Consider the following 144179-nt stretch of genomic DNA (forward strand, 5'->3'; position numbering starts at 1 on the left):
CAAAACCTACAGCAATGTAGCAGGATACAAAATAAATACACAGAAATCAGTAGCCTTCATATATGCTAACAACAAACACACAGAGGATGAAATCAGAGAATCACTCCCATTCACAATTGCATCAAAAAAAATAAAATACCTTGGAATAAACCTAACTAAGGAAGTAAAGAATCTATACAATGAGAACTTTAAGACACTCAAGCGAGAAATTGCAGAAGACACTAGAAAGTGGAGAAACATCCCTTGTTCCTGGCTTGGAAGAATCAATATCGTGAAAATGGCAATCTTACCTAAAGCAATCTACACATTTAATGCAATCCCTATCAAAATTCCAAAGGCTTTCTTCATGGAAATAGAAAAAACAATCCAAAAATTCATTTGGAATCATAAAAAACCTCGAATATCTAAAATAATACTGAGCAACAAAAAAGAGGCTGGTGGTATCACCATACCTGATTTTAACCTATACTACAGAGCCATAGTAACAAAAACAGCATGGTACTGGCACAAAAACAGACATGTAGATCAGTGGAACAGAATAGAGGACCCAGATGTAAGCCCAAGTAGCTATAGCCACCTGATATTCGATAAAAATGCCAAAAATACTCATTGGAGAAGAGACAGCCTCTTCAGCAAATGGTGTTTTGAAAACTGGATAAATATCTGCAGAAGGATGAAAATAGATTCTTCTCTCTCGCCATGCACAAGAATTAAGTCCAAATGGATTAAAGACCTTAACATCAGACCGGAAACTTTGAAACTGCTAGAGGAAAAAGTAGGGGAAACCCTCCAACATATTGGTCTTGGCAAAGACTTTCTAAATACAACCCCAATTGCTCAGGCAATAAAACCACAGATTAACCACTGGGACCTAATGAAATTACAAAGATTTTGCACCGCAAAGGACACAGTGAAAAAAGCAAAGAGGCAACCTACAGAATGGGAAAAAATCTTCGCCAGCTATATATCTGATAAAGGATTAATATCTAGGATATACAAAGAACTCAAAAAGTTAACTAATAAGGAATCAAACAGGCCAATCAAAAAATGGGCTAAGGAGCTAAATAGAGAGTTCTCAAAGGAAGAAATACGAATGGCATATAAGCACCTAAAAAAATGTTCTACGTCACTAGTCATCAGGGAAATGCAGATTAAAACTACATTGAGATTCCATCTCACTCCTGTCAGATTGGCCACCATCATGAAAACAAATGATCATAAATGTTGGCGGGGATGTGGAAAAAAAGGAACCCTTCTGCACTGCTGGTGGGAATGCAATCTGGTCCAGCCATTGTGGAAAACAGTGTGGAGGTTCCTAAAGCAGCTAGAGATTGATCTACCATATGACCCAGCTATAGCACTCCTAGGCATATATCCAAAGGACTCATCTCATTTCCTTAGAAGTACATGCTCAACCATGTTTATTGCTGCTCAATTTATAATAGCTGGGAAATGGAACCAGCCTAGATGTCCCTCAACAGATGAGTGGATAATGAAGATGTGGTACATTTATGCAATGGAGTTCTACTCAGCGGTAAAGAAAAATGAAGTTATGAAATTTGCAGAAAAATGGATGGACCTGGAAAGTATTATACTAAGTCAGGTAACCCAGGCCCAGAAAGCCAAGCGCCACATGTTCTCCCTCATATGGGGATCCTAGCTACAGATGACTGGGCTTCTGTGTGAGAATGAAAATACTTAGTAGCAGAGGCCAGTAAGTTGAAAAGGAGACATAAAGGGTGGAGAAAGGAAGGGAGGAGGATACTTAATAGGTTGATATTGTATATATGTAATTACAATGATTGTAATGGGGAGGTAATATGATTGAGAATGGAATTTCAAACGGGAAAGTGTGGGGGTGGGGAGGGAGGGAATTACCATGGGATATATTTTATAATCATGGAAAATGTTAATAAAAATTTTAAAAAAAATAAAAATAAAAAATAAAAAATAAAAAATAAAAAAATAAAAAAATAAAAAATAAAAAATAAAGATTTTTAAATCAATCTTTCCATTCTTCAGTACATAATATCCAAAAAAGAATAGTTTATTTTCAAAGCACTTTACACAATATTAGACTGGAGAGGCAAGTGAATTCTAAGGCTATGACGTCAGATCGTCCTGGGTGGGCGGTGCATTATGAAGAGCTCCGTGTGGACCAACCTCTGCTCTGTCTCCTTCAACGACTGACTGGGCATAGGGTGAAAGGCAACTTGGAAAGTGGTTTCTATTGAGAAGAGAAGGCTAATGGTAATGGCTATTTGGGACAGAAAGAAACAAATGCACAAACTTAAAAAAAATTATTTATTTATTTATGAGAAAGAGGCAGATGGAGAAAGAGAGACAATGGGCACACAAGGGCCTCTAGCCACTACATACGAACTCCAGACAAATGTGCCCCCTTGTGCATCTGGCTTATGGAGGTCTTTGGGAATCGAACCCAGGTCCTTAGGCTTTGCAGGTCAATGCCATAACCACTAAGCCATTTCCCCAGTCCCCAAGAATACATAAACTATGAGCAAGTAAGTTTAATAGAATTTGGTGATTGTTGAACTCAGTCTAGTAATTGCTAGTGTTTAGATAGTGCTATGGTTTGAACACTTGTCTCTTCTCAAATTCTTATTGAGATGTAATTGCTGTTGAAATAATTTCTAAAAGTGTAATTTGGATTGAAAGAGTTCATGAGAGCAAACTCCCCATATTGGAATCAGTGGCTTTTGAGGAAGTGGGAGAAAGACCCAAGCCAGCAAGCTTTTCCTGCTTCATCATGTGACGCTCCCCACCTTACCATGACCCGACAGGAGACCCTCACCAGAACAGAGAAGACGCCAGTACTGAGATCCTGGACTTCCCAGCCTCCAAAGCCATGTGCTAGGACAGCTCTGCTAAGTAGCCAGTCTGTGATATTTAGAGAAAGAAGAAAGAAAGAGAGAGAGAGGGAGGGAGGGAGGGAGGGAGGGAGGGAGGGAGAGGGAGGGAGGGAGGGAGGGAGGGAGGGAGAGGGAGGGAGGGAGGGAGGGAGGGAGGGAGGGAGGGAGGGAGGGAGGGAGGGAGGGAAGGAAGGAAGGAAGGAAGGAAGGAAGGAAGGAAGGAAGGAAGGAAGGAAGGAAGGAAGGAAGGAAGGAAGGAAGGAAGGGAAGGAAATTAATGGAAAGGAAAGGAAAGGAAAGGAAAGGAAAGGAAAGGAAAGGAAAGGAAAGGAAAGGAAAGGAAAGGAAAGGAAAGGAAAGGAAAGGAAAGGAAAGGAAAGGAAAGGAAAGGAAAGGAAAGGAAAGGAAAGGAAAGGAAAGGAAAGGAAAGGAAAGGAAAGGAAAGGAAAGGAAAAGAAAGGAAAGGAAAGAAAGGGAAGGAAGGAAGGAAGGAAGGAAGGAAGGAAGGAAGGAAGGAAGGAAGGAAGGAAGGAAGCTAGGAAGAAAGGAAGGGAGAGAGAAAGAGAGAAAAAAGAGAAGAGAAGAGAAAAGACAGTGGGTTATGGAGAGTAGACCATAGTTTAATTTGAAACACATTCCTATGAAATTCAACCCACAGAACATGAAGTAATGACACAGGGGATAATTAAAGCCACAGTGATGAATGGAATCAAGCAAAAATGGAGACTAGTCCAAATAGATGGCCAAGAATATGGCATTGAAGAACAACATTTTGAGGTCAAATCCGTTCACCCTTCAGATCTTCCCCACAGCCCTACAGCCCCCATAAAGGCTAGATACCGCCGCATCCACGTCCATCCCACATGCCTGGATCTAGCATGGAGCCGGGCTGGTGGGAAGCGTAGTGTGGACCACCGACTGGAGGAGGATGGGGAGCTCAGTGTACGGAATGGGCACGGGGAGGGGCCAGTGGAGGCACTGCAGTGATTCAGAGATAAGTCCTCCCAAAGGAATCTGCCACCTTGGCTCCTTTGGAATTCATTGTTTTGTTTTCTAGGTAGGGTCTCACTCTAGTTCAGGCTGACCTGGAATTCACTATGTAGTGTCAGGGTGGCCTCGAACTCACTCACAACAATACTCCTACCTCTGCCTGCCTCCCTCCCAAGTGCTGGTACTAAAGGTGTGCGCCACCATGCCCAGACTGGAATTCATTTTTAAGTGTTGAGGTCCATTTCCTTCCTCATGTAAAACCACGGGCTCATTCAAAAGCCATAATCACTGCCTGCAACAGACGCACAGTACAAGGCAGCGTGATTTGGGGAAAACATTCTGGATCATCTCACTGAATTTTTATTCCCAATAAAGTTTTATAATTAACATAATTATATTTTAAATTTTATAATGTCTAAATGTGGTGTTGACTGGTTATCTATGAGCAAATTATGACACTACTCCCACTTATGGTTTTATGATCATAAGGAAAAAGGGAAATTTCAAATTCCAAGCACAAATTTTTATGTACATGTTTAATAGCTGAGGCAATGGAAAACTTTCAAACATACAAATATTCAATATTTGGGTAAATTTTATGGAGGGGAATTAAAATGCAAAGTAACTCTGCAGATGTAAAAGAAAATATAAGACTTATCATGGTTAAAATGATCATTTTTCTGCATTTTTTAAAATCCACTATGAAGTCAGGTATGGTGCCACACACCTTTAATTCCAGCACATGGGAGGCAGAGGTAGGAGATTTGCTGTGAGTTCTAGGCCAGTGTGGGACTACAGAGTGAGTTGTAGGTCAGCCTGGGCTAGAGTGAGACCCTACCTACCTCAAGAAAAAAAAAAAAAAAAAAAAAAAACACAGGGCTGGAGAGAGAGCTTACAGGTAAGGCATTTGCCAGCAATGCCAAAAGACCCAAGTTTGATTCCCAAGTACCCAATAAAGCCAGATGCACAAGATGGCACATGCGTCCGGACTTTGCAGTGGCTAGATACCCTGGTGTGCCTAGTCTCTCTGTCTGTCTGTCTGTCTGTCTCTCTCTCTCTCTCTCTCCATATATATATATAAATCTGCCTCTTTCTCTCTTTAATAAATAAACAAAATATTTTGAAGGAAGCACTATGATATTTAGATTCCACTGAGAATATTTTAAAAGAATGATGCTAAAGGTTTATTTTAGAATGGTAGTGTTTAAAATATGCCCAAGACAGCATCTATTATAATTGCTTAATTTTATGAGGAAAAAAAAAATGTTGATAACTTAAAATCTTAGGGGAATCTAGCCCTTAAATTATATTCTAGAATGTATACTGTCACAATTATTTTTAGAGTAGTCGTGCCCAGCGAAGGGCAAGTTCAATCTTTGCCGGGGATCCTTGGATGAACTCAGACAAGCTCTGAACTAAACTCCACTGACAACCAGACTCGGCTTGTCCTGCAAACCCCTCAACAAGACTCAGCCCCTCTCTGACTTGGCACTTTTTCTTTCTGGCCCAGCTGGAACTCCAGCCTGCTTCAGTGGGTAATAACGGGCAAAGATTATTCCATCTCAAATGACTCATTCAAGGTCCTCTGTAACCTTTCCCCGTAGGCTTGTTTTAGAGCAGGAGCATTGGAGTGACCTAGCCTGGTTTGTTTAGCAAGGACAAGTGGTAGCGCAGAGAAGAGAGCAGGGCACAGGGTACGAGGATGGGCCCTGCCCACGACTGAGGGCCTTTTCGTCAGCTACCATTTCTCGTCCCCTCTAATATGGGGGCGCACAAGACGAAACACGTTACAGGTGGGCATCTTGAAGTCTTCTACCACTTGATTACCATTTCCAGGAACATTTTTCGCTCATAGAGTCTTTCCTTGAGAAATGGTCTTGCACACTTACAGAAAACCAACTCTGTAGCTTCTGCAAACTATTTCATTTTTCTCTGATTATTTCCAAACTTTTAAGTATAATCATGATATGTCATGTCCAGGTAGATAGCATGTGGCTAATCCAGCCCGTATGTTTGGTACTCAACTGAAAATTCACTTCAGTACAGCGGGGTTCTCCCAATCAGCAAACTGACATGTCCTTTCCTTCCTGTGCAACACTCCTTGATTCTTGTCTATGCCAGCCACCTTGGAAGCCCGCCTCCCTTTGAAAGTGCCCGGTGGTAAGAACACGTACTTTCTTTTTTTCTTTTTTTAAAATATTTTTTGTTCATTTTTTATTTATTTATTTGAGAGTGACAGACACAGGGAGAAAGACAGATAGAGGGAGAGAGAGAGAATGGGCGTGCCAGGGCTTCCAGCTGCTGCAAACGAACTCCAGACGCGTGCGCCCCTTGTGCATCTGGCTAACGTGGGACCTGGGGAACCGAGCCTCGAACCGGGGTCCTTAGGCTTCATAGGCAAGCGCTTAACTGCTAAGCCATCTCTCCAGCCCAAGAACACGTACTTTCAACTGGTGTGACACTTAGCCTTTCCACATTGTTTACAAAAGTCAGGCAAGGAAGCAAAGTATGTGTCCGTGTGCTGTTGGGAGGAAAAAGAATGCAAGTTTTGATAGGATATGATATCACCATCTTGGAGTAGAGGTTTCCTGGGCATGGTAGTCACGATGGAGCAGGTCAGTACAGATGTAGCCAGGTCTATGGAGACGGAGCTGTTGACACTCTGTAGTGGAAGGGGGAGGGGAGGGGCTACAACTAAGATCCCACCATTCCCCTCCCTCTCAGCTACAAGTGATTTGGGGAGCACCTAGAATATATAGTAAGTAGAAAGTTAACTGAAACAGGGGCTCCATGCTGCAACTTTCTGTGAGGTCCTCCCCCAGCCACCCCCTAGGGTGGGGCTTTGAAGGAATGAGCTGCTTCAGGGTCACCCACATTACTGAATGTAACTCTTCACCATGCTCTGTGTTAATTACAGTCAACATTATGGATTGCTCCAAACAAGACACAGGGAATCCTCTGACTGATTTTGAGCAGTGCAAGTTTCCACACCTCACAGTCTGTCCCAGTGCAGGGAGCACCACCGACACAATTACTAACACCTGAACTAACCAAGCAATAAGCAACATGCTATAGATCTAACAAATGGCAATTCTGTTTTACGTTCTATGTAAAATAAGTATGATGGAGAATGGAATTTCAAAGGGGAAAGTGCCGGGGGGGGGGGGGAGGGAGGGTATTACCATGGGATATTTTTTATAATCATGGAAAATCTTAATAAAAATTGTGAAAAGAACAAAAAGAAAATAAGTAAAAACAAAAATAGTAACATAACCAGAGTCTCTCTCTGTACCCCAGGCTGGCCTGACACTATGTAGTGCATGTCAGCCTCCTAACTCATGGCATGGCAGCCCGCCTACCTCAGCCCCCCAAGTGCTGACATCACAGGCCTGAACCACCATGTCTGACTTAATAATTCTACATTAATTCATGTCCAAATACTGTTAGTTTTGTTTGTTTGTTTTTGAGAGGGAGGGTCTCATTCTAGCTAGGCTGACCTGGAACTCACTCTGTAGCCCCAAAGATCCTCCTAGCTCAGCCTGCCAAGTGCTGTGATTAAAGGTGTGTGCCAACATGCCTGGCTTTGTGCAACTTTGATATTCCAAGAAAGAAACCTTAAAATAATTGTTGACCCACTTTTATGCCTTATGATATTTTGCACAAACATGCACATACTGGATTTACCCATCCAGAGCATCAAAGGTATTGAGAAAAAATGAACTCGCCGACAACCCCATGAGTTGTTTAAAGTATGAAGGTTTTTCTATGGGAAGAGACCTGCCTGTCTTAGTTTCTGTTGAATACTTGGGGTGTAGGTTCACTTCAGGTATAAGTTAAGTACCTAATAAGCAATAAATACATTTGAAATGAAGAAATGTGCAGGTAATTGAGTGAATGAAAACTCGCCACTTTGACATCTTCTGATAATTGCATATGATCATCTGACCAGTACATCAAACTTTTAAGTGTAATAAACAGGAACACGCTATGTTTCTCTTTGGAGCATCATACAGGCTTGTAGTGATTATCTGCTTCCATGTTCACAACACATTATGTAAATCTGAATAAAAACCACATTTGACCTCTTGGTGCTTGATCCCTTGTCAGAGTGTAATAGTGTATCTGCATAGATCTGTTGTGAGAAAATGCATGTGGAACTTCTGGCCTGGGTCACAGGAAGTAGTCTGTGACATAAGCTATTACTTTTCTTTTTGCATATCTTCTTCTAAATTTGAAATTAATGAACAGTGCGTAGACAACTACTGTGCTTAGACCCCTGTCTCAGTTTTGGCACGTGCACGCAGTCATCTTTTTTTCTGACAGCTGTAGCATTACTTCATTCAGACCATCAGCTTGTGATCTGTGGTGAAATCAGAACATACAAACCTTGGTCTGCAGGAGGGTTAAAGGCATAAATAACCAGACAAGTCCGAGTGTAGTAAAAGAAGGATTTTTAGGTTTCTTTGGTGAAACAAAAGCAGATATAAAAAGTTACAAAGATTTTAGATTTCATTCACAAAAAAAGACCATTCACATTTTACACTATACATGTTATAATATAAATACAGGAAAGTATTATGTGCATTGTAATGAAGAAGAAAGAACTCAAGCCCTAACAGATGGCCGTAGCATTTCTCTGTGTTCAGAACACCTAAGCGGGGACGCTATTGAATTCAGAAATCAGGACTCTTGTGCAGACGCACTGTGTGCTTCTGAGCTACAGCTGCCCTTCTAAGCCAAAGGAGCTCTCATGCAAGACGGTCAATCTGGAGCCCACCCTAGTCTGCTCTTCTCCTGTTTTGCTTTAGATTTAAATTAAATTATCTTTATGATATAAAGCATTAAAAATAGCACGTATTTATGAGATACCATATGGTGGTTCAATCCGTGTATACATTGTATAATTTTAAAGTCAGTTTAAATATTTTAATCTCCTCAAGTAGTTATCATTTCTGTTTCCATTTATTTGCTATTCCTGAAAAAGTTACTCTAGCTGAAATTAGAAGAGTCCTATCTGCCTTCTTTCCATTACGTATTTTCTTTGAACCTTAAAATAAATGGATAATAATTATTCAGTCATCTTTTGCAGTCACTGAATTCAATACGAGAGAAAATGGTGTGGGGAGAGAAGCAGAAATTTCGACACATACACTCCACTTACAAGGAAGAGATGCCCACGCTATGTCTACATTTACATTCTTGCATAGAAGGGAAAAACACCACTGACTGAAACCTATACACGTTTCCACTCTTCATAATAAACACTTGATGCAGTCTATCCATCACATTATGGAATCAGGGGCAAAGTATCTCTATTCTAGGGTTCCAAAGCGTGTGAGGAAAGTAAAAAACAGCTAACCCTGAAAAGTAGCTAGCAAACTATATCAATTTTCAGGTCTTGGGAAAAATAACATCCAATAAATTAAATCCGTATGGCTTACTTCATTTATTTATGTATGCTTCACAGCTGCAGCATTCATACAAGAACATTTAAAACTTTATAAAAGATTAAAATGGTTATATGTACAAAATTATTTTTTGCATGGGTGGCATTGTTTTAAGAATCCCCCACCCTCCAGAGCCCTTGGTCTATATGCATTTGAAATGTCTTGGCATGTAATCTCGCCAACATTAGTGTTATGAAAGCCATTGAAAAGTAGACCTTGTTGCGTTAATAATTAGCACTTTGATCCCTAAAAACAATGTTCCTGGTCCCAGAAAAGTCCTCCATTCAGGCCTTTCTCATAAGTGAAGAAGGGTTGCAGCCAAGAAGTCCACACGAAGTGTCTGGTTCTGTCGGGGTCCCAGCAGGCAAGCTTCGTGCCAGGAAGTGAGCTGCCCCTGTGGCTGAGGTGGAGACAGCCACCTACAAGACTCTGTTAGCTATTTGTCCAGAAAATGCCCTCCCCAGTCACACTGACAGGCGAAGGGTAAGGGAAGCCTTTTCCAGCCTAAGCAAACTAAAGAAAAGCAGCGGAACCGAAGACTAAAGACCGCGAAAGCTCCATGGTGGTCATTAAATATGCTGAACTCGGTGTGATGGTGTATTTTATATACAGGATTAAAATCAACATTAAATCATCTTATTTACATGGCCATCAGTGCTGAAATTGAGCTTTTTTAAATAGTACAGTAGGCTGGGATGCATTAACAAATGGTCTGCACTGGAGGCAAACAAAACTAAAGAAATTAGGCTGGAAATTACTTTCTTCCCTCATTTTCTTCCATTTTATTCTCTTTGTTTTTTTTTGGAATGCCAATTCTTTCATATAAAATGTTTTGTGAGCACAGCAAACCTCAAAGGACCTGATGATGGTCCAAAAAAAAAAATATTCCAAACCAACTGATAATACTTCTCAAGGTGATAGGAAAGGCACAGGAAGTTAGGACTTTGGCTGAAATGATGTTAACACATGTTCGCCATTTCAGGGAATCAGCGCCGGGATTCCTGCCACCTCCGGCTCCAACGATGATCATGTTTGGATGTATTTATTGAATTGTCCTTTGTAGATGAAGAATTTTTAAAGTATTTCTTAGAATAAGTCCTTTGGTATGCAGATGCTACATGGAAGGAAAGAAAGAAAGAAAGAAAACACAACAATATTACTTGCTCCATACCCTCATCTACTGACAGGTCAGCCGTAAAATGCAGGCGTCTAGTAGCTGTAAGGGCACGGATGTCCATTCTTTCTAAAGGACCACTTACGGTTCATGCAGGTTATTTTAGGCATGGCCCATCTTCCATTTCCTAGACACCGGATGGTTGGAAGGTGGCGCTGAATGAAACCATCCTTACAGTGATATCTAATCAAAGAGTTGATTTCATAACGTGGTTTCATCTTTCCAAAGGTCTTGGCATTTTCTACAACAGGGGGCTGGCCGCAAGCAACTAAGAAAGAGCAAACTGAGTTAGTTCCAAGAAATGTGAGTATTTCAATTAATATGAGAGTTACAATAAATATCTTTCTTTAATCTTTCTCTCTCCCTCTCTCTGTCTCTCCTATACCATGTACCTTTGTAAAATTCAAACACCTAAGGGAAACACTAAGTTGAGGTTTAGCCTATTTGGATGCTTAGATTATGTCATTTTAAATTGTGTTTTGGTTCAAGTGTAAAGCTTACAGTACTTTGCTATAATTTTAAATTACAACGAAAACTATAATATCAACAGGCTAAGTATCTGACCTTCAAAAGTTTAAATTTTAAGTTACTTATGTATTAGAAGGCTGTATATAGCTATGTTGTTTTATAATGGTGAATGGATTTAGCTTAAATATTTAGTTCCTGTAATTTACTTTTTCTTGATCCAACCTGTCCCTGCACAATGCTTGTGTTGTAAAATGAAAAGCTTGTATTAAGCCTGACATAATAGTATGTATCAAATAGAATGAGACTAAAGTGACATATAATGTTAAAATTATCAACTATACTACTCATTATGTGTGATTCTGCATTCTACTGACAAATTTGAAGCTGTTTTATCATTGTGAGGAAAGAATTATATGATGTCTTTGAAAACTATTTATATATGAAGAGTATAAAACAGCTAAAACAATTCAGTGAGTACTGTAATGTCAAGGCTAGGAAGAGGCTAGAGTTAGATCCACACATATATGCTTGGCAATGCAGAAAAACCACATGGCAGAGCAGTGTAGTCTTGGAACAGAGACAACTGAGCATTTACATGGAAATATATTTGCATCCCAACTTTGCAGAATGCATGGAAAATCAACTTAAGACAGTGTAAACAAACAAGTGTAGCAGGGAAAATGATAAAACATTTAGAAAACAGTACCAAGTATTTTTGCACCTTTAGAGTTCATAAGATTTGTAAAGACACACAAAACAGCTTGTCAAAAAATTCAACAAAAATAAGTGTTGCGTATCAAAAGGTCATAACACTGAATGAAGATAAATCATAAACCTGGAAAAGATTTTTGCAATCTATCTACCAAGGGAATAAAAATAAAAATATTTTAAAATATCAAAAAATCAGCATGTAAAAGATAAGCAACCAAGTTTCAAAAATAAGGAAAGGGCATAAATGAAAACATTGCCAAAGATGAGCCAGAAGTGACCTGTAAGTACATGACAAGATATTCAAAAGTAAGGACCCAGGGAGAATGAAAGTCAAATCACAAGAGGCAACATTCAATACCTAACAGGTTGGCAAAAATTTCAAAGCCAAGTAATATCAAAGTGTTGGAGACGCTGTTGAGGGACAGAGTGTGAGTTGGGACAATCAGCTGGAGAAACGAGGTGGCACTTTTTACTCAGTCTGGTGGCTTGTGTATCTCATGACTTGCCAGCTTCACTACTGGAAACACACTCTATGGGAACCCATAAAAATCTACCAAGAATAACTTGAAGGATTTTCACAGAAACATTATCTACAAAGTAAAAATACAGACTAGGACCCAAGTAAATGTCCATTGGCAGAGCATATGAATAAAACACAGAATCGCATGATGAAATACTTACGCAGCAGCAAACACAGAGAACATGGGGCTACATGCATCAACATGGTTATTTTTCACAAACATAATGCTGAACAGGAAAAGCAGGCGCAGAACAGCTACGGCATCACACAGGAAAGCTCACGAATGATTCAAAGCAAAATGCTGTGTTCATTCAGGGTGCTACCACAGGGGTCCAAGTTCTTACCTCTGGCAAGAATTTGGGGAATAAATAAACGGGATTGGGAGGAAGTCACAAGATATTCCAAGGATATATAGGGAACACAGAGGTAGGTGCTTTACTTTTCGTACATTCAGTTCTATATACTACAACCCTACATGGATTGGGTAACATGAAAAGTAGGACTGCTTTTGTCTGGAGTCTTCCAGGTCTGTGAAGGGACAAGAGACTACATTTTACAAAGCCTGTAAACACTCATAAAATTCCTCCAGAGGATTGATAATACAACTAATTTCTTCCTTAGTGAGGTAGAGACCTTTTATAAGACTCATTTCCTTGACAAATAGAAGGCATCATATTATACCGTGAATCTCTTTTGGCAATAGCCCTGAAGTTCTCGACCTGAAACAAATTTGTCTCTCGCCCGACACTGTATCCTCCATATGGCCTGTGTGCCAACATTTTTGGTCGATACATTGCAGACAAGTTTTGGAAGGGCTTCTACTGCTGGTATTCAGTAAGTAGCAGGTAGAAAAGATGGCCAATGTTCTCAATGAATTGGACCACAGAAACAATTAATTATGGGGGGCTGGAGAGATCGCTTAGTGGTTACGGCACATGCCTGCAAAGCCCAAGGACCCAGGTTTGATTCACCAGTGCCCACATAACCCAGATAAACCAAGGTGGGCCATGCACCTGGAGTCTGTTTGCAGTGGCTGGAAGTCCTGGAGGGCCCATTCTCTCCCTCTTTCTCTCTCAAATAAATAAAATATCTTTACAAAGAATTAATTTGGGGGGCTCAAAATGTCAACAGTGCTTCTATTGAGAAAGTGTGTTATATAGGAAGAATTGGCTTAGGGCATATGACAATGTTTGAGCAATAAGAGAAAAACCAGGCCCTGGACGCCATTTGGACGTCTAAGAAGAAAACATAACATTTGGATAAAGACAAACAGTTTATCAAAGACTTGTTATACCAGGAAAAGGAAAAGAGCAACGACTTGATTCGCTATTTTTGCCAGTTCCATGCAGCAGTGCTGAGGAAGTGCACAGTGAGGAGAGCTTCTTGTGCGGAGAGCGCATTGAGAGTTAAGTCTACCTTGGACGGGAGCGTGGCAGAGTGGTCACTGGTAAGAGCTCAGCTTCACCCAAAATCAGGGCTTGAGCTGCTGGGGTCCTCGTTTTCCTAATACAATGTACTGGTGTTTGCACCTTTCCTACAACATTTATGAGGTGGAGATTTCTATTTGTATGTCAGTGACAGATCCAGTGCGTTTCATCCCTGCACTTCGGGTTTCCCTGTTTCTGGATGTGCTCTGGTCTACATAGCCATGCGTTAGTGCTTTCAAATGCAATGCTAACACTCGGGGGAATCATGACCTGCTTGGGGACAAAGTCTGTAAACATGTTATACATATTCAACTATATCATCCAATGATAAACCAAGCACAAATCAGCTGACTTTTTTTTTTTCTGTTTAAGATTATCTAAAAAATTCTCATCCTGAGGCTTCTCATATTCTTGGATGTAGAAGGTATTCAGCAACAGGCATAGGGGTGACAGTTTTGTCCCATGGGGAATAAGCATAAGATAAGCTTCTCAGGAAGACTTAAAACGTCAAAGCCCGTAGTTAGCAAAGACGAGGGAAGCAGTGGACGTGGACTGCTGTGGACCAGAGGCCTGGGCCAGAGGCAGCAGCTCTCCGCTCTGACACCTCTGTGCACCAAGCTACTTGGCACGAGCCAAATACTCCCACTCCATCTATGCTGGGAATCATTTTACAAAGATACTATAATATTTGCTAACAATTCTCATCAAAATAAAAAGATCTATGAGCCATTAGACTGTATTTGTTTTTCTTAAAAAAAAAAAATTATCGGACTGGAGAGATGGCTTAGCAGTTAAGGTGCATGCCTGTGAAGCCTAAGGACCCAAGTTCAATTCTCCAGGTCCCACAGTAAGCCAAATGTACATGGTGACACATGCATCTGGAGTTCATTTGCAATGGCTAGAGGCCTTGGCATGCCCATTTTCTCTCCCTTTCTTTCTCTCTCCCTCTCTCTGACTTAAGTATGTAAGTGAAAATAAATAAATCTTTTAAAAAATACTATTAAACAGTATTCCTACCAAATGCCATTATTTTATCTTAAGCATGTGAAATCTAAGGTGAGAATAGTACTAAAAACAAACTTTTCCGATTATATTTCAGGAGTAATATATCCTTGAGCAACAAGAAATGGCTGACATAGGTAGTTTGTATCTCAAAGAATGAAACCAATTTGAGTCTTCCTGAATCTGCTAATTGAAATGCAGATTAAATTCGGGGCATGAGCAAGGTAATCCTTACCTGTTCCTTTCTTGCAGGTATAGGTGAGATGGTAATTGCAAGGAACATCGTTCCACTGGCCGTTCTCATGCCAAATGATCACAACACAATCTTCCCCAGCTGAGAAGAAACTGTCTGGCTGGTTAGGCCTCCAGTTCTCATATTGCTGTGAAAACAAAGAGGAGAGGATAAATACTTAACCAGCAGAGGGTAACAGGAGAGCAGTGGTGACTATCTGATGGGCATGAACCCAACAATTTCTGTTGAACCACAAAACTAAAATTATTTTTATGGTAATGACTTTCAAACTCTTAGTGGAAAATATATGTCTCAAAATCTTTAACAGGGGGCTGGAGAGATGGCTTAGCGGTTAAGCGCTCGCCTGTGAAGCCTAAGGACCCCGGTTCGAGGCTCGGTTCCCCAGGACCCACGTTAGCCAGATGCACAAGGGGGCGCACGTGTCTGGAGTTCGTTTGCAGAGGCTGGAAGTCCTGGCGCGCCCATTCTCTCTCTCTCCCTCTATCTGTCTTTCTCTCTGTGTCTGTCGCTCTCAAATAAATAAATAAAAAATGAACAAAAAAAATATTTAAAAAAAAAAGATAATCTTACTGCTAAAAATTAGATATTTGTTAAAGATTTTTTTTTAATTATTTATTTATTTATTTGAGAGCGACAGAGACAGAGAGAAAGACAGATAGAGGGAGAGAGAGAGAATGGGCGTGCCAGGGCTTCCAGCCACTGCAAACGAACTCCAGACGCATGCGCCCCCTTGTGCATCTGGCTAACGTGGGACCTGGGGAACCGAGCCTCGAACCGGGGTCCATAGGCTTCACAGGCGAGCGCTTAACCGCTAAGCCATCTCTCCAGCCCCAGTAAGATTATCTTTGAGGAATTGGGGGATATATACATTACTTAGATTTCAAAATATATTATCCACCCTTGATATAAGAAATTTCTTGGAGCTGGAGAGATGGCTTAGCAATTAAAGCGCATGCCTGTGAAGCCCAAGGACCCCGGTTCGTTTCTCCAGATCCCACCTGAGCCAGACACACATGGTGGCGCACGCGTCTGGAGTCCGTTTGCAGTGGCTGGAGGCCCTGGAGCACCTATTCTCCCCACCCCCACTTTGTCTCTAGTAAATAAACAAAAATAAAATCTTTTATAGAAAAGAAATTTCTTCATGCTCTTATTATTCACAGTTATAGTAATAGTGGAAATGTAGATGTAGAGAAAAATGTAGCACCCTCATTCTAAACCCATCACATTTTCTCCAGCCTATCTCTGCACACAGAATCTAATTTAGTTGTGGTTAATGTGAAGTGAAAATAGCTTTTCTTATCTTTCCAACTACAAAAGAATATCCACTCTTTGTTCTTTCTTTGTTCTACTTAATGGAATTGATTTTAATCTAAATTTACCAATTTAGTTTAAAATTTTGAGATATTTGCAGTATTTCAAAATTAGCCTCGTATACCTATGTGCATCATTTATGTGCAACCTTAAGATTTATGTTGCTTTAGTAGTGATCTGTAATTGTATTGCACAGTTGAATTTTGCTTTATTGCCTAATCTGAAAATTGATTCAATAAAATATTTATCAAATTTATACACATTGATATAAGTGATATGGTTTCAAAATATAGCATACTATAAATAGATATTTATTTTATGCATTGTGTTCAGAAATTTTTTTCATTTTTTCTAGTTGTTACCTTTACATGTATATTTTAATTGACATCTATTGATTCCCTACTCTAAACAATTATATATATGTCTAGTAATAACTTTATCCTTCCATCAAGGAAGGCATATAACAAAATATTTCTATTGTTTTACTTCTACAAAAACTATAGCTATTTCATGCCATTAAAAATGCATATGTCACATATAGTTTACTTTTTATTCACTAAACTTTATTATTTGGCTACTTCCAGAATTTTCAGTACCAAATGTCTCCTTTTGTGTTTTTAAGCAAGCACTTTTAGCTGCTGAGCTATTTGGGGCATCTTTTGTATTTTCAGTTATCAAAAATGGTTGGAATAGACTCCTTAAGGAAATATCCCCTTATCTGTGAAATAAAGTTTTGTGTACCGATCAACTCTAGTTTAAAAACACTAAAACTTTAATTCATATGGCAGATAATGGTTGTAATTTTTCTTCTCTCATAAAAAGTTGCAAACCTACTTTTCTTCCAATCTGTTTGCTTAGCTATAAAGTCTCCTTAACCGTGTAGGAGCGAGGACAGGAGCGGAGCGCTCCCTGGCATGCGACAACATCTTCGAGGAGGGATGCGACGGCCCAGAACCAGAATCAAGTTGCTTGTGTCCAAACTGAGACTAAAGGGTCGTGTTCTTTCTCTGGGGAAAACCTAATCCTGAAATGCGATGCACTCAAATTCCCTTCTAATAACAGAGTGGAAGCACAGATGACCCTCGGAAGGAAGGTCAGCAGACCTTGCGCACAAACCAACCTCACTGGAGGGCTTCCCTACAATCAGGAACCGACCTCTCTGAACTGGGTTTCTAACTCTCCATTTTCCTTTTCTTTGCTTATTTCCCCATCTCTCAATCCTTGCCCTCTATTACCACGTCTTTTTGTCTTTTGGATTCTTCCAGTTCTACTTTCATCAACAATGAAGCAGAACAAAAGTCATGTCCTACTAATTACTCAAAACAAGGTGAGAATTTTTTAAGAATGTAAAGAACTGAAGATGCATGCTTGCAAAGCCTGCCTAGAAGTTTGATTGTCTACCACCCACACAAAGCTAGACACACCAAAAAAAAAAAAAAGGCACAAGCATCTGGCATTCATTTACAGCAGCAAGAGACCACACTGAATGTGCAAACACATACAACAAGCACATGAAAAGAAATTAAAATAATGTTTTCCTTAAAAGGAAATGAATTCATTAAAATAAAGAAGATGTACCCTTTAAACCTTCCATGGTCAAAGATTGGAGCACTGTTTAATGAATAGTTTGATATTTAGAAATAAAAAGTACTGAGTACTTTTTTTTTTAATACTGAGACCCAAGGGAGAAGCCTATGGCTTAGAAGGTCATAGCCCCCAAAGAGAGCTGCCACTGCTCTTTGGCTAAATGAAGAGATTATGCCTATCAAAAGGTCTTCCAGGGCTGGAGAGATGGCTTAGTGGTTAAGCACTTGCCTGTGAAGCCTAAGGACCCCGGTTCAAGGCTCGATTCCCCAGGACCCACGTTAGCCAGATGCACAAGGGGGCACATTCATCTGGAGTTCGTTTGCAGTGGCTAGAGGCTCTGGCATGCCCATTCTCTCTCTCTCTCTCTCTCTCTCTCTCTCTCTCTCTCTCTCTCTCTCTCTGTCTCTCTCTATTTTTCTCTCTGCCTGTCACTCTCAAATAAAAAAATAAAAATAAACAAAAATTAAAAAAAAAAAGTCTTCCAAATGTCTGTGCTTATCCCCTCTGATCAATGCTGCTCTCACTCTTGGTTGGAGAACTTGTTTTTTATAGATTGCAGGAAAAACTGAGACCCAAAGCACATTAAAATGACAAGAAGAGAAAGGTAAGTACCCTGCACTGGACAAGTTCTCTCTATCACACCTGCCAGGGCCCAGGAGACATTGCAGAGGAAGTGGCTGATTGAATAGGATGCTCCTCTCACTGTTAGCCAGGGAACCTTCTCTAGGGAAAGGGCAGGAGACTCTGAAGAGCCTCAAAAACTCACCAAAGCAGAAAGTAAGAGGCTATTGAGAGCTCAGCACTAAAGCAAACGTCTACCAGGTTCTCAAGGTTTAGGGAACATTGTGGAAGAGGGAGAAGAAAGAATGTAAGGCCCACTGGGTGGGAAGACACAATGTGGAGCACTGCGCTCCCAACACAAACCCACAGGAGCATTCATGACTCCACAGCGATTCTATGTACCCCAACTGAGGAAAGCCCTCACTAGAATGGGGCACTGGAGGGGAGACAAAGAGGATCACCTGATAAAAACACGACCAACTTGTGGTCGTTCTTATAGTCATGTTCAAAATTAAAATGCTTGTAAAAAAGCATCCTCCTAAAACAGAGACATGAGTATTTTATGTCAAATATTCTTTATACTCAAAATGAATAGAGAGTAATATACATGAAGAACGGGTAGTGAATATATTTTGAATTGTCCAGACAAATAGAATATTAAGCAACTAAACATTTTCTCTTTGAAGACTACGGAGGGAAATAGGAATAACAAAAGAAATCAACTCAGATATATGATGATGCAAATTTCATGTATACTTTTAAGTGCAACTGTGTGTACATAAGATCCAAACAAAACATAGTAAAATTTCATAGTTTCCTTCTGAGTGACATGAAATGGTGACCTAATATTTTATTCTGTATATTTTCACACATTTCCTAAGCTCTACAGAGTGAGTACAATTATTTTTGTAATCAGCAAATCCAAACACTAAAATCATCTCTGCATTTATCAGAAACAATTCAGATTTCCTAGCCTGTGTGCTTTAGTCTAACCGCAGCAGATCTTATTTCAGGCTACCAAAGTCACTTAGCAACCGTATACTTTTCAGCTGATGTGTCCTACCGGCACTGAACAATTACTATCTCTTTTTCACACTGAAATAAATTTAGGTTTTATGCCAGCTAAGTGACTCTCAGGGTTTAAACTACCAAGATTTCTGCAAAGGAGTTAATTGTCTTTGGTGAGGGTTATATCTGGCTTGCAGCATCACATTAAAATGTGTGTTCTTGCGCTAGAGAGATGGCTTAGTGGTTAAGCGGTTGCCTGTGAAGCCTAAGGACCCGGTTCAAGGCTCGATTCCCCAGGACCCACGTTAGCCAGATGCACAAGGGGGCGCACGCGTCTGGAGTTCGTTTGCAGTGGCTGGAGGCCCTGGCACGCCCATTCTCTCTCCCTCTCTATCTGCCTCTTTCTGCCCCTCTCTGTCTCTCTCAAATAAATAAACAAAAATAACAAAAAAAAATTTTTAAATGTGTGTTCTTGTTGTTGCTTGGTGAAGACGTGGGTTATGGTGCAGGACCAAATTTTAGCTGTCTGGTTCAACAAGAATGTCTGATACACACAGGCATGTCACACTATTGCCTCCTAGCTGTTAACTCAATCGCACACACTTTTCTTGGCCAGTATTCTCTGAATTTGCTCTACGCTATTGTCAAACTGACTAAGTAAAGGAAATCCCAGCATTTTATATCCTTCTCAATTATATCACAGTCTTATTTAACTTTAGTTTCATTGAGAATGAGGGGAAAAGATAAATCTTTGATTTTGGATTCAAAAATGCAATTTTTCATGAAAATTAATGTGAGGAGAAAAATACCTTCTGGGAAATCAGTTCAGTTATAATAGTGTAAACATATCTTCTCTTATCTATAATGTCATATGTGTACAGAAATAAGGATGTTTGGAGTGAGCAGAGGAAAACTTAGCCTCTAACCTGAATATTATTTCCTCCTCACTTAAGAGTTATATGCAAAAATCTTGGGTAACTAGTTAAAAAAATTAAAAGAAAAATAAACAAAAACAAGCTTTCACTGTATAGCCTCCAATGTGCTATTTTGTCTTGAGTGAGCCATCCTGAAGTGACCAACGCCTAGGGTTGGAAGAGCAAACAAGGAATTATTCTAGGAAGCTAGCATGAAGTAGGAAATGCATTTTAAAGCTTTTCACAAAGACGAGTGCTGGCCACATGTCTGCACCTTTATTCCTCAGAAATGCATGTGTCCTGCCTCAAAGCCCAATCTCCTGTTGCCTTCACAGACGAGAATTAGGTTTCCCAAAGACACTGCTCTAAAATTATGGTGTGCTTTTATCCTATCTTGCTGGTAGAGAAATACTATGACATAAAGCTCAAGTTCTCGAGAGAAAGGAAAGTTAACTCAGATATAGATTCTTCCAGTAGTAAAAGATAATTGTTTTATGCTAGCATGACGTTACTTATTTTTCTATACAGTAGGCCAAAATTACTTGAAGAGTTTCAAGGAAATAGTGAGTTCTCCATACATACATCCAAAAATGTGCATAAAAGACAACCATTTTAATTAAACGAAACTTAGTCACTTTTCAGTTCTTTTCTCTCTACCCTCACCCTCAGTTGGATTCAAATATATCAGTTGTCAAAATCGCAAACTGTTATTACTAAAAGAAACCTGGATTAATTCCAACAGCTAAGAAGTGTGCTTCTGTCACAAAAAAAAAAAAAAAAAAAAAATTCTCTCCACAAAACAGAGTACTTTATTTCAAACCAATCCCAATATTAGGGAAATGCAGGCTGAAATTATTCCTCAATGTCTACCAAAACACAAATTCTTAGGTTAATTTGTTCCCAATAATCTTTATTTTGAAAAATATATTTCTCTCACAAAAACATATACAAGAAGACTTTTCACGGGTCACCTGCTTCCCACAGCGCCCCAGCCGCTGCCAGTCCTGACCCTCATGGAGGGGCCTCAGAGCTCGGTCACTGGGGTCCCTCAGCAGAACGCAGGCCCGGTCTCTGCAGGCCTCTCAACACAGCTGGAGTCGTGTGGTGTTTGAGAGGCACCAGAGTCTGCTATAGGAAGTTTTCCAGAATACACGCAGTTCAGGTGAGTTTGTACTAATGTACACTCAATCTCTAATTACATGGCATGTATGGGGTCTCCCAGTCACCCCGGCCTACCAACTGATGCTTCTTTTTAAAAAGAAAATACGGGGCTGGAGAGATGGTGCAGCGGTTAAGCGCTTGCCTGTGAAGCCTAAGGACCACAGGACCCATGTTAGCCAGATGTACAAGATGGCGCAAGCGTCTGGAGTTTGTTTGCAGTGGCTGGAGACCCTGGCATGCCCATTCTCTCTCGCTCTCTATCTGCCTCTTTCTCTCTCTGTCTGTCGTTCTCAAATAAATAAATAAAAATCTTTAAAAAGATAAAATAAAAGAAAAAGAAAATACTTAGCTGGGCATGGTGGCGCATGCCTTTAATTCCAACACTTGGGAGGCAAAGGTAGGAGGATCGCCATGAGTACAAGGCCACCCAGAGACTACTTAGTGAATTCCAGGTCAGCCTGGGCTAGAGTGAAACCCTACCTCAAAAAAAAAAAAAGAAAAGAAAAGAAAAAGAAAAAGAAAGAAAATACTTATCACATGGCCATGATCAAAGGCCCTGAGCTTTTAGCCCATACATATCACCCTTAGCATGAACAAATCAGTGATAAGACATACTTGATTCACCTGGTCACATACAGAGATGGACAACTGCATTTCTTCTAGGGTTACCGAGGCATTTTTACTCTTCTCAGATATGAGCCCATTGTTCCTCTCCAAAGTGGTTGTACTTGGGCTCTGCACTGAGCACGTCTTCCTTTAGAGGAAGAGCAAGTCATCAGGCACAAGCTGCTATGACCTTGTGTCTTTGGCTGACCCTGAGGCAAATCCAGCAATGAAGAAGAGTGTGAGCTGGGGTACGGGGGGCAGCAGGCTGGTGGAAGAAAGGCCCCTGAACCGTGTAATGGTTCGCTCTTCTCCTTCATATAAGCACTCCAGAATTATGTCTCTACTTTTTCCACACTAATTTTTTGAGGGAAGTCTGTAAGCCAGAATGCTAATTTGAAAATCCAAACCCTGGGGACGAGGTCAAAGAATCCTTATCAGATTAAAGAACCTAATTCCCTTTTAATATCAAGTCAAGACTAAGAAGTTTTAAACATAGCTGTTCTCATCAAACCATAAGCAATAACTAGCCTTGCTTCAGGATGCTTAACTAATTCCAAATTCTCTTCATGCATAATTTCTCAAGTTGATTAAATAACTGGAAAGAAAACCAGTGAGCACTGGTTCACTTAAAGAGCCAAGCACTCTCTGGTTGGAGACAGTGGTGTCTTGTCTTCTACTGGCCCCTAGATAGTACAATATAAGCAAAAGGTAAACAAAATGTTCATAGACATTAGTGAGATTAAACTTCATCTTCATGTGAGTCACAGCTTGGAGACGGACGTGCCCCTCATGGACACGTGGGCGCGGTTTTCCACACACGCAGCATCAGCCTTTCTTAGCATTACGGGAGGTGTGTCTAAGGCATCGTGGATGCTCGTGTCCATATATACTTGTGTACCAATGAGCTGAGGCCAAAATTTTATTCAGGAAGAAAGATAATGGTCAGCAGAGTAGGCAGGAGCAGACCCCTTGAGGTGAAGACACTGAGCTGTCTATTATGTACAACTTCAGAGCTAGCTGACCAATCTGCAAATACTAACCAGACGTTGGGAACGGTTCACATGGAAGCCTCGCAGTCTGCCATGTCCAGCTGGAATGGCAAATCTTGAATCTGTTGCTGACAAGTGTCTTCTGTAGCTATCTATATATCCATCCAGACACTTAGCTATATTGTTTTCAGTTGAGATATAATTATTTTCTAATCTTCAATATTCACTATCATTTATATTTTCTTGAGTGGCCATTTAAAGACGTCTGGAACTATTTTCACAGTACTAAGTGTAATTAACAACCATCCCATTGATTTAAACATCACCTTGGCTTTGTTCAGGGAAGCTATTTCAGAATTTATAACACTTCAAACAATAGTTTGGAGTTTTTTCCCCTTGAACAATCCAGTCACTGCTCTTCATCTTTCCTTTCTCCTTCCAAACACTATTAATTTAACTCATAGGGGGGAGAATATGCAGACTCACAAAAATCCTCTCCATTCTCCTGTTGAGGAAATTTTCTAATTGATTCTATCACTGCATGTAAAGTGAGGGTTCAGGAACGAGCAGTTGTCATATTGAAATGACAGTAGACATGTGAGTTCCCTGTTAGATTCACATTGCACTGGAAAAATAATCCCACTCTACACTTCACATTGTACAAAACTGTGTAATTTGTATTAGAATTGTTAAACTCTTTAAAGCTACAGCAATCTAATTCACAGGAAACTATTCTTCCACAAAGTTGTAATGAAGTTCTGAATCACTAAACACAGCCACTAGAGGGTGATATGGACCCATCAGTGACGCTATTACAGCCGTGCTAGCCAAAATGAGATTTAGAGTGCCCCTAAAGAGCTATGATTACCAATTAAATGTGTCAGTAAATAAATAAAAAGATAAGTAGTGGGAAGGATTACCTTTAGTATGTCCTCCCAGTTTTGTGAGTGAAAATTTTTGCTTAAAGTTCAAACTCAGCTAAACAGTATTCTTTAGTAAGATTGCATTTTCCCATTATTGGTCATTGTTACACACTGAATTTTCTGCCTAAAAAAAAATCATCTACAATACCTTATTATTTTCCATTTTCCTTTTACTGTTATATTCTGGCTTACTTCAGTGGCAAAGTGCCATCACATTTCATTAATAAGCACCCAAGCACAATAATGAAATGCCAGCTGTGTGAATCAGTTACTTCACTTTACTTTATCTCTGAAAACAAAATACCTATACCAAAAGCTCAATTCTCTCTGTAAATTACTTTAAAAACATTTTATTTATTTATTTGACACAGAGAGAGGCACAGCGAGTGAGTGAGCATGGTGCACCACGGTCTGTAGCCACTGCAAGTGACCTCCAGATGCATGTGCCACTTTGTACATCTGGCTTACGTGGGTATTGGGGAATTGAACGTGGGTCCTTATGTTTTGCAGGTAAGCACCTTAAATGCTATCTCTCCAGCCCAGTAAACTACTTTTATCACCTATTGCACTAATAGGAAAAGCTCCCTGAGCTACAAGTTAAATCCAAATACAGCCCATGCAAACCAAGAGCACGCAGAATTCCACCAAAGAAAGAAAATTCTACAACAAAAACACCTTCCCAAGAGGATGGGCACCTGTTTGATATACTGACTGCTGGGAGACCTGCCTTTCACTAACTATGGAACCCAGAATAGCTACACCACATCAGCTACAGCCTTTCAGAACACAGAGCAAATGGCTATCCTAAAACAGTCAAGAAAGGCCTCTTATTACAGAAATCAAAACATTTGGTAACATTCAGAATTTTCCCCGTGTGGCTCCGCTATACAACAGGCAGTTGTTTGCAGTCTGTGAGGGTCATATTTAACGGTTTTATTTACCTCGTTCAGGGCACATGAATTCCCTGCAAGTTAGATATACACTTCTGATCCTGGTACTCTCATCTGGGTCCTGACTTAGGTTTTAAGAGAGGGTATAGTTTTGCAATTGTCTTTTAATAATTCTCCAACTCACCACCGAAAAGAAGAGCAGCTTTGTCTTAAAGGAGAAAGAGGGGCTTGTTCCGGGGACACCAGCACCCTACTCTGGAAGCTTGTAGTTTGATCCTACCAACCCGAATGAGCTAAAGGGAAGGAAAACTAAGTTGGGGTCTCCCGATAGCTGTCAAAGTAGCAATATGCCGTTACTTTCCTAGCTGCCAAAGCTCAGTGCAGGAGAAAGAAAGAGTCTGGCTGCTCTTGCCCAGCACACTAATCCTGTGGAATAGCCTAAAAGTACTGAGACCACTGTGAGACCCGGCCCCACGCAGAGCTCCATGGACACGCAATGCCAGTTAGCTTGTTTGCACAGGCCCTCGGTCCTGAAATGCTAAGGAACCAACTGTAAAGAGAAAGTGACAAATCCCATTCAACTTTTTCTCTTTGCTTTTTCCATGGCTGTGTATTGCCTTAAACTAATTGGCAGTTAAATTTAAACATCTGCCTGTGATTCTAACGTTTCATATGGCACCATTGGTAAAACATCTCTGTGAAGGAACTACTGCTTTCATAAATTTTCTTCTTGCCTTTTATTTTTTACAATAGTCTTGCCCATGACTAAATGATGGTGGGTAAATATTGTTTATAATGTTTAAACCTATCATTAAATTGTTGATCAAACAAAAACAAGGTGCAATGGACAGTTGTATGTTCTAGAACTACCCTATGACTCAAATATTTGGTTATTATATACTTTCAGAAGAAACAGCTGCTCATTTCAAATCAAATTAAACCACAACAGAAGTAAAATATTTTCATTAAGAATGTAATGCTCTTCATAGAAAAAAATCCGCGCATTTTTTCCTCATAAAAATATGTTAGAGGATGAGGAAAGAGCATATGTTTTTCTTGGCTATTAGGTTAATATAATGAAGCCTGTGACATTTAATATAATTAAATTAATATTGATATGCAGTGTGACTTGTTCACAGAGAAGTGGCATTTGACTTGGAGCTAAAACCACATTACAGTTGAAACATCTGCAAATACATCCAGGAAAACTTATGAAGATTCTCAAGTAGAAAATGTACAGCTTAAGGAATTTGGGGGAGAAGAGAATTTTTAAAATTCATTTTTTAAATTTTTTGACCTGGCCCCTGACAACTGTAGACATCCGCAGGGAACAATGTGCAGCTCAGTACAGGATCCATGGATGACGAGCACATCAGGGCAGCTGCTTTATCCGTCACCCCAAAGATTCTCATTGCTACTCCTTCGCTGTGTCCCTTTGAAGTGTCTCTTGCTGGGTTGTGGGTAATTACCTTATTGTTCATATGTTTTTCAAGGTTTTTTTTTTTCTTCCCCTTAAAATACATTGCTTGACAGACTAGTGCATTTATTTAAGAATGAAGCAAAAGGGTATCTGCTTTCTGTCGAATCTCACCAATGTGGCCGTCCATGTATCAACCCTATTCAGGTGCGGGGTGGGTGGGGGGCGAGGTTTGGAAATTCTAGCGGGATCAGCTGGACTACTCTTATCAAAATCAGCATAAAAAGGTGGAAAAAGCAGGCTCTTTCATGGGGGGTTTTCTCTGTGAAGTCTCTCCATAACCACCACCACCCCCACACACAAAAACACAGCCACCTTTCCAACTGGGCAGTGATCAGGGGATTTGCCCTTCTGCCTTGAGTCTTTCAGCTGGCCTTCCCATAGATCCAAATTCTCCTTATAATTAACCTCATAGTTCATAATTTACCCTTCTTGGAAATCTTTTTATAGTGCTTTGCTAAATCTGACATAGAACTGAAAGTTGGAGTTCAGAGGCTTGGGAGATACTGGATTTTTCAAAATTCCTCCCTGGATCCCCAATTCCTACATCACTCCTTTACTGCTTTTCTGCCTTATTTTCTTGAAACAAAATCTCACTACACTTGGAGTTGTTGATTACGCCAGCTGACCAACAAGCACCAGCAGCTCTCCTGCCTCCACTGCCCCCTTTAGCACTGGTGGTTCATGCATGCCCAACCTTGCTCATCTCTGCACGTGGGTGCTGGGAATCAAACTCAGTCTCCTTTTGGCTGTTTTAAAAACCTACATACTATATTTTAGTATTTTGCAAAATGGCACAAACACAAATAGAGTTTCTCCTTTAAATTAATGCGGAAGGTCATGGCCACATGGCCATCCCAAGAGTCAAAAGACAGAGTGATGAGTGTATTTTACTTTGCACTTGTTTGCTAAGCCTGGGTCTTGCATATCTTCTTGATGGCAGCTATGCTATTGGGAGCTGAGGACAGCGATGGCAGTGGACGGCAGTCCATGCAGACTCTGAGGCATGTGCGGGCTGGAAGGAGGACCAGAGACCACAGGACCACAGATGAGGAGACTTCCCACCGGGGAGGAAGGACTCCTGGGAGAATCGCCCAGCAATACAGGGTATCTGAATGTTGTGAAATGAAATTAGAGCAAGAGTTAGAAACATGCTAACTCAAGAAAAATGAGTATTTTGAGGTGCTATAACTTCAGATGTTACAAATGGAGTTTGTGGGCTTTTACTGATGTGCTAATAATGAGAATTTTATACTGAAAGTAGCACTAGAAAGACACTGAGAAATCTGTCTGGTGTAGTAGTAACGCAGGTTCAGAGCCAGTGGAGGAGGGGACATCGTTAGCACTGGAAAACAGATTTGAGGGAAAATACCTAAGGCTCTTCATTCCTTGAACAACTGGCCAAGGGCAATCTTCAGTCAGGTGAAAGCACAGACGCTTGATCCCAAGGTATGCTTGAGGTCTCCAGACTTAGTTTTGGAAGTTTAACTTAGATGGTTTAACTTAGTGACTAAAGACACACCTTGGATGACAAGGAAAGCAATTCACAATTGGTGTTATTTGTCAGGTTCCAATAAAGCATCCTGTGTGCTTTGCTGCTAGAGATCGGTGATCAGGTTAAAGACTAGCTGGTTACTATGAAGCTGAAATACCGTGAAAAGTGAAGTGTGCTAAGAGAAAATAAATACGGAATCACGAGAATTATGTTAGATAGCATGTTTACTCATGAATGTGTTTGTATAACATTTACTGGGGAAATACCCTAAATAAATAACAGAGGTAAGAATTTGGTACTTATCAATCATATCAGCATATTGTAGCAGCCAATACTAAGGGGAAATTACCCAAAGGCTTAAGAATATGAGTAATTTAGATGCCTTAGCCAAAAAGTGTCACTAACTTAGTACACACACATGGACTTAAGTAGCATAAAGCACAAATGTGTTAGCTATGATATAACTATAAGCTCACTGGAAGTAAAACGTAATGACAGACATCACTTAAATGGAGGCCTACTACGAACTTGTTTTTCCTGCACTGTAAGACTGAGGACTGAATATTGAAAGAAAGTATGAGGTTTATTTTTTTTTTCTTCTACCTCCCATGACAGAGAAGCTCTCCTATTTCTGTCAAATAAAAACTGAGAGAGGGTATAGAAGAAGAGTAAAAGCACGCTAAGGTATAATCAGATCCTAAAATTATACACAGTCAAGTCAATAGTATTTCCAAGTGTAAGAAGCTATTGCTGGCCCAGATGAGGACTTGACCAGCTACGAGACGACGCGCTTACAAGCTAGGAGCCTGCGGCCAACACAGAGACAAAGGGGACTCTGGGAGTCAGCAGACTGTGCACATATGGAGTGTGTTAAGGCCACTGTGAGTGTGCAAAAGAGTACAGGACTGTGTGGAGGACACCTGGGCTGCCCCGCAGAGGAAGGGGAAGCGGGAAGGGTGGGCGCAGAGGCACAGAGCGGGCCAGAGATCAAACAGGAGGGAGGCGACCTGCCAGGCAGATGATCGCTTTTGTTCCCAAATGTTCAAAGTTAAGGGACACACCTCACCACAGTTTTATTTCACACAAGGAGTGAATTAAGAAGAAGCGAGGGATGTATCCGTCTCTTCTCGATGTACTAGCACCATTTCTTTGATAAACTGGGTTTATTTACACAGTTCATGTGCTGCCTTCTTCAAATGAAAGCTCTCACTTAGGGCACACCCTGTCCTTGGACCTCAGTGAAAGCATTGATTATTAAGAGAAAAGCACCAGACACAAGGCCATCAATTCACCCCTTTTGAAAATGTGTAATGCTCACTCAACAAATTTAGGACGCACCTGAGCTGTGGAAGTGATAATTGGGTACTGTGACAGCATTTTCCTGACTACATTAAAAATTAACAGCCACAATAAAGATGAGTGGAGTTGCCCAGCTGGAGCAGAGGAGAACAATGGCACCCAACCCGCCTAGCTCACTTCCGCAGACATGGAAGGGAGGATAACTTCACTAAGATATTTTGTAGACTCCATCTATTTGCCAGAAAGAGAGTAATGTTGAATATCATTAACCAATCTTACGATACGTGAAGAAGAAGGCATTATCTTAGACGTGGTGGGAAATAAAGAGTGGGGAGGGGGCAGCCCCGTTTTTGTTTGAAAAGACGAACTGCTAACAGAGGGAACAACATAAACATCTAGGAGCACACGTGCTGAGAAGGCAGGCATACGGACCAATTCTCAACAACTCGTGGTGGGGTGGAAGCAGACCGGGAGATGCCTCAGTCAGATCAGTGTGGAACAAATGAAGGACTTTTCATGCTCTCTAAAAGGACAAATGCATCTATTCTAGACGTGTGCTGACATGTGCAGGAAGCTGACCAAGAGATAAGACTAAGATAAATGGTGGTCCAGACTGGCAAGACCCAAGTAGGCACCAGACAGACTTAGCAACTTGACTCTTGGGAATTCTAGTGTCTATCATGGTGTTAGCAACTTACTAGGGTCGGCACTTTCCACGAGGCTGTTGATAAGAAAGTACCTGTCACAGGCAGACACACTGGTGGGTACTGTATGAGAATCCACACCATGCTCACCATCTTGGCTGCACAGAATTGTTACGGTTTGAATCTGAAACGTCCTTCAGCCGCTCGCAGATGCGCAGCTGGTTCTCAAGCCGCTGGTGCTACATCGGGCACCCGTCCCGGTAGCGGGAGGCGGGGTTTGGCTGGCAGCGGCGCATCACTAGGAGCAGACGACCACCTGCTCCTGACTTCCACGTGCTCCCTGCTTCCGGACTGATGTGATGTGAAGACCCTCTGCCCTATTCCCCTGCTGTGGATTGTTTAAGTGTGTTCACTTATAAAAATAAGCTAATAAAAATAAAATTGCCTATCATCAATTAATATGTAAGAACTCGTGCATGCAAACAGAATTATCAACTTAAGCAAAGCAAAGTCTGTGGATACAATGACTGTAGACACACTATCTAGCTAGGACAGCTTACAGAAGATGTGAACGCTGACGTTGAGGGTGTTGTTCTGAGTCCTCACCGACAGCATATTTTATAGGCAACCTACTCTTCAATTATTTTTTCTATCTTGAAAATCCCTACTAAAGAACATGAATGACAAGTAGTACCAATAAAATACATATGCTAGTGACAGAATAAAACCAAGTCGGGCTTCATTTTGAGTTGCTCAAATCAAAACTGTAATAATTTATATTCCCTTAATGTCAAGGCGGTGGCAGCCAGAAGAAGCTGGCTGTCGAGATGGCCCTGGGTTCAGATTCAGGCCTTGTGACCACAGACAAGCAGCTCAATCTAACGTTTCTTCCTTCCCTCACCCGTGAAACAGTTGACATGGGTGACCTCAGTGGGCCTCCATGTAGATTAATGGAGTGTCCATAAGACCACAGGGAAACATCCCTGATCAGAGCAGACATTCCCAAAGCAGAGGTTACTTTGTTACTCACTGCAGAATGAACCTTACCTTTTGCCAAATACAAAAAAATCAAAATTAAGTACCTAACAACGATTTAAAAAGAACAGTTAATTTTGATTTTTGTGCTTCTATCAAGTTTTGTTTTTGTTTTTTGAGGTAGGGTCTCAGTCTAGCCCAGGCTGACCTGGAATTCACTATGTAGTCTCAGGGTGGCCTCAAACTTACGACGATCCTCCAAGTGCTTGGATTAAAGGCGTGTGCCACCACATCTGGCTGCTTCTATCAAATTTTAAAGTTAATTTATACTAGTGTCCAGCCCAGTGGGTCCCCATGTTGTCAGCAATTCGGGATCAGGTGGGGAGTCTCCAGGAACTACAGGACCTGGAGACTCTACGACCATCCCTGTGGACCTCAGGGGACGACCGTGAACAGTGGCCCTGAATGCCTGCGGGGTCTCCAGTCACCATGGGACGAGCCAGAACAGGCTCAGCTGCGTTGACAAGGGGAGATTCAAAACAGTTAACCTGTTTTGATTTAAGAACCTCTTGCACTACATATTGAGCTCCAAGATAGTGCGGACTGTGTAGGGAAACCTTGAAGAAATAAGAAAAGATAAGAAAGGAAAGAAAGAGAGGGAGCGTGTGCTGGAAGGAAAGGGGCGGGAGGAGAAGGCTGCCCCTCTCCATGGGGGTCTGCTGCACTCTTCTTTACGAGCAGGGCCATTGCCATGGGGAGAGCCCAGGGGGTCGTGGACGTAGCACGGAATCAACACGCCCTGCCAGGAGCTAGGGTCTTACCAACGGGCTGCCATCTGTCCAGCGAAAGTCGTGCTCAAACATCTTGTCGTTGAGACCTATCCACTGGTAATCATGGCCCACACCTACGTGATGGGAAACAGATACGGTTACTCCCCCGCAGATGAATGAAACCTTATCAGAAAAGATCATTTTCAGAGTAAATCATGCACTTGATTATCTGTCTGGAATTGTGTTTGGCTGCTCATAAAACAGAAGTGTCTTCCAGTTTATTCTTTGTTCTTTCATTCAATGCACACTAAACTAAAAAGTTCATTTGTGAATACTGTGGAACACACAAGCATTATCATTCCCTAGTAACTTACTGTAATTAAATACTTTTCCAATGTCCTTTGTAATAGAAATTTTGCACTTACTTTTCTTGTTAATCAATAGTCTTGGCAAAAATTCAGTGACCCAATGAAATACACCAGTCCTTAGCCATGTTGCCCTCGTTTTGGAGAACACATGTCTTTTCTCAAAGCATTTTAAATAATGGAGACATAGGAGAGATAGTTCTGGAAAGCAGCTCTGAAAAATGTTTACTGAGAGATGAATCAGTGGTAAAAGTATTGTGCAATAAAGTTCAATGAACTCCATCCAAATTACAAATTGACAATAAAGTTTCTGAAAGAAGTGTCATGGGAACAGACTTCCTAGAGCGCCAAGCAGTGCTTCACGAGGAAACTGTTCTAGCGCCTTGCCGCATTCCTCACTGGCTGTCCCCTTCTTTGCAGTAATGTAGGAGGTGACAAAACAGCTACGCCACTGTGTGTTGTGACCTTTCAGTCGTCACTTTTCGCGTTTTTAACACGGGGCTCACCTCCTGAAGTAATTAGTAATTAGAACCTTGGACGGGAGCTGGGATGAGGAGAAGATAGCATTAGGGTGCTCTTTCCAAACCCAACTGGAACCAGGAGGGTTAAAAATAATGGAAAGAAACTCTTTGTTTCACTTTCGACCATAGGTGCAATAGGAAGGATGAAGGAAACCGTGGTAACAATTACATCAAGCCATAGAAAGAGCAAGTCTTAAAAGGAAAAAAACAATCATCGAGCCGTGATTTCTCATAGCTTACTTGCTCCGCTGCCACTGCTTGCACACTAAGTCACGACTTCCTAAGCTGTACTTGAAGGTCTCCCAAAGTAGGGGAGTCGTTTAGGTGATTTTAATGTACTTCACAGATATGGGGTTTAATAAACAGAATGAAAACTGAGCAAGCCACTCCTGTTCAGTTGATTACAATGAAAGTTAAGAGGTGGAGCCGGGCGTGGTGGCGCACGCCTTTAATCCCAGCACTGGGGAGGCAAAGGTAGGAGGATCACCGTGAGTTTGAGGTCACCCTGAGACTACACAGTGATAGTGAATTCCAGGTCAGCCTGGGCTAGAGTGAGACTCTACCTCAGAAAAAAAAAATTTAAAAATGAAAGAAAAGGAAATTAAGAGGTGGTGAGGTAAGTGAAATTTCTGGAAATTCGTGTCTAGTCTATGTGGTACGTACGATTCACAAACACTTGCTCTTCATGAGACAGGATGCTTGTGAGGTGGGCGCCCTGCAGGCGACATTCCCGTTCGGCAGCATCCCATGTGCGTCTGTGGGCAAAGTACTTGTAGCACTGTCCTTGGAATTTGTGCCACCCGTAGTCACAGGCCTCAGTGTCTGGGAAGGAACAAGACAGAGGCTTATTAAACTCATCTACGTCAGTCAAGCTTGGCTCCTCAATTGTCGTGTTGACAGGATGCCCAAGCCAGTGTCCATGCGTCTCTGAAGTAAGCGATTCCTCAGAGCTGGTCACACTGACAAAGACTTCCTTATACCATGAGCCAAACTGATCACAGCAAGGTGGGTGGCTATACATAGTTGGATAGAAAAGGCACTCTCTAATTGCGATTTCCTTGATTAAAGACAGTTTCAGTGGGGGGAAAAAATGGCAAAGGAGACAGCCAAAGCACCTTGGGCTGCAGTGTTTGCTAACTTACTTGTGAAACACATGGAACTAATTTCTTGCCATTACATTTTTTCCAAGGGACTCATTCACAAGTGATGGACAAGAAATCCTGCTAGCAGGTTTACAAACACTGCACTCTCATGATGACGTGAAAATCTCTGGAAGTCGCCCTTTCCCACTCCCCACAGATATCTGGACGGCCATCCAGGCTCTTGATGTGTGTGATGTACACAAAAGAAAAAAAGGGTTAGAGCACAGTGACACCTACCAGTTGCAAGGCATGGAGAAACCAAGTTTGACCAAGCTGGAAGCTTCTATTCTGCTGGCTGGTTTTTAAAATATTTTATTTATTTGACAGAAAAAGAGGGAGAGAGAGAGAGAGAGAATGGGTGTGCCAGGGCCTCCAGCCACTGCAAACGAACTCCAGACACGTGTGCCCCTGGCTAACATGGGTCCTGGGGAATCAAATCTGGGTGCTTTGTCTTTGCAGGAAAATGCCTTAAACACTAAGCCACCCCTCCAGCCCCTGGTGGCTAATTTTCACAGTGCCAGCAGATGCCGTGCAGGCTGCAGCAAGAGAGAAAACATCATCAACAGTATCACCCAGCAGTGAATCCTGGTTGCCGCAGTACTGAGCCACCAGGCACGCTGTCCCCTCTTGTGCAGCAGTGGCATCACTGGTACAAAGAAAACCACTTGTTCTCTTATTGGAATTGATGCCTGCAACACAAGAGGGTATCCATACATGGTAAGCATGTGGCTGGGGAGACAGGACGCCCAGGAGGGAAGATGCTATATTTATTGTTATAACCACAGTTCATTCTGATCCCAGCCCTGACCAGAAAATCTTTTTTTTTTTTTTTAATGGTACTTGGAGATGGTTAATTCAGAGATTTATAAATGGTCTAACTGACTGATGAGTGCTCAACCATATAAAGGATGTATACATCATCTACTCTGGGGCTTAGAGAACGTTGTAGAAAGTGGAATGGAAACAACGTGAGCACGATGGGGTGGGGAGGCGTGCTGTGAGATTCAGGTGTCTTGACATGACAAGTCCACACGCTCAGGAACTCACATTAGCTATGATTTCCTGCCCAAGACATGCACCTGACAGGGCCAGTCAACATTCTGCTTTGGATAGAGGAGGGCTTGGGAAGCCACTCCCCTCCTGGATGAGCTAATTTTAGTTTATGTTGCTGGAGGAAGGAAATCATTCTCCATGGCATAGCCACTGGCTAGTGATGAACAGAAGAGTGCTGAGTAAAGTTATGTGGCACATATGACCAAAATGCAATACAGGTGCATGAAAATATCAAAGAAAAAAATTAAAATACCTTAAGCGTTTTTTAACTTAATTCACACCCTTTCTAACAAGTTATATGTATATGTTTTCTATCCTGCAATAAGCACACCATAACTGGGATCCCCTTAGAATGAAATGCTTTCAAATATTTCTATATCAAGAGTTATCTTTATTTTGCCAATCCCAATATGTATATGTATTCTTAAGAAAGTAACCTTGCTTGTAGTGCCGTGTCATGGACAGTCTTCCCTCAGACCCACTCCTCGGCGGAGTTACACTCTGTATTGAATGATGAATGAAAGTAAACTCAACCAAGGAAACAAAGCCCAATAGATTAAATTAAATGCGCCTTTATATTTGCCCTCAAGTTGAAACTCAAATTATCCTCTGATTCTCACTTCGTTTACTCTCCTGTGTAGTTGTGGGAAGGTTCTCCTTCTGAGAGACTTGACTTTTCTCCCGGCTCCCAGGACTGTGACCCCGACCAGACAACAGATGTGGCTGATCTCTGAGAACAGCCCGAGGTAGCTTCAGTTTAGCCTGCTAGGCCTGTGTGATTTAGTTGCAAGCAGCTGACTAATTGTTTTGAGTAAAATTCACTAGAAGGTTTCAGTTGATTATAGTGTTTGTATGTCGTGAAATCACCTAAGAAAGGGAGCACGTGAGCAACACGTAGCACCCAGAAGTGAAGCCAGGTCTGGCCCCTGGGACACTAGCTCTCTTCTTAAAGTTCGTTTGGAAGAATTCAGACATGGTGTTCGAGGAACAGGGAGGAAACAGATCTTTGTACATGAGGTTACTCTATAAGGAGAAGAGTTAGAAAACATTTTAGAACACTCTGCTAAAGTCAGTACTGTGGATTTGAACAGCATAGCCTACATCGACCTTGGAAATTATTCTTTAAAAATCCAGTTTTGAGTAAACTGTAAGAGTTTAGTTTTCTGTCCTTTGTTTTTTTGCCCTTTGCTCTTAAGCCATTTTTTTTTTATTTCTACAAAAACTAAACTATAAAATTTAGATGCATGATCATGTGATTCAGGCTTTTGTAACATTTTCTTTTCTTTATTAGTTATGTGCACACTCAGTGTGTATACAGCCATATTGGTACCATCGTTAGCCTCCTCCCTGTCCTCCCCCCTCCAGAGGGACCTTCCTCCTCTTTGGGGAATATGGGTCATCATGCATTGTGGGGGTACCATCAGTTATGGGGGAGAGGCAATGTCTTTGGGCATAATGTCCCAACTTGTGGCTCTAACAATCTTTCCGCCCCGCTCTTCCATGAATTTCCCTGAGCCATGTTGGGTTTTCATTTTAGGTCTACTTCAGTGATGCGGTCTGTGGACACAGAGCCTGGGCTAACATGAGACCCTACCTCGAAAAGCAAAGAAACAACAACAACAAAAGAAAAAAACCCAACCTCTTATGCTGCATAGGAAATGTTTTCACCACCTCTGCCAAGGAACTGCCACGCCTTAAGAAATGGTCAATGCGTGGGCTCCTCGCTTCAGCCAGCTGCCCCACTGACCATCAGCAGCCTGCCTGTGCTTCTCCCTCGCCCAGGCGCCCCTTCCACATGCTACCAGCCACCAAAGTATCTCCCCCATTTCAAAGTCACCGAGACTTAAGAAGTTTCTAACACAGACAAAAGGTCAGCTGAAGAAACAGTGACACAGGCATAAAGGAACTTGGGGGAGAAAACTGTTTAAACAACAAGGGTGCTGTTAATGAAAAACACATTTGTTCCTAGGCACCCTGCAGAGAAGCGGAGCATCCGGGCAGGGGATCCAGGAGCGCAGCTGCTCGGGGTAAACAGAGCCCCGGAAACGGTGCTGGGCAAACCCCGCGGAGGAAAAGCTAGGCTCGCTGGAAATTCCTGAGGGTGGCAACATCAATGAAAGAAACAAATGACTTTTGTCAAAGAAGGGGGGATAGGTAACAGGTTCTAAAGTCTCCTCCAAGAATCTGCGGCCACATGGGCCCTTAGGTATACATACAAATGAGTTGCTTATCAAGTGTTATTGAGAAGTGAAAACACGCTGAGAAGCTCCTGCACTTGGGTTTCACTTTTCTGCTGTAAAGCGCAGTCATGAATATAACACTCTTCTTCTCTCAGCCTCAAATTCTAACACATCTTCTGCATAGACCTGCTGTGTGAAATGAGGGGGACGATGCATCTAAGACTATAACTTATCAAGGAGCCACGCTCCCCACGTGCTCTGCAGACAGTCCCAGTAAGCCACCAAGAGCAGGGACTTGGTGTTGTTGGAATTCTAAGTGTAGCGAAGCAGTGTCACGAAAATGACAGATGCTCAATAAATGCGTGGACAAATTTACTTTCTTTACTTATGACTGACAGACATCAATCATTTTACTACATTGGTATGTATCAAGTGTCATATCCTTCTGTGTTATATGATAAAAATAATACCTTCCTTGCGTTTTACCTTGAAAGAGGCTTTTGCTTGGTCTATTTTCATATTTAACATTCTAAAAATGATCCACACTATGCAACTTAAAAAAGAAAGAAAGAAAGAACTCTTAAAATCTTAGCCCCTGCCCACCCCTGTAGCAGTAATTCAGTACATGTTGCCTTTAGCTTTGCTTTAATTGTAGTGACGTCTGGATTTACTGCCACAAAGCAGAATGCGGGGCCAGAGGAACGTGTGTGAGGGTGTAATGCGTTTCCATTGTCTCTGGTGGAATGGAAGCCTGGCACAGAGCATGTTTTCTCGTGCCAAAACCACTGCAGGACTCTCAGGAGAGGAAATGGGCCTTCTGAAGCTGGCTGTGTGGAGCATACAGTCTGCTTTTGATTGATGAAATTAGCCATGTTACCATCAGCTATCTGAAACACACTCTTAAGTAGGCTGCTAAATACAAATTACTGATATTGTGGGACTTGTAAGCCTTTCTTTCATTTAGAAAAAGTAGATGTTTTCTTAGTCGGAAACACTCCTGGTAAGCACTCATACATCATCTTTTATACAGTATGTTTCAAGCCAGGGCTAATGCATTCTAATGATTGCATCACATCACTTTCTAGATATGAATGGCTAGGAAAAAACAAGCCCAGCACTTCAGGAGAGAAAATAAAGGCAACCAGTGCTGAATTCATGCTTCCTCATCGTGCCAGTAAATGCCTGCTTTGCCCTCAGAGTAGCACATCTACCTTCTGTAACGAGGTGGCCTCAAGTCCAGCTCAGTGCCTGTCTGCAATTCCCATATGCCATCAGAAAGGCCATGGTAGCAAATGAAGGCTATGATTTTGATATTTGGATTTTATTTATACAAGAAAACATAATGTCGTTCACTTGTGAATTTCGTCCACAAAAAGAATAAATAGCAATGTCAATAATTGAAAAGCATCATCCCTGTCCATGAAGAAGACAAAGTACAGCTCTCACCTTGTTCACAAAGTGCACCAACATAGCTCGGAAGGCAGAGACACCTAAACGTGTTAAAGCCATCGATGCACGTGGCTCCGTTCCGACAAGGGTTAGAGTGGCATTCATCAAAATCTGAAATAAAATCATAGAGTGACACAAAAATGCTTTCAAAAACTGTGAAAGAATTCTATTTAATATGAGGTTAAAAGATAAGATAAGGGATGGCCCATTAAATACAATTTTTAAATTTTATAAAAAATCTTTTTATAAAACGTATATCTCATGTTGTGTTATAGGCAAACTTAAAAAAAAAAATCCTCTTGTTAAAAATAAAATAAAATTCTAGGTTTTGCTGACCAAGTGTATGAATTTGCTGAATCTGGAAACCCTAAAACTATTTAAGAGATAATCTGAATGGGCTTTGTCCTCACTGATCTTAGGTGCATCTGACAAGCCCTCAAACTGATAAAGAATCTTCCTTCTCTGGTTATTTTGGATGTGAAATATTCCACATACCTAACGACTTTCACCTTCACTTCCAAACTCTACAGGGCTCTCCAATCCCTAGGAAACTGGTCCCCAAACTGTGGTACCCAACCAATATCTCAGAATCACCCGAGAATTTTAAAAACGCATGCCCCTGGACACATGTCAGGCCTACTGGGTCTCGTGCTCTGAGACAGGGGACAGAGACGCATGGCCTCCCAAGACTTGCACACGATGTGTGTGCAATCTCAGACCACTTGACTGGCCCCCGAAGCAAGGGTACTCAGCAGCTTGGATCAGCAGCTTCCTAGATGTCATACCTTCTGTACCCAGTCTGCTTGCTATGCCCTCCAAGTGTACTTTCCCTGCCCCAAACACATAAATGGGTCCATCAGAACATGCATCATCACTCCAGTGCTTCTCCATTGCCTCTCAAACCCACCCTTGCCAGCATGTGTGTAACTGCCCCCCCTTCTGCCTCTCAAAAACACCCTCATCAGTATATGTGTAACTGCCCCCCTTCTTCACAGTCCCACGTGGTCTCCCCTCACGGTTTCTTGTTTTGTTTGGTTTGGTTTGACTTTTATGGGACAAACTCTTGCTATGTAACTCGGGCTGGCCTTGAATTCCTGGCACTACTCATGCCTCGGCCTCCTGAACACTGGGGTGCCAGGTACGCATCACTACACCCCTCCCCTGATGGATGACTATATTACCATAGCATTTTGAAACTACACTAAGAATGTAAGGCTCATATTAGTTGTAAAGAATACTTTAAGGAAGTTACATTTCTAAGATGTGTATAATTTATTCTTACCTAAAGCAACGGCATTGGTTACAACAGTATCATAATAGTAATCAGATCAGGTATTTTTATAATGCATGCTGAGTGCCAACCACTCTTCTAAGAATATTTTAATCTAAAACACAATGATGATTGTCACACATGCCTTTAATCCCAGCACTAGAGAGACAGAGCTAAGAGGACTGACATAAGCTCAAGGACAGCCCGAGACTGTAGCTTAGTCTAAAGAGGCTAGAGTGAGACTCTACCTCAAAACAACAAACAAACAAACAAAAAAAATCAGCCCACAATGATGGCCAGGTAGTTGTTTTATACACATAAATTTGATAAAGATATAATCATTCCTTAAATATTATCTATGGTTATTTTTATACCCCCAGCAGAGATCATATTTTTAGTATGAATTCCAATATTTTATTTCTGAATGAAATCTTATAGGTGGATTTTTTTTACTCAAAATTAAAAGAAAATAAAATTTTTATTAGGAACAATATATCTTTAAATCCCCTTTTTAGGCACAGAAAGACACAGCTGGCCTCAGTAAACATCACTATCATCACAGTTCAGTGAACACCTATGCTTATTTCCCAGGACTGAATTAACTATTCTTGGACTTTAACTCCGTTTAGTTCATGCACATATAGGTTCCTCTGAAATTTATGTTCAGTTCTACAGTACACATTCTCCCAGTTTATACCCACTGGGAAACAACTGTAATCTCTCAGTAATGAATGGGTGCAATAGTGGCATGTCTGTTGTGGGGGAAACCAACCGCCCTGTAATTTGACTGGAGGCCCACTCCATGGGAGGGAATACATTCCTGATACTGAAAACTTACAACAGGGGTAGGCATGAGCCCTTGGGTTGTAACATCTGCTGTTATCTGGCTAAATGTATATATTATGCTCATCAAACTGCCAGTAAGCACTTCTCTTAATGTTCATACCCATATATTAATGCTACTCGCATTTTTGGTTAGAAAACCTCTTCTCATATGACAGTGACCTTGGGATGACTCAGAAGGCACCATAGTGCTAAGAAGAAGTGACAGAGGAGTGCTCAGTACTGCAATATCTCTATCACACCTTCCAAGGCTCAGGGTCCATTGTGGAAGAGGAGGCGGAAAGAATGTAAGAGCCAAAGGAAGGGTAGGACTCCTTACAACATGTTCCTGCAGACACAAAATGGCCTGGATATCCATGACCTCACAGTGCCTGACACTATCTACACAAGACCATCATAACAGGAGGAAAAGATGACGACATCAGAATAAAACAGAGTGGGGAAGTGGAATGATAGAACGTGGAGTTGTGAAGGGGAAAGTGGGGGAGGGAGGGAATTACCATGGAATATTTTTTACAATCATGGAAGTTGTCAATAAAAATAAATAAAATAAAATAAAATAAAGAATAAAAGAAGATCATCTTACCCAATTCACACTGGTCCCCACTGAACCCAGGCACACAGGTGCACACGTAGGAGGTCTCAGTGGGATAGCAGGTGCCACCATTGAGGCATGGGTTTGTTTTACACCGATCAGCTCCTGTTGTGTTTAGGAAAGTGAGAACAAAGGATTAGGCACATCTCTAAGGTCTCACTGTGTTTCAGCATAAAATACCACATACTGCTACCACAACGTAAGCTTTACCATAGCAACTTATAGATGCTACACATAAAATTAACATTAGCTTTACTCTGGAGTGTTTTGTGGCATTATAGCTAGTTACAAATTGTATCTATTCACTTCTAGAATTGAATCATTCTTTAAACAACATTTAATACCATGTCTGGCTACTAATATATTCTACTGCAGATTTAGTTGGCATGATAATGGCAATTGATTTTAGTCAAAAATGATTACACATATGTGCACAGTGAATGGAACATGTGTCTTTTCAACAGGGTTAGTTCATGTGATGGCTGGGGACACAGAGCATGCATTCTTTTTAGCAAATTGGCTGATTACCATCATTTGAATTATTATTGCCTTTTACCACTTAATGCCCAGAAACTGTCTTCGAAAGTGTGCACTGGTTTCTTCTGCTACATTAACATGCCTTTTCCAAAAACACGTTCCAATTGTACTCCTTTAAACTATACTTGAAGAAAAGCAACACATGGATTAACCTTGACTGCATAATCACAAACCCCAATACAAACGCTCACCTATAATAAAGCCCAAATTTTGCCATTTTGTTATTAAAACAGAAACTAAACCAGACCTTCTAGAAGATCAGTGCAAAGGCCAAAACTGTAAACTTATGGTTTAGTACAACAGTTTTAAGACGTATTTCTAAATGAAAATACTTTTATACCATTTGAAGCACATGTTTTATTTTGTAATATTGCTCAGATAAGTATATTTTCACTGAGGTTGAATGGTCTTTTTTAGAGCTGCTTAATTCTTAGAATTTACAGGAATCCAAATAAAAGTTTTACAAAACAATTAGTACAAAATAACTTAGAAATTTAACTGTATTTTCAAAATCTTAGATTCCTGAAGTAGCTATTTACTTCTGATGAAACTAACTTTGATGAAATATTGACTATGAAAGAAAATTGGTCCATTTCCCACACACAAAAAAATTGAACTCAATCTTTCTGAATTTCAAGTAAAACTCTGGATAACTAGCAAGACTTGAGTATCCATTTGTCTTATATCCATTCCTTCAAAAACTTCCTCAATCTTTCTAAAGCACTTTCTCTAATAGTTCAAAACTTGCACAAACTTCTCCAGTAACTTAAGGCTTTTGTACTCAAACGCTGTGTGGCTAAGGTTTGAGTCAGCTACACACCGGCATCTGAGCAGAATCATCTTGACACTTAGGAGACACGTTTTGCGTGACCGTGATATGCTGCACAAGAGTGAAATACTATTACTTCTACCGAAGACACCAGACACTGTGCTGAGACTGTGAGGCAAGGACTAGATGAGACAGAAACCCTTTCTTTTTTGTGAACTTGAACACATTCTGATTAGGAGAAAGGTTTTGTTTGGAGGAATATTTTCCCTTCCTAAGAAGATTATATTAAGTCTCCGCAATTTGAATCTGCAACACACAGACCAAGCAATCCCACCCAAGCTAGTGCTCACTGACTGAAGTTAGAGACCATTCATCTACAGTGAGGAGGCGGACTCCAGTTCTTGGTAAGCATTGTGGGATGGATAACGCATACATGTCTGAGCCCTCTGTCAGACTTCACTCCTCTGGATGTGCATAGCTACTGCCAATTGTTCCTATATCCTGTTTTCGGTGATATGATGTACATTTCAACTAAACTATAAAACAATACATAAATACTGGCCGAATTACTAGGTTATCGTGACAGATTTAATATAGCAATAACAAAAGCAATGTCAACTAACTTTGGTCAGTTTTATTCAGAAAATACTCCAACTTCAAGCCATTTATTTAATTGCTTTTTCAATCTATCTGATGTGCATGATGAAATAGTAGTACAAGGCTAATAATTTTAATTTGAGTGGGGAAATAATTTTAACAACAGCCATAACATAACACATAGATGAAATGTAAATGAAACAAATTTCAAACCCAGCCCTGAAATTGTTGATTTTTGTTTTCTTTATCTAGAAATTAGGTGACAGTGGCTATTTATGGGTTCCACTGGCATTCCTATTAAAAATATATATATATATTCGAGGAACAGACCACAAAAGCTGATTTCTCAACACCTTCAGGCTAGATTAAGAACTGGACAGCTTTTACTAATATTCCAAGATCTCTGAGTCACATATTACTAAATACCACTTATTAATTTTATGCTATATTGAAAACCAGAAGAGGACAGTGAAAAGACCATGGACTTCAGAGGAAGGCTTATGTGGTTTAATTCCACTCTAGCCTGAAGCTGACCTAGAATTCACTATGTAGTCTCAGGCTGGCTTCAAAGTCTTGGCCTCATGGTGATCCTCCTAGCTCTTCTTCCAAAATGCTGGAATTAAAGGCATGCGCCACCACACCTGGCTAATTCCCTTTTTGTCATGATATGGCAGTACCTCCTTGGGCAATTCCTGAGCCTTTCTGAATCTCCATGCCCTACGCTTTTACAGGGAGGTAATAGCTGTGCTTTGGAACGTTTTGAGAAAGATCAAATGAAAGTCTCTATGATGCAGTCTCAAAGCCATGCTGTTGGCATATTCAGTAACTAAATAGAAATTAACTTCTTAAGAGGCAGAACACAAATGTATACTAAATGTGCTATGGCTAAACGGAATTATGAAGTTTATCTACAGCAAGGAAATCCTACTTACATTAAAGCTGTAATTGATATTGCACTGGTCATAGAACACTTAAAAGACCTAGTAACTTCCTCACGATACAGGCCCGTTGAAACTTGGTACCATCACAGTAATGTCTGTAGTGTGACAGGTTTGTTGTATGTGTGCTTTTTTTTTTTTTAAAGAAACCTAACTCTTCCTGTTTATTAAAAAAAAAAAAAACTGTAATGTATAAGTACAGGACACGTGACAAAGCAGTATTTCAGTTGTGAGTTCAAACACATTGTTATTTTACCACTGCTTCATTTTGTCTATGTTGTAAGTGCATGCTTTTTTTTCTAAGACGCAGAAAAAACAAACAAAACAACCCAACAAAATTAGTGTGTGAAGCCCACAATTATTTATACTTACTTCCATTGCATCTATTTGAGAATTCAGTGCTGTGGCCTGGCCTGAGGTTATGAACAATATAAACATCTCCATTGCTTTAGCATCACAATAAAATTGATAGACATGTATATGTTACAACCAAGGGACTGATTCGAGCCTTGCAAACAGGTGGATCAATGTTGTGTCTTACCTGGTAGATAGACTGCTGTGCCTTCCGCTGAGTCCTCATTAATGCCAATCAGGAAGCCTGTTTCACTAGAATTTTCCAGAGGGGAAAATGGTGGTATTGCAACCCCAGTATTTATTTCCACGGTGCTTGGTGTTGCCTGATCACTGGAATCAAGAATCCTTGCTGATACGTTCTTTTCTGATCCTGCCACTGTGGAGTCCTCCCCTGTCACTACAGGTGCGTGTGTCTCATGGCTTCTTTCCAAAGAAGGAAAACGGGGCCTCTCAGACATCTGCGGGCGGGGCTGAGGCACCACATCTGCCTCCTCCCCGAATGAGGACGTCACAGAAGCAGAAGTAGAATGTGGCCGCCGCACGGCACCTGCTAACTTAATCTCGTTGGCAGCTGTACTAACAAGTCCAGTCTCAGGAGTTCTGATACTGGAAAAGATCCCACTTGTTTCCCCCAGAAGCTGAACATTGGCTTTGTTTGGGAAATCTTGGGAAGTCACAGTTTTTCCTTCAGCCATTGCTTCAGTGGGAGACACTTCCAGTTCTATTAGCTTAGGCCTACTTTCATCTTCTGAAAGCTCTATTTCTGAGTCAGGAGACAAGAATGGAGCCTCAGTTGTATGAAAAATCTCTTCACTTGATGGCTTCAGAGTCATTTCGCTATGTGCATGAACTGTGAAAGAATCCTCTGGCGATCTTTGAGATGCTCCAGCACTGGTATCTATGGGAGCACTTGTGTGAGGAACCTTTGGGTATTCAGTGGCTCTACGGCCTGGGTAGACTGGGACAGGAGAGGATGGCATCTGGGAGGTCAGCTGTGCCAATGCTGAACCTGCCAGTGCCGTATCCGTGTAATGTGGAAACGTGGATCCTCCCGTCATATTCAGGGTTTGTGTCAAATGCTGAGCCACAGGGCGTGTCTTACCAATGCTTACATAATCAGTAGGATCTGGCAAGGCCTCCCCAGCTCCTGAAGGAAATTCTGGCTGAAAAGAAGTACCCACATATTTCTTTTCTTCATATTCCTCCCCTGTCCTTTCCAAGTGGCCCGAGGTTGATATGATTTCACTTTGGTCTGCAATTGCTTGCCCATCTGACAACGTACTCGACTCAAATACATCATCTGAAACTACTGCTTCAGTGCTGGGCTTTTCAATCTCTGGGTTAACTGTGGACATCGTGTTAGGAGAGGGCAGAGATGATACCATGGTAAGTGAGGTATCGAATTCTGTTTCTGTTCTAGGTGCAGGGGTGGTCATTGGGAAACTAAGGCTTATATGATCTGGTTGGCTTCCATCCTCTGAAGTCACTGGTTCACTCTTTGTTGTCAGAGCAGACCTATCAAGAATTGTGTCACCAGAACTTTCCATTGCTTCCTCAGTTAAAGAAAAATTAACAGCTGCCTCATACTCCTCTTGAACTTGAGTGATTTCTTCATTATTACTGTGTGGTCCTGATGGTACCTCTGGATCGAGGTCTGTTTGCATTTCAAGGATATCTTCATATACAGGTCTAGTATGATCAATGTCTATGATAGTATTTTTATCTGAAGTCAGCTCAGGTAGGATTTCAAGGATGGTACTCTGAGTAATTGTCAATACTAAATCCTTATCCTCTGTGTCTAGGTCTATAAGGATATTTTCAGTGGTTTTTCTCCTGCTGGGTTTTAAGGTAAAGTCAAGTCCCCTGAAGTGGTCTTGGCCAACACCTGCATCACCCTCCGTGGGCCCCTCGTACGGCTCCGTACTTGACAGTACACTAGCTGGATCTGCACTGCTTCCAGTGTGCCCGAAGGGAGACAACAGCATCTCTGACCCTGTTGGCGATCCATCCCCAGTTCCAGCCCCTGTGCTTGGCATCTCAGGATGCTTTTGGGGAAATACATCAGAAGCCAATGTGCTGGTTCCTTCCTTGGCTCCCTGAGTAGTTCCGGAAGTGTGAACTAAATCAAGAACATCCATGGTTCCAGATCCTTCTCCAGAGTTTTGGTAAAATATATCAGATGGATTGGGTACTGATGTAACAAATTCTTTGGCCATTTCAAGTCTGTCAGTTTGATCCGGGGAGACAGTGGAGAAGATTGCTGCTTCCTGAGTTTCTGCTATCAAAGAATTATCATTAAAGGCTTGCTCAGTCATGGTTTGTGGACTATGTGTCTGGGTTCCCTCTTCCCACCTGAGAGTCTGGTTTTGAGGATGCTCAATATCCTTGGAGAGAGGAAGAGGGGTGGAGGTGGTGCCGTCTGCTCCAGTGTCACTAAAAATTTCCATTAAGGTGGCACTGGATGCCAACTCACTCCCTTCAGATATGTCTGCTTTGGGGGTGAATGCTCTAACTTCATTTGCCACATTTCCCATTCTCTCGTCATCCTCCATTTTATCACTTAAGGTACTTGTTCCCAAACTTTGCACGTGAGAAGTCTCAGGATATAATGTGCTGATGATTTGTTCCATCTTAGTAAAATTCACTGACACTGTAGGTAAAGGAAGCAAAACTTCTCCTGATCCCAGTCCTGAGAATGAGAGATCCACCCCTGACTCTTTCACTGCCGTGCTCGTGTCCTGTGGGAGGAGTTTCACACTTTCCTCCTCTCTAGTTGAGGAATCTAAGGCTACACTTTCGGTTGGCATGGATTCAGCTGCTAAGGCTGCAGGTGAGGAAATGTGTGAATCTCCAGTAGCTGTAGGAAGCGGAGTATATGAGTGTAAGCCTTTTGCATCCGACCCTGGAACAGACATGTGAGCTAAGGGCATTTCTTCCTCTTCCATTTCCTTATTTGCATCATAAGTTTGCTTTGTTGTGAGTACAGAATCATGTGTGGCTTGGAGTTCTACCTCCATCAATGTTTGTGAAGGAGAAGTAGGTGGTTCGGACACCAAAGAACTCACCAAAAACTTTTCTTCTTGGGCCTTTTCCTCCGAGGCTCTTTCACTTTCAATCCCTTGAATTACAGGATTAACTTCCTGTCTGGACCATAAACTGTCTGGCTCCATCGTTTGGAGGAAGTCCAATGAAAACGTGCCATTTACCTTTACTTCCTTGTTTTCTGTCAGATTTACAGTATTTCCAGTTGCCACTGTTGGAAAAATGGTGGAACTTTTATCTTCTTCATTCACAGAACCCACATCTCCCATTCCTTGGTCAATGAAAGAAGAATCCCTATCAGAGAATTTGTTCACAACAGGGGAGAGCACCGGAGCAATGGAGCTGCTGGCTGTGGACAGGCGCTCACCCGAGCCCTCTCCCGAGGCCACGAACTCTTCCCAGGGCAGGGCTGAGATGGCAGACACAGTGCTGTTGGGTCTTTCTGAGCTGGGCATTTGGCTCATGTGATCTGAGGTAGGAGGTGTAGATAGTAAAGTCTGCCTATCACTAAACAATGCATCCTCGGAGCCCTCCACCATCACTGTTCCTTCCTTTGTTACAGGATGAGGCACTGTTGGGTATTCACTAAAGTCACCACTGGAATCTTCTCCCAGAGAAAAGCCTGAGGAAAAGCCCCTTACTTCTGCCCTGTGAATCAGCTCTCCTGAGACCTCTGTCGCTGGGGTCTCCGTGGACACTGGGTTTGTAACTGCAGCAGCCTCCCTGTCCTTTACAGTGCTCAAAAATGACCCCACTGGCTTAGAAGTTAACGCCATTTCCACGGGTGGAGGCAAAGTGCCAGCTGGTTCTTTTTTCACTTTGATTTCAGACTCTAAATTTAATGAAAATAGAGAAATAGCCATGGATTCTGGGTCAGCAGCTGCTTCTCCAGAACCTTGATCCATAAAGAGAGTTGCAGGACTGCCTGAGAGAGTGGCCAGCCCTTCCTGGACCCTGGATTGGCTGCCACTACCTTGCTGGAAGAGCTGAGCCTCTGAATTCACTGAAACACTTGTCTCTGTGAAAACAGAGTTAGAGCTTGTTTCATTTTCAGACTGTGTGGGTTCTGTCAAGGGCAGAAAACTGTTCCTGGTGGTTGAATCACTAGGTGTAGCTGCACTGGAACTTGCTAATTTGGGGGATAACATTAATTGATCTGACCTGTGTCTTGATGAAGGGACCTCAAGTATGACAGCTGCACTGGTGGTTCTCTCTCCCTCCTCTTCACTTGTCTTTCCTTCAGATGTACTGAAAACCCACTCAGAAGCGTCTGTCTGATTTACAGACTCGATAGGCACCTCTTGTTCTGAAGCCCAATAAGTGGTGGTTGTTGGGATATCTAGAAGGCTCTCTGCCATGGTTACCTTGCTGAGATCCAAAGAAATGAGTGTATCTGTTGAATTTTTCTGTGACGAATCAGTTACTATTGAGAACATTTTATCTCTGTATCCTTCTACTTCCCCGGAGCCTTCTAAGACAGGGGCTGCAGAGCTTCCTGAGAACTCTACAGCATGTCCATGTGTCGCTCCCGCCCAGCTTTCCACAGTGTTTGAAGCGTCGCCAATCCCAGGGACCCTTGTTAGAGTAACTGACTGTTCTTCTGCAATATTTGCTGGTACGGGCGATGGAAGTGTACTGGGAGCAGAAGAGATAGGACCTGTGTCTGCTTCTTGACCGAATGTAACTTCTGTAGTCCTTGCAAAGACCCCTTCCTGAGACAGGGGGTCAATGGCATCCTCTCCTGAAGACCCTTCAGAAAACAGAGGTACCATTTCAGGATGCTTGTGGGCAGGATTTTCAAGTTTAGTGGTGGAGTCTGTCCCTTCTGTGGCTCCTCGGTCAGGAAGTGGGGCGGTGGGGAAAATGTCAGGCTCACCACTTGAAGAATGTTCTGGCACTTCAGGATAGACCTCAGGCTTCCATGTTATTTCCAGCAATTCAGTGGTTTCTTTAGACTCCTTGGGTGGCACTGCAGTGGACAATTCTGTTTCTGTGATGACAAATGGGTGGCTGTCACTTTCCAAGCCATCTGGGAAAGTGTGAGAAGGTGCCACACTTTCAAACTGGCCACTCCTCGCTTCTGCGGCCTCCGGGTTCTTAGGCACAGTGGTGACTAGAGGCTTCTCACTTATGTACTGCACAGATGGGGTGGTGGTAACATCCGTTGTGTTCGCACATTCTTCATCCTCCTCTTCCTCATCCTCGCTGTGGTATATGTCTATTTCAATGGAATTAGTTATTTGAGGAAAAATTTCTGCAATCAGATCATGCAGCGGATCTGTTTCTTCACTACAAGGTTCATCTTCTTTAGAGTCTGAATCTATTGGATGACCATTTATAATCAAATCACTCATTCGATCTGAAAAAAACAAAGAGTTTTCACAGTACTTAAGTAGATGATGTGGCAGGGTATGACAGCAGACACGGTGAGCACATTCACACATACAAAACAGGGGGGCTGCATCGTCACAAGTTAAGTGAAATCACCCTAGGCACATGGTTCTCAGTCTTCAAACTGCTGGTTTGTAAGAACAACATGAAGAACAAATCCCATTAAGAGTATAAAAACAGCTCTCTAGGAACACTTCAATATGCTTACAAAGCAACAGTCCTTGAAATAAAGCATGCAATTAACACTTTCGTCCTGAAATGCGGAAATTCATACTTTTGTAGACTGCAAAAAAATAGACCATTTCACCAAGCCATATAAAAATTTAGTCATTGTTCTAAATGTAAGCAGATGCTTATTCACTTTCTATTCAATAATTAGAGGACAGATTTCTTCTGCCCTTTTCATACTCTACCCCAAAAGACTACTTTTAGAAAAGTAAGACACACATTTATTTATATCCCCGCCACAACGTGATGACCATGTCTTCCCATGGTGAAGCGAGAGCACGTGAACATTCCACCCACCAGAGCAGACACACTTCCCTGGACGGGAAAGACTGCCAGGCTTGTTCTCTGAACGCACAGAAAGGCGAACCTTCCATACCTTTACAGCACCGTGTTGAAGGGGATGCGGCCAGAACTAGGCCAACAGAAGTCTGTGATGTTAACACTTACTCCAGTGACAGTCCATAATTCAAATGTAAATGTAGTTAGAATATTTCAATTTATATATCAGAGTCCTTGATTTGTAATTGCCAAATGGCACGAAACACCGACCCCCAACTGAATTCTTGGCTACCAAAATATATACCAGCAAACCTTCTGGCCTTGAACCCCAGGGAGGAAAGAATTCTGAGGCTTTCCCTGCCTCAGTGTGCCGTTCAACTGTCCTGAGAAAGAGTCCTGCTCCAGCTGAACCTACTCCGAGCGCCACAGCAGTGAAAATAGTGCCTGGGGAGGGACCGAGTCACGGGGGGGGGGACACAAAGAGCTGTGGGGTGTCTTGCCATCCTGCCCAAAGGAATGCCACTGCAGAATTAGATCTCAGCTCAGCCCCATCCCGTCACACAGGCTTAGGCTGAGCCAGAGAAGCAGAAAGAATGAACGATTATGTGGGAAACAACTCTGCTTCCCATAACCGCCTTCTCTAGGAGAGAAAACAGTGCTTTCTCCTGGACCATTCATGTCTTAAGATGCTACTCCCGTCTGTGGTGGAAAGGATCAATATTTAGCACTCAGCTACTAAGTCAGGAAAGAGGAAGCCCAGCTGAGGGGGAGTCCCTAGCACGTGGTGATATTCCAGAGCCCAACATAAGGGCAGAAGGACTACATGAACTACAGAAGCTTCTCCGTTTTAGTAATTTTAAAAGCCGGTGACTTTGACAATAATGTAATCCGAACACAGATGCTCTAATTACGTTTCTTACGTTCACTCTAATAATTACAATAAACACAGTATCTTTCCTGTCTGTATCCCACAACCGTTTCACGAAGTCATATAAACTCCTTTTTGTCAACTTCTGCTTTCCCTAGTCGTTCCTACTTCCCTTTCGTACTTTCCTCGCGGCGCTCTCTAACTCCCGCACTCCTCCATCGTTCGCAATCTGTACCACGTGAGCTCTCCAGTGCGTGAAAACGGAGCTCCGCCATAAAGAGAAGTGAGGTCAGTGACTAACTCCAATGTACTATGAAGTCATAAAATAAGTACAAGTTATTTCTGCCACAGATGTTGCAACTAATCTTAACTTTCAAGTTCAGTGAAAAGAGCAAATACCTGTATTTTTTAAAAGTATAATTAAATCTACCAAGAAAATAATAAAAATAAATTGAAAAGACAAATAAATGGGAATAACTTTTAAAGATAGTCATTTTTACCCAAAGTTAATAAATAATCAGAAAACATAAGAAAAAAAAAAGCTTAATTAAAAATAACAAATGGATGGCTGGAGAGATGGCTTAGCAGTTAAGCACTTGCCTGTGAAGCCTAAGGACCCCGGTTCGAGGCTTGATTCTCCAGGATCCACGTGAGCCAGATGCACAAGGGGGCGCATGCGTCTGGAGTTCATTTGTAGTGCCTGGAGGCCCTGGCATGCCCATTCTCTCTCTCTCTATCTGCCTCTTTCTCTCTGTGTCTGTCACTCTCAAATAAATAAATAAAAATAATAAAAACAAAAAATTTTTTAAAATAACAAATGCAGTACTAGAGAGATAGGTCAGCAGTTAAGGTACTTATCTGCAAAGCCTAATGACCTGGATTCGAGTCCCCAATACCCATGTAAAGCCAGACAAACAAAGTGGCACAAATGTCTGGAGTTCTTTTGCAGTGGCTAGAGATCCTGGTGCACCCATATTCATTTATTTGTTCTCTCTCTTTCTCTCTGTCTCTTTCTCACATTCTTTTTGCAAATAAATAAATTTTTAAGTTTAAAAAAAGAAAAAGAATGAATTTGTTCAACATTTGTTGTTACTCTAATTTTATAGTGACTATTATTCATGTTCTAAAACACAATGTAATAAAAACTTCAGATACTAACATCTTAATACAGTTTGAATTGAAGGTAGACTTCATATTATCGAAAAAGAATGTGAAGATGTTTAAAGCACATGAGAGTATATTCTAAATGCTTTTTGCACAAATAGATCTCTTGAAGTATGATATTGATAATCACTAAGCCAAGCAGTTCCTCAAAATAGTTAATAGTATTTTGAATATAGGTGAATAAAACCAAACTAACAATTTCTGCATAAGTTCACACAATATAACTAGACATTAAAAGCTTTTGCTGCCTTAATCTGCTTATACCCTCATGTTATTTTATATTCATTAAGCTTAAATAAAACTAGAACTTATTAGGGATGATCATGCACAGTTACACTAATTTCACATTTGTGTCTGTTTGGTGCCATAATATCTTTCACTAATGTGCTCACGACTCAGCACCAAACATATGCCTTTTTTGTGCCTTTTTATAAACAACTGAGTTAAAACTATCTGTTCTACCAGGCTTATTTGGCCAAACATAAAGAAAAATAAGGAAACTGTTGCTCAGGAATTGAGATTTACAAACTTAGATGAGAAGTCTGGTAAGAATAATCATTATTTATTTGTGTGGATCTCTAAACAAATCCTTTCCTTTTAAAAAACAAAACTGATATAAACATATCTCATCAGCTCCTGGTAAATAATTATACTAGAGGGTCAGTCAAGTACGAGGCTGAAGGCTTTAAAGGAACTGGCGTGCAGAGAAGCGGAGAGCCAATATACGCCAATGCGTCACACTGCACCCCACTGCAGGGACTGATGCTCAAGATGCTCATCTCAACGACTAGCTTTGTCTTTCTGGTAAAGAGAGTTGAGCAGAGCCAGGACTGCCAGTCATTGATAAAAACCTAGCTATCAGCTTACATCAAGTCCAGTGAACAATGCAGAATATTCATTTAGTCCACGTGCCACTTGGATAAAGAACTCTAGCGTGTGCCCTTACTCATAAGTGATGAGACGTCCTTAGCATGTTAGACAATAACACCAGGATATTTCACCCAAACTCAAGTGTTAGATTTAGGATATTCCATTTGTACCAGCCACGCACGTTATGCTAATAGTACTACAGCCCGAGGAGCCCAGCGCTCGCAAAAACTTACTGTCTGCGATAAGCCCCAGCCCTGGAGGAGACTCGCCTGTCAGCGTTACAGTGGCTCAAGTCCACCCTCTAATCCTTACTGTCCCTGAAACAAATGCTTTAGCCAATGAGTGAAGGAACGAAACTGAACAAACTCTGTTTCTAACATCTATTTATTTAGCAAGAAAATCCCTCCCTCAAAACGATAACAGCAATCCTCATGCTACATAATAGATCTCTAGAAAATTTTTCTGTTAAATGAAACTGAACTAAAAACTAATAATAAAAGTGACAATCCTTTTGTTTCTTTTTTATGGAAGAAGCATTCTCACAAGTAGTCTACCAGAAGTCACAGTTTAAGCTGTGTCAATTTTCAAATGATATCAGTGGATTTCTTATATTGGTTTGAGGATGGGAAAAAACGTTAATGATTTTGAAGTTATTTTTTTTCCTTCAAACAGACTCTTTACATAGCAATGGCAGTTTATTTTTTCAGCATATAACTGATTTGCTCCCATACTTTTAACATCCCATGGTAGGAGACACAGTTAGAAGACCTATCTACTATATACATAAGTACTTGAGTTCTTTCCTGTCATGTGGCCTGAATTCCCATCAATAATCCTTTACAGCTCACAAAATCCTACTTGTTCCTCTTTGTTTATTCATTCCCCCAAATTACCTCTTCATCCCCCTTTCCTGTCACCAACCCCACCCAACACACATATTATAGAGAATTGAAGCAGCTATAATTACGCAAGCCAGAAAAATGTAGGTTTTTTTTATGGGGGGTGGGCATGTGGGGGGGGGGGAGTAACACCTGTGCTGTTGTGAAATTCACGTCTCCTTCCAAAATGGTGCTCAGCTCGATTTCACGCCAACAAGGAGTGCCTAATGCAGTTATTGACATTTCAAGCTCTTAGAGGAACAAGTCCTTATAGAAGACTGCTCTTTTTAGCATTTTACTCTAAGGATAATATAACTTTTATTTGGGTTTCAAGAGTCAAACCACAGAACTTTATCGAGTGCAGGTATAATCTTTTCTGTTTATATTACTGTATTTTAACAGCTTGACTTGAATATACTAGTGCCATGGCTGATGGTTGTTTTTTTAATGACATTTTACACAAAGCTTTATTGCTAGTTGACCTCAAACTATTCACAAAGTATTTTCAAGTACTTCATGGCTGAGTTTCTCAGACGTAGGAGAACTCATCCAGTCATTCTGTTACCAGAAGCAAAACATAGTTGCCATAATGCATAGGCAACTGGAAAAAGTCATGTTCTCTTCAGGGGATTTTACACTTTAAGAGCTTATAATTAATAAGTCATTCCAATCTACCCAACAGAGATACATTAAGATCATATTTCTCTTTAAAAATGGATTCATTTAAATATATAATAATATTTCCTTATGTCAAAAATATAATAAAATAGATGAGAGCTCAGCTCAGCGGTATAGTCTTTGCCTAGTATGCACAAGGCTCTGAGTTTTATCTCTACCACTATAAAAATTATGTATATATATATATATATATATATGTAATATATATATAGCTATACTAAGATGCTTGAGAAACACAATTTAAAGAGAAGTTTAAATTTTCTTACAATGTTTATTTTTTGAGATATAGACCAGTAGATCCAATAAACAGAAAAAAAGATAAATGCTTTAATTTCTCACACTTTTCATATGCTTCCAATTAAAATGCTAAGTGGCATCTTAAGAAACAAAGCAAATCAACTAATCAGAATTCTAATTAGATTGCCTCTTATTTCCTAAATCCTCAAGGGTTTCAATATTCAGTATTTGAGCCACTATAAATTGTTTGAACTCAGTATGTTTAAAAAAGAAATGGCATTGGGAAAAAATGACACTGGAGCTCAAGGTACAAATACCTTGCCCAATCTTGTTAGATGTTTTTGAATCCTCAATCACCTCAATGATTGGAGATCATGTGATATTTGCATCAATCGTCAGTGACCCCAGACACCAGAGAGAGCAAAGCGGGCGAGGGTCAGGAGGTCCACACTGTGCTCAGTGACCCCTAGGTGCCCATGAGGTCTGCCAACCAGGGTCTATTAGGTGTCCCACTCATGCATGCTGACTTCCACTGACAGCCTTCCCATGCTGGGCCAGGAGCTCGTCCTCCTCACTTAACAGCCAGAAAGAACCACATACATGTAAATGACAGGAGCGTTTCTGATGGCCTTACTATTAAGAGGCAGACATATTGTGAGGGTGATAACGGCATCACATTTTTCCTCAGCTTCCCATAACTCTCCAGTGACGCCGGTCCTCCCTCATACAACCCTGTGTTTACATGTGGTCACTGAGTCTAAATATCCTTCAGGAGACGTCACCAAGTGCTTAGGAAAAGCCTGAGTGATTTCATAGTATTCCACTTGAAAAAAATAAAAAGGATTTCCTAAAGGGCATATTCCATTAGTCAAGGACATCTACAAATGAGATAAAGAAGTTTATGAAAATTCAGGTCATTTTAGCATCTGTTTCCTAAATGGTGTTTTGTAAAAAAAAAAAAAAAAAATACAGTATGTCTGTTAACTTTAGTTCTCTAATATTGCCAGATCATTTCAAAGAGAGATGATAGATAGACAGAAAGATGGCAGGTAGATAGATAGGAGATTGATAGCTAGATTTGCTAATACCTGTAAACAATACTTTGGTCAGAATCAGTAATGTAGCAAAGACAAGCGTCACAGTGGGGCACAGGTTTCTACAGACATGGACATGTAGCTCTTCTTTAGCTCTAGACATTGTATCGTCTACGCTAAACTTTACAGGATTCATTTTTCATTACGGTACTCCTTTGTTGAAAGTCAGTGACATTTTCAGGTGCCTCTTCCACCTGATCTCATCGACAAGTCATGTCAGCAGCTCCACTAGCTGAGCCACACTTACCAGAGCTGACCCTTCCCTTCTCTGCGGGCATCCCTGTATCTGGGCTTGGATACCCACCTCAGTACCTCCGCATTCACCCACTGAGGTTCAGAGCAGGCACGCTCTGTTCTGTTGGAATTGGCTCACGCTGACGGAAGGTAGCCTGCGCCACCAGGACTTACCTCTCAGTGGGCCTATGAAGGTCAGGAGGTCTCTGGTTTGCTATTACTGCTGAGCACGTACTACGCACCAAAATTACATGGAATGTATTCAAAAACACAAGTGCCTAGTAAGAAGAAATACTTCCAAGCAAATTTAAGGAAAGAAACAAAAAGTACAAATACTGAAGTCCTACCACTAACAAGCTATTCATTTAAAGTTCCTTGGTGGAAATTTGGCTGTGGGTGTTTTACTGATTGTACATGGTCTTTCTCATCTATAGCCATGGTAAGGAAGCAGTGAGGGCAATACTTATGCACTGTGAGTTTCCCCTCTGCTCATCAAACTGCCTCAGGCAATGGCATCATGGATGATTCCTGGATGTTTTACCTCTAGACCTTTTGAGGATCTTGGAGATTGCTGAAGGACAAGGTGGGTGCTTTGGGTTTTCTCTGAGCTCATTTCTGAGGATTGGCCCACTATGTATGCCTCCCATTTTATTGAAATTTAGTCCCTAATATGCTTGCTACTCCAACAGTTAGCCTTTATTGTATACATGCTTGCTTACTAATTATTTCAAGTTCTTTTCCTAACTAAGCTATGAATTATACAGTCAATTTTCTCTAGTCACATAATGGCTTGATCAAATGTCTTTGTTTTAACAAAACCCTAAAACCTGTTGTGGGAGTTCGTGTGAGAAGATAAACAGAGACTCTTATTCTGTAGCATAGGAATATAAGCATCCCATAATGAAAATGAGAATTGTTCCTTATACCGCTATATTTTCAGAAGCATACAATATTAATCTTTGCCCTTCGAATGTCGAAAAAGGCAATGCTTTCAAAGTATGTGGCTAAAGTAGTTAACCTGTTCTGCTCAGTGAACCTTTAGGAATACTTTGGTAATATGAAAGATGAATTCTGTAAAAGTGAATCGAGATATTTACTTTGTATTGATTAAACACATGTACAAGAGTGTTTGGGTTGGGGAGATACACCAGTGATTAGAGATGCTTGCTTGCTAAACTCCCCAGTACTTACACAATGTGTCTCGTGTTCCTTGGCAGAGACAAGAGACTCTGTTGTACTCATAAGCCCCACGCCCCCCACACGAACATTTTTTAAAAGAAAGTTATGTCACAGTGACATAGGAGTTCCAATTTTCATAGACATAAATTTTAAAATACAATTCAACCTTTCTCTCACTCCAAAGGCTCTTCCAGGTTTAAAATCTATTAAGACTTTTTAAATTATTCAAGGAGAAACACTGTATACATTGTACAGGTAGGTTTACTGTGCTTTTTCCTCCAGAGGATCGAATCAGTCTTTACAATCATGTCTTTTCCTCGCCAATAGATGTGCTTCCCTCCTGATTCACACACAAAAGTATGGACTCTATGACGCAAAGGAACATAACTTTTTTTTTTTTTTTTTTTTTGAGGTAGAGTCTCACTCTGTTCCAGGCTGGCCTGGAATTAGCTATGTAGTCTCAGGGTGGCCTTGAACTCTCAGCAATCCTCCTGAGTGTGGGATTAAAGGCGTGCACCATCATGCCCGGCGGAACGTAACTTTTAATATGACATAAAGGATACTTGTGGCTTATAGGATACCCTCTCGCAAAAGAACATTTTGTATTTCTTATCCAATTATTTCAGAAAAAAATAAAACGTCTTACTGCGTATAAAAATAACATGTGCCAGTCTTCACTAAAACATATCACCAGCGCGCCGCGGCTCCACCGCCCACTACTCAAAGGCTCTACTCTTGGCATTTTTCTAGAGATGATATCACTTCATAAGCAACTAGCCAGTATGTGAAAACTGAAGTCCCTGACACATAATGTCCTAAGTGTTTCTAAGATTACAAAAATAGGCAGTGTTTCCTGTAACTATTATTTTTCAGCTTGACCTTAGTAAAATAAAACCTCAGAGAAGTTTTACTTTCCTTTAGCCTTACCTAGCGTGCATCTCTCCCCTGTGTCTGCCCCTCCCCACAAAACGTTCTGAACACCAGCTAGACTTGTGCATACTTTATACTTTTAATTCATTGCAAAAGTTAACAGCCTAACAGCTGCTAAGCAAGAAGAAAATCCTCATTCAGCATGCTGGGTGTTTCCTTGATAGCAACAAGAGATCGGCATGGAATGCCCTGTATGATGTGAACATGTAAGACAAGGTTAGACCCAATACCTGGGGATACTAAAAAGAATTTGTTAAAATGTCTTTCTTTAGAGAAGAACCAAATTTCTAGTTATCAAAAGACTTCATCCTAGCTTTTATGCAGGTAAGAACATTAGGCTAATGAGCCTTGCTTTCAGCCCCACATACTGGTCACTATGCATTTGAAAGGAGTTGTAGCTGCTTCTGGTCCACACTCAGAGTGGCCTTCCCTACACAGGCGCAGACCACAGAGGACTTGAATTTTCACAAGCTCTTTCAATCAAACAAATTCCAATGTACCATTTTGTTAGTTTCCTGGCAGCATGAATCACCTTCTGTTTTAAAACAATTCAACTTTTACCTATTTAGGACAAAACAATCTATATTTTCCTACATTTAAGGCTTTGGAAAAATAATTCCTATAGTTGGGAGAAAATTAATAAATACTAAATATCCCCATATGTCAAATACTGGGCTTTGCTCTTTTGCCTCTTAGAAGCATGGTATGTGGGAAAAACTAAGTGGCTGGCATGTGGAAAGCACTAAAAAGATCCATTCTTTAGACAAGCTTGTGACATTGTTTGTTTTTTTTTTTTAATGTTATAAGAATGGAAACTTATCAGTGTGTAGTAATTTATTAGTGGTCAGAGAAATTATCAATAAACATACTAACAATGAATCTAAATATTCCCCTTTCTATATATCCCATAGAATGAACGACCTATTCTTGTATACCTATAAATAGTCTGTCAGAAAATTACACAGTGTACCTCTAAAACTCCAGTTCGAAAATGTTAATACACTGTACTCAGTTAGCTATTACACACATAACAAAATATACATGCATATTCTATGCATATGTATATATGCACAAATCTGTGTTTATGAGTACATGTAAAATATGTATATATATTCATGACCACTATGATTTAGGGAAAAATATTGGTCAAAGTTTATAGAATATTCTACCTAAGAGCAGCCATTAGTTAATCTTCTATTACAAAATGCTGACACATAATTAAATAATTCTTGGGTCCAGATTGTCAATAAGCAAAGGAGACAGGCTACATCTAGATTCTCCAGCTTAGAACACTTGCCCTGCAATCTGTCAGAGTCAACATGAATTAGATGGCAAAAACCTTTAGATCAACTTTAAAGTTAGGCAGGCACATTTTGAAAATGGGGTTTTATGGCATTTAACTCCATGTGTCATTCTGAATTTCATATCTAATTGGGATATATTTTGAAAAGTCAAACCCAGTTGCCCATCAGAAGATGCCACCTTCATCAGAATATAATATTCCTTGAAGCACTACAAAGTATGAGCATATTCTTGCTTCACGAAGTAAGCTGATGCTCAGACTTCCATGAGTCGCTCTCTAGATCAAGCCCATGAGGGTGATGAGCTTGTGAAGCCAGCCCTGCTGTCTTTGAGATTTCAGCTCTACTTACAAAATTAACTAGTTATATTTGGGGGTTCCCTGATCTGACTGGTAGGTCTAGATTTGGAACACACTTGGCAAAAAAAAAAAAAAAAAATGGCTTTCCGTAAATTTCTTTAAATTTATTCCCCTAATAGTAACAGTCTTAAGTCTGTTCTTTTAAAATATCCTTTAATTCCTTCCTTTGCTGCCCTCATCTGGCATTCAATCAGTCTTATCATATTATATAGTATATAATTATATGTTCTGTACCCCAGTTATGACTGATTAAGTTAATATTGTTCCTCTGCATGCATTCAGAGCTTTGGGAGCAGAGCCCATGGTGTGTTCACTCTGCCCTCCTCCTGTGGTTGAGTATCCAACAGAGGATTAGACATGCTGGAACATTGCCCGAAGACAGTCATTTGACTATACCTTGCTTGAGGATAATACATTCTTCTTTCTCAAAGTAACTGACAATAAAGGTTTTGTGCTAATATCCTTGGATAATTCTCCTATTTCTGTTGTAGTATTTCTAGGTATATTTCTCATATGCAATAAGAAGAGAGGAGAAAATCAGATGGGAGTTGCTTCTGAAGGAGGTGAGCAGTAAAGTGCAATAATTTGACATAGGAAAACCAAGCAAAATTAATTCTAACTTCAAGGCCAACAGTTAATATATAACTAATGTATTACATTAACAGTTTTATTTTGCGTATGGATGTATATGGGTATGCGTGTGCCATGAAACACACATGCAGGCTTGAGGAGTTTATAGCATATTAACTTAATATTGGCATTACATCTACTTTACACTTACACGGGAATAGATAAAAAGTCAATAAGAGATGAATATCTGGTAACATCACAGAGGTGTCACATGGTGGCATGTGTGAACTTGGTTGAGAAATAAACAAGCGACCTGGCTGGGACTGAGAGTACACGCAGCGCGTCAGTGTTCAAAACCTGCAACTTTGTAAGTTGTTCTGAACCACGTGCACTGGCAGCATGCATTTTCACATAGTAATATGAATCTGTAACTGTTCTGATGATTTTCTTGGTTGATCTTTTAAAAAAATATAGAGAATTGAGGGGGAAAAAAAACCCTCTCTCCTATACCATCAAACCCAATTTGCTTCATGCACTTTAACAAAGAAAACCTTTCGATATTTTTTTTCAAGGTGCAGGTGTGCAAATTACCCCTGAAAAAGACAGGAGTCAAGTTTTCAGTATCCCCTGAACCACTGTTAAATACACCCCCCAGCATTTTTCAACTCATAAAACTTTTATGAGCTGAAAAGTTCCTTCAGATTTTTAAACTATAGTTACCCTCTACCACCACAGCCCTGGGTTGCTATTAATGTCCATTTGAGCAAATATCAGCACCTCTTGAGTAGTATTCATATGACTTTCTTAGTGCAAAAAAAAAAAAATGCCTTGGTTTAATGTAGCATGGGTGGCATTTTTGCTTACTTGGATACATGTTATATGTAAAGGTCAATTATATCCAAGTGAACAAATTTACACAAGGTCACCTATGCACCAAAGATTTTCCAGTCTGGAAATATGAAAAGGTTGGTTTTCTAGGAGTTAATGCACTTCCCCTCATTCATATGTACACCTGCCTTAGAACTCAGTAATTGAACATCTGCTTTAAGGATTTTTGCATGCCAAAGTTGAAAATGTTGGAAAATTGAATTTCTCATAGAAAACAACCAAAAAACAAACAGACTAGTATTAAGTGAGAAGTTGGGACTGAATAAACATCATTGTTTTAGGAAGCTAAACAATATTTGTCATCTTAAGGGGAATACCTATCTAGAATGCCTGGGACAGAGGTGATAGACAGATAGAATGCCCTGAAGTTACACGTCCTCCCGGCCCCTGCATCACACACACCGCAATCCTGCCTGATGAACTTCACCAAATATCCCAGGTTCCTGATCAATTATCCTTAGCACAAAACAACATTAGTCTGAAAGTAGAACACAATCCCATGTTTTAGCAATGGAAGATGAAAAAGAGCTATACTTATCCCCCAGGCCCAACTAAATTTCAGCATAAACCATCTAACTGCGCATCCCTGTATGGATTGTTTCAGTGGTGGACCATGAAGACTCTCTGTTCTGAGGAAACACATGTGAATGTAGTGGTGTTACTGTGTGTGTGTTTCTTTCTTTCTTTCTTTCTTCTGATGACTATCATCTCATCTAGGGAAATCAAGTTTTAGATTTTCCATGTTTTAATTTGAGTGCCCAAATTTAAAAGCAGTTCTCTTAATGCAAAAGAGTCTTTATATGCAGAACATTTTGCTGTAAATTATATTATTTTCCAATATGGCATAAACAGTAGGGTAATATAAATTGAGAAAATAAATAGTTAATTAAGTAGTTTTTCAAAATACTGAAGTGAAATGTTAGCAGCATTTTACTTTTTGCTTCTCTTTACTATTTATTTACATTTTACAGTCAGCATTTCTCTCTTTTCAGTTCTGATAACAGCAATTCCCATACCTATTTCTTGGTAATTCCTCTTTGTAACTTGCTGTGAGGAATGTTCCAGTAAGATTACAAGAAGCTGTACCAGTAGCTACAAAATAATGCCTGAGTATTAGTCTATAAAAACTGTGCTGGGAAACAGAGGTGAATTTTAATACTCTGGGGATTCATTCTCATATCTACTTATTCATACCATGCAAACATTTTTTGTCAGGTAATTCTGAAGAATTAGAGCCTATAGAGGCCATGAAGTTTCCGCATGCAGCACCAGATGCTGACTGACTTAACAATAATGCTACCTGCATATTTCCAACAAGTGTGCTACTGATCATTCTATTAAAAATAGCATCACTCTTCACATAACGACACTCTGCACAGTGTATTCCAATAGCAAGAGAGAAATGGATAAGAGGACAACCTTTTTATCTGGCCCCTCAGAAGCAGGCCATGGAAAACTGGTACTTATTCATTCTAATCTTATATCAAAATTTAACAGAAAACCTTAATGAAGTCAAAAGACTCAACTTAAAAGATACAACCAAACCTAAATCAACACACTGTGGATTCTCAGTTCAGGCGTGCCAAATTTACAAGATGGGATAGTCTCATGTTTAGGTAAGAATAAGTCATGTTTGAAAAGGACAATTGTTATCAGTCAATGCAAACAAACTTTTTTTTTAAGAATTGTGCCAGAGAGCTAAAATATTTGAGTGGCATAGGAAGCATCACAAATATTTCTAGAGACAAGACCATGACATGGCAATAAAAACAACATGACATCTGGGTGTTAGAAAGGAAAACTGCCACCTACATATCCACCTCCTAAAGCTACACTTAATATGACCATGAATTAGAGAAATTTAACTTAGTTAAATTCCTCTAATTGTATTTATTTTAAGTAGTTTAAGCTACATTAAAACATTCCCCCCAAAATCCACAGGTCAAAAATGTTAACTTTGAATTAAAATAACATTTAAACTAAGGACCCAATCCACAACTTATGCAACAAGCCTGCAAAATCCTGGGGGGGGGGGAACCCTTAGATGTCTTTCTTTCGACTCTAGGGATATGCAACATCATTTTATCTACCCACATTGTAAGTGCTAAAGGTTAATAGTTACAGACCAATGGAGTGTTAACACAGTCTAGTGCTACGTTTGAGTAGTAATGTATGGAAAGACACTGAAATTAAAACATTTCGTTCTGCATGTTCTGACGTGATGCAACGGTGATGAATTGGTTATATTAGATGACAAAGCAGGGCTTCTTACGACTTCTAAAATAAAATTGTATCTAACATTCTTCCAAATTGTTTAACATATTCTTCCAATTCTTGTTAAAATTTATGAAGCTAATATATTTTGGACACTCCAGTTATCTTCTAATGGCAGCATTTGGTATGTTGATTATATTTTTTCCCAAAAGTAACTTTCAAGATAAAATGTTGATTGCCTTGAAAGCAAAGACTTACCTGTCTTGTTTTCTCTGACCTCAACAATATAAACATTTATGTCAGGGTGGAATTTTGTCCCTGTTGTGGGTGGTGGAGTAGAAAATGCCTGAGTTTTGAAGGTCTCTTTGCTTTCCACAATGGGTGTTCCTGTTGGCTGAGCAGTAGGAGTCCTTGAAGTCATGGCCTGTTCTCTGTCAACACTGGTTTCTGTTGCCTGAGCTATGACATCAGTGAGGATAGCAGGAGGAACATGAGTTGCTGGTTCTCTGGTCAGTGCCTTTTCGCGAGTGGTCATCTCACCGGGCTCTCTGTCAAAGGGAGGTGGCTCCTGCGTGGATGCTAAAGTAGTCTTGAATGCTGGACTTCTGTCTATGGAAGTAAAAGCAGCTGTGGTGGTGCTTGGAGCTGTGGTTCTAATTGTAAGGAATTCTGGGAGTTCTGTGGTTTGTGGCTTTTCAAATAATCCTGAACCTAAATCAGTATAATCTTGGAGTGTCTTGCCTCTTTCTTCAGTAGTGGTTTCCTCCATAAGCGGTATGGCATGAGTGCCAGAGTGGCTGAAAGTTGACACAAATTCCGTTGTACTGCCTCCTTCTGCCTCATACCTTCCTTCTGGTTCTAGACTTAAATCTACTTTGGTCCCAGTGCTTGGTATTAGTGCTTCCATTTCATCTGTTTTTTCTTTGTGCTCAGTTATCGCAGTAGGTAGATAAGAAACACCATGCTCAATTTTTGTGCTTGGTGTTGTTTCTAAAACTGGGATTCTTTCAATACCTGTCACCAATCTGTCTTCAAAGACTGTATATGCTGACCCAGTGTCCTCTTCAAATGTTACTGTTGCCTCCTTGGGTTCTTCCACAGTAGAACTGAGGTCAGGAACCTGTTTGATTGTGGCTTGTTCTTTCAAAGATAATTCTCCCGAGGTTGTTCCCTGTGTGCTTTCTGTTGACCTCAAAGTTTCAGGAAACATGGTTGCTTCTAGGAGAGTCTGTTCAATGAAATGGATGTCTTCATCAGGTTCCCCCCGAACTCTGCCTTCCGATGGAAGAGAAGGTTTCAATACCTCCCACTCTGTCTTGGGAATTACAGAAAGAGGAACCGTATGGGAAGTGTCTACATCAGTAGTAGGCTTCTGGGTGCTACTATAATTAACAAATGCTAAATCTTCCACATCCGAAGTCTGTAAAAATGGGGGGACAGTGAATACTGGCTTAGAGACATCTACTTCTTCGCCTAAGGCACTTCCTTCCATGGTTGTATGAGTAACTTGGCCTACTGTGCTGGTGGTATATAGAACTCTTTCCTCGGTTGCAGAATCTCTCAAAGTGGACTTCTCTGCAATTCCCAATGATGTCGTTGGATGAAATGTAACTAAAAATTTCTCAGATGTTAAATCTTCCTCAGAAAATTGTTCCAGGGGCTTTTGAGTACTGTCTGGAAAATCAGTGTATTCACCTCCGAAGTCATCTGTGAAACTTGGGATTTCTTCATCTTTTTCCTTTGCTCCCATAGTGGTGAGTAAAACGTGGGGTAGTTGTGGGGGGCCTGCATGTTCTGTGGAGGTTAAGGGCTTTGAAGTTGCATTCTCTTCATCCCATGACCATTTTGATACTGTAACCACCTCCACACTGTGGGTCAAATGGGCTGTTGTAACATCTTTGCCATTCTTGGTAGCATCTTGATAGCCATCTGCTTCTAATCTAATGAGAGCAGTGGTGTTCGGCCTCACATCCCTTGCTTCTGTCGGCTTTACAACTACCTTCACTGTTGTCAATGCTGGAGGAACAAATGATCGATCTGTTTCCATAGATGATTCTGTGGAATGAATTTGTTCTGATGAGGATGTAAAAAGCTTCATTCCAGAAAAGCTTTCTTCTGTTTTACCTATAAATGGATCTCTGGTAATCTTTTCTTGTATTTCATCATCTATGTAAGCATCTGTTCTCAACTCTGGTCCTGGCATTTCTGTTCTTTCTCTTCCTTGGGTCATTTCTGTTTGTAATGAAAGATAAATAACTGTGGATATTCCCTCTGCCATTTTATCACCAGAATAAGGAAACATTTCTACTTCTTTAAGATCCTGGGATTGAAAAGGTGTAGTAGGCAGAGACTGATGTAAAAAATCTTCAGTTATTTTGCCATGAGTTTGTTTCTCTTCCTCATGATCCCCGGGTGATGCAGTTATAGGTGAAACAACTGTGGACGCTGGAATTGGCCCCAAGTCCTCTGGCCGGGAGTGCGTGGTGTCTTCTGATGTCTTCGACACTGTAACGACCTCAAGTATCTGGCCGTGAGCCACGGTGCTCTCAGAAGATCTACTGGCCAGGGTTTTGTCTTCACTAGCCTCTTCTCTCAGGGTAAACCCATAGTGACCTGTGGTATCCAAGTCAGCATTCGTGCTTACTGGTTGCTTTTCAGTTGTGGGCTCCAAGGTCATTTCTGTGGATATGAATGGTGACTCAGTTACAGATAATTCTTTGGAAGGAAGGTGCTTTGCAGGTTCCATAGATGTCACGAAAGGACCCACTTCAATTTGCTCTGACTGTGTACCTGACTCTTGCGTTTGTGTGTCTCCCGTGGTGCCATCCCATGACTCAGTAGCACGGTGGGAGGTTAAGGTTGTGTGGTGGAGGCCTTCCTCCTTACTTTCACCCTCTGGCTCTCTAAGGGTTCCTGAAACAGAAGGTGAGTGCTCGTCCGTACCCCAAGGCTTCATGGAATTCCCAGCAGGTGGAGGTGAGTCAGTAGCTAGTCTGTCTGTAAGAGCCTGAGACTGGACTGTGGATTCCTGCTCAAAGTTGACTATTTTTCCTGCAGGAAGGAAGTGTGTAAGGATAGGTAATTCGGTGACTAAAGGGATGACTGGTGTAGCTCTGTCAGGTACTATTTGTGGTCCTGCGGGTAAACTGGGTGATGCGGTTTCTGTGAGGATATTCGTTTCGATGGTGGTAGCCTCTGATATATTCTGTTTAGCTAGAAAAATAATTTCAAAGAGTTAATTAGATAAGCACTAATAAAAAGCTGCATGACCAGTGTTAACGTGGCGCTGTGTATGTTTTACATGAACTAAATGCTGTGGAGTACAAATATGTCTAAAAGCGATATTTAACCCAAAAGTAAATAAATGATCACGTAATAGTCACAGACAGGTAAGTTATTTTATATTGTAAGGATAAAAGTTGATTTCACCTATAAGTGACTGTTTTCATTCATAGGGAGGGAATACCATGTGGTTTTCAGATAGGGAGATGGCTGAAATATATTAGTTTAGACTTTGGATGCAATAAACAGCTGCTTATAAGAAATTGCAGCAGCAGTTTGAATCCTGGTGAGGGAGCTACCTTGCGGAGGCTCCTGCGGCCTGCGGCTACCCTACTGCACACACCGTCTCCTCTCAAGCTGCACAGGGCCTCAGGAGAGAGGGTGTGTTTCAGACTGGAAAACAACAAATAAAGCCACATCAAATGGAACCAGTGACATTATCAGTAATGTGTAGACTTTCATAAAAACAGGATATTAAACTTTTTAATACCACTCTTAATCTGATTCCAGGTGTTGGACATTCGTCTTCATCTTCCTTTCCGCCCTGTGGATTTGTTTCCAGTAGACTGATGTCTGATGAAAGCTGGCTGGGCTGTGGGAGGGAGCTCTACAGTTCTGTGATCTACAAACTACGACTGAGCCTCTTCCGGGTCTTTCTTGCATGCAACACAAATGTGCAGGAAGTAAAGTAGCCAAGTGGCATATTTTAGGTCTGTAATTACAAATCCCTGGAGCAACTCTTAATCATCAGAGAGAGTGAGCTCTCACTGCATAAAGCAAGTTTTCATCATAAAATGCAACACTATAATGGCTCCATATTTATAGAGTATGGTTGGCTTGTTTAAAGAAATTTAAATTGTATATAAAAGCAACTGTGTTATAAACAAAGGGAAAATGCAGCACTCTTTCAAGAATTAGTTGCCACTGAACTCAGAAGGAAGAATACTGAAGAAATTTTTGTTGATGTCTATATAACTTAAAACTAGCTGTATGATGCCTGTTTTACCTGGGAGAAGTTTTAATCCTAGAGAATCAAAGAATATCTTGTGTCTTTTAATAACTCCCAGTAAGAACCCTTGAAAAAAATTGGGTATCTTTTAGCTCCAGTTACCATGCAAACACTTGATGGTAAAATGGTGTGATCGGGGCTGGAGAGAGGCTTAGCAGTGGAGGTGCTTGCCTGCAAAACCAGAGAATCTCTGTTCGATTCCCTGGGACCCACGTTAGCCAGAAGCGCAAGGTGGCACGTGCATCTGGAGTTCGTTTGCACTGGCTGGAGGCCCTGGCACGCCCATTCCCCCCCACTCTCTCTCTCAAATAAATAAATAAATCAAAATGATGAGATTTTTGTCAACGCAGAATAGAGCTATCATAAGGTCTAGCACATGCTGTTTTTAGTTGTCGTCATGCCCAAAACCATTTTAAAGTCTAAGTTCATCAATTTTATTATGAAAACTTGGTGGCCATTTTCCTACTGTATAATAGCAATGCTCTTTAAAATCTGGCATTACTTAACCATAACTTTTCATAGTAAAACAAAACATGACCAAAAAAGATTCAGAGTAAAAATTTTAAAAAAAGGAAAATAATACTTGTCTCCCTTTTTTTAAAAAAAAAAAAAAAAAAAAAAGCTTCTCCATTTCCTCGAAGAAAGTTTGGTCTATTTTGATTGACAGGAACAACTTAAAACCCCAAGATGTATCTGAGTATTTGTTTAATTCAATTCTCTATCCTCTGAAATTCCATAACTATTACCTCATTTTACTGCCAAATTTCATGTTTGTCTTTATAAATGCATTCTTTGGGGAAATAGCAAAAATTATGTACAGAGAGAGTTCCCATGGAAACATAATATAAGTGGTTAGAAAACTGCATGTTAGAGAAATCTTAATGAAATTATTATTAATAAAAACAAAAAAGGCTAATTTCACATTTTTCCCTCAGAGTATTTCCGTGGATGATGAAATTAACTCAAAGAAAGTGAGATTGAAGTGGGGGAAAATCAAGTCTTCCTAAATTCCAACCTAATCTTTCAGCTTATTAATCTCTACAATGCTATAAACATATTTTTATAGTGCTTTAAAAATGGATGCAGATTTTAAAAATGAAATAAACATGTCATTGTCAATTATGACTTGACAGTTTGCTGTTGCTTTCTTTGAGTCTTGTTCCATAGTAAAGTGACAGTTGTAAGTCAGGGAATCTGTCTCTCAGAGCCAGGGCTTCTGTGGCTTGTTTTCAGGGAAAGGGAGAGAGGGGTGCAATAATTTTAAAGTCCTGTTTAAGAAAGTCTGCTTATAATTAAGTCAATTAATTCTATGACTTGAAATGGAAAACCTCAGACTTCCTTTTGGGGTTGGGTAGCTTTTTCAACCTAACAGCTGATTTCCATCAAAACCCAGTGTATCTGGTAATATGAGCCATTTGGGTCCGTTATCCTAAAAAGGAAATGAATTGGTTCTAAAAGCACCAATATCTACAAAAAGATATCATAATAATAAATACCACTGTATTACTTATGACCATTATAAAGATGAAAACACACTTCTCTATAATTCGAAAAGTACCCTTCCAGAAGGTTCATTCTCAGGGAGTCATTTGGGTCTTGGAAAACTACCAGTGCTCCTTCAACTTCATTATGGAGGAAGCCAACAAAAATCAGCATGCTCTTTTCCCACAAAAGTTCCTTTCCAACCTTTGCAGCTGCCTGCCACACAGATGTTCTACATCACCCTGCATATGGTATTTTATGTTTCATGGACTCTCCTCCGTGCGCTTCTGTTGTGAGACGTGAGGCAGATTTTCCTTACTAAATAGGAAAGCCCTATCTGCACTGTAATAGCTGGTCTTCCTCCTACTCCACACTGCTTACAGCCTGGAGAAATGACTGATGTTCAAGTAGCCCTGATGTGTTCTATTCAAAATACAAATAAATAAGGACATGGAGTCGACATTTAGTAAGATTGACTAGGTTCATGGTGAAGGGAAGTATCAAGTTTAAAATGGTGATATTAGAAATCTAACTATCATTTAGAAGCTTTATCAGTGATTGAATTATAATTCACTCAAATTCAATAAACAGGAAACATTTTGAAATACAAAACAGGGAGAGTTTACTTTTGTTACTTAAGCATATACATAATTATTTAAGGAACACAAAATAATGAAGTGGTCATAGATTAGAAAGTCCAGTTGATTTTCAACATCAACAAACAGCATTGCATATGAAGTGGCAGGAACTAATTTAACCTGCTTAAAATCACTATTTCTAGTTTCAAACTTAATCAGAGAAGGCTGGGAGGGGGAGGTTTAAAGCCAAACCAAATGAATACTAGAAGTTTAGACACTAAACTTTCAAACCGAGGAAATTGTTCTAGTTGGAGAAGATGCTGAAGAACTGTGTTCAATAGAAATGGCTGCTATTTTGACTGTGGTCTCCATCTGGAAAATGCACAAACCCTAGCATTCGAACTCTGAGCTAATTTTTAAAAGCTATCTGAAAGGAAGAGTCCTAAAATATTAGGATGAGCTTTGTAGGCAACATGCCCTTTTCCTCATCTGCAACATGCAGTGTGAAGTTACCATGACACTGGAATGATTTTGAATCATTTAAAGTTAAGAACACCTAGGGTGAACTTTGGAAGCCCTGTACTTTAGGATTAACCAGATTCTGTAAAAGAACCTGGTTAATCCTGAGGCCAAAGCAAAATGTGGAAGAAGACTATGTCATAGCAAAACCAAGAAATCTATCTAACAAAGAAATCAGTGTCTTATTTCTTCAAATTTATTTAACTAAAGCCAGGCGTGGTGGCACACACTTTTAATCCCAGCGCTAGGGAGGCAGATGTAGAAGGATCACCGTGAGTTTGAGGACAACTGAGACTACATAGAGAATTGCAGGTCAGTCTGGGCCACAGTGAGCCCTACCTTGAAAAAAAAAAATTATTTAACTCTAATGGGCCATACCTAGGCATATTACCAAAAATTATTAACAGACTATCCAGTGAATTTATAGGAAAAGGAGAACTATAACAAAGAACTGGAATGTGCATTAACTTAGTACCTAAAAAATATTGTTTGAAAATACCAAATCACAAAAATATGTATATATTTTTTTAATTTTTCAAATTAACCAGACACTGAACATCATCGAAATCATTTTGGAATTATATCTGAGGCCATGACTCTTACAGGCTTTACCATATAGAGTTTAGTAACTATTGGACTCAGTGGGAAAACTGGATACAAGCCAAGTCATTTTGAACCTATTTTTCAAATTTATATATATACATATATTTAGAGAGAATACATATGTATTAAAAGAACCATTTCAGTATACATTAGAAACCTGAGGAAGTTATTAGTGCTCTGCATGACTTAAGGGAAGTTTTTGTGTTATGAATAAACATCTTCTGACCTGTTAGGAGCTGATGAGTTCTGATTATGATAGTCTTTGGGAGGGAAGAAATAAACATGAATCTGGGCCTCATTTAGAAAAAGCTTGAAAATATGAATCCACTTTTATTTACAACTGTTATATGTTTAAATTAATAGACAAGGAATAAAACTAAACCTTCAAAATTGCAGTATTTTATGTAGAGTTTTTAGTAGGGGATTATTTTAATCTAAGTTCCTGTTATTTCATAAATTCATGTGAATACTATTAAATCAATAATTTAAACATGAATAGATAACAATTTTACTACTACTCTTTGTGGCTACAGATGAACTTTAAATTTTATTTTACCCTCAAAGATAAAAATAATGCATTTTTTAAAAACTCTCTGGTGTCAGTTTTATACAGCATGGGAAAGCTTAATCAAATAAGGTGATAAGGCTAGATACTCAGTCCCTATTTTAGCTTCTACAATCCCAACCCTCCAGACATCAATCTGAGTTTAGTCCATCATCATCATATCAGGTAGAATTTAAACTCATTTCAGAACCTATTTCTTTGAAAATTACTTCTGTGAGAATTTGGCTTCAAGGAATAGATAACTTTCTAATTTTGTGGTAAAGTTTTTGTTATTATTGTCATTCTGAAAATGATTCTGGAAGACTTTTTTCTGTTGTTTCAGGGCCTGAGAACAAAAGCTGCTGTATGCTCGACCCCTGAAGCATTGGCCAGCTTGAATCAAGCTAACATACAACATATGGCTTTAAGATTCAGAAAACTGAGACCAAGGAAGGAGACTCAAGCAGATGCATCTTAGCTGAGAAACGGAAGTCTGTGAAATGAAACCTTTCCACGGTTCTGTGAATTCAGGGATCCAATGTCCTTTCTGCAGACTGTTCAGGCCTTGTATGTTGTTGAAAACACTTATGTATTTAATTTTAGAAATAAGTCAATAATAAAGTAGTATGTGTTCTATTCGTCTTCATGATCCTAACAAGAGATACTGGAAATTTATTCCATAAATCTTTATATTTCAATATAATATCAATCAATGTTTGACATTCCCAAAGTTACTAAAATATTTGAGCATTTGTTGTTTAGGTAGTACAATATAGATATTAGAGAAAATATATCAATAAAACTCTACTTGTTTAGCTAAGCATGCTACAATTATGATATATCTAATGTTACTAATATTCCTAAAATAATTTAATAATATCTGAAAATTATAGTGTGTATATCATGAATGTTGAGAAATGAAAGTAAAATTAATTTTCAATGGTAAACTTAACTAAAGGCAGCCCATTCATGTTACATATTCCATTCCACAAAGGACATATTATACTTCAATTCATTTGAAACAAAGTTAATCATTAAAAAGCAAATATTCTGTTACTTAAAGCAAAATGAGATATATGAAGTATTTGACAGTATGGTTCATTTTGAGGTAGGAATTAAGTGTCCTGATTATCCACATCAACTCCAAATACTCACCTGCAATAACTTAAATTCAAATTCACTGCCTTTTCCAAAAAATAAATAAATAAAAGCAAAATAAACAGAAGAAAAAGACCTAACTTGGGTACTGTTGGCCTTAGCAATATAGTGTGCACAGTTAACTTGCATCTCAGAGCTACGTTTAATGTGAAGTGACAATGTAGAAATATGTTCTGTGATACTGGGTGCAGTAGGGCACAATTAAGACCTTAATAGGACAAGTCCATTCCCTCCAAAAGCCCACTTGCCAAACTTCCTGCTGTGTTAACCATATTGCTGTCATTTAGTTTGCTTGTTTTTGAAAGTCACTGGACTGTTTCCGTTCCATGCACATACTCCAAACACAGAGTCCATCCCAGCGTTTACTTGAACATCAGTGTATGCCTTTGCAGGATTTATTTTTTAGTCTGTAATTTTTAAGAAGATATCAAACACTTACGTTTAAAGCAGTAGGCATCAAATCTGCTATCAGGGAGAGGGAAGCATGTCTGGTTCTCAAAACGATACAGGGTTCTCACCCCAAGTAGACCACCTCCACACTGGGCCCTGGCCACAGTCACGGGGTGGCGCACGCTGGCATCCGACAGCCACCCGTAATCGCACTGGTCAAAGCCGTTCCTCCAAGCTGCATGAAGCTCTCCCACCGTTGCCAGCCTGGCTTCCTGGTTTCCACACTCTTCCTCAGCCTCCTCGAAGGTGAACTTATTGGGAGCAGTGATGTGGAATACATCACCTGGAATAAGAAGAGGAAGGAAAACACCTTAGTCTCGGTAACCATTCCCTCCCTGTTTGCAGAGATATGGGGAAGAGCATCTAATACTTCATATAGCAAGCCAGCAGCAGAGCTGGTGCTGTAAGCGGAAAGTATTAGTGCTGCTTTGGTCAACTATTATTCATATATCATAAAAATACATCAGACAAGTTTAATGTGTTTGTATATGTGTGCATGTGTATCTACATATAAGAATATAGTTATTTATTCCTGCCAAGGCAACATTGAAACATCCATTTGCTAATAAAGTTATCACAGTCCCTCAAAAATAACAAATCTTTCCCAGTAATTCTTCCATTTCTTGTCCAAGAAGGGAGCTTTCCTTTTTTTTTTTAATGGAAGAGCCTGTGAGGTACTGAATAATATTTCATGCTTAAAAGAGAAATTATATTGAACCTCTACTAAGGTCATTTCAATTTGTCTACCCTAAAGTCAAATAGTAATTGTCTGATCTCCCTTTCCACATTTCACTACTACAAAATGGATTAATGACTATTGAACCAACCAAATACACAAGAACAACCCATTCCCACACTCAACCCCCACCACACCTGAATTGGGAAGGGTTGTGAGCAATATGAATTCTATCTCCTGTCGTGTGTCCCAGGATCTGGGCTGCTGTGACAGTTGTGCAATCGCAAGGCCAAGAGCGTGTGTGGGCTGCCATCAGCTCTCAGTGAGCCAGCTCAGGCAGTGCCGCCTCGGGGAAGGTGTCCACCTCCTCTGACCTCCCTGTGCGCCCCAGACAGGATGCTAATGTTCAGAAAGATACAGGAAGGACTGGCAAGGGCTCCAAGTTCAAGACACTCTAATCTTTGCTGATTGGTTGACAAGGAAAACCTGGACATCTGCTGTGTTCATCACTAGGTCCAATTAGAGAAGCTATATCAGCACGATCTAATAGCAAAATGTTCTCCAAACACTCAGAGTTTATTAAATTAGAACTTTATTTGGGCACCTAAGATAAACGATTTGACAAAATTCAACTTAAACTAAATGATGTTTTGAATACAAGGACACAAACAACAAAAGAGCAAAGAAACGCTGAGGAGCATCTAAGCAAGCTCATCTGCGCAGAAGAAATAAGTAATTGGCCAAAGGGAGGGCTGAACGATTGAGAGTCCAGGCCCATAGCAGCTGCACGTCTGCTTCCGCTCACGGGCTGGCCCCAGATTCCATGACACGTCAGCAGTGTGACACAGCCATCTCTCGTGATTTCCATCTTCACTGGACTGAAGCCGGATGAAACATGCAATTGTTTAAATGGATAGTGGCATTATTCTGAGTAGATGATAACTTTATGAAAAAGAAATCCATCTTGAGAAAAAAAGCGGCCAAAGTACCCATCTCGGCATTCTCACTATCAATCTGCAATAGCTACTGGGGAAAGTAAACCAAATTCTGCTAAGAGCTACATAAGAAAAGTGACTCTTACCTAGCTGAAAGAAGTCAGAAGGGAACAATGTGTTTTTTTTTTGTTTGTTTGTTTGTTTTTTTAAATTTTTTATTTATTTATTTGAGAGCGACAGACACAGAGAGAAAGACAGATAGAGGGAGAGAGAGAGAGAATGGGCGCGCCAGGGCTTCCAGCCTCTGCAAATGAACTCCAGACGCATGCGCCCCCTTGTGCATCTGGCTAACGTGGGACCTGGGGAACCGAGCCTCGAACCGGGGTCCTTAGGCTTCACAGGCCAGCACTTAACCGCTAAGCCATCTCTCCAACCCAACAATGTGTTTTATACTTAATTATCTGTAGTCTGGCAGCAAACAGGAATCTTAAACACGAGCATACACAGAAACACAATGTCTCCTTCCCTGCTTCTGTCACATGAACCTCGTGGATGTTATCTGTAAAGCCTGGGAGTCACGGTAGCAGGTAAAGGCCATGCGTTCAGTAGCCTCTGGGAAGTGAACAGCGTTTCCAGTTCTCGTGGAGAAATGGACTCTCGTTTTCTCACTCTTCTCAAGCAGCGCATTAAATAAAGTTGCCTCTGCTGCACCTGGAAGAGGCATCGCATCCCACCTATGGACTCGGCCCGGTGCCTCATGGAAAAAGTCACCGGGAGGACTGACGTCACCCCGGGCAGCTGCCCTGGCCTCGGTGCCCCGCTGCCTCAGGCTGAAAGGCATGCGAGTGTGAGGCCGGGCAGCCTGCCAAGGTTTGTGCCTCAAAGGTAGAGCACACGGACTTGTTATTACAGCTGCAAAGTCGGTCTGGGTACATGAGTTTCCTGCATTTCTGGAGCTCTGTTTGGAAACAGAACTACTATTTCTCCTGGGGAGCAGAGTGACTGGGCAGCCTGAGCAAGCAAAGAGTGGCCGTCATTGAGGAAAACTCTGCTGCTCTCGTGGGCAGCCAGGGCAGCAGCGTGACTGGCTCCTGGTTTTAAGTGGCAGTAGGAGTATTAAAAGAAAAATGGCCAGTGGTGCCAGCAGGGTAAAAATGAGATTCCCAGTATTATCCTTAAATCAAAGAAGAGCTGCTTATTAAACTATTCTCCTATGAATTATTGTCAAATCTGACATTTTATCAATTAGCTAATTCAGTTTGGGGGCGGCTACAACTTACTTTAATTTTTTCAATGCCAATGAAATGGTTTTGTCATTATGATTAATTTCTGTCTGGAATTCCATGACTGTTTATGCCCTGTTTTTCTGTGCCTTTAGAAAAATTTCCAGTATTTCAAGTGCATTAAGAAAATATACTGAAAGGAAAATCCCCATTGAGATTCGTGTCATTTGGATTAAAAAAAAACAAAGAAATATTTAACTAGATCAATTGAACTTAAGGTAAGAATTTAAAGAATTCACTACAGAGATAACGGTATGGTTAGTCATTCTCTGTGACATAATTTTTATGTTGTTTTGGGAAAACAAGAAAAAGAAAAAATTACTTTAACTCAGCCCCAAAATTATGTCAGCCTCCGTATATCATTGTTCCATAGCATGTACGTAGGCTTTGCTTACATCAAAAACTGCGGTCGCTAAGAAGGTCTCCACAGCATAGAACGATCTTAAGCGTCTCTATATTATCTTGCAATTAAACCCCTGACACCAAGTGTAGGAGGGAGTGTGAACTTCTTTCCTTGGTAAAACAGCCCTCAAATATTACTGCAGGACACCTGTCCGTGGATCTACTTCATGAAGTATTTTGCATGATTTTGTTTTAAAGACATGTGGTTACTAAAGACCATAATTCTTACTTGATTTACAACAAACATAACAAGTTTCTGATAGACACTTTGTAAACTTCTTCAATACAGAAGCAGAACAAGTGAACCACGTTACCAAAAAACCAAAGCAGGAGACACAAATCCCACATTTGTGACAAAACAGTAAGTGAGCAAAAAAAGGTAAGTGGGCAGAGAAGGACTCTGCAGTCAACAATCTCAGAACAATTTAAACAAAAACAAAGAAAAAAAAAAACATGTTTCTAAAACATTTCTTAAATAGAAGCTGGTTTTACAAGAAGTAAACCAAAGTTCAGCCAATAAAAGCAGCAGGATTCCTGCGCAATTCTCACTTGCAGGAGCATGACTTTCAATGCCATAACTCACAGATGCATATAGACTTTAGGCTAAACCCTCAATATTAGCCTTCATAAAAGGCCAGGCATGACTGCACTTGTCAATAATCCTGGTGCTTAGAGGAATAGAGACAGGAGGAACACTGTAGCTCCCTGGTCAGCCAGTCTAACCAAAAACCGAGGAGTCTGAGGCCCAGTGAGAGACTGCCATGGGGAAGTACCCAGAAGTGCCACAGAGAAGGAGAGCCAATGTCTCTCTCTCTTGCCTCTGCATACACATGCACGGAGCACTGCATCTGCATATACATGTGCATATAATACCCAAACACACACACTAAAATGAAAATGATCTGCATGACACATTAGATATTCTAGATTAGAGAATAATAAAATGAAATTTAACAGAAATTAAGTCTAGGCCAGAAACAGTAATGTAAATCAAGGTTTGGCTCAAACATAGTCACATGGAGTGGGTGAAAAGATAAAACTCAAAGTCAACAGGTAAAAGTGATTTAAGTGGCCCAACTAGGTAAGATCTTGCACTATCTTACAGGCACCTTTTGGCCCTTTCCATGAATAAGGAAAATTCCTTCCAAGTTTGTATCGCTATACCACATTTAGAGTTTAGGGGGAAAGTGCACAGATTTCTTTGAGGAAAACCAAAAAAAGGAGAGAGAGAGAGAGAGAGAGAGAGAGCAAGCTTATTGACACGGAACAAGGCAAGGGTATGTTCTGTCTCTGCTCCTAGGTACTTGTAGCTGAGCAACCAGGGACCTTTTCTACTTACTAGAGAGTTTCCCTACTGTGAACAAAACATCATCTTAATAGTTAAGAAGTTTGCAATGAGGTTCCAGAAGCAGCTTATCAAAGAAGCAATGTGGGAAGAAACAGCACTTATCCAATTGCTAAGTATAGCATCGTTATCTACCCGCCAAGGAATAGTCCACTTTACCTAATTAAAGAAAGCAATATGTCATAAGATATACAATCTTTGATATATGCATAATGGTGCTTAACAAGATAGAATGCTAATTTACCAGGAAGTAGCCATCAGAGCATATTCGTGCGCATTAGTGTGCACGTAAAGCTTACATGACCAGAGAGGCTTTCACGCAAGGGAGTATTCACACATTCAAATGGAAACTATATACACAATATTTTAAGCTCTATTTCTCATAAATGCCAAGTTAAACGTTTGAGCTTTGCACTGCTTTGTTTTTTGTTTTGTTTTGTTTTGTTTTAACCTCTTCAGAGATGGTCCAGAAAAAACTGAAAGGCATTATTACTGAGACATTACTAGCTGGTGACACCCCACAAACTCATGGGAATTAACATCAGAAAAAATTACTTTAATTTGACCAGTAGCTACTATAAGGCTCCTGGAAAAGTGGGCCGTATCTGTTCTTTTGCCAAACTTCTGCTGATTCTGGCAGACTGACAGAGACCCTGCAGCCAGCAACGACGCAAAGCAAAACCAACAATCGGAGCATTAGAACAAGCCACAGTATTCAAAAGCTGAAGTCCGTTCCCAGGAGCCATATGGCAAAATAACTAAAGATCCCAGGTGTAGAGAACCGAGGACGCAAGCTTTCTCTTCCACTGACAGCAGCTTGTAGCTACCAAGGGCAAAGCTATCGCGGGCAACTACAGCATTCTTTAGCCTGTAACACCTGGCTGTTGTGGGTCTGTGGTAGTCAGAGCTGAGGCCTCACCTTATAAATGACTGCATTTACTGGCTGCCTTCGTAAATGTCTCTTCTTTCATTTGGGTTCAGAACCCAGCTATATGGAGCTGTGTGAGCGGATTATAATTCCTTGGCCCATTTAAGAAGAGAACTCCCTGCCTTTGTTCTCACTGTGACACTTCAAGATGTATGACTGTCTTTATATGCCCTTAGTACTTGGGTCAAAATGAGATGTAAGTAAAAAATATGTTCACTGTGTCAGCTACACTGTTTACCAAATACGTCACATAGCAAGTCGGTAAGTCCATATGATTGTCATCAAGTGTTCAGGAGAGTTTTCACAAAGTTCTATCTATCAGCGCTCTATCTACCTATCTGTCTGTCAATCTATCTGTCTGTCTATCTCTACCTGTGTGTGTATGTGTGCCTCTCGTTCCCTCACTTTTTAACTGTACACACAAGATTAGATCTTAAGACTGATACTCATGATCCTGACTCGCGCGGTCCACGAATTCCATGTGTTAGACTAACATTTCAACTGTAGTACTAAGAAGCTCTTTAAAAAGTCATTGTTTAAAGATAATTTCAAAGGAGTGTCATTTTCCCCCAGACGTGTTTGTATAATCCACACAGAAGCCAATCCCCTGATAACCCCAGCCACAAAGCACCCCCACCCCCCGGCCCCCAGGTCGACTTCTCGGCGCCTGGCCGCCATGTTTCTCGCGTGGCAGTCAGGAGACCGGCGAGCTGCTTGTCACTGGCATTATGCTCCCATAGAGGCAAAATGTGGCTTAAAGCACAGAACTGGGCTTTGCAATTTGAACCTCTAACTGGTTGTTGAGGTTTTGTGTCTATGGCATTATTGTTTCATAAGTCAGTTTACAGTGATTTGAAAACAGATCTGCATAGTAGTGAATGTGGTGTTACATGAGATCTCAAGTATGCTGCATGTCAATTTAAAGACACAACAAGTCCTGCTTGTTTCTGTGGTCTTCCAAATGTTTGAACTCCTTCTCTCCCATTGATAGGGTGGTAGATTTTAATTAAGTAAAAAAGAGGCTCTCACAAATTTCTGGATGTTTGAGACTTCAGACTGAATGGATTATTTCATTTTACAGGCACAGAACGGCCTCAAGTCAAAAGGAGGAATTAAGACTAGTTTTGGTTTTCTTGGTTTTTTTTTTTGTTTGTTTGTTTGTTTTGTTTTGTTTTTGTAGCTAGGGAGAAGGGTAAAAAAACACTGCACTCTTCAAAGAAGCTCTTTGGATCCAGAACTCTTTCAAACAAGTGACTGCTGCCACATGTTTCAAATGACTTATATTGATACATTTCTATTTATATGAGACTTCAAAATGAAAGAAACTATATATATAGAAAATCCTAGAAATCCACCAAAAATAAATTGTACTCAGAAAAGTACAGCAAAGTTGAATGTCACAAGAATACATAAAATTCAACAGAACTACTGCGCACACACTTGCAACAGACTGAAAAAGACTTTAAGAGGCTCTGAGGACACATTTCATCTCCCTGACTAGTCAGACCACCTGCTACCTGGGCAGGGTCTCTTTGGGTGTGCTGAGAACGTACTGCCCTGGATGTGGACAAAGGCCTTAATCATTGATCCTCTCTGCGCCGTAATTTCCTTATTCAAAAAGAGAGTAAAAAGTGTCTGACAAGGTTTCCCTGAGGGCTAAAAGAAATTAATGCAAACAAACGGTGTTTTCCTTCTTTGTGTACTTGTGCATATCCTCACTTTCCATCTAAAGAGACCACGGGCTAACCGAGGACCTCGTCTACAGAGACCACAGGCTGACCGATGACCTCATTTATGGAGACCGTGGGCTGACCATGGACCACAGGAGCTGTCAGTATGACAATACCATGCCTGGTCACCTGCTAGATGGATTACCCAAACACCACAAAATAACCAACTGAAAGTTCATTCCTAAATCACAGCAAAGTGTGTTAATCTCCAAAACCTGTATGAGGAGCCCCAGCCACAGGCACAATCTCTGATTCTTTGATTTCTAGAGAATGGGAAAAAATAAAATAAAATAAAAAAGACAGTTCAGCACTATATAGGTTCTGAAACCCAGAACCAATCTCATAGTCATTCACTGAATCACAGTTTGTGAGAAGCTCTTCTACGTGACGTGGGGCTTTCCGTGAGCAAGCCCAGTATGGGAACAAGACCTGGATTCCTGTGTGTGTAGCAGGGAGGGGTGGAGGAGGATGGTATACATGCATGCACATGTGTGTGGGGAGGCCATAAGTTGATATTGGATGTCTTCCTCTATCGTAGTCCACCATATTTATTGAGATAGAGTCTCTCATTTGAACCAGGGGCTTACTGATTTCATTTGTCTAGCTGACCACCTTGCCCCAGCAATCCCAAATGCTTGGAGGAGAGATGGACCATCATGTCCACTTACACTTACAAGGCAAACAATTTACCAGATGAGCTGTCTTCCCAGCTTCCAAGGCACTAATCTTTAAAATCTGTACCAGTAATATTTTCTATGAATTATATGCTATAAAGTCCATTAAAATTAAAAGGAAATCTGAACATAACCAGGGATGAAGATAATCATAGAAATTCCATGATCTGATGTTAATCTAGTCAAAGCCTGCAAAATGCTGGAAACAAGTCCAGCCTTAAGACCTAGTCAATAGCATATTATCTATACTGAAAATTTAGCTTTTTATATGTAAAGGAGCTTACAAGAAAACAGGTAGGCAAATAGTTTTCTTTTTAATTATTTATTTATTTATTTGAGAGCGACAGACACAGAGAGAAAGACAGATAGAGGGAGAGAGAGAATGGGCGCGCCAGGGCTTCCAGCCTCTGCAAACGAACTCCAGACATGTGCGCCCCCTTGTGCATCTGGCTAACGTGGGACCTGGGGAACTGAGCCTCAAACCGGGGTCCTTAGGCTTCACAGGCAAGTGCTTAACCACTACGCCATCTCTCCAGCCCGAGATAGTTCTGACTCTATTTATAGCATAAGGATGACAGTTTCCTGGGCTGTGATACCAGGAAGCAGTAGGAAAATATTAACCTATAATGTGTAAACAGATGTAAAAGAACCAGTCATGAAGAGGACAATTTGCTTTGAAGAAGGACTAGGAAGTCATGAATGAGAAGCTACTATGAAATACCAGGAAGGAATATCTCCAGGCAGAAATTATTTCTGAGAGATATCAGTAAAGAGAAGAGAAAGTCAAAGAGGAAAAATAGCATTATGATGATCCACTGCTGATTTAAGAATCATCGTTTTTGAAGTATTGCATATGAAAAAAGCTTATTTTAAATGTTACTGAACTGGAAAGGGAGAAAAAAATGCACCTGTTGAATCAGGGAATGTCATGGTACAGTGCTTAAATGCCTTGATGACTGTGAGAAGGTCCTTGAAGAAGTGTCAAAGGCATGCTTTCCATCTGTGAGAATCAACCCCAGAGAGGAAACACAAGATAATTCACAAAGGAGTAAGGCAAGTGCAAGCTCAGGCTAGATGTACAAAGTTAGAAATCAATGTTTTCATTTTTCATAATTAAATCCCTCAAATTTTTCATTCTTTGGTCTAGCTATGAGAGAGAGAGAATGGGTGCACCAGGGCTTGTAGGCACCACAAAGAAACTCCAGAGGCCTGTGCCACCTTGTGCATCTGGCTTACTTGGGTTCCAAGGAATTGAATCTGGTTCCTTGGTTTTTACAGACAAGTGAATTAACCACGAAGCCATCTCTCCAGCCCAACAGTTTTCATTTTTTTATTTGTTCTTGTGATGTATTTTATGCTCCACTCATCCCACGGAGGTGTTAAATTACAGTTTACAAGAGGATAATTAAATTTTCAACTCACTGATTTATCCAACTCCACCTATGGCATCCCTACAGGTGGGGGAAGGACGACCTGGGGATGGAAAGCATGCCTTCATTCGCAAAGCTCCCTTTCTCCCGACATAGACCAGCAAGAGAAAGAAGGGAAAGCCAGTGTTGCAGCAGGGTGATTACAGTCGCGTGTTTAAGGTTCAGGAGTTAAACGTGAGAGAACATCAGAACTTAGGAAACGTAGGGAAGGGATATGAGGGGAAAGTGAGAGTCAAGGAGAAGTCCCCACCATGTCACTGGCCTGTGTAAAGGCCAGGAAGGCAGAATGGCAGGCTGCTTCACGGAAGTGAAAGAAAGCCTTAAGGGCAGTGTCACCGAGAAAACACAGGTCATGGGAAGACAGAGCTGGGGTCCTGGGCTGTGGACAAAGGAGCCGGACAGCAGCGTTCATTGCTCTGGGCTTCCTCCCTGGGGACCCAGTGTGACCAGTTAATGGCAGCTCCTGCTGTCACACGTTCCCTGCCGTGATGGGCAGAATCTGGAACTATGAGCTGAAAGAAGCTCGCATCAAGCTGATTCCTGTCAGGTATTTTGTCAACCCAGCCACAAAAAGAGAACTGACAAATTCACAATGTGGTTTCAATGATGACATGTCATGTTTGTGTCCATGACTTTCTCTATATATTTCTCTGATATGCCATGAATTCTGTGCCTTTAGGAGACAACACTGTATATAAGAGTATAAGTTATTTCAAACAATTTACTAGGAATAACATAAGACCTCTGACTTTGCCACAGCATCATTTTAAATCAACCAATGATACTTAAGCATTAAGGTAATGGTTTCTTCAGAGTGTCCTGCTTCCATTCATCCCTTGCAGCCTTTGGAGAGCTGTGCCTGAGAGTGAGAGAACAGCACAGCGACAATATCTCAGATCGAGGCTAATGTGAAGACACCTCTAGAGAAGGCATTGACAGCTTCTCAGGCGTCTTTCTGCATTCAACAGTAGTCATTGTGAGAAAAATTTACCTTTATTGAACCTAGTCCATGAAGTTACACTTTTATCTTCATTTTCCTTCTTCTTATGAATTCCGTAGAAACAAAGAAGTTCTCTTAAGCCCAAAGCTGTACTCATGGCTGTTATTTATTAAACACTAATTCTGTGCTGTACACTATAACAAGTGCTCCGCATGATATCTATGCGCCATGCTTAAAGTAAATGTTATCACTGTTCTAATGTCATGGAAGAGGAAAGTGAGGCTTAAAGATATAAAATTTGCATGTGGCTTCACAAGAAGTAAATGGTAGAGCCGGAGCCGGAGCGCAGCTGAGGTCCCACCTGCTCTTACAGCTGAGGAAAGGGAGTGCCTCTCAAGTCTGCTTTGGGCACTGTCTTCAGATACCTAGGTAATGGTGCCCCTCCCCAATAATTACGGCTTCATTTAAGATTGCCAGACTTCATGATGATGCGAAAGCAATTTGCATTTAGTAGAAATCATACTTTGAATTGTGAATTTTCACCTCTTATAGTACCAACAAAATACAATATTACATCTTCTCATGATGTTAGCATGGGCATTAACACACAGTTTTCAAAGAGCAAAGTTCCCATATAGGTGTAAATGCCTTCATTCTGCATGCACTGTGTTGCTGTGCTCTGATGTTTGGTAGATTACAGCAGGTCTCTTGGACCGGAACCCCTTCATCAAGGGAGGAATACCCACATCCCCAATCTTGCATCTACTTTTCTTTCTTTTTTTTTTTTATTTATTATTTATTTGAGAGCGACAGACACAGAGAGAAAGACAGACAGAGGGAGAGAGAGAGAATGGGCGCACCAGGGCTTCCAGCCTCTGCAAACGAACTCCAGACACGTGCGCCCCCTTGTACATCTGGCTAACGTGGGACCTGGGGAACTGAGCCTCGAACCGGGGTCCTTAGGCTTCACAGGCAAGCGCTTAACCGCTAAGCCATCTCTCCAGCCCGCATCTACTTTTCTGAGAGAGTCGATCCTCTCCACTCTACTATGAAGCTCTTCCCATAGCTCCTCCACTACTTGATGGCAAACAGAGCTTGCTTCCTAAGAAGGGTGATTGTGTGACTCTTGACATCTATACTCCTGTTTTCTGAAACCTAGTTCTACTAAAAAAATTTTTAGTAATAGTGTTCTGGTCCCAAATAACATCTACGAAACTGTCAAGGTTTGGCGGTGACCAAGACCATGCAAACCACTCTGAGGCAAAGATGGAAGCTTTCATCCGGGAAAAGCACAAGCTGCCAGGGCTGACTCAAGAGAAGAGCCCAGCCCGCCTGAGTTCTCAGGCAGTGGCTTGACCTGACCAGGCTTTTGCAGTGGGGGGAAGGTGAGGAAGGGAAAAGTCCCATTTGTTAAGTTGAATAGAAAAGTTCCTTTAGGAGAGATCATTACATTAACCATCTCAGGCAGTGGCTTGATTGGGCTTTTGCAGTGGGGGGAAGGTGAGGAAGGGAAAATTCCCATTTGTTAAGTTGAATAGAAAAGTTCCTTTAGGAGAGATCATTACATTAACCATCTACAATAGCCAGGGTGAGACACCAGAACAGTGAGCAGGCCTTCTCAAGAGATAAGGAGGCAGGGAACTGTGACCTGGGGCGTTGTTAGGCAAGGAGGGGATAATGAATTGACCACTGTGAGTAATCCACTTTCCTATGCCTCCGTCACTATTCTGCTGACCATGGTGACTCCATCACAACTTACAGAACATTTATAATAACACAAACTAGTATTGAAATGCACACTGGTGGATAACTAATGCCATTGTTGTTTGATCCATCACAGCTATTTTTAAAAATTAAAATTAAAAGTTGTATTCATATGCACAACTACACTATCAATGCTCCTTTAGAAAAATGGCCAGAAAAATGATTGATTTTAACTTAATGTAACTATTTGAATTTTAAGAGGAATACATCTGTCAAAGTGCATATCTTGATAAAACAAGAAAGAAAAATGTTATCTTGCTGTTTTTCATGATAAATAATTAAACTAAAACAAAACATTAATTGACATTTTGAAAAGTTTTGTTTTGTTTTGTTTTGTTTTGTTTTGTTTTGTTTTGCTTTTAGAGGTGGGATCTCACTCTGGCCCAGGCTGACCTGGAATTAACTATGCAGTCTCAGGATGTCCTCGAACTCACAGTGATCCTCCTACCACTTCCGCCCAAGTGCTGGGATTAAAGGCATGTACCACCACGCCCAGATTTGAATAAGGTTTTATCTTATACTCAACTGGCTTTCTCATTTGGCCATCTGAAATAATATAACTTCTGATCTAAAGTAATTTCATACTGGCTCATGTTCCATCATACTCACCACAAGCACCTGAAGAGCTCTGATTACAACAATTTCCACCATCTTTCATATACTTGGCTCCCCAAAACAGAGTTGATATAAGTAGGATTTATTACAGTCTTATACACAGCACCAGAAATTTATGAGAAATTCTGGAACACCATCAAATAATCCTTATCACCATAATTAAGACATGAGATATAATTTTCTGTCATCACCTTTCCACAATAAACTTTATTAATTCACACATTTTAGCTGAAAGTATGACATACACTTCAGCAAAGGAATGACAGAAACCTTACAGGGATGATTATGTGACCCTCCACTTATATCATCAGCCAATATCAAATTCAAAGACATGAGTAGTGTCCAAAGATTTCTTAATTACTCCAAGGGAAGAAGGGCTTTCCACAACAATGTCTTTATGAATATGTGGTTAGCTCCACAGTGATCGAATGTCTATGAAACAACAGCCTTGATACTTTGCTGCCACTAAGTTTACAAAGAGATTTACTCATAATTCATTTTGATCCTTCTCTTCCAACTTTCATGTTGAATATATCATACTATATTTCTATTTTATATGAGAAGATTTTAGTCATCAAAGTTGTGAAATATTTATCCCAAGTAGCTTGATTCCATACATTTGAATTGCTTTGGGGCAGAAATGAGTTTTACATAGAACATTTGCCTTAGAAATGACCATGCTTATGGAGGTAGAAGGATTTCTATTAATGTTAGTAAGCACATGTTGTTAATCCCAGCACTAGGAAGGCTGAGGCAGGAGAATTGTGAGTTTGAGTTCAGCCTGGACTATATAGCCAGAAATTGCTGGTTTTGTTATAAAAGTGAAATAAAATCTTATTCATGACAAATCTTGCATACATCACAAGACTAGCTCTTCTGACCACTACTAATGTCTAAATGCTGGTTAACACATGACATAAATGGTGAGGGAAGCAGCTCCTTTCTCACACATGATGAGGGGATCCCTGTGGCCCCATGAAAGCCACGTTCTAGTGGTTATATCCAGGTAAACTGAGGACCAGACATACAAAGAAGTCCTGGGGTGCTTCTGCCTATGGCATCACAAGCACATAAGCTCCATATCTAAATGTGGCCATGATCTTGTACCTGAATGTCCTCCATACCAATAGCTGGTAAAGTTCTTTCAAATCAATTAGTTCTCTTATACACTTTTTCAAAAACTGCTGCTGGTTTAGTTCCCGGACTACCAGCATTTCAGACATGTTTATTCCTAGACATTCTTCTAAATTAAACCAACAGTCTTACAAACTTCCACCTTACTGAAACAGCAGTGTTTGTTCACTAAAACCAGCCTCCAGTCAATCATCTCCAATTCTGCTTCTTTTAAAACAACAGAAATAAAAGGAAGAAAAAAAATCTCTATTTTTGTGTGAAACCACAATGGCAAGGACATCATATATGGTTTCTTTTGCCCCTATACAAAAGTTAAAGCTGCTGGCACCTGAAATTTTGAGTTAGAAAATACAGAAATTTCAAATGATTGTGATAGCAAGAACATTAAAGTAGCAAGCTCACTTAAACACCCTTCTTGAAAACAATCCCTCCTCAACAATATTACTTGGTGTATTAGGGAAAATGTGAGCTGCTCATAATCTAGTCTACACATCCTGTAGCTGTTCATTCAATTGCTAGGACTGCGGAATCTCTGATCAGAAAAAGTGGCACAAGGCTCTCGTCCCAGCTAGTAGAAAGCTGAGCAGAAGGACCCTTGAGACTGAAGTATGAGGCCAAACTGGCCACCACAGGCATGCTCCATCTCAAAACAAACAAGCAAAAACACCAAATAAATACAATCACCGAATTTTAATGTTGGAAGGGACTCAGCAATTATCTCATCCAACCTCTTTTTACACATTAAAAAAAAAAAAAAATTGAGGTCATTCTAGTGCTTCCAGCCAAAATTACAAATATAATTCAGTTTAACATTACTTCTAAGATACACGTTCCTACAAATTAATGCCCATTTCAAAAGTCATAGAAACTTCTCCAATTCCATGTGCCTTTTATTATAAAACTCCATGGAGCCCGTTAGATGGTGGTGACTCCATGCAGGCAGAGATAAATGTCGGAGCCCAAATTACAGGGTACATCTTGAAGAGAGGGCTTTATCTAGCCTACCTTCATGTTCCGAGTAAACAGCAAACCATTTACCACACAGTAGGCATGTTAATGTGGTTTGGAATGAGTGGGATGGTTGAATGATTGCTCTGACTATTCAACTAACAAGGGAAACTTGGGGAGAAAGCTGACATCCCTTCCTGGGACAGTTTATAGCGTTTTTAGTTGAGTTTAGGGGTGTCCACCAGAACCTGGATTCACAGTGATTTATCATTGCAGAGGTTTAACTGGAAGTTGTCACTAGAATAGGTGCCATCCTTACACCTTTTCTCCTCTGGATGCTCTAAAAGTGTGTGGAAGCAGTCCAAGAGCAGCTTGAGGAGAGGGAAGGCATGACCTTCCAGCCGCGTGACCACTTCCACACTGCTTCCTGCCTTCCCGCTTGAATGTGGGCTTGCTTTACAGTCATTACAACCAAGTGCTGCTCTGTGGAATCCAAACACACCCAAGGACGTGCTCTATTGCTGTGCTTCTGGGCTTGCCTCAGCTTTGGCGGTCCAAATGAGGCTTTGGAAAGCCAAATTTCTTGAGCTGCAGAGATGGCTTAGCAGTTAAGGTGTTTGCCTGTGAAGCCAAAGGGCCCAGGTTCAATACCCCCAGGACCCATGTAAGCCAGATGCACAAGGGGTATGTGCATCTGGAGTTCATTTGCAGTGGCTATAGGCCCTGGTGTGCCCATTCTCTCTCTGTCTGTCTCTCTTCTCTCTATCTCACTCTGCTTGCAAATAAATAAAAATTTTTTTTAAAAAAAGGAAAGTTAAACTGCTTACCATCCAGATGATCCACGTAACAGTACACGTCATAGGTCTCCTGGGGAGAACGGAATCCATAGGTCCTGACCCCTTCCTTCCCCATCATATCTCCATAACAGCCTTCTCGGGGAGCCCGAATGGGGTATCTGAAGAAGCAAAGGACTAGTGAGCATTATTTTCCTCTCACTCACTGACTAATGAGGCAAAGCTTGCAGCCCCGGGCTCTCACCTGACAGTCTGATCAGAGAGCCAGCCTGCATCACACTGCTCAAAGCCGTCTTCATAGGCAGCGAAGAGCTGCTCTGGGGTAGCTATAACGGCCCCAATGTCCAAGCAAGCCTTCTGGGCATCCTCAAAGTTCAGAGTGTATCTGCTGGTTGCCGCCCTGTAGTGAAACACAACCCCTGCGAAGACAGCAGCAGACAGGCACGGTCAAACCGCCCACTGCACGGGGTAGGATTTCCCTCTGAAGCAACATTTGAAACTAATTGTCACCGTAATAACACTGTAATTCCTTATTGCTACTGTGCAAAGCTCCAATTTATCTGAGGTGATTAAAAAATGATATTCTATTTCTTTAGAAAATTTTGTGCCAGGCATTTCCTGGGACCATGTGGACAGACGTTTGGGGTTTTAGTCTTAAAGTCCTAACAGATGGATAGTTGCAGACAGTATTGAACCTCGTTTTTGAAACGTGGGCACCTATAACAAAATAACTCTTCAAAAAATGTCGAGTTAAGGCAAATACAGACTCAATCTCTCCTACTTTGTGATTTTACACAAAATTAAGCCAATAGGAAGGCATGAAACACTCACCTGCCCCAGAAAGTACTGACCAGCAGCACTACCCCAGACACACGACACTGCACTGGTGACGTTCAGAGCTCACATGACAAGACAGGAAAGATGCCCAAGCATGTGTAAATGACAAGGCTTACTCCAGTCGGCGGCTTCCTGTCTACTCACACAACTCACTTTCTGAGCCTTAGCTTTCTCGCCTATCAAGTAGATCTAATATTATCTACTTCATTTGACAAATATGAAATTAAAATGATATAGTTTATTTAAAATGTATTAAGTAATTAAATAAATGACTATACATTATTCAAATATATGACATAGTCACTGACTAGCATGATTTAACAACTTTGCTATGAATGATAAAAACACACATTTTTTTTTCTTAATTTCAACAATGGCCTGAAATAAAGTTCTCCAGCTTACTCAACTTGAAGCAAAGTATTCTGGCACTTGCCTCATATTCCACTTAGTTGTATTTTAAGGATGTCCTAAATGAGTGCTTACAAAATGTGTTCTAGGTTTCAAGAAATTGTCAAAAGGGCAGAGTACGAACAATTAAGGGGTGAAGCTATTGGTCCTTTCTTTCCATTTCAACAAGACTATTTCTATTCTTAAATGGCATTAATGTCATGATACTTTTTCTACAAGACATCAAAATGAGGCAAACTAATGTGAAAAGGAAATCATTGAAAAGCAGAAATTGGGGCAACTGGGCCTATGAATAAATTTTTCTTGTTGTTTGAAATGAATTTTGGTTTTCAAGATATATTCCATCCTCTTCTAACACTATTTTCCTGAGATTGACAGGTCTGTATCCCATGGTCTAACTTGGTATCAGACTCTCTCTCCTGTTCTTTCCTTACTTCGTGTGTGTTTCAAGATAAGAATGACTCCCTAAAGGAACTGTGGAGAAGCAGAACAGCATTTGGGAGATAAACATCTCGATCAGTGTCAAGACAAAGGGATCTGCGTGGCACCAAGTAAATGACTAACAACTCAAAGCCATTTTCCTATGTCTAATCTTTTTTGACTCAAACTGTCATCAAATGCCAAGTTATATCATTATAAAAGCTTTCTAAAATTGTATGGAAGCACATAGTCGGCTATCTAGTAATCATGAGAGTGTCAAATGATCTTTAAGACTGAAGTGAGAACTTGAATGGTTTTAAGTTAGTTTTATGTTGAACAAAGCTTAAGTAATATTCTTAATAATTAAAAATCTTCCATAGACACTGAATATTTCTAGTAAGGGGGAGGAACAGGGAACATCAATCTCTGCAAAGTCTGCAATTGTAATAATTTGAAGACCCCATGGGGCTAAGGAGATTAGGTAGAAGATAGGATATTCATTGTTTCACAGCTACAAGAGGCAAGCAAATCCATTGCTAATTCTTTAATGATAAAAAATTGTAAGACGCTATTAATTCCTTGGGGAACTTTAAAAAGTGAATATATGTATGTGCATATGTATGGATATAATTTTTCACTTATTTATTGCATTGATCCTACTAAAATTCAAAAATATGTGATTTATGTCATATATAAGAGATATATGAGATAACTGTGATACAAGATTCAGCTCACTAAAGTTAATGATGAAAAGGTCAGAAGAGTCCAGAGGTTAGAACTTGGTACATTTGGTTGATAAATGGACAACATAAAAATAGTTGTATAAAAAGAAGCAATAGAATTTAATGTTTAATGATGCTGGGGAAGGTTGTTCGTTGTACCTGAAATTCAAAGTATTTCCTTCTGGCTGAACAAGAAAGAGTTTCAATGAAAGACCTTTTATATATATCTGAAAGGTAGGTATTTTATAGGGAAGGAAGTTTAGAAAATCTGTCTCATCATGTCTGAGTATTAGGCTTTTGCATAATAACTTGCCAAAACACTCTGCTTCCAAGGCCTGTGCCATTATGTGTATGCCCAATTAAAGCAATTCTTCTTTGCTTTTTCTTCTAACTTGAACTCAAGTGACACATAAGCTACCACTAAAAGGAGGGTAAAGCTCAAAAGCCTCATTCTAAAACTTAAGAGCTGAGAAGTAGCGTGTTAACGTTATATTTTGTTGTTTGTTTTATTCTCTGACTACATTCAAAATTCAAATCAATACTGCATTTTAAAACACTGAGATATGTATTATGACACTTACTAAACAACAGATTATTACTTCAATGTAAGTTTTCGTTAATATTTTATTTATTTATCAAAATTATTTATATGTCAAAATTAAAACATAAAATCACCTCTGTAGCAGGGTCCAGTAAGCTGGAAAGGGTTACAGGGGAGGGAGGCCAAGGGAGGACGAAGGGGACGGTGTTGCATAGAAGCAAGTAGAAGAACAGATTACTGGGGTGAAAGGCAATGTCAGGGAAGAGAGAGGGTTAGTCAGAAATCTAAGAGGGTACGAATAAGTCATATGGAAGCCATTTTTTTTGGATCATGGCACATCCAGAAGCCATAGATTGTTACTACAAGATTTTCAGTGGTGGGAAAGGGATACTTTCCAGTAAATTGTTGACCAGGGAGGTCCATGATGCCCACAAAACATTATAGGCCATTGCTGAGCCTGTTGGTTTCCCACCAGGAGTAGAAGGTAAGACTTTATTGCTAAAGACTCCACATGCTTGGGCTGCAAGGTCACTGAGAAATCCTGCTAGAGCTGAGCTGAAAACCTCCTCCATGTAAACCAGCTGACAGAAAGCTGGAAGAGTTATGTTGTATGCAGCTCCATGGGAGAGAGAGAAGTCATCAGTGGAGATAAACAACAGTGGACACTGCAGCCTTAAGTTTTGCCAAGCATGCCAAACGAGCCAAAGTATGCAATAGTGGCATGTCTGTTATGGGGGAAACCAACTGCTCTCTACTTGGACGGGAGGCCTGTTGCACCAGAGGGAATACATGCTGGTACTGAAAACCTATGATGGGAGAACTTATGAGCCCTAGAATGTAACACCTGTTGGTATCTGGCTAAATGCATATATGAAGTTCACCAAACTGCCCAGTAAGCACTTCTCTTAATGTTCATACCCATATATTAATCCTACTCTCACCTTTGGTTAGAGAACCTTCTTGTTTCAGATGGTGGTGACCTTGGGATGACTCAGAAGGCACCATGGTGCTGAGAAGAAGTGACAGAGGAGTGCTCAGCACTGAAATATCTATCACACCTCCAAGGCTCAAGAGGTGATAGCAAGAATGTAAGAGCCAAAGAAAGGGTGGGACTCCTTACAATACACTCTTCCTGACACAAAATGGCCTGGATATCCATGACATTGCAGTGCCTGGCACTACCTACACAAGACCATTATAATAGGAGGAAAAACTAATGGCATCAAAATAAAAGAGAAGCTGATAGAGCGGGGGAGGGGATATTATGGAGTGGAGTTGTGAAGGGGAAAGTGAGGAAGGGGAGGGAATAATTAGGGCTTATTGTCTATAATTAATGAAAGTATCAAAAATTAAAATAAAAAAAGGAAAATTAACCATTTGTAGGTCTTAACTCTGAAGTAATTAATATTGACCTATATGTCATATATTGAGGTATTCATTATTCCTGGTGTGTTACACTTAAATGCATTGTCATTGAAGTTGTTTCATGAAATGCCACCTGCATTGACCTCTGAATGAGTTACAGGTCAATTTTGGTAAAAGGCAAGGACTGTTGGATTGATGAATGTGTTTTCCACTTGTTCACACCCTGAGCAACAGTCACCCTTGAATATTCTCTGCCGCTTTTACACCAGGTGTCATAATGTGCCACCATCTGAAAGTCTTACCATCCACGGCCAGTGACATGGAGTCCTGAGTATCTTCAATGCCATACATGACATCGCAGCGGTAAACGCCGGCATCGCTGGCCCGGAGCTTGACAATGGTGAGGGAGGCATCGCCCACGTCCTCGGGATGGGTCGGCACTGACACTCTCCCTTTGTACTCCTGACCGATCTTGACATTCCCGTTTTGGGCCACCAGAACAGTCGTCTCCTTTAAATCTTTTCCACTTTTGTCCACTTCCATCTTAGACCATTTGATTCGGAGAGATTCGCTTGTATTATAACCAGGTGGTAAGGTAGGCATGGTGGCAAAATGACAAGGTAGGCTGACTTTTCCGGACAAAGAGCCCTTAACAGGTGGGCTCTTCTCCATTTTGTCTAGATGAAAGAGAAAACATCACATTAGCATTTGGGAAGAGAGCTAATTAAGTCTACTAAATGTGTGAGAGCGTAAGAAATGCACCCAGGGTTTTGGTTACATGTAGAATGAAACAATTAGAATGATTTTACATAAAGACAGTACTATGGGATTTCAAAAATGTTTTATGGAAAAAACAGTTTAATAAAGCTCATTTTGTACATTGAAATGTAAAGCTCATTTATAAGCATTGATCACATAGTGTTTAACATGAGGGGAAAAGCAAAATAAGGCAAGGAAAGCTATGCCATCAAGGGCAGAAGGAATAGGGTAAGCTAGGAAAATTGAAAGACACACAAACATGTCTATAGTTACAGTATTCTGGAGGCTGAGGAAGGAAGACTGTCCTGAGTTCCAGTCTAGCTTAGACTACAGTGTTGATCTATCTCAGAGAAAAAAAGAGGGGCTGCAAGATGGCTCAGTTGATAAAGGTATTTGTTTGCAAAGTCTGCCAACCCAGGTTGATTTCCTAAGCTATCCATGTAGGCCATAGTGGAAAAGTCATGTAAGAATCCAGCAAATGTTTGCAGTGACAAGACCCCGGAGCATACACACACACACACACACTCACGCATGCACGCACGCACACACTCATACATGCACCTACATGCACATAAATGCAGAAATAGGTAAATAAGATTTTGAAGAGAAAGAGAAGAGAAAATTAGAAAGACCAGTGTTAAGAGAAGCAGTAAAGAGGTGATAATTATGTTTGCAGGTCAAAATTGAAAATTATTTGAGATAGTTGACACATTAGAAAAACTAAGAATAAAGCTTAGGGACAACTTGGCCCCTTTAAACAAGAGACTCGTTGTAATACCAGCCCCCGTGGCAGTCTCTGCCCAGCAGCCCTCTTCTTGGTGAGCTGCTGTTCACTGGCCCTCTCAACATGCTCATTTCCTGTGTGAGCTCTTAGGCTTTATAGAACAGGAATTCACTGGTTACAATTCAACACCTCTGCAGTTCCCCTTCCTGGAACCCATTCTCTTCTCCTGAGTCCTCCTCCAGCCACATAACCCTTGTTACACGAGGTGTCTGTGATAACAGAAATTATTGTTACTGTAGAGCTAATTTGTACAAGAATGCCCACTTCATGAAGAAGCTAATGGCAGCCTCCGTGTGAAGTGAGACAACGTGTCCCGTTACCAGACGGTGTTTAGCTAGCACCGAGTTAGTGGTCTGCATATTGTGGGACATGCAGAAATGATACAGCAGGTAAGATAACCCTTCAGATTCAGCTGGGGAAAAGTCAGGCATCTGCGAAATTCCAGGCTTTGAAAACATTTGCCTTCCTGAACATTAAAATTTACTTCAAAGAGGGTGGGCCTAAATGGTGTGCTTGCTAGTTAGTGCCCGTTAGCCAGCGTTTGAGGAAGACCGACCTTGAGCAGGCGGAGGCCAGCCTCGGCTGCGTAGTAAATTTCAGACTACCTTGAGCTACATTGAAAGACCTTGTCTCAAATAAATAAATACAAATGAAAATAACTATAAAGGCAGGCCTGTACAGTCTAAAAAGATTAAATAAATATTATATCTAGTGTAATTATGATAGAAATAACTCATTCCTAGACTGCAATGGTCATTGCCATCACATTTGTTTATCTTTTTATAAATCTTTTTATTATAACTTGCTCAGAAGACACTTAGCAAGATCTATTAAGAATGAAGTGTCCTATTGGCTGCCTCAAGTTAGTCTTTGAAGAGTTACTTAGACATATTGCATTTTGCAATGTAGTATCCAGGTGATGGTTCCATGCTTAATGGGTTCTGTGGCTTACAAACTCTCTAACTTACAGCTGAACCTCAGAGTGAGAAGAGCATGTTCCTCTGAGAGGACGGAGAACATCCCGCTGGCTGGGCACAGAACTGAGCCAGATCACTTGTCTCTTTATGCCCAACTAAGTTAGTTTGTTTTCCATGTGTGCATATGTGATGTGCACGTGTGAGGCATGTTTATATGTGTAGGTGCATGTGCATGTGCAGGCAGGTTTCTGCACATGCTTGCGGAAGCCAGAAGTGAGCATCGGGGTCTTCCTGGGTTGTGCTCTGCCTTATTACTTCATACAGGGTATCTTGCTAAAAAACCCAAACTTCACCCTTTGTCTTGCATTAGCTAGCCAGCAAGCCCACAGGGCTCCTTGTCTCTGCCTCCCCAGCACTGGAATTCTATGCACCCACCACAGTGCCCAGCCTTGCCCTTGGTTCTGGGGATAGGCACTCTCGACCTCATGCTTGCATGGCAAGCACTGTACCCATTGAGCAATCCCTCTAGGACCCTAACCAAATATCTTTAGTTCTGGGATAAGTTGATTTCATTTGCTACCTCTAAGGTAAACTGCATGAGCAGCCTTCATTCGAATTCCTTCTTAGATTCAGGACCCAGCTTACTTTGGTAGTGTTTTAATCATTATCTGAGCTGAAGTTTTTTCAAAGTCCCAGAATCCCTTTCATATATCCACCACGTCCATAGGAGAGGACCTACACCCACTCCCTACCGCATGCACATTCCTTGAGTTCACACTCAGCAACATGACAAAGACATCTGGGTTTGGTTTTAGCCAAAACTAAGGATTTTAAGAGATGAGAATTGTGAAAATTAATATTGAATTTTATGCTCACCATAGGTCCTGGTAACACTCACTCTCTTTCCTATAGAATCATTCACCACAAATAAAATTAAGTGACTTTACCACAAGTGAAATATTGCTTTTAAGTAGAATATTTTAAAAAATTAACATCAATTTCAATTATCGTAGAAATTATAAGACTCTATCAACTCCTTAAAGAAAGGCTTTTCTAATTCTTTAATATTTATTGATAAATTCTTTCACAATTTCAGGTGCATAAGGGCAGACATGATGTTTAGCCATAACTGTCAAGCAGGAAGGTTTCTGGAACTTGAAGCAGCCACTAATAACTGCTATCATGTAAGACACATTGGAACAAATTTCCCAAGAAATATTTATGGTTCTATCTTTTTATTTGCATATGATAATTAAAAGCTGTGATCTGAGACACACACACACACACACACACACACACATATATGGTTCATATATAATCCAATTTTAACAAATTAACAAAAAGCTGTAGTCAAACCTTTTAGGTATTAAATCTTGGCTCTTAACTCACTGAGTGACAATAACAAATTTAACTAAGTTTACATATTTGATGACAAAAATTTAGTAGCTTAGGGTATAATGTGAAAAGACTATAAACATTTCTTTTAGCTGCTACCTGGAGGATATGCAAAACTCTGACAATGCAACTAAATAAAAATGTATCCTGGGCTAGAGTGATGGCTTAGCAGTTAAGGTGCCTGCCTTAGAAGCGCCTTACGAAGGACCAAGTTTCAATTCCCCAGGACCCACATAAGACAGATGCATAAGGTGGCGCATGCATCTGGAGTTAATTTGCAATGGCTTGAGGCCCTGGCATGCCCATTCTCTCTATCTGTTTCTCCCCCCCCACACACACACACAAATAAATAAATAAATAAATACTAATTTTTAAAAAGGTATCTTAACAAAAAACGATCACTGAGCCCACAGTTTGTCATATTAATGAGTACAGTAGGGGAGAAATCTCTCAATAATGGATGATCAGTTTCCTTCTATTGTGTTAGTAGATTCTTCACAATATAAATGTTGTAAATCCCAACTGTATGCCCGTGTATACCCAGAGACCTTAGCTAAATAAATATACAATGGAAGATATTTAAATTTTCATACTCTTGATTCCTCTCTCATTAATGAACTCACAACTGTATTCTATTTCCTACTGTAAGGAGAACAATAAAATGGGTAAATTATCAATAATTAAGATAGCTTATAATAATATTACGTATTATTAATGCAAATGGAAAAGTGTCTCTTAATGTTAGTTTTTGACTCTTGTATTTCTGAGAATAAATAAACCTTTAGACAAGAGAAAATACTTGTTTGGATTCCACAACTTAATGTTGTCTATCCCATGAAAAACAGCAAATTTGTTTTATGTGAATTTTATATTTTCCACTTTTGTCTCTCACAGGAAATTCTTTCAAAATCTTCCCGAAATTAATTATATCATTTAATGGTGGTCAAAGAGTTTACTTAATATTATTGGTCTTAATGCTATTTTTAATTCTATGAGGGAAATACACCATATTTTATTTTGTATCAGTTCTCTATTTCAAGTGGAATGAAGTCTAAACCTAAGTGAAAGGTAATTGTGGTGGTTTGATTCAGGTGTCCCCCATAAACTTAGGTGTTCTGAATGCTAGGTTCCCAGCTGATGAAGATTTGGGAATTAATGCCTCCTGGAGGGAGTGTATTGTTGGGGGCGGGCTTAAGGGCTTTATAGCCAGTTTCCCCATGCCAGTGTTTGGCACACCTTCCTGTTGCTGTAGTCCACCTTATGTTGGCCAGGGGGTGATGTCCACCCTCTGCTCATGCCATCGTTTTCCCCTGCCATCGTGGAGCTTCCCCTCGAGCCTGTAAGCCAAAATAAATCTCTTTTTCCCAGAAGCTACTCTTGGTTGGGTGATTTCTAACAGCAATGCGAACCGGACTGCAACAGTAATCTTCTCTTTCTAGGTTTGGCCACCAAATTCAACAACCCCTTATCCTGACCCTTCCTCCCTCCTGTCTTCACTGAATGTTCTTCTCTTCATTCCCTTCACATTCGCTACGTGGGACATGTTAAGAAGACAATCTCTGGGCAGTTAACAGATGGCGAAACCTGACTCTGCCCCTGGGATCATTCACTCTGGTCTTGACGCTTCACACTCATTCAGCCAGGTGACATGTAAAGTGTTATGCACTGGCAAGAAGGACCGTTTTCATGGCTTACTGGCTACTTGGGGGAAGTAACGACATAATTTATCACTGGAGTGGGCTATATGCTGTACCAGTTACACCAGCACAAGGCAGGAGAAATATGGAGGGAAGGCTTTTAAACTAGGCTTCAAGGGCCAGGAAGAGGTAGGGAAGTGGAGAGGACTACTAAGAAATCAATTCATCCTGCATTCTTGTGCATGCATCAATCCCATGCATTAGTAGGTCTGAGTTCTCTCCCTGCACACATTCAATTCACACCTCACCATGGCTACCACTTGAAGTAAGCTACCTGATCTAGACGCAGGTGGTCACAATAACCCACCCACCCCAAAAGAATTTGGCTGTATTCTCCTATAATCAAATATTCCCAGAAGAACAAAAATGGATATTTAAAAACTTTTGTTGGCCTGGGGTGATGGCTCAGCAGTTAAAGGAACTTGCTTATATAGCCTGTCACCCATGTTCAATTCCCCAGTACGCTTGTAGAGCCAGATGCAAAACATGAGCATGTGTCTGGAGTTCCTTTGCAGGATCAAGAGGCCCTGGTGCACCCATTCATTCCCTCTCTCTCTCTCTGTCTCTCTCATACATACATGCAAATAAATAATACAAAATGTTTAAAAAAAAAACCATTAATCAGGGTTGGAGACCTGAGTTAGCAGTTAAGGTGCTTGCCTGCAAAGCCAAATGACCCAGGTGCAATTCCCCAAGATGCAAATGGTGGCACATGTGTCTGTGTTTGCAGTCGCTAGAGGCCCTGGTGTGCCCATTCATTCTCTTCTCTTCTCTTCTCTTCTCTTCTCTTCTCTTCTCTTCTCTTCTCTTCTCTTCTCTTCTCTTCTCTTCTCTTCTCTCTCCCTCTCCCTCTCCCTCTCCCTCTCCCTCTCCCTCTCCCTCTCCCTCTCCCTCTCCCTCTCCCTCTCCCTCTCCCTCTCCCTCTCCCTCTCCCTCTCCCTCTCCCTCTTTCTCTCATAAGTAAATAATTTTTTAATCAATACTTCTTCCAATTATTGAGATTCATAAGTGCTTTCTACTGCACTTACAACAAATCCTGTCTTCTTTAAAATTCACACTGCTCAAAGTAGACTTATGCACAGAAGACAGTGGTGATGGTGCCAGCCTCTGTGGGCTGCCCTCTTCACTCCGGTGTTCTGGAAGCAAGTTCTCCTCTCAGCACCTTAACTTGCTCTTTGTAACGCATGGGCAGTGGCTGTTTTGCTGAACTAATGGTAAGCGTCCATTCACCATGAGTCCAAATGTCTGGGTGACGCTGCTTTTGATACAAGCTGATATTTGCCTATCACTCTGTCCATGCCTCCTACTTTCTCTTTGGTCACTACTGTGACCAACTGCCATGACTTCTGCCTTCTCAGCACACTTCTTACACTCCTGCTTGAAGGCCATACTTGGTAGCCCGGCTTCAGCTCACATGTTCCTTTCTCAAGGAGCCCTTACCAACTCCTGTAACCCAGGCCATCGTCTATGATGTTGCTCAGTTTGGTTTTCATCAACCAGTAAACACCTAGAATGATTCTCTATTTGTTTCTTGTTTGTGGAATAAAAGTGTGTGTAATGAAGACCAGGACAGTGGGTGAATCACTCTCTGATCTATTCCTGAATATCTTGAATAGTACTTGATACAAAGAAGCATTCGAAATAGTGTCGAAAGGTACATGAATGAGTGAGTGGGTAGGAAGACACGGGTGGGTGAATGAATGGATAGATACGGAGTGGATAAATGAAAATGGAATGTGCTAAGTCTTGAAAATTAAATCAATATATACCTAGAGATAACAAGAGAGGGGGATCCAAGCAAAAGGAAATCAGAAAATATAAAAGTCCATGTATTTCAGATTATTCCAGAACGATGGAAGCATTGGGTAAGGGTGAGAAGGAGATGGATGTTGAGTCTAGAAAGCACACGAGATAGAGCCAAGCAAGAAGCTCAGAAGAGCTTTCAAAATCTTCAGTGCATCCCTTCAAAGAGACAAACATGTCACTTGGAATTATAGAACCCTCACTAGGTGCATGTAGGACGTAAAGCTAAGAAAGAACAGCAGAGCGCGTGGGCACTTTCCCCATTGACTCTCAACACAGAAGGAAAGGAGGGGTAAGTACAAACACTGGCTATGAACCTTTAAGCTTCTTGAATCTTTTCACATTCTAGTTTTCTGAATATTTAATGATCTTCCTTCGTTGTAGGAAATTCTTTGAGGAGTACTGAATAAGTTAGAATTGTAAAATATGCCCAATGCCAGATGCAAGCCTTTTCACTCAGTCCAGAAGTAATTCAGGAATCAGCTGTCATGGTACATGCCAGTTCTCTCAGCTTTCAGGAAGCTAAGGACAGTGGATGATGAGGACTGGCCCGGCCTGGACTACATAAGGTGACCCTGTTAAAACCCACAATTGGGGCTGGAAAGATGGCTTAGCGGTTAGGCGCTTGCCTGTGAAGCCTAAGGACCCTGGTTCGAGGCTCGATTTCCCAGGACCCATGTTAGCCAGATGCACAAGGGGGCGCACGCATCTGGAGTTCCTTTGTGGTGGCTCGAGGTCCTGGCACGCTCATATTCTCCTTCTCCCCACCCCTTCCTCTTTCTATCTGTCACTTTCAAATAAATAAATTAAAAAAAACTCCACAATTAACAAAAGTAATCTGGGAAGAAACAGAAAGCTCACCAATAACTATTTGTCCTTTTGTCTTGATTGATTTATTTAGATAAAATGCTTTGGTTATAATATAATTTTATTTAGCACCAAACAGATTTTAAAAGATTCTGTGGTCTCACATTGTCACTCCTTTCCGCAGCACTTGAATTCCAAGTTCACCAACAACAAAGGAGCTGCTACCACTCACCTTTAGGTAGAGCATGGGTCACTATTAAGGCTGAGCACACCCACAGGATCCTCTGTATATTTATCGGCATCTTGTCCTAGAAGGGAAGAAAACAGAGTAAATCACAAACACCCAGGGTAGTAGCTGGCATAGGACATGTGACTTGAGCACCATAGGTAATAAAAGAAGTGGCTGCTCTTGGATGGTAAAACCAGGAGACTTGTAACAGGAGGAGTTGTCACAACATTCTAATGTTTAGCTTGAATTTCACCTAAGGCAGTAGTCAACAAAACAATTACCGAATGCAATTTGGGGGACATGTAACACAATGGTTATACGCATCCATCCACAGCCTGGCAGGCTACAGGAAGAACAGAGATCACAGAGTAAGTCACTAGGGGCCGGGAACCCGCAGATCACAGAGGAAGTCACTAGGGGCCAGGAACCCGCAGATCACAAAGGAAGTCACTAGGGGCTGGGAACCCACAGATCACAGAGGAAGTCACTAGGGGCTGGGAATCTGCACACAGAAAGTAAAGCGGGCACAACCACCATCTACAGACAGGCAGGTGACCCACAACTGATCGTGGACAGAATAAAAGGAAATGATGAGAAATCCATAAAAAATGAGATCAGTGGAGCTTGTTGGCAGATAAGACACATGCCATCACCAGTCAGCCTCCAAGGGGCCTTTTTTTTTTTTTTTTTTTGGTTTGTTTGTTTTTGTTTTCTGAGGTAGGGTTTCATTCTAGCTCAGGCTGACCTGGAATTCACTATGTAGTCTCAGTGTGGCCTTGAACTCATGGCAATCCTCCTACCTCTGCCTTCCGAGTGCTGGGATTAAAGGTGTGTGCCACCACGCCCAGCAAGGGACCTTTTAAAAGCACAGACTCCATTGAGCATCTAGCTGGCTGGATAAGCAAAATGTACTGTAAGGAGCTGTTGATGACAAAAGTGACCACTGCCTGCCTTGAGCTTCAAACAGTTCCAAAGCCTCAGGACAACAAACTCTGCACTCAAAGTCAAGAAACTCTACCCTCGGCTTTGCCATTCATTGACTGTGCTTTTATAGGAAAGAAATTCAACAGTGTCTGTGGCCGAGTCGTCTCTTCCAGACTGAATTTGAAGAAGTTACCAATCACAGTGAGTACCAGTTTGGGCCAGTGACAAGTACGGACTTCAGTGTCTCCTAAAGCCGCACATGTTTAAGGCTGAGTCCCTGGTGTGGCACTGAAGGAAGGGTGAGGGCGCTGGAAGAGACAGCATCTAGTCAGAGGACACAGTCTCTGGGGAGATGTGCTCTCTGACTGTGGACCATGACTATCTTCCCCTCTTTTTGCTGCCCAGTTTGCTCTACAGGGCTAACGTGTTTCACTGCCTGATCCCAGACATAACATTCTGCCTTTCCACAGACCCCAAAAAAGGCCATCCAATTATACACCAGGACCTCTGTGGTAGTTTGAATCAGATGTTCTCAGAAACTCGTGTTCTGAATGCTTGACCCCCAGCTGATGGCAATATGGGAGCTGGAGCCTTGCTGGAGGAGTTACGTTCTGGGGTGGGCTTTATGTGGGGGGCGGAGCCAGCTATCCCTTGCCAGAGAGCGGCCCACTCTCCTGCTGCTGTCCACTTGCTGTGGCCGAAGTCGCATCCTGTCCCTGCTCAGGCCATGCTTTCCCCTGCCTTCGTGCAGCTTCCCTTCAAGACTGTAAATGAAAACAAAAGCCTTTCCTACCATCAGCTGCTTTGGGTTAGATGCTTTATCCCAGCTATAAGAAAACAAACTACATCAACCCCCAAACTGTGAACCAAAATAAGCTTTTCCCTTTATGAGATGATTGTCTTGAATATTTGTCATACTCAGTGCTAATCAATACAACTTTATTGTTGAAATGAAGTCAAAGCTTTTTGTAACTTTCAGCCCCTCACCAATACATATTTGAGAAGGTATCCTCAAAAGCCCCTTCATCTTCCTTTGAAAACAATCCTGGCTAGGCATGGTGGCAACCATCTTTAATCCCAACACTTAGGAGGCAGAAGTGGGAAGATTGTCATGAGTTCAAGACCACACTGAGAATATATAGTGAATTCCAGGTCAGCCTTGGAGGTTAAATGAGACCCTACCTCAAAAAAAAAAAAGAAAGAAAAGAAAAGAAAAAGAAAAAAAGAAAACAAATCCTGTGTTATCTAGGAAACCTAGATCGGAAAGAATAAATGCTATAAGAAATCCAGGTCCAGGGTGTGCTCAAGGTTAATAGCATAATCTTTGCCAACAATTTATTTTTCCATGATATTATTCTATATTTGGCTTCATTTTATTTATCTTTAAATATGTGTTAGAATCCCTCTAAAAGAAAATTATTAAATTCTATGAAATTATAGAATTATAGAAATAACTGAAATTAGGTATTTCCTGAAGAGTATTTTTTTAAACTATACATCTCACCTATTCCATCTACAGATCAATTGACAATTCAAAATGGAAAGAATATATTTGGTAGTCCAAAAGTAAAGTTGTGAGATATATCCTAATATGCTAACAGACTTTGTTAAACACTAACTGGGAATTTCATAATGTTTCTACATTTCTAGATTTCTTAGAAGATACCATTGAGAGATAGTATGGATTATGGGTTTATGTGTTAGCTATGTTTAAATGAATGACAAAATATTATAAAATAATATTTCAGTTTCACAGACAAGATAGAAATTTAGGCTTTATCATAAAATCCTGTCAAAATGAGATCCATGAATATGAATTGAATCCAGGCTAGAACCCTTCCTTTAAATATCCTTCTAAACATTAATTTCCTAGTTTCTTTCAAGAAAACTTGGTGTCTTTCTTTTTTATTTTTTTCTTCTTTTTCAGGCAACCTTTATAATATATGATTTTGATTTTTGGCTCTATTGTTAAAAAGTTTTAAATACAATCTCTGCCTCTTCTACTTACACTCTGTACATAATTTCTGTAACTCTTTTTAATGTTTTTAATTATTAGGTATGTGGGTGCATTTGATTGGGTGAATGAGGGTGCTCACGTGTCAGGGCATATGCAAGGAGGTCAGAGAACATCTATTTTTTATTGTTTATTTATTTATTTGAGAGCAGCAGACAGAGAGAAAGAGGCAGAGAGAGAGAGAGAATGGGTGCGCCAGGGCCTCCAGGCACTGCAAACAAACTCTAGATGCGTGTGCCCCCAAATGTGGGTCCTGGGGAATCAAGCCCTGAATGGGGGGGGGGGGTTCCTTAGGCTTCACAGACAAGTGCTTAACCACTAAGCCATCTCTCCAGCCAGAGAACATCTTTTGGGTCAATCCTTGCCTTTCAGCTAACTTGAGGCCGAGTCTCTTGTTCACTGCTCTGGGAAACTCTTCTGTTTCTGCCTCCTTTCCTGTTGCAAGTACCCTGGGATTGCCAAAGCCCACCAGTTTCTGACTTTGGCGTGGGGCCCGGGGACCTGAATTCAAAGTCATATAGCAAGTGCTTTACTCTCTGAGCCATGTCCCCAGCCTCTTTGTAAGTTAATTTTAAGAGCTAAAATTAGTACATATTGCTGCATCGATAGAGGTCTGATAAGGTAATACACATAAAATGTTCTCAGTAGTACCCTGTATGCACGCCACTCAAAATGTATGGTTACAATCGCTAATTCAGAGCTTCTTTGGGCATTCTAATTCTTGATTTGCATCACTAGTGGAAAAATTTTTGAAAAGGATCTGAAACCTTAAAGTATAATAACCCAGGTTGCCACGACAAAAGCAGTACACAATTTCACAAATATAATAAATTGCCCTACAAGTTATTTCTACTTTTAATCATTATTTTAAAATGCATTTCATTTCCTCTACAGAAAGGAAGATTTCTAGAAGACAGAGCTTCTGTCTTATTCAATTCATGAATGCCCACATTTCTACAGTGCTGGGTTCCAGTCCGTCCCCTGAAGAGCGTCTGGCAGAACAAATGCATGGTGCAGGCTTCACCCCCACTTAGAAAAAGATGTTGAAATGCCAACAGTCCTCGTGAATCTGGACGCAGCAGAACCACCTGGTTCTTGAAATACGTTTGAATAAGTCCAGGTAAGTATGACCACAAGCCAAGAACAGCATGGGATGTTTCTCAGGATCACTCCTTCACCTAGCCTCTCCACTCCCGACCTGCCCTGTAGGCATCGGACTGTCTCCTCGGGCTGAAGGATTACCACTCACCTCTTCAGCAATTATGTCATGATGCTGGTACAGACACTTTGCCTCAGAGCTACATCTTGGTAGTTTCTTCTTAAGAATCCATGGGATCAGTCTACTCATGAGTCATTCCAAGTCTTTGGTTTCCCCAAAGCTACGCCTGTGGTCATGATTATTCATGTATACTGCTTTTCTTCTACATTTGATCTTAGTATGTGAGAAACGTTCGGAAAAGGCGTTTTCTCTGCTTCCAGCATGCCCCGACTCTTGTTTCCCTTCTTCTGCTCTCTGGTGTCTGTCTTGTAAACATGGTCTATTAGCGATAACAAGTCTGTGTGCATGGAAAGACTGCAGAGATCTGAGAGTCAGCCCCTATATTTAGCCTTCTACTTCAGTAAAGTCAAGGAGAAGAGGAAAATAAAAGTGATCTCACAATCAAGGTACAGACGGCTGCAATTGTTTCGTTGCCTAGGAGATGAGAGACAAGGTCAACAGTACTCACACCCATGAGAAATGTCTGCAGAGAGGAGAGTCACACCAAGGGTGAGCTGCCTGAAACAGAGAGGGCGCCAAGGTTCTGGTACACCAAGGTACTATTCTCCCTAGTTCCTGGGGAGGCACAACGGAGAGAGGGGTGACTTAAGGACTGCGACACGTGGGGATGTCTACCATTCTGCGAGCGGCTACTCTAGCTCACCACTTCTCTGCGCTACTTAGATAGAGTCGATGTAATACGCATCGCCCATCAGACGGGACTCCACGTTGCTCCTTGAAGAATTGCTGTAGCCCAGAGCAAACCCAAGGTTCCGTAGGACCATGTGAAGTCGTCACTGCCTGCAGCTGAATTCCTGAAACTGAGCTGCACTCAGCTTTTCTCCCGGAGCACTCCTCTGTCCTCTTCGTGGTGAGTTCTTGTCTCTGGTCTCCTGAGTCGGTCTGGCTCATGCTCTGTTTTCACTATGGCACATGCCATCACGTGGCATTGCATTTGGAAATTTCCCTTCTGTGCTCATCAAAATAGAGTATGGGGCTGGAGAGATGGCTTAGCGGTTAAGCGCCTGCCTGTGAAGCCTGAGGACCCCGGTTCGAGGCTTGATTCCCCAGGACCCACGTTAGCCAGATGCACAGGGGACGCACACATTTGGAGTTCATTTGCAGTGGCTAGAGGCCCTAGCAGGTCCATTCTCGTTCTCTCTCTCTCTGCCTCTTTCTCTGCTGGTCGGTCTCAAATAAATAAATAAAAATTTTAAAAATTTTTAAATAGAGTATGTTTAATGTTTCCTTTGCCCCTAGGGCAAAAATGACTTAGCCTTTTAGTAAATATACTGTTAAAATCATGAACATATACTCATTTTAATGTAATTAGATGCATTCAACATACAAATTTGTACAAACTTTTTCTCCTTAAATGATATGAGCACAATCAGCAAAGTTCTACTGTTATACTTAGCAGCTATAAAATTTCCCATGGATACAATAGCAACTTATGTAATCAATACCCTGTGATTAACCTTTAAGATATTTCCAATATTTTGCTGTTTAAAATAATGCTTCAAACCTGGCCTAGGATTGCACATCTGTGATTTCAGGACTAGCAAAGGCTGAGGCAGAAGGAACACAAATGTGAGAAAAGCCTGGGCTTCAGAAAGAGCCCATGCTAATCTCAGCTACCAAGACAGAGCCAGCCTCACAACAAATCAATCAATACAATATTATGAAATAGGGTTGGAGAGATGGCTTAGCGGCTAAGGCACTTGCCTGCAAAGCCAAGGGACCCAGGTTCAACTCCCCAGGACCCACGTAAGGATACACAAGGGGGCGCATGTATCTGGAGTTCATTTGCAGTAGCTTTAAGCCCTGACACTCCCATTCTCTCTCTCTCTCTTTCTCCCTCCTCCAACTCCTTCTCTCTCTCTCCTAAATCAATAAATAAAAATAATTTTTAAAATTATAAAATTAAATCATTGTTCATTTACCTTGTGTAACACTGGTACCATAACACTTTTTAGAGTTAGAATTTGTGGGTCAAAGGATGTATACATTTGAAAAAAATTTACAGTAAATAAACTTGATTAATAAATTATTTTCTAAAGAAAATAAACTTATTTATGTTCCCACAATAGCTTATGATATAGTGTCCCTAAAAGCCAGCCAACAAAAATACTTCTCAAACTTTTTCTTCACTGCTCTGAAGGGACAGAAACCTTCTGCAGAAAATGGGTGGCTGAGTGATGGAGGAAGACACCTGAAATCGCCATCTGGCCGCCACACACATGCAGACCTGCACATACACATATCACACGCCACAGCACATATACCCTACAGATACCCATACACAGAAAAGAGGAAAACAGAAAAAAATCCATGTATGCATCTAAAATACAAAAATCACGCACAAAAATATACACATATATGATCTATCAAGGTTATGCTACAAGAAGAGGCTGCTAAAGATTCATTAATGCAAATGGAACTTGGCCGAGACATCTTTATCTCTACTCTCCCTTGTTCTTATTGCAAAATCACAGAGGATCAAGGCTTTGTGTGTCTGGTAAAGCACAGACCCAGGCAACATTCTGCATCATTTTTCACACAAGACCGGGTATCACCCACCAATGAGTGCTTGTCTGTTATAATTTCTGTAGCTGTGTGGTGAATGAAAGAAATAATCACTAACTGAAATCAGCTATTCTCTCCACAGGACCATTGTCTTGAGAAGCTCTACTCCTTCCAGGGCTGCGCCCCACATGAAATACAGTGTCTGTGGATACCTGTCCAGGAATAAAGTCAACAAAACTGCTTAACAGGAAAGACTCGCTTAGGTACCTGACTGTGGGAGACAGGATTAGTTAGCCTTCTTTGTGCTCTCAAAGGGTCCCAGATGCTCAGTTTTTGACCAATCATTAACTACAGAGTGTTTAAGCATAGCAATGTAAGGAAACAAAGAACAATGGACGTATCATTCAATTGACCATATTGAGCTTTGAGCTAGCTCTCTTGATCCTTTCCAAACAGAAATTTACTAGTGCAAAGATGCAGGTATCTTGGAGTATCAGAAGTATTTCCCTGCAATTTGCAAAAGCAAAGAAAAAAGAGAACCCTACCTTATATACATGCATAAAACTAAAGAGATGATTTTTAAGCTTCATTGCCTTAAAGGATGAAATAAACTTTAGGGAGGAGCTTAAGTGTTTAAATCTAACCACCAAAACACAAAACGTTAAACTCATACACAAAGTTGAAGCGATGGTCTGTCTTGAACCTCATCCTTCTTCCTCCCACCCACAAGATGAAAGACTGTGGACTTCCTGCTGGAGGAAGCAATTGCTCAATTGCTTTGGAAACTGTCGGGGCCATTGCAGCAGCATGAACGGGACAGACGTGCAATTTGTGAAATATTCCCTTTTTTTCCTTGGAGCTCAGAACTGGAACTGGCAGTAAGATTCCGACACCTTCCCCTTGCTGCCTTGCTCTTATATTTCCAAGTTACATTATTTCCCAAGTTGGAAACCTAACTCAAACTCAGAAAACTAATTGTTGCTTTTCTTGCTGTTTTTCTTCTCTATTTTATATTAAATTCAAAATATCTGACTTTAGATTTATATATGGATATTTTCCCAGTGAGTTTGATACAATGGCCAACAAGTACTTGACACAATTTAGGTCACAGCTTATAGAAGGAAACAAAAAGAAAAGTGGGCCAATTGGTAACAGAATTTACAATGGTGGAGATCACTAAAGCCCAGTTCTTCCAAATTCGAGCCCAGAAGATGTAGAAGCCGTGTAAGCGCAGAAAGGCTTGTTCTGAGGACCTGCTCGGCACCGCGCCCACTGTCGGGCTCAGCACTGATGGACCAGGATGTCACCGTGACACCCACGCCCATGCCCACCGCGACCACGCGGCGCTGGTCCTCGTGGAAAAACCCGAAGTGCATCCTTTTGCCCCTCTACACGAATTTTATGGCAATCAGGCACGTGATGTATATGGAAGCCGACTAAAAGCCGTCTTTAGACAGTCTGGTTATATTTTAAAACATGGAGCCCAGGACATATGTCTCAGTTGTTGTTTTTTTTTTTTAATGTAAAAGAGTTTACTTGCATCAAATCTTCACTTCCCCTTCTCTTGAAGCAAAATCTCTGCATTTCTCCTTCCATTCCCAAGAAGCAAGAAGAGGTTGGGGAGGGGGCATTTAAAAGCCTTTTAATAGACGCGTTTAGGGCCGTCTGGACAGAAGTTGGGTGGGCTCCAGCTGCAGCCAGCCATCAGCCCCGCCCCGGCCCGCCCCCTTTGGCCCAGGCCGCGGGGACCCAGCCTGCGCCCTGCGCCCGTGCAGCTGTGCGTCCGTCTCGGAGCCCGGGAAGTCACGCCCGTCTCGCGCCCGCAGCTGAAACTCCAGCCCACGTGGCGGCTGGCGAACCCGGGCGCTGAGCGCAGAGCCTGGCCGGGTTCCTGCGCCCGCGGGGGCTAAGGGAGGCGGGGAGCGAGGGCGGGCGGAGTCCAGCTCCTGTGGGAGGAGCTGGACCACCTCCGCGGGCTGGTCCCCGGCCGCTCTCCATCCCAGCATCCGGCTCAGACCTGTTTGCTGCACCTTTCGGTGTGAGCGACACGAAATCTAGACCTACATCTGCAAAGGAGCCCTTCCGGCTCTTGGCTGCGTGCATCTAGCTTCCTCATCTCAGCTCTTTGCAATTCCGCTTTCCCTCCATTGTCCCCTGGGCTTCCCCATCCTTCCCTTTCCTGGTTCCACAGGCGATCGCTCGCCGCCCCCCCCCCCCCCCCGCGCTCCCGGTTTCTATGTTCAGTGTTTGTCCTAAAGTTGAGCCAGTTAAAAGTTTTGGATTCGGGACCCAAAGCACGGGGATGGGGGCCCTAGCGTTGCGTTCAAATGGTCGTAGACCTTCACGAAATTTGAGAAAGCAGAGGATTTCCACATTTTATTTCTTAAAGATGCCCACATCGTGCGTCAAGAGCTCCAAAACCTGGATCTGTCGCTAGCATTGTGCCCGTCCACCCAGCAGGAGACACCACCCAGCACGGCGGACTCGAGAACAGGCGCCTCCGCACCCGAAAGAGCGTAGCCCCGCCTCCTCCAACTGTCCCAAGATGTGCACCTTGGATTCCGCAACGGAAACTAACCATGGATGGGAAACGAGGGTCTTCTCCCCTGGAACGGAGGTTTGGAAAAGAGGAAAGAGGCTCGCGGGGCGCCTCTCCACATCTCTCCATCAGGGGGAGCCCACACCCGGCAAAAAATATATATAAATAAATATTTTTTTAAAAAAACCCTCCCAGTTCCTAGACATCTGGGTTCTGGAAGCACCAAGCCCGCAACTAGAGGCCGCCCGCAAGGCGCGCACCGCCCCCCCCCCCGCTCCTCCCTCCCGCCCGGCCTCCGGGACCGAGAAGGGTTTCACACCAGCCATTCATCTGTCAGCCGTGGGGGAGGGGGAGCAAAAGCCCATCGAGGGGAGGCTGAGGGAGACCGGAGAAGATGGAGATAAAGAGAGAGAGAGAGAGAAGGAGGAGGAGAGAGAAGGGAGGTGCGGAGACCAGAAGAGCGGGCCGGGGACGCAGGACTCCCGACCTGGGGCAGCCTCGCCCCCATCCCGCAGCATCGCCGGAGAACCCGCGGGACTTGCAAGGTCTCCGGGCGAACAGCTCAGACTAGGACTTGCTTTTCTTACCCAGCCCTCAGCTGGCTCACCCCCTGGCGGTCCCCGCAGTCTGCCCGGTGACCGCGAGAACGCACTGGCTCAGCGCGGGCGCCCCGGGCTCCAGGGCGCCCACGTCTGCGCCCCGCCAGCCTGCGCACTCGCCGGGCCAGGGCGCCTCCCCGCGCGCGCTCTCCGCCGCCTCGCCGCTCTCCCGCCAGTGAAGTTGCTCAACTGCGGTCGAGTACGGGGAGCGGGTGGGGATACGGAAGGGAACCGCGGACAGCGGTAACCTAGAAGAGATGGCAGGAGCCATCAGCCCCGCATTCGGGTCCCCGAGTCACCTTTGTCTGGAGAGCGCCTTGGGCACTGGGTGGCTAGTTGAGATAGGCAGGACAGTCCCCACTTCGCTTTTGAGAACGAGAAGCATATGTGTGTGTATACATACACACATATACACACATGCATGCGTGCATGCATTGCACATCCCCGCTAGTTCGGGAAGCTTTCCCGCCCAGGCGCCTCCCAGACCTCCGAGGCGATCCAACAACCCCACCCCCATTCGCTGCGCCTCCCCAGCTCGTCCCGTCGCACCGCGCCGCGCCGCGCAGGACAAAAGAACCCAGGGGGCCACAGGAAAGAGCTGTGACAGCCCCGGGTCATCAAAGAAACGCAGCTCCGGGACCCCGCACGCCCCTCGCCTGCCGGGCGCCCTTCCACATCGCCTGCCGGAGCCTAGCATCCTGTCCGGGCAGGTCAGGGGCTGCGAGGGTCGGGGTGCCCTGTCAGGACCTGCCCAGGAGAGGCTTTCCAGGAACACCAGGCACTGGCCACACACCAGGGGCCAGGAAGCCAGGTGGCCTGCACCAAGGTGGCTCCAGGGACTTGCAGATGTGCAAGTCCCCGGGAGTTCCCATTCAAACTTTTGCCTCAAGAAGGCGAAGAGCAGTAACAATAGCAACAACAAGAACAAAAAAAATCAAGGTGTCGGGGGTACCCCTCATTCTTCCAACTCGAGAAAGCACGACTTTTCTCGGATTTCTCTACAACCTCCTTCCCCCAATTCCGTTAGTCTTACTTCCCACACTCCACCCTGGGCTCCTTTTGTCTAGATTTTCCCCCCCAGCACCAAGGGTCCCTCTGTCTGCTTCTCTCCACGAGTCGTTTTGAAAGTTACCTGAATTTTTCAACTGCACATATTGTCTTCCCCTAACAGCTAATTGTCTTTGCCTTAATTAAAAGCTACATCCAATAGTAATATTCCTCTCTTTTCTTTTTAAGTCCAGCGATTGCTTCATATATATATATATTTTTTTCTTTTCTTGCAAGTTTTTCTTCCCTCTCTCTCTTTTAAAGGAGGAACAAAAGAAACGTGATTACCTTGAAAGGCGGCTTGTTGCAGTTTGGGGGAGAAAATCCTCCGCGGCGCTGCGCTGCGCTGCGCGGTGCGAGTGTGCTCGGCGCCCGCCCGCAGCTCGCGGGGGGAAGCGCGGCGGCCCGGGGCGCGGCGTGCGGGGCGCGGGGCGCGGGACGGCGCCGCGGGGCAGCAAGGATGCGCCTCCTCCGGCTCCGGGTCCCGGCCGCGGGGCTGTCCTCCGAGCCTGACGTCCGAGGCTCTTGCGCCCGCGCGCCTCGGAGTCCTTCCCCAGAAAGGCTCGGGCCAGCTCGCCTGCAAGTTCAAATGCGGGTTGTGACACCCACCGTCATTATATCAGCGCGCCGTCAGCGCCGAGGAGGAGACTGAGCGGGGAGGAGGAGGAGGGAGGGGAGGAGGGTTCATTCACAGGCTCCGGAGCCCTGCGCAGCCAAGGCCACTCCTAAGAGCGCAGGCTGGGGAAGCGGGCGGAGGGGGCGGAAAGGCGCTCCCGCGTCGCCAGCCTCCCTCACCGGGCACTCCCACCTCTCGGCGCTGCTGCCCGACGACAAGACCAATCGGTGGGGGCCGGGGGCGCTCCCCGTTCAGCCCCTCGCGGGTCACACCGCGCGCAGCTCGCGTAGCCCGCCGCCCGCCCCACCCCCGCTCCCCGCCGCCCCTGCGCCGCCGGCTCTGAGCGCGAGCAAAGGGACCCCCGGGCGGCTGCGCCGGGCGGGCGCGGGGCCGTGGGCTGTGCTCGGCGCCTCGGAGCAGGCAGAACTCGGTAAAAGCCAGCAAAGAACTTGGCTGCAGTGACTTTTGCGCGCCCACAAAGCCTGCCTGTCCCGTGTGAAGGAGTGTCTGGCGCGAGGCTCCTGCAGACCCCAAGGAGACACTTCAGAGAGCCCGAGCCCCGGTGAGCCCCGGTGAGCCCCGGAGAGCCCCGGAGGCGAAGTGTCAGCCCTCCCCAGGGAACGGCCCAATGGGGAGCCCGCAACGCCGCGCCGCTCACAAAGAGCCTGGTAATAAAAGGCTGGACAGGAAATTCCCCCAGGCAACCCCTGGTCCCATTCAAGAGGATCCCCTTCCTCGGCAGCGAATCACCAAGCCTGGTGGACGGCTTTCTTCACCCTCCCTCGCCCTGTCTCGCGGAGGCGCCCTTAGAGTGCAATCTTCTCTCTCTCTCTCTCTCTCTCTCTCTCTCTCTGAGACTCCTTCAATGCCTCTGGTACCTTGCGTGGTGTCAGGAAACAGAATTATAATCTATCATGTGTTTAGGATTTCCCCCACTGAGGCCCACCCCACGATGCAAGCAGCATCAACTCACGGAAGAATGCCCTTTTGTGTCACAAAAGATCTCCATTAGGACCTTCGGAGCAAGGGGTCAACCAGTTGACACAAAGGACTTCTGCTCCTCAGAGTTCCCTTTTCTTTGAAGTGTAGTGTGATTTTACACAATGGAGACAAAGTAAGTCCGAAGGATATGTAAAAGTGACAATGGGGATACCCGAACAATGACACACTTTTCTTTCCACACAATTATGGAAGTGTCTTCCTAATTCTCCTCTCTGAACGTTTTGCTTGGAAAATCGGATCAAACACACACGACTTCAGAAGCAGCAGTGACTGAAGCAGAACGCCAGTTTTCACTCTGCATCTATTCAGATCAGCTGGCTGGAGCTCAATTTGTAGCAGCCGCACACAGAAGGCGCTGGGACCAGCATGCCATGGCCTTTAAAGGACAGGCAGCTGGTAGACCTATCAGGGCAATTTTACCCTCTCGACATTTTCATGTTTTCATTTCATGTTTCATGCGACATTTTCATGGAGGGCTTACCCACTTGCATGAGCGGTCAGCGACATCGCTATCATATGGACAGGTCATTGGGAGATCTGTTCCATTCTTTGTGCCATGACTATACCACCATTCCCCAAATTGGAGTTTTATCCCACTTATTTAGACAACAGAGTCACAGCTCAGAAGAGGACTGCAACCTTTTCACTTGGCATACAAACAAACTGAAGGGCAGACAGGAACAGAAGAGTTTTTTCCAGAATCCATGAGGGATGATGTCATTTAGAAAGAGGTAAAACAAAACAAAATGAATTTTCACTGGAATTTGTATTCTAGTCATTGTGGTAGATCTTTCTCTGAAATACTTTATGATACAAACCATTATTCTAACTCTTATGTTTAAATGAACCTAGTTTGAATTGCACAGTGTAGCTGATTTGCCCAAGGCCATTTTGTCACAGGTAGGTTGGTCTGAAAGCTTACCAGACTGTTCCTTCATAATATAGTCAAATAAAACATTTTTGAGAAGGAGAACTAAAGAAGAAACAAGCAGTCAGTAATATATTAGTATCTATTTCATGTAAAGCCTACTCATTAATACTGTAAATATAATCTGTGCAGGATGGGGCATTTTAGAAAGTTGTCAGTTGAATGTTCCATGTATCCTGAGGTGTTTTACTTATTTTCATCAAGTGGGTTACCCTAGCTGGCCCGCAGTGATATCACCTTATACCTTCCCCAGACATAACAACCCTCCTCTGAGGAGCTCCACAGGGCAAAGGCACTTTCTTAGGGTCCTCTCAGTTAGTTGGTATTCGGGCAATGTTGAAAAGCTTTATACTGTATACTTTACTTCTTTCTTGGCTTACAACATTATTATTTAGAAAATTAAGTACTTCTTCGATCTGTCAAAACATTAAAACTGGGCTGGAGAGATGGCTTAGCAGTTAAGCGCTTGCCTGTGAAACCTAAGGACCCCAGTTCAAGGCTCGGTTCCCCAGGTCCCACGTTAGCCAGATGCACAAGGGGGCGCATGTGTCTGGAGTTCGTTTGCAGAGGCTGGAAGCCCTAGCGTGCCCATTCTCTCTCTCTCCCTCTATCTGTCTTTCTCTCTGTGTCTGTCACTCTCAAATAAATAAATAAATAAATAATTTAAAAAAATAAAAAAAACATTAAAACAAAGATAATTTTATATTTGTATTCTTAACTCTTGAGTAGACCCCACCTTAGCTCTCCATGATAAAAAAATTAAAAAACAGATGAAAAAGACGAGGAATATCACAGGTCGAGTCTATAACCCAGTACCCATGTGTACTCAAACAAATGTTCTTGAAGATTTTATTTCCTCAAACAAAATGAGAAAGCAATTATTGCTTTGTTGTGCTTGTTTTTTGGGGGGAGGGGTTTTGGTTTTTTGAGATAGTGTCTCACTGTAGCCCAGCCTGACCTGGAATTCACTATGCAGTCTCAGGGTGGCCTTGAACTCACAGCAACCCTCCTACCTCTGCCTCCTGAGTGCTAGAATTAAAGGCATGCGCCACCACACCCAGCTGAAAGTAATTATTTCTGATTCTCCAATGTCTGCCAAAACTATGAGAAGTTTTTGAATGGGAAATTGTTGTTACAGTTTTTAATGTTAAAACTAATTTATACACTCATTATACTTAATTCTAAAGCAAATGACAATTAAGATCTCATTCTGTGAGACTCCTTGAGATCATGTGGCTGTACTGGGGATGTTGTGGATGTACATTCAAAGATGTCAGGCAGATAAAATGAAACCTTCATTCACAACGCTGCGTCTAAAAGAAACCAAAAGGCAAAAGTGAAGCATTTTACTTCCTTGCCTTCATTTTGTCTTAAGGAACTTGACTGAACTCAGGAGCAGCCAGCCAATGACTTGGAGCAGAAGGGTGTACATGACAGGCAGGTCTCCAGGGACCTTCATTATCTTCATCCACACCTCCTTCCAAGGTCCTTTCGTATCCCGTGTCAGGCTTCTAATTTTGTTGATCAAGTGAAGTGTTCTTAGACATCACAGTTTCTCTAGTTGGGCCAGCAGTGACAAGAATCTAGTCCTATTCAGACTCAGAAAACAGAGTCATGTTTCAGCTCCCTCAGCCCACTGGCTGGTGCTTGGCATAACCAGGAGGAATATGCAATCTGGATTGTGAAAGGTGCAACAAGTAAATGCACCTTCACTGACTTTCAAACCGCTAAAGACAAAAGGCCAGCCTGTTAATACCATGTCATGAGTCAAAAGGAAAACTTGAATATCTCATTTATCCTCCACAGAAACACAGAAATAATGTAAGATCTTTCTTGCCTCCTTTACAAAATAAAACAGAATCCTGAGGTTGGGGAGATGCTTTAGTAGGTAAAGTGTTTGCTGCACTTGCCCGAGAACCTCAGCTCAGCCCTCAGCCAGGCACCGCAGCACATGACTGTAATTACAGCACTGTGAAAGCAGAGACAGGAGGATTTAATGCTTGCCATTTAGTCTTGCCAGTGAGCTTCAGGTTCACTGAGAGACACTATCTCATGTGTGTGTGTGTGTGTGTGTGTGTGTATATATATATATATATATATATGTATATATATATATATATATATATAAAATATTATATATATATTATGTATATATATTATATACATATATATACATATACATATATCTATATGATTGCATATTATATGTATTATATATATGTGTGTGTATATATATATTATTGCATATAATATATATGTATATATATTATATTATAGACATTGAGGAAGACACCTGACTTTGACCTCTGGTCTTCACATATGCATATGCACACGAGAGAGGGGGAGGTGCACATAAATACACCATACACACCAAAAATAAATGAAAGAAAACAATTAAAAAATAAATCTGGCAAAAAAGCAAACGTGATGATACCAATCCTACTGTACTTTAAGCTGATGCATGTAAATTACTCTGATAACTTTAACCTAAACAAATATAAGTAGAAAATCATGGAAAATTCTATTTTTCCCAAAGATCAGATACTGAGCTATTGTCTCTGCAACCCATAAATCAAAATATCTCAGAAAAATGTTTCTTTCAATAAAATAATTTTGTCCTTACTCACTCCTAGCCTTGCCGACCTCACACACGTATGAAAATGCCACAATAAAACCGAACACTGTGCATGGTGACTTTAAAAAGTAATTAGTCTAAAACAGAGTAAGAGTTTTCTTCTCTCTTGTAACTGTCCTGTGCATGGTTGGGTAGATTTCTCCAGAATTAACGGGAAGCCCATCTGCATCATGACACAACTATGCGAGCCAAAGCCAAGTTCCAACATGGAGTGATGGGAGAGGCTGGGCTGCAGGGAGAGATGACTTCATTAGGGAGAGGAGACGCTCTCCGAGTCGGTCCACACAACAGCCAAATGGCTCAGCACATCCTCACTGGCCCAGGGAGGCTGCCGGGACAGCATACAAACACACTTGTTGCTGTAGAGAGAGAAAACGGATCAAAACTTGAACAAAGCAGTCCAGCTGAATGGAGTCAGACCTGCTGTCAACCCTTTTCACCTCCTCACGCCAGTTTTCAAACGCTTTTCCTCCTTTCTCCACATTCTGAAAAATATAGGTCTTCTTTGTTTGCTTTTTTTGTTGTTGTTATTGTTTGTTTGATTTTGTTTTTTGAGGCAGGATCTCAGGCGAACTCATGGCAATCCTCCTACTTCTGCCTCTCAAGTGCGGGGATTAAAGGCATGCACCACCACACCCAGCTCAAATATAGGTCATTTTTTTTATAAAGGAGTTTTCTTGCTGAATCAAGAACTGAAGGGTTGGTTTCTGAACAAAAGGAAGTGTTAGAGGCCTTAGGGTCTGTGAGGGAAGCCAAGAATAAGGGGAGGTTTTCTGAAGAGACAAAACTTTCCTGGTTACTGCTCCCCCTCCCATTGGCTATCAGCCTGCCCACGACTGCCTGGGGCCCAGAGTTTGATGAGAGCTGCGCTGCCCAGGGGGCACTAAAGGGCAGCTCTTGTAAGATGTCCTTGGTAGGCAAAGGCAGGACACAAAGACACGAAGAATGTGAGGCAATGCTGGAGGCCAACAGGGTGGGCACTGGAACCGAACATGGAAACCAAGGGCAGGTGTCCTAATGTTATCCTACCTGTTAACAGAATCCAACGAATATAGGAATGCCAGGACATTTAGTTTCTTGTCCTAAAACAGGAACAATCACATTTTAGCCCTAAAAATAAATGGAAATTAAACATTTGTTAGAATGATTCAAGCAAGGAGATGAGTATGTAGAAGACATTGGATCCCAGGCATTAACGTTATTGTACGTGAAGAAATCTTAGTTCATTTTTACCTGCTCATAATAAAATATTGATTAAATGACGTAGACTTGAGGCACATTTAAGTTCCAGGATGCGTACTGCAGACTTGATAAATAAAAGAGCTGTACTATGAAGAAAAGATGCAGGAAATATCATTCAAGAGGAAAGCAAGGTGAGAGGAATTGGTCTTCCTTAGTTCTGATAGCTAAGCACATGTGGACATTATTTTTTAAAAACGAGAAAGAAAACAATTTGTTAAATGTTTGCGTAAGTTATCATGAAGTGAAAATAGCACAAGTGTTTTAAAAGTTCATTTGAAAGCCTTTTCTCAAGAGCAAGCACAGGCCAGTCGAGAAGGTGCAATGACCCTTCTGTCGCTCCTCTTCTATGGATCTTTTGGGATTTTTATCTCTTTTTCTCTACGGTGGCTGTGGTTGCCCCTTGCCGCATTTTCTCATGAGGCATCTATCTCAGTTCGGATTCCCAGGAGCACGTGCTGAGATGATGCGATGTCTTCACCAAATGCTGGTCAGCACGTGCGGGGTGAGGTGGGCAGCCCTGGACCTCGGGGCCTGCAAGGAGCTGGTACCACGGCCAGTGGGGAGCTTACTCCATTGGGAAGCGTCCCTCAGGTGATCAGTGACGACTAGTGACTAGTAGAGAAAGTGACCTCGGGGGTGTTGGAGCGACAGGAGGTGGGAGATGCTGCCGCCTTTGTTCACGTGGTAGCTGAACCCTTCTGCAAGGGGTGTTAATCTTTGCCTCTTCCTCCACGTGGGAGAGCGCGCCCGGCCAGTGCCACCAGGAGAGCACCCTAGGCCACCAACATTCCAGGCTAAAAGACCGTGAGCTGCCTCGGAGCTGGGCTGGTGCACGTGGAAATGACAACCAGGAGGACCCACGAGGGCGGTGTGAGTTGCGTTTGCTGGATGTACCCGAGGCTTTCCTCGCTGTCGGGGTTGAGAAGCGCTGGCAGGCCAGCAACAATGAGAGCCCTGCCTGGGACGGCCGGCGTGTGGCCAGGAGGGAAGCCCCTGCGCGGCTCGGTCCTCGCGGCCAGGATCTTCTCTCCCCACTAGCAGCTGCAGCTATCGGTCACACCACTGGTGGCGCATCGTCAGAGAACCAGCGGCTTATGTCTTTCCTCTTCCTCCCTCCCAGAGGTTTGACTCTGACATCTCCGCTCCCGGTTATCACTACCCCGACGCTGCTGAACCAACCACCGTGCTAGTCAAGACCAGAAAGGCTGCAGATTCATGCAAGCTGGACCATCTTATGTTAACGTGCACACTGCACACTGACTACTTTCGTGTAGCTCCCTGCACTCTAGCAGACGTGTGCTTTCCTTCTTTCATTCTTCTCTCTCTCTCTCATCTTATGTTTCACTTGGTGCATTAATACTTCTTGTAATGATATAATGTTTGGCACAAAAAATCTAGAGCAAGGAGTCATCTTGGATCCCAGTTTCAGTGAGCCTATGGCTGTTTAGACCTATGCACTGCACTTGGACAGAACTTAACGACTGCAAGAGAGTGTGGCAGAAGTTCTCTGCCATGTCATTTCTTGGTGGGTAGAAAGTAGAAGGAAAGACGAGACATGGGGGGGGGTGACGGAGAGAGAGCTAGCATTTGGCTGGCTTTCTCTCTTTCCCTTTTTATTCAGTCAGACCCCCAGTCTACTGAGATGGGACCATCTATATTCTCAGTAGATCCCTCACCCCCAGTAGTCTAATTGCTAAAATCCAACCAAGTTGACAGAACGAGTTTCCACACCTGATCGCACTGTTTCTTTCTTTCTCTCTCTCCCGATCTCTCTCTCTGAATAAATTTCCATTTCATTCTGTCTTCTTCGATTTCTTTTCCCAAGGTTTTATAGCATTCATCACAGAGATATTTTATCTTCTTGGTATATTTTACTATTTCTAAGTTTTATTCTTTCATCTGTTATTATAAGAATTGCTTTGGTATTTGGGGGTAGTCTATTGTTAGTGTATGAACTATTTGTAAGTGATATTTTTCTGTGCTGACTTTGCATGTTGTGACTGTATTGAATTAATTTACTTGTTTTACTCATGTTTTCTGTTGCCATGACAAAATATCTGGGTCTGGGTATTTTAACAGGTTTATTAATCTCAAAGTTTTGGAAGATTGTTTCCAGCAGCTTGGCCAGGGCCTCCCTGTCTGCATCCCAACATGGTAGATGACATCATAGCCAAATCCAGGCTAAAGAGAGAAATATTTCATGCTGAGGACTGGAGATGGTCTGGCTCTTATGACAACAACTGTTTCTTGTGCTTTAAAAGACACTTTCAAAAAGTGCAAAAAGGTAAATCTGTAGAACTGCAGAAAAACTTCAAATTCCTACATATGGTCAAAGACTTGTATCTGGAATGCAAAGGTAACTTGGTGTGGGGGGGTGATTTTTGATGGTGGCTTTGTTTGGTTTCATTTGAAGCAAAGTCTCATTGTAGCTCAAAAGCTAACCTGGGACTCAGTGCATATTCCAGGATGATGTCGAACTCACATCCTCCTACCTCATCCTCCCAAGTGCTAGGATGAGAGGCATGAGTCACCACTCTTGAATTAAAAGGAATTTTCAACTCAACCACCCATAGACAAATAATACAAATTTAAAGTGAGGAACTGGGCCAGGCCTGGTCATGCACACCATTAGTCCCAGGACTCTGGAGGAAAAGTAGTAGGTTCACTGTGAGTTCCAGGTCAGCCTGCATTACAGTGAGACCTTACTTTAGAAAAGTGAAAATAAAAATAAAATGGGAAATTGTCAATGTCATTACCTTATGGAAATAAAATTCAAAAGTATAAGAGGATACTAGCCTATAACTACTTGAGTAATGGAATCAAAATGTCAGATAATAAAAGATGATGGTGCTCAGAGTGTGGTGGCGCACGCCTGTAATCCCAGCACTCTGGATGTAGAGGTAGGAGGATCGCCGTGAGTTGAGGCCACCCTGAGACTATAGAGTGAATTCTAGGTAGGCCTGAGTTAGAGCAAGACCCTATCTTGAAAATCCAATAAATAAATAAATAAATAAAAATAAAAATCAGCTGGGCATGGTGGTGCATGTCCTTAATCCCACACCAGGGAGGCTGAGGTAGGAGAATTTCCATGCGTGAAGGCCACCCTGAGACTACATAGTGAATTCTAGGTCAGCCTGGGCTAGAGTGAGACCCACCCTGCCTCAAAAAAAGCAAACAACAACAAATTAGATGTTGGAGAGCATGTGAAAGAATGAAAATGTTCATACAAAGTTTATGGGATTGACAGTTTAGGGATTAAGGCACTTCCCTATGAAGCCTAAGGACTCAGGTTCGATTCTCCAGAACCCATGTAAGCCAAATGCATATGGTGGCACATGCATCTTGAGTTTGCAGTGGCTAGAGGCCCTGGTGTGCTCTTTCTCTCTCTCTAATAAATAAATAGGAAAATATATAAAAAGAAGTATACAGGGGCTGGAGAGATGGCTTAGCAGTTAAGCGCTTGCCTGTGAAGCCTAAGGACCCTGGTTCGAGGCTCGGTTCCCCAGGTCCCACGTTAGCCAGATGCACAAGGGGGCGCACGCGTCTGGAGTTCGTTTGCAGAGGCTGGAAGCCCTGGCGTGCCCATTCTCTCTCTCTCCCTCTATCTGTCTTTCTCTCTGTGTCTGTCACTCTCAAATAAATAAATAAATAAAAATTAAAAAAAAAAGAAATATACAAAGCATCTATGAATGTTTAAAATAGCACCATTTATAATAAGCAAAATCAAAAACAAAGATCCATCAACTGATGAATGAACAAATAAAATATGGCATATCTGGGCATGTGACTATTATTAGTAGTAAAAAGAAAAAATATTAAAGTCTTAAAAAGAAAAGTATTGATACTTCCTGTGGCGTGGATGAACCTTGTGAACATTATACCAAGTGAAAGGAATGAGCTATAGGAGAACGCTTGCTGAATGGTTCATTACATCATACCCATGACAAGCAAATCTCCACTCACAGGAAGTCAGCTGGCGGACAGCCAGGCCTGGGGCAGAGGGGACAGGACGGGATGATTGCTAATGGGCACAGGGTTTCATATTGTGTCCCCGAACATGTTCTGAATGCATTAGTGCTTATTGATGCATAACTGTGAATACATAAAACTTATTTATTTGTATAACTGACATGGATAAACTGTGTGTTATGTAAATAATAGATCCTAAAAGGAGTTAACAAAAAAAAAAAAAAACAAGGTGAATGTATATTTTTGTTAAAATCATTGGGGATGCTTGTTAAGATTGCAAGTACCTAAACTTTTCTCTAGTTCTACTAAATTTGAATTTATGTCCATAAATTATATAGTATGCAACATAAGAGAATATTCAGGACTCATAGGCATTGCATTTGTCCCTCAGTCACTAGTTTATCTCACAAGTGTGCTGTATTGTACTTTTATTATCATTTGACTAGGCACGTTTTCCTGTTCAAAGTGTGGCCTGTGAAATATAACCCTGAGAAATAGTTGGGATGAAATGCAACTAACTCTGTTCTCGGTGTTAATAAGTATAGCTAAACAGAAGATTCTGTATGTCTCACATTAGTGTGCGTAACAATAAACATTAAACTTAAAGGCATTAAGATGAAAATTAAATTTCAATAGCTTATGGCAGAAATTACTGTGATAATCCTCATTGCCAACAACCAAGAAACAACAATCTCCCTGAAAAGTATCTGATATTTGGGTCACGGGGATTCCAGTTTTGTGGTATAGAATCAGAGCTTAGTGTGGGCTCCGATAGTTTCAATTGAATGATAATTAAGCTTAAGAGTTAAAGTTTTCACATTAAAAGCATTTTAAGCTTAATTGTATAAGTGCCTTAATAGTTTTGCAGAATTTTACTATTTTACTAGAAAAATTAACAGTGATCCCACTCAGCAGAAAGTGCACTTCGCGTTTTGAATTTTATTTGGATACATTGTGCTGTAACCTCATAAACATGTTCAACTTTGTGTCAGTTAAAATTAAAAAAAGAACACTAAAAAGATTTCCCCCCCACTTCTGGTTTGTTTTCCATCTTTTCCTCATCTAGAGACGTGGCAGAGAATCCTCAGGATGCTGTGTGGCCATAAGTGAAGGGCGTCCCCCGCCCCAAGCTACCGGGTCTGGAGGTCAAGCCTAACTCAAGACGGCCCCGTGCGCACAAGCCGCAGGCGTGCAGGGTGGGTGTCGCGAAGGAACTCCCAACCTCGAGTGTTTTCCATGCCATGGCCCTTCCTAGGCCGAGGGACTTGCGTGTGTAGAAAGCAGTGCCGTCTCCACCGGCGGAGGCCTCCCGTTCCCCACCTGCTTGCCTTCAGCAAGGGACAGCGTGTTTGTTATCGTGGGATCAAAATTAAAAGAACGGCATTTTCCAGATTCTCTTAAAATCAGGCAGGACCATATAACTAAATTCAGCATTGCCCCTTCTCCTTTGTCTGCCATGTGCACATGGCCCCTAGCATGCTCGGAACTTCCCTGGGAGGCCATCCTCAGTAGGACAGAAGAAAAGGATTCTGGAAGGGGGATGGTAATGAATGTCATCCATGCCAGTTTCAATCTGTTCTCATGCCTATCTTCCCATAACACATAGATTTAGAGCTGGTGAGGAGCTTTTGGTTACAATGGCTGAATCTGTATTCTAACCAGTGGAGTTAAGCAACCACATGTGGTTGTTCAGGCCATTCTCCCATGTCATTGTGCATGACTTCTATATGTAAAAGGCATGTCAGCATACAGACTGTTTTATAGAAGATGGCTTCTTGAAGAGATTCAGCCCCACGCGTAGCAAACTGGGTAATAGAACCTAAGGAGGAAAATGTGCGGCTTGAATTGTAACATGCGAAAACATCTCCAACTTCTTAGTCAAAATATAAAAATGCCTTCAGTGATGGGATCAGTACTTATCAGTAGTGAGGGTATGAAATTTCCATAAACATAGGATCCAAGACAGTTTTCATGTTGAATGTTCTTCGCCATTCTCAGAGGAACCAACTCTAGCATGAATTCTATTACCGAAGCAAAAAGCTGTGCGCAGGGCGGTCGTGAGACGCTCACAGTGTGCCACGGACATGCGTGAAGAAGGAAACTGAGCATCCGTACTTGCATGTCCCAGCAAAGCTATTACACTTCCTAAGCAACCTTCGTAACTCATAATTACTTAATTTGTGAACCAAATGCATAATTTGAGGATGAAAACAGATGCATAGTAACTATGTAGGCGGTCCAATTTTGACCAAAAACGAATGGAGGCTTTTTATGAGAGAAAGATTAAATATAGGATTCAACTTCAGCTTATGTCAAATGTTTGATTGACATTTGGAGATCTGTTTATTTGAATGGTTCCTTTTTAATCTTCTGCAATCACAATTGCAGTCTAGGAAATGTACTTCAATATACACTGAAATCATCGACTGTTTGAGAAAAGAAGTTCAAAGTCCAGACTATGCATGTATATCATGTTGGCCCTGTAACCTTAAGTGTCAAATACTTAAAGTGTAACAATGCCATGAATTTCACTGCCAGTTTAACCCAATACCTGTGCCCAATTCTAACCTTTGCAAAATTGCATTCTTGTCTCCATAGACTAAGAAATGCTTTTCTAAAAATATCTGGGTTCATAGTTTAAATGATTTTTTTATTACTTTGAACTGTTAAATTCTTTTCCTATTATGCAAGGATGTTTCTCAGGAATTGTAGAAATCTTCAAAGTAGCTATTCTTTTCTTAAACTTTTTTGGTATTTTATTTTTATTTATTTATTTGAGAGAGAGGAAGGGAGAGGGGGTGGGGAGAAGGAGGGAGGGAGGGAAGAATGAGTATGCCAGGGCCTCCAGCTGCAAGGAAACTCCAGACACATGCTGCACCACTTTGTGCATCTGGCTTATGTGGGTCCTGGTGAATTGAACCTGGGTCCTTTGGCTTTGCAGGCCAGCAGCTGAACTGCTAAGCCACCTCTCCAGCCTGAAAGTAGCTATTATTTACTGATTAAATTTCCCTACTCATAAATAGAGACTACTACCACACACGAAATTATTCTCTTATGTCACATTTGATAGAGGTGGTTTCAACTGCTTTGCATGAGAATTAGTTCTATACCAAGCTGGTCTCCAGCTCTTCTTGGAGGAAACTGCCATCCTGAGTTGAAGGTGCCTGGGTGTGCTGGGCTGTGTTGGCTAAGCGTCAGCTCGGGGCGACACAACCAGCAATCATGAAGTAGTGACTTCGGAACAACTTTAACCTAAAATACTGGGTAAGGTCACAGTTAAAACGCACTTGCCATTCTGAGTGAGACCGCATTCACAATGCCTGCAGCCAGTGGTCGTTTCTAACTTGCGTGGGGTGTTGCCACTAGGTTTTTAAGAGGATGTTCTAGTGGGTTAAAGTAAATAAACAAGGCTGCCATTGATTTCTACCTTCTATTTTGATTCTGTCAACTCAGCACATTATCTCCTTGCTATCAAAACCAGAATGCTTTGTTGCCAGCATCTTGCTCATCCAAAAGTTGCAAAAGATGCCGTCAGGTGAGCTCCAAGTCCTGGTCTTACTCTCCAGACATGATCACATTATCAAGAAAAGTGGCAATAGCAACAAAAAATAGTATTAATGTTTCTGAACAGCTGAGCAATACGGCAATCTTTGTGGTAACCTTGGGATGACGGTGGATATTGTTGTTCTATTACCGAAGAGTTCTGCGCAGAGAGGCGGGCAATGACCTCCGGCAAGCAAGGTAGGCAGACCGCACTGCTCTTCTGGACGCCACGTGTGTGCACAGGGGGTCCTAGTTCCCCGATTTTCTAGAAGCTAAGAGAAAAGGTTTTGGCAGGGAAGCAGAGGTGACATTGCAGAGGAAGCTCATCTATCTTCTTTATTTAAAGAAAACTTTATTAGTTTCTGTAATCAAACCACCTAGATAAGGCCTTATATATTTTATACAGAGAGTTAACCCTGTACAAATGGAAAAAAGTTTAACATTTCTAGGCCAATATGGCTGTTAACTTCTGAACAATACCAACTCAACATTATAGGCAGGGATAATTTTTCCCAAAGTAGACAATACAGCTAAAGTTTCTGAAAAATAAAATTATATATATATATATAAAATTATATATGTAATTAAATTATATACATAGCAGTATGTTATGCATCAATAGCAGCAACAACTTTTCCAAGTTCAACAGTTGTCTGAACAAAATTGTACAGTCATGCAGTACACTTACTTAAAAAATGTAGGTGTTGGAAGGATAGCTTAGTGGTTAAGGCATTTGCCTACAAAGCCAAAGGACCCAGGTTTGATTCCACAGGACACATGTTAGCCAGATGCACAAGGGGTGCATGTGCCTGGAGTTTGTTTGCAGTGGTTGACGGCCCTGGCATGCCCTCTCTCTCTCTCTCTCTCTCTCTCTCTCTGTCTCTCCTTCTCTGTCAAATAAATAAAAATAAAATATTTTTAAAAAAACATGTAGGGCTGGAAAGATTGCTTAGTGGTTCTTGTCTGTGAAGCCTAAGGACCCTGGTTTGAGGCTCGATTCCCCAGGACCCACGTTAACCAGATGCACAAGGGGGCACATGTGTCTGGAGTTCTTTTGCAGTGGCTGGAGGCCCTGGTGTGCCCATTCTCTCTCTTCCTCTTTCTCCCTCTGTCTGCCGCTCTCAAATAAATAAACAAAAACAAAACAAAAAAATGTAAAAACCAAAACCCAAGTAAACAGTCAAGTTCTGTTACTGTTATGGTACCTGGAACCACTTGTTTATTTTTTTGTTTTCATTTCTTTAAGCTTTCCCATCATCATCCTGAAAGAAAACACTCTAGAGCAACATCACTACACATAGCTCTGATAAAGCACAGTCGGTAATACGCATCATAAAGCAGGAACAAGACACTGTACATTCACAGAGGATGCTACAGTTCTGTCCTCCATCTCTCCATTGAAAGCATGGTAGCGTGGAGCTCATGTGGTCCTCACAAGGGAGATGCCCTCTCCACTGAAACATAAACCCTTTTTTCAAAATTACTTTTGTACTCTGTGTATACAGGGAAGTTGGGACCATCGTTGGCCTCCTCCCTGTCCTCCTGCTCCACAGGGACCCTCCTTGTTGGGGAATGTGGGTCATGCATTGTGGGATAGCCATCAGAAACATAACCTTCTTGAGGATAAGGTCACACTGGCTTTCCCAGTCAGAAGATGTTGCTGCTATTTCCACAAAGGGCCTCTTGGTTTTTCTTTTTCTTTCATTTCTTTAAATTTATTTATTTATTTATTTATTTATTTATTTATTTATTTATTTATTTATTTGAAAAAGAGAGAGAGAAAGAAAGAGAGAGAGAGAGCGCAAGAGAGAGGGAGAAAGAGAGAGAGAGAGAATGGGCATACCAGGGCCTCCAACTGCTGTAAACAAAGTCCAGATGCATGCACCGCCTTGTGCATCTGGCTGATGTGGGCCCTGGGGAGTCGAACCTAGGTCCTTCGGCTTTGCAGGCAAGTGCCTTAACGGGTAAGCCATCTCTCCAGCCCCCTCTTGGTTTTTCTTCACGAAGCTAAAGCAGATCAGACCAGACGGCTTATCCCCACCAGTCTTTAAAACAGAAAAAGGTGGGAGGAGGAGATGGCTTGAGTACTTATCACATTCAGGTTGCCTCAGACTAGTAGAGCGCCCTCTAAATCTTTCCATCCTAGACATTCTGATAAACACTGTGCTGGAGATACATTATTTTGATTTTGATAATTTGGCTCCTCCACCATTCACTTTTATATACAAACATAGATGAATCAATGGGTGTTTTGTTCAGTAGCTATAACTCATTGGAATGACTCTCTTTGTTATGTTTTCTCTATATCACACTTTTAAACGCATAATACACTGTGATAGCTCCAGCCTCAGTATTAGTCCTCACAGATAGAAACGGTTCTGAAATAAACCCGGCGGAACTTTGCGTCAGGACTCCCCCCTGGTCTCAGACTCCCATCAGCCCCAGAAGTAGTCATAATAAACACAAAGTGAAGCTCCAGATCTGGAGGAAATTCTGGCCTTTAGAGACAAAACCAAACAAAAGCTGTCTTTGGGACTTTCTCCAAAGTAAATGCAGTGTTTACAAATTGGGTCAATAATCTATAAAAGTAAGACCAGGGATTGATTAAGACAATAACTAAGAAACCTCTGTTTATGTTGTGCTAAAAACTAGACACTTGAAATTTCCTGACAAAAAGTGAGTCATTGGTTTTGTAAGAACAGGACTCCTTAAAGGGAAATTGGCATTCAGTGTTTGGTATTTGACTTTCTCCATTTTCTTACAGAGTAGGAGGGTATAGGCAAGCACTCTTGGGGCATTTTCACACAAGTGTAACGTTTGTAAAGCATGTTTCAGAGTATCCATTCACTTAGTAAAATAACTTTGAAATGGCTTTTTCCCATGTAAACTGTACCTTACCATAGATGTTGTTATGCAATGTCCTATGAGCTTATTTCAAGAACATTTGTATCTGTGAAAATGAATGCCAATGTGTAAGTTATTGTGTTGTGTTTCTATGACAGAGAGGAAATATAATACAAAAATAAATGTTTAGTGAAGAACAATACAACAAAACACCAGACCCTCATAATTTTCACTTTGCAGATACAGCACGCAGATACACCATGTTCTTAAAGCCCTAGGTCTTAAAGCCATCAGGAAGGTAGTGTGACTTTATTGTATGCACAGGTAACCTCTTCAGTTTCATCTACTTTTGTTTCATGATGGCTCTGAGGCACAGTGATTTTCATGTTTAAATATTCCTGGAAATTATATTAGCTTAATGAAATCCTAATGAATGCTTCTCACTTTTCAGGAATTTCCAATCTAAATATTTGTGATTCATTGTTTAACATGTTGACTTAAAAGTCTGAGCAATCTCCATCTCTGAAAATGTATTACTTTCTTAGTGTACTCTCCTTGCCATCATCTATGTTGTTTCTGTGGCTGGTGAACTTTTCTTGGATTCATTCCTCTACCCATCTGGAAAAATTAACCCCACATTTCCCCCACCAAGGTTAAGGTAAAATTAATGCATGCAGTTTCCTGAACAAACCCTACGTGTGGCCCCTGCTTGGCTTCAGCTACCCGGCTGCAGCCTTCTTTCTCCCCAGGGAACGGCTGCGGGCGCGTCCACTGCTAAATGACTCGGGTAGGCCACAGCTCACGTGCTATGTGGGATGTAAGTAGCAAGTGCCACCTGTTGAGCTGTTACTGGCGCAGGATTTGACATATCCCGGGTCATCCGGAGAGTCTGTGAACAAATGCATGCTGAGAAAGAACACATCTACGCTCCACTACAGACATAATTGGATTCCTTCTCAGCCCTTAAGATGAGGTTGAAATTTTTAGTACACATATTTCACTTACTTTCTTTTCATTTGAGACTAACTGCTGCACATGTAAAGATTTGCAGAGCAGTAGGGCCACCTGGGCTCAAACCACCGTCAACATTTTACTAACTGAATATACTTGGGAAAGTTATTTAACTCTCTGTCTTACCTTAAAAAGATCCTGAATCTCCTTGTCTGTGCAAGAGGCACCAGCAATCAGGCTCTCCTAAATGCTACAGGACAGAAGGGGCACCGAGAATGCTCTCCAAGTCGAAGAACATGGAAACAGTGCTCAGAAATGGTGGGTATTGGAGTCACACAAAACAATTTTTTTTTCACTTTTAAAAGCTGAGAAAATAATCCACTTTGTGCCTTAATATTAAAAAACAGTTTTATTGGGGTTGGAGGGATGACTAGCAGTAAAGGTGTTTGCATGCAAAGCCAAAGGACCTAGGTTCAATTCCCCAGGAACCACGTTAGACAGATGCAAAAGGAGGTGCAAGCATCTGGAGTTTGTTTTTAGTGGCTGGAGGCCCTGGCATGCCCATTCTCTCTGTCTCTCTCTCTCTGCCTCCCTTTTTCTCTGTCAAATAAATAAATAAAAATTAAAAATTAAAAAACACAGTTTTATTGAAAAATTTGGATTTATATATAGTAGTCTTTAGGTGTTAGCTATGGTAACTACATGAAGTATTAACACAGGTCTGGAGTTCTCTAAAGAAGGATGATGTCTGCACGATGTTCATAATGTTGCTGAACTAAAACCTTTAAATGGTTAAAATATTACAATTTAGAAAAAAATTTTCATGTAGCATGCATCATGCTAAAAATTCATATTTTACATGTATACATGTAGGTATGCATTTATGTAAGCAGAGATACATGTTTTCACTGTGTCATCCATACATTAAAAACAAAATGACCCTCAGGTAGGTATGCGTTTATGTAAGCATAGATACATGTTTTCACTGTGTCATCCATACATAAAAACAAAAGGACCCTCAGAAGAGTCACGGCGCTCCTCTGCAGTCACCCTGCGCCCGCCCTCAAACGTTACTCTGTCAGGACAGACTAACGCACACTTTATGGAAGTTTGTAAGTGGAGTCCAGTTGTACTCTGCTTGGTTCAGCTTCTACTCCTAAGATTTATTCATGTTGTTGCATTAACAGACCATTTCTTTATTCCTTTGCATGGTTTGGTAGTACTCCATTGTGTGGGTTTTGTCACAGTGTATTTATCTAGTCACATATGGTTGCACATTTGGGTTGTTTCCAGTTTTTTGGTCATTGCAAAGATGCTATAAAAATTTTTGGCCAAGACTTTCTATGCACATACACTTCTATTCTCTTGGATAACTGAGAACAGAAAAGCTTCCGTATAAGACGTGCATATTTAGTTTTGTAAAAAAATGGTGGAACTGTTTTCCAAATTTCAAATCCTCTTGTCTGGCTTTTCAGTTGTTTCTGCCGGAAGAACGGACCCTGGCCCTTTTATTCCATCTTGGTCAAATGTGTGTCTTTCATGTTCTCACTCTTATAGATAAGCGATTTAATTTAAACCAGTAAACATCTAAGTTAATTGAAATAGCAACCATATGTTATGCTTTCTATCATTTTATAATAAGCACCAAATACTTCATGCATTATTTATATTATGTTACAATTAAATACTGGATATCCATTATAAAGTGGATTAGAAAATGCGAAATATGGGCTGGAGAGATGGCTTAGCAATTAAGTGCTTGCCTGTGAAGCCTGAGGACCCCAGTTTGAGGCTCGATTCTCCAGGACTCATGTTAGCCAGATGCACAAGGGGGCACATGCGTCTGGAGTTCGTTGGCAGTGGCTGGAGGCCCTGGTGCGCCCATTCTCTATCTGCCTCTTTCTCTCTCTGTCAGTTGCTCTCAAATAAATAAATAAAAATTTTAAAAAAAAAGAAAATGCAAAATGTAACTCCTCACCTACTAACTTAGGTTAAAACAGAGCCAAGGGGAATAGACCATTCTTCCCTGGCCATCTAGTTAGATTTATATTCTTTTTAAATACTTATTTCTCTTTAAACATTTTTTTAATTTATTTGAGAGAAATAGGCAGGGAGAAAGAGAGAGGGAGAGAGAATAGGCGCCAGGCCTCCAGCCACTACAAACGAACTCCAGACGCGTGCACCCCCTTGTGCATCTGGCTTACGTGGGGCCTGGAGAATTGAACCTGGCACCTTAGGCTTTGCAGGCATGCGCCTGAACCACTAAGCCATATCTCCAGCCCAGATTTACATTTTTCATCAGTGATGACAATGGTTATAGAGTTACTTAGCACCAAATCCAATTCACTTGTAGATTTAATAAATGAAAACTGTTGGTTCATTTTGCATAGCTTGCTAGGAGCCTAATTACACCTCAGCTGAGCTTCAGAGAATTCTTACAGGTAATTTCATTTCATTCCACTTTACCTCTTATTAGATTCACCAAGATAACTCTCTCATTAAAAAGGTTTGTAAAGAACAGGCTTGCCGCAGGCACCCTGAAGGCTGATTAACACATACCTGGGCTAGGTTTTATATGTTTTCTGATGCCAATGTAGTGCTTCATCCTTTAAGAGCCCATCTCCTGGCCTCAGTACATCAGTAAAATCAGGCTTAGACCTTCAACAACCCAAAAGTACTGTAGCGCATCTCTTGAGACTCTGACTTGAGCCATTGTCTAGGGTGTCATAGGAGAGCTAATGGGCTTGTTGCTCCGAATGTTCTGATTAGTGTACATTCCCTAGGATTGATCTTCAATCTTTACATTGCTTCAGAAAAAAAGTCAATTTAGATAAAAAACATCATCGTCTACTTTGTGAAACAATTGGTAGGTGCTCAACTGAGGCGGTCAGGGGTAGAAATTGGTAGCACTTCAGGGGAAGTGACCAGAGTCCCTGAAGCTTGAGAAATGTCTGGACCCCCCCCTCCCCCCAGGTGTTAAATGTCCTCTCACTACAAGGTGTTCATTTGAAATCAGCCCCATGAATGCAGGCCCTTGCTGGAGATGGGCCTGGGGCAGTGAAAAAATTCCTGGCTTTATATAAAAAGCCTGTAAGTAAATGCACCCATTTTCTTTTCCCAAGGCCAAAGATCCTGAGGCGAGGCAAACAAATACCAAGGTCGAGAGTAAAGAGTGAGGGCAAAAAGAAAGCTCAGTGGGGGTGGGGAGCCCTTAAACCAGCATCAATGCTTCATCAGCACATTCTTGAAAAATGTTAAGACCAAGGTGTTTATGGGCATAGAAATAACCAATTGCAGTGGCTGGAGGCTCTGGTGCACTCATTTTCTCTGTCTCTCTTCTCATTATCTCTCTCTGCTGGCAAATAAATAAATAGAGATATATTTTTAGAAATGAAATGATGAGGGCTGGAGAGATGGCTTAGCGGTTAAGCACTTGCCTGTAAAGCCTAAGGACCGATTCAAAGGGGCACATGTATCTGGAGTTCATTTTCAGTGGCCGGAGGCCCTGGCACATCCATTCTCTCTTCCTCTCTCTCTTTCTCTATCTGCCTCTTTCTCTCTCTGCCTGTTGCTCTCAAATAAATAAGTAAATAAAATTTTAAAAATGAAATGATGACTCTAAAATCAGAGCCAATTTACAGAGCATGAACTAAAAACAAATGAATATAAGTGTTTCATTATCTCACTTAGAGATTCCAGGTTGAAATAGTATGAAATGATTGGCACCTCCTCATTCCTTTAGTCATGTTCCAATGACTGTAGGGAGGAGGGGCAGGAGGAAAGAAAGATTTCTTCACACACATAATAGATGAGATTCCCAAGCTTTTTTTTTTTTTTCTTCTCACTGCCTTGGCATGTTGAACTTAATCGGATAAACTAAATAATTTTCCTCTAAAGTTTGTGTCTAGTATAAGAACAAGTGAATTGCAATTGGTGATAAGTATGTGATGGATACTGTGGTGGTTTGAATAGATGGTCCCCAATATATTCAGTGTTTTATTAGTTTGTCATTTGCATCTGCAGCCACCTGGATGGAGGCAATGTCACTGGGTGGATCTTAAGGTGCACTGGTGGGTTTCAGATTTCAATCTAAAGATATGTAAAGTTGTGCCTAGCTGGAGTTCCTGAAGTGTGCTCTGTGGCTTTTGGCTTTTTGGCTTGTACTTCTCTCTCTGTCTGCTTGGTCCTGTGAAGAAGGCAGGCCAGGTTCTTCTGCCATTTATGGAACTTCCCCTGGATCTGTAAGCTTCAATAAATATCCCTTCCTCCATAAGTGTGTCTGCTCTGGAAGTTCATCTCAGCGAACCTGAAGCTGTCTGCTACAGATCCCAAGAACAGCCTACTGTTCAGGTACATGAGCAAGTATAACTGACAAGTGCTGGAATGGAGCTTAGCAACGGGTGTTTGGCAAATGAGTTGGGGTGTACTTAGGATAGGTGTACCAGAGCCTCCTGTCTCTGCAAACTCCAGGGGCATGCTTTATGTGGGTGCTGGAGAATTGAACCCAGGCCATAAGGCTTTGTAAGCAAACAGTTTTTAACCACCAAGCAATCTCTCTAGCCCTTTAAATTTCTGGTGTTTACCAACTCATACAGTTTAAATGCTCCCACTGTGGACAATTTCCCCCTTTTTTCTCTCCTTTCTTTCTTTCTTTCTTTCTTTCTTTCTTTCTTTCTTTCTTTCTTTCTTTTTTTTGCTATTTTGTTTGTGGTACTAAGGGCCAACCAACACAAACACTTTTCAGTTACTAATGATGCAATGGCACTGAGGGGCTTTTGGGAAAGAGATGAACAGGATACGTTTTCTGTGGAGACACAGCTGTGACAGCTAATTGGTGATGATGACACAAATAGTGCAAGAAGCTGAAGGGGGGAAGAGATGAATGAAAGAAAAATGGAAAAAAAAAAAAGAATGAAAAAAGGAAAAGATGTTGAGCTGTGTAGACCAGGCTGCTGGGTTTACCTGGCTGGTAGATGTGTTGGGTTTGCACAACACAGAGCAATTTCCCCCATTTTCATCATCATTATTTTATATATCACTGAATCCAGTGCCAATCAATAACATGGCAAGTGCCCTCATATATATTTCAATTTTCCTTGAAGATATGAGAGGAGTGGCAACGTTAGGCTCCAGTTTCACTAAGACAGCGTCTGTGCCTCCAGCCAACCCAAGTCCCAGTGCGCTCTCTCATTCAGTTCCAGGTCAGCGTAGCCCATCCCTCCTCTTCGGGGGATGTTGAATTGTTTTCTCTGCATAAGGAAATAACCTGGTCATTATTTTGCATCTGTCTCTGACTTTTCTTAGACACTTTACATTTCATCAAGTTGATTTTTAATTGTGCCTAGGCTAATGAGAGGGTACATAAAGTTAAACCTGTAACTGAATAAATTTCACTCTTTCAACAAATATTTAAGTGCCTACCATTCATCTGTCTTGCTTTTTTTTTTTTTAAATTTTAAAAACTATGAAATTTGAAACTGAACCCATTGACGACCTTTACCATGGCAAGTATTCTCATTTATATTTCTGGGTTTTCTTAAAAATAGGAGATGAGTTGCAACATTAGGCTAGAATTTCCACATGATAATACCTGGCTACAACTGAGGAGTGATTACTCCCTTAAGACAGGATGTGTGTCTACAGTGAACACCCGTCTCAATACTCTCTTACTTAATTTAGGATTAGCCTTGTTTGTTGAAGATTCAAATTTTTGTTTCAAATTTATGTTCCAAATTTTCCATGAAGATGACTGCTGAGAGGACAATTGATGAGTATAAATGCTTAATATTCCTTGATATTTGATAATTCAGTCTTATGAGTAATGCAAATGCTTCTAATTATGCATACTTTGGATCGACTTTCAGAGATGTATGATTTTGGCTTTGGTCATCAAACTCAACCTCAGCTTTAAGGATTCCAGAGTGCTGAAGTAACATTGTAGATCAAAGTACTCAAAAGAATCAGTTTGACTATTTTAAATATTTGAGGTATTATTTTTCTCAACTGTGTGGCATGTAAGTAAAGAAAAACACAATGTCAAGTAGACTTGCCTCTAGAAGCCAGAAGATTTTCATTCGGAGGTGAGAAATGATGGAAAGCTTATACCATAATGCTTCTATTTTACCCAGAACTTTTATTAAATGAAGGGAAAAGTGAAAACTAAGCAAATGCACATGGATGAGTCTTTTTGAAGCTCACCATCATCTTTGCACGTTTCTTGAAAGATGCTGTTACAATCAATATAGAAACCAGTGAATTTTACCTTTCCTATGGGGACCTTATTTCTGCTGCATTATACTATGACAAAAGAGACATCATGGAAGTAAAATGGGGTTCATGAAAAAGGTTTCATTTAGTTGCCACGTGACATGGTATGAATATGTATGTTTTCCAAAACCCCTCTATTAGAACTTAACCACCAAGGCAATGCCGTTTAATGGTGGGACACTCTGGATATGGTTAGGAAATTTGTGCTCTGCCCTCATGAACGGGATTAGTGACCTCATAAAAGTAGTTGCGGGAACCTCTATCCCTTCTGCCACGTGAAGGTACAATGGTAGTCCTGTCTAGTAAATGTAGCAACAGATGCAGGGACTAGATGCTGAGCAGGTACAAAGACAACTTGTACCTTGGGTTTGGACCTCCAGCTAACGGAACTGTGAGAAGTAAATTCTGATGTTTCTAAAAGACTTAATTTGTGGTTTTGTCAAAGCAGTGGGAGTAGACTGCAACGCAGTGTGTATCAACATCTTCTAGCTCACATGCTACATTACTACAAATGCAGTGGCGTAAAAGAATAGCAGATGTCTCACCACACGGGGCAGACTACAGTCCTGAAATCAAGGTGTTGGCCAGACCATGCTGTGGTGGTTTGATTCAGGTGTTCCCTATAAACTCAGGTGTTCTGAATGCTAGGTCCCCAGCTGATGGAGATTTGGGAATTAACGCCTCCTGGAGGCCGTGTATAGTTGGGGGCAGGCTTATGGGTGTTATACACAGTGTCCCCTTGCCAGTGTTTGGCACACTCTCCTGTTGCTATGGTCCACCTTATGTTGGCCAGGGGGTGCTCTGCTCATGCCATCATTTTCTCCTGCCATCACAGAGCTTCCCCTGGAAGCTATAAATCAAAATACCCCACCTTTTTTCTCAGAATTTGCTCTTGGCCAGATGATTTCTGCCAGCAAAGCGCACCTGGCTGGAACACACTCCCTTCCCATCCAAGGGGGTCTTGTTGCCTGCCAGCTCCACTGCAGAGGCTTCTTGGATTTGAACATGAGCCTCTGCCTTTACTTAGGTGGTCCCTAATTCTCACCAAGTGTCTTCGTTAAAGATACAAGAGAAGACATAAATTTAGAGGTGAAAACCATGTAATCTGTGACAACCATATCACAAGACCCTGTGTTATAAATAAGGTCCAGGTTCAGGGAGTTAATGTGTAGAAATGTGTCAGCATGTCGTTCAGCCAACCGCACCATGCTTCCCTATCTGAGTTCCTTGCTGAATATTTACACCACACAGGCCATGACTTGTACGTTACTCAGTGTGGTGCTTTGATTGATTTTATAAAAGGTGTCAAGTTCCTGGCCAACAAACGTCTCAATTGTGCCATTTCTTCTACAGGAAAGTTAAATTGATTTGTGCTACCCCTGATTATCTGTTTTCCATGAATACCTGAACATCAGTCTTGCTACTCCAATGATAATTTAAGTTCTAAGAATTTACACATTATACCTGATCATTTATTCCTCCTTTGTCTTCAATACCTCAGACACACTAATATATGGAGAGAGACAATTACCTCATGTACATTGAGTTTGAAATTGGTCTTTGATTCTAGTCTCTGTAGAGATTTTTGCTAAGGGTATGAGATATATTGCAAGAATAAGAGAGGCTTTGTATAACAATGCTATTGATTGGGGACCGTGGATGGGGAAGCCTGACTAAGGTTGTCATTTCTCCACATCTCCCCTGAGTTTTTCCTATGGGACTGTTTGGATTGATCAATAAAAAGGCACAAGGAAGAAAAACAAACCTAATAAGCCTACTCAGGACAGAAGGTCAAGAATATTCCTTAGAAATCTTAATCAAATCCTTTGAGTGGTTTAATTAGGAGGCAGTTTTCTGAAATGTTTGTGTAAAACTCAGGAAGGGAAGTAGGGAGAGAGAAACAAATTTTCAAAGTTTGAGAGATGGTAATGCAATCATAGGAAGAAAAATTAAATAAAAATCTGCAGAGAAGCAAATTTTGTACTTGTTGATAGGTGTGGGAAAACAGAAATTAAAATGTCACAATGTCCTGAGCTGACTGAAGGTACTTAGTGGAAGAGAAAGACTAACGGAGAGGGGAAAATCAGTTTCTGGAAACACTAGGGAAATGCAGAGGCTTGGTAATACATTTACAATACCAACAGTTGCTGAACCTGGGGCTGCTGTAGGGAAGAATTAGCTCCGGACAAATGAATACATTTCTACTGTGAAAATTAAATAATGTACCTCAGAGGCATCAGGAGCTGGGCTGGAGGCTTGTGGCAAACCTCTTGATGTTTCATTAATTGACCATGAGCACCTTTTCCGAAGCTTCTTTGAACCTCAATGGAAATCATTCATGGATAATTTTCTCTGAGGTGGAGAAAGAAAACCTCATGTAATCATGTCCTTTGGTTCATTTTAAGAAGAGGTCATCTAGACTTCCTTAAACTCAGTGAAAACATTATCCAGACGAAGATTCCACTTAACTCTGAAATAACTCTACTAATCCAAAACCCAAGATTAGCCTGTAAATGGTTTTCCTTTAAAACAAGGGAAGTTGTAAAGTGTCGAGCCACTGGAGAGGAACTGGATGAAAGGTCGGGCTCTGTCGTGCGCTCTGCTCTGAAACGTGTGAGTTCTCCCGTTCCCTTTCTGTCTGGCTAGCCAAGGCGTCTCTGAATGCTCAAGGACTGTTTTCAGACACAATTGATAAGAGACTGAAAATCCAGTCTGACATTGCTGGAGTTTATCTTTTTCTCCTTCAAATGCCTACCACATTGGTAATGGGAAACAAATGAGTAAAAATTAAATAAACATGTCCCAAATAGATATATTTTCTGTTAACAAAATTGCTTTTTGTGTGTGTGTTTGTGATTTGTAGGAAGCAAAAGCAATTGCAAACTTGAGATGTGGCGCGTATAGGGAGGAGAAGCTATGGTGGGATCCCTTGGTCAGAGAACAAAGTTCTCTCTTGTTCTGGAAGACAAGCCCTGCCCATGAACCTGTCCACTAGGTGGCGATTCATCTCTTAGATTGGTCTAGTAATTGCAGAACCTGTCTACTAAGTATTTTGGTGGGTATGAAAAAGGTAAATATGGATCACTTACTCTAAAACTCGCTTTTGGCTGAAGATCACCATGGTCTTAATAATGGTGAGAGGAAGAAGAGGGCGTATTTTCATGTGAGAACTGAGTACTATCATTTTGGAAGATTTCGTATTCAAGAGTCTTAATACTAAACAGAGTCAAGGGTTGGAACTGAAAGTCACGTCGGGGTCGTTTCACTCATCAGCCTTGTTCCCTGATGGAGACACTGACAGCCACCACGCCGCATCCTTTGGAGCCAGCAGGAGACATCCATCACCTCAACTACCCTATCCAGGTTCAAAGATCTCTGTCCATGAAGCTGCCATACGGGGCTTGCCTACATCCCCAAGGGCAGGGGTTCAATCCCCAGCTCTACCTGATCGAACGAAATCAAACCAGCCAACCAAGCAACAGGAAAAGTCCCAGATGAACTGTAGGGCAGCCTCAAAAGTTGCTAAACGCAAAGCTGGCACTGAGGATGTGAACACGGGGCCTGTGCAGAAAAGCTGGCACTGAGGATGTGAACACGGGGCCTGTGCAGAATCGGTCCTTCCAGCACAACTGCTGAAGCAAATAGGCTAGCGGACAACAGGAACGCAGGCAGAACAGCCAGCAGCGACTCGCAGGGACGCGTGTTCACACCACGCCGGCCCCTGGGAAAGCGAGGCAGGGCTGCGCGCTTGGTGGAAGAGGTCGTTTCCAAAGCGGGCCAGGGGGTCAAAGCGGAGCGAGCGTGACAAGCCGGGGGTCAGGCGGCGGGGACACCATGTGTGCGGTCCTCACTGCTCTGTGCACCGTTCTTCTTAACTTTCAGCCAAGCAAGCTGACGGGGCCACAGCCTGTTCAGGAGAGGACGAGAAGGGCCGGGGCGGCGACCAGAGCATCTTCGGTAGGGCAGCTGGGTAGCAGCTGATCACACAGCCAAGTCAGGGCTAAAAAATGTAGTTTTGTTCTGACCTGGCTTTTGGTTCTAGTTTCTTAAATACTTCGTGCTGGGATGAGAAGATATGGGGAGTTCAGAGTCTGTTAACAAGAGCACACAAGTAGAACTTCCAGAGAGAGAGAGAGAGAGAGAGGATTAAGTTTACTTGCCTGACGATTGGATCCAGTTATGATGTTCTCCTTATCAAAAGATTAACAATATGAGCAGGAAAAAGTGTTAAGTTATACTCATTGCAAAAGATATTGACCAAACAGACGTTGGCGACGTTGTTGAGGCTTCTCTGTCGGAGCGTGTGAAGCACCTGGCCGGGGGCTGCCGGGAGCTGGGGAACGTCCCTGAAGGAAAGACCAAGTGAACTGAGCGCAAGGAAGACTACTTCGTTTATTTTAGAATGAGAGTACCAGATGAAGCTAACTTTTACCTTCTCCTACACCAATTTTGCCCATAGACCTTAGCGTATTTGCCCGTTGTCTCTGGTAGGGCCACGCCTTTTCAGACTGCAGAGACAGCTCTTGGGGAGACCCCGGAGGCTGGCACCGTAACATCATGGCGAAGCAGGGTACCTCCTGGGAAAAGTGAGTTTTCTGCTGGGAGCTCACCGTAGTTCTCATTTCTCCGTCCTATCTTGAAAATTTTTACTCCACCTGCATGTTAGTTTTGGCTTTTAAAATTTTAATTTACTACGATTATTCACATGTAGTCAGACTGTGTAGATAATCTTGGATGTTAATTTTTAAATATAGGATTGCTATATGTATATTTTTTGATTTTCCAAAAATCACAACTGTGTTTTTCAAGAACAATTTAATATCAGTGAACCCTAGGAAGGGCTTGTGAGTAACTGACATGATTCTATTTTTTGGCCAATGTGTTAATTTCATGAGATTTTTATTAATTTTTTAATCAACAATCTATTATTTATTCATTCATCCATCCATTCAGTTGTCGATAGGCATGCCCCAGGTGAGTGTGAGTTGGTGTGTGAGTGCGTGTGTGTGCTGTGTGCACCGGCGCATGCAGATGCGTGTGTCCTGCGTACATTTGGCAGAGGCCGTGGGAAGGCTGCGTGTCTTCCTCCACGCTCTGCTGGCCCAGCAACCCTCTCCTCGGCCCTCGACACTGAGGCCGCGGCACGTGCGCGGGACCCAGACCCGCACTGTTCACGGATGCTGGAGATGAAACCCACGTGCTCATGCTGTAGCTACGGGCCGGCTTCTCAGCCCACATGGGACATGTTTTAGATAATTCATTGTGTTTAGGCTTTTTACTTCTGTATCATATTTCAAAGCAGCACCTACATTTTAGGAATTGTTACCATGTCTTTTTGTGAACCGAGAGACCCTTCTAGAAGCGCAGTGACTTACAAACCTCCACTTTGAAGCCCTCGAGGCTCACTGACAAGGAAAGCCAGCTTCCAGCCATCCGACGGCAAGTTCTGCTCTACCAGCTCTTCAAAACGAAAGAGCAGGACAGACTTCCAACAGTCTTCTCAGTGACGGCAAAGCATTCTACAAGCATCCTTCGTCTTTCTTAGATTTCTGATATTCAGGGAAAGGGATTTTGGCTCCATTACCTACATTCTATAAATTAAGTAAAAGATTAATTTCCAACTTGATGTTTTTCATGTTTACACTCTACCTTCCTCTCTCTCTCTCTCTCTCTCTCTCTCTCTCTCTCTCCCTCTCTCTCTCTCTCTCTCTCTCTCTCTGTCTCTCTCTCTCTCTCTCTCTCTCTCTCTCTCTTTCTCTCTCTCTCGGTTTTGGACACTCCTGTGGAGAAGCGAGCATGTGGTATGCTTCTGCGTGTGTGCTGCTCATGCACCTCAGGAAACTTGTCTGACTTTTCTGAAAACATTCATCTTTCTGGTAACTTTCTCCAGGTGTGTCAGTTTGGGGGACGTGAGACTTGGGCTCCAGGTTCACGTCAACCAACACAGACCCGAGGTTTTAATCCTTTCCTGAATGTTCTGCTAGTTCCAACTGGTCTCCGGGTCTCCTCCTGCTCACCTGTGCATTTCTGTCTCCTGCACACAATAGTAGAGGCAATCCTTTTTACTGCCAAGTTTAGATCCAATCAAAACTTGTGGTTTCTCTTTCAACTTGACCTTGAACCTTTGGTGTTTGGGCTTGTTTAATCTTGGCAAAAGCTTGCTTCCTGTTTCTAAGAATGAACAATTATTAGTTTCAAACACTTCTTGTCCATTTAGTCATTCTTCGAAAGCAAAATAAGTAAATTCAGTAGGTTAAATACTCATAATAACGAAATTAACTCCTAAAGAAACAAAGAAAATTAGTTCAGCAAAAATATTTACATTTAAGAAAAGTCTAAAATATTCAAAACAGATTAATAGCATCATGTACTTAAAATAATGAGCAACACATAGCCCGGAAGCTGATCTGTAAAATATTTTACTGTCATAAATGCTGTATGAAACTGCTTTTATTTAGCTTTAAATTCCTTCAGGCTGGAAGTCAGGGCATATGGACTAACTATCCCTCTTCTACTAATGTGTCTAACTTTTATTTGTAAATAGCGGCTTAGATATTCTTGTCTAATCGCATTATTCTGGGGACAGAGGTAGTGTAACTGTCGGCAGACGGCCGAGGAGGAAACCTTGCTCCAGCCAGCAGCAGGCTGCGTGGCCGCGGCCTGAGGAGGCCTCCCCGCGGCTGTGGGAGGGAGGCCACGCTGCTCAGATACACCTGTCCGAAAACAGACCTTCCGATACCGGATTTTGGCTCCTTGTCTTAATTTTCTGGTTTGCAAACACAATTTACCTGCTTGCTTAGCTAATGTGCCTCCAGGAAGTCAAAAGGCAAAGGCCGCAAGCGGAGCCACTGTCCTGGGCGGTTAGTTTCTGTCAGCACCACGAGCCACCGTTTCCTGGACGTCGCGCGCTCTGTTGACATCAGCCTGCCTCGCCATCGCCAGGTGACTTTCTGGATGTCCTGTGGACAGTTTGGCTGGCCTTGGGTTTTGTCTCCCTTGTGGTCGTTCTGCTGCACCTGCGGGAAAGTCGTTAACATGTTGACTGCGGTGGTGAGGACGTCAGTGACCACGGTGGCTGCAAACCCAGTCAGCACAGCCAAGTAGCGAAAGAGCGGGAGGAGGCTTGGCCCTGAGCAGCTGAGGAGAGAACTGGAGTCTCCCCAGAGCAGCGCCCGCCTCACAGGAAGCAGATGCTGCTCAGAGCTGCTGGGAGGACTGACGTGGGAAGGCACGCTGGGGCACGAGGCCTCCCGAAGATGCCCACAGGGACCCTGCTTGACGAGTTCAAGTGGCGGACTGGGCACTGGGGATGTAGCATGGTCGATAAAGTGTTTGCCTTTGAGCATGAGGACTGGGCTCTGGTTCCCGTAGTCACATTAAAATCCTAGGTGTAGTAGCGTGTTGTAAGCCCAGCGCTGCGGAGACAGAGAGACAGGGAGGTCCCTGGAGGGTACTGGCCATCCCGTCCTGCCTGCTTAGTAAGTGCCAGGCCAATGGGAGACCCTACTTCAAAAGAGGTAAATGACATCTCTGAGGAAGCCCACCGGTCCTGTGACCTCACACACACACACACACACACACACACACACACACACACACATGTGCATGCATACACACGTGAATAGGCACATATAGAGACACACTACACCAAGGTAGACAAGGTGCTCGCCCCCATGAACGCCTGCCTCATCTTGCTGCTAACACATGCAGGGTGCCAAGGAGATGGTGAGTAGCAAGCCGGAGGTTCCACGCACCCCCCATTGAAGATGGCAATGTTTCATATTTAATAATAAGGCTCAATGGGAGAAAATGACTTCTGGCTCTAACAGATCAGATGCAAGAACTAGAAAACAATCTCTCATCTTAAGCATCTACAAAC

General features: G+C 41.7%; 1 protein-coding gene across 4 annotated transcripts; it reads right to left on the minus strand.

The window, feature by feature from the left end:
• Nucleotides 1-8294: 8294 nt before the first annotated feature.
• Vcan (versican) lies at nt 8295-112694 on the minus strand. 4 transcript variants are annotated; one of them, XM_004651640.3, is made up of 15 exons: nt 112592-112694; nt 101400-101475; nt 93308-93682; nt 88957-89131; nt 88746-88873; nt 73104-73397; nt 63748-66702; nt 44273-49486; nt 40882-40995; nt 38180-38293; nt 33022-33180; nt 31524-31606; nt 14845-14989; nt 10567-10749; nt 8295-10421 (listed from the first exon to the last, which is right to left on the minus strand). In XM_004651640.3, exons 2-15 carry the CDS (start codon nt 101467-101469, stop codon nt 10294-10296), a joined length of 10137 nt encoding a protein of 3378 aa, XP_004651697.2. In that variant the 5' UTR covers nt 101470-101475; nt 112592-112694; the 3' UTR covers nt 8295-10293. The 4 variants fall into 4 exon arrangements, with proteins under 4 accessions (XP_004651697.2, XP_044989434.1, XP_044989435.1 ...); XM_045133499.1 differs by having other exon boundaries at nt 63748-66168; nt 112592-112650; XM_045133500.1 differs by lacking the exon at nt 63748-66702 and having other exon boundaries at nt 112592-112650.
• Between the last annotated feature and the right edge of the window lie 31485 nt (nt 112695-144179).

The sequence above is a fragment of the Jaculus jaculus genome, chromosome 14, assembly GCF_020740685.1.
Source record: "Jaculus jaculus isolate mJacJac1 chromosome 14, mJacJac1.mat.Y.cur, whole genome shotgun sequence".
Taxonomy (NCBI): Eukaryota; Metazoa; Chordata; class Mammalia; order Rodentia; family Dipodidae; genus Jaculus; species Jaculus jaculus.

Bases quoted from the DNA above. Each gene is read 5' to 3' on its own strand.
- Vcan (XM_004651640.3), bottom strand. From the start codon at position 101,469: ATGCCGATAAATATACAGAGGATCCTGTGGGTGTGCTCAGCCTTAATA. The intron at 66,703-73,103 runs GTAAGTGTTTGA...TTATTTTTCTAG, and splicing joins TGATGCCTACTGCTTTAAAC to CTAAACAGAATATATCAGAG. The intron at 10,750-14,844 runs GTAAGGATTACC...GCTCTTTCTTAG, and splicing joins TACCTGCAAGAAAGGAACAG to TTGCTTGCGGCCAGCCCCCT.